Genomic DNA, 131,136 nt, shown 5'->3' with positions numbered 1-131,136 from the left:
AGTTTACTGCAGTTAAAGACATCAGGGGAGTAACAATCATTTTCAGACTGCAGTCATCAGTGACTACAGTCTGAAAATGATTGTTACTCCCCTAGTTGCTGAGATGCATTTGCATTCATTTTTGACAGGTAGGGTTCAAACTAATAACTTTTTCCATGACCAATTACTTTTATTTTAATCAAGCACCCATTATGATATGTTTTCAAACTCCTTATTTACTCAGACCAAAAGTCTAAAAATTCTAAGGGTATGAATTGACAGTGCTGTGATTGAGAAATAAGGAACAAATCTGAAAAGCTGGAACCAGGAAAAGTGGGTGTCTTCACTCTTTACATGAATTCAGTTAATTGACCATGACTCCATGGAAAGCAATATTGATACTGAGTGTATTATCCTGTTCAAATAAAGTAAATTGTACTGAAATTGAAGCAATTATCAAAGCTGTGATTTACAATTTTGTACTTCTCTGGCAGTTAACCAGTTATTTTTTTCAGCAGTAATTTCAAGTAGGTCTCCTCCAAGGTTACTAGTTACAAGTGGTACGGAGTCATGCTGCTACAGTTTTAACTGGAGCAATGACAAGAGCACACACCAGTTATGAAGCCTCTGCTTTGGCTTCCAGTTAGTCTGAGTATATATCTTAAGATCTTAATATGTGTTTAAGTCATGCATTTTCCCCTTTATAGTTGATATGCTGCTAAAATATATTTTTTGTAGAGACCTGAGATCCAGAGACTTACTGCTCACAATGACAACACACCAGACCAACTGGGAACCAGCCTTTAACTCTGTAATATAATCCCTCTGGATCATCCCTCTGTGTCCTGGCCTGCAACCCATGAACTTCCTGAGAGGGAACACATCACATGTATCTTAGTCACATCTATCTGCTTTTTCCATGTTAGTCTATTGTCAAAGTGCACTCCCAAGAATTTGAATTCTCACCCTCTCATTGCCTGTTCATACATAAATAAACCCTGACATTCAGTTTTCTTATTATCAAATATGACAAATTTTGTTTTTTCCACTGAAATCTTGAATCCCCATTTTTCACCCCAGTTAGCTATTTTGTTTAGGGCTTCCTGTATTCGCTCAGTTGTTTGTTTGATATTTCTTCCTCTTTAGGGAGAGTCCAAAACCAGTCTCAGTGTCTTGAAAGATATCCTTTTGCATAACATTCAATTGCACTGGGCTAATTACACTTCCCTGGGGGGAGGCCTGTTCCGTTATCCCTATCTGTGCCATCAGAATAAACATTTCCAACCCTAACTTGAATAATCCTGTAATTCAAGAGGTCCTGATCTCAGCTGAGCATACACCCTTGAATTCCAGCCTCATATAACTTTATAATTAGCCCCTCCTTCCATAGCATGACATATGCCTTCTCAATATCAAGAAACATCAGCACTAGTCCCTCTTTATTTACCATGGCTTTCTTTATTTCAGAATCAAAAGCACAGAATCCCCAATGTTCCTCCCTCTACAAACCATTTTGTATCGGAGTAAAGCAACTCCCCTCCTCCACATTAATCTATCAGTGACCATTCTTTCCATTATTTTACACAACACTGCTGTGGCAGTGTGCAATGGGCCTGTATAACCCTGCCTGCGAAGCATCTTTCCCTGGTTTTAAGATTGGCCACTGCTTGCTACCAGGAGCTAGGGAGAGTTCCCTCTTTCCATATGTTATTTATGAAAGCCAACATTTCCTTTAAAAGTGAATCACCTCATCTCTGTAAGATCTTGTGGCTAATGACATCCTTTCCAGGAACCGTTCTCCTCCCTTTTTTAATAGCTCTGAGCAATTCCTGAGAATTAGAAATAGAGATTGCAGTGTTATCTTAATTTACTCAAGTTTGTACAAGTGTTGCCTTAGTGTCTCATTCCTTTTCCTTATACCATCCTCACAGATGTTTGCTCCACTGTGAACAGCCTTAAACTTATTTTCACAAAATTTTGCTTTTTCCAAATCACTTGTAGCAACCATGCCCTCTTCCTCCAATACTGGCATTTTATTTTTCCTTAAAATTTCCTTAAAAGCGTAATGAATATAAAAGCAGGATTTTTAAGCCTCTTTCCACTTTTATTTGAATACAAATACAAATAATTTTGTTTCCTCAACAAATACAGATACAAATACAAATACTGAGCTCTCTGCACATCCCTACTGCCCGCCATATCTCACCAACTGACGTCTCTACACTTAATTTTCCACAATATCTTCTCGTGGTACTCCTCTTGGGAGTACCATGCGTTATCACTCTGCCTTGTGACATTTGCATGGGCAGTGCAGGTAAGCAATTTTTATATTTGCATAGGCGCTTCAGGTAAGCAAAGTTGTTATAGGCTATTTGCATTCCCATGAAAGGCATGAGTAAATATATCTATTTATATCTAGCCTGTTTTACTAGTTGACAGGCTTAATATTTGACTTATAACAATAAAAGAAAAGGAACATTGGAGTTGTCCTATTGAGACACCATGCCGCCCACCAGGTTTTTAAGCCACGGTCAGGGTGATGGATCTGGGTACCTGTTCTTCATACATGGATAACCAGGTTATCCAGATGTTGATGATTTAACATGAACCTGGATCTTTTGGTTCTTGGAAACTGGCTTAAAGTTCATCTGGAACTGTTGTCAGAGCAACAAGTCATGAAGCCCAAACTTGCTATACAGCAGTCTTATTAACAGTTAGCGTAAGACAGAAGACATTACAGAAACAACAAAAATGTTTTTGAAAGTTCTCTCAAAAAAGAGATTCTACATCACATTTTGAACAGCCATATCTATCTGTCTCTCCCAAGTTTGTCTGTGTTCAAACTCATTGTGCCCACACCCACACTTCTCATAGTCACTGGTAATGTCAGGGAGATGAAAGCAAGAAATGAATTCATCATTTCAAGTTTACCCCCAGCATGTGTCAGTTCCACAGAAACCCCCAGCATAATCGCTAGTTTGAGAGATGGTCATTAGATGAAAAATTCATGCATCCCCTCTGAGCTCCTCAACTTTGTGACAATCAGATAATCTAACACATTTTTGTGCACAGCATAGCGCATCATTTCCTGGTTTCTAGATGCACTGGTGTATTGTAATAAAGCAATAAACCCATTGTGGGTGCATACAAGGTGAAGGTTAAATATGAGGTTACTTCTGTAGATAAAGGAATTGAAATCCTAATGCATCATAACCCCAGGAATTGCAGCTAAACCAATAAAACCAATAAAACCTAAAAAAAAAAAAAAAAAATTTTAAATGTCAGATGTTCTTAAAACCCAAATGGGTTGACTATCTATTAAGTTGCAACTATCTTCCTCATGAATTTTATTAAACTCTCAGCATCAAGTCATCTCATTCATGCTTTTCCTGTTGACATCACAAGTTTTTGCTTGACACATGCTCCATGCTCATTGCACACTCCTAACAGTATCTTTTCAAAATCCAACACACTGCAAGAATAAAATTAATTTCGCTTAACCGCATGATTACCCTTGCTTGCAGGCTAGGCTTGTGGAAACTGGTTGACAGGGTGCTGTTGAGGTGACGTCAGTGAATGAGCACCTGGTTGGTGATCAGCCAAGAAGGGCTTTCATCAAATAGCTTCTCCTGCAGATGTACAATGCAGTCCATCCTCAAAAGAAAAACAATAGTATAGTTTAAAAGTTCAGCCGGCAAAAATTACCTATAGTTACGTTTGAGTGACATATGCCATCTAGTGGCCATTGTAATTATGATGACATCAATATAAGGTGAAAAATTTCCATAATGAGTTGGTGGGTTGGTTGGATGGCTAGATAGATAGATAGATAGAAGGCAAAAAGTGGACTTAGCTGCAGGAAACCGCCGTTTTCTTCCCGATTCCAACTGCAAGGTGGGACAATTTTTTAAAAACCGTAACTACGATTGTTAATTGTTGCCATGACGCCGAAGGTTTCCTAACTTTAAGGAAGTAGTAACTTTAACCCACACCACGTTTCAAATGATCATTTTAACGTAAACCATAATCTTTCCCTAACCCTAACCAAGTGGGTTTTGTACCTAAACCTAACCAGACTTTAACCACAACATTGTCACACCATAAAACATAATTATGTTTTAACAGTGATTTGTAACAATTTTGGAAAGCACTGATGGAGGCGGCATATTAGAAAACGCTCCCATGGGTCGTTCCGGAGTGAATAGTACAATCAACCTATGCGGTCATTTATTTATGAAGATTTGTTGCAAAATGAGGTTGACTTGGTTTACTGCTTTAAGATAGAGAAATATTTTTGCCTCTTTCCCACTTATATCCCCTTATTCACAGTTCGAAGCTCATCTGTTCATGGCTCTTGTCTTCAAATGGTTATTTAGCTTCTCTGTGCCCTCACTTCACTTATGTTGGCTGCAGTAGGTTTATTCTTGCATGTCAATGTAGGGGAGAATGTCTGCCTATGCACTGAAGTAGTGAGTACATTGACTCTCTTGGAAGGAGGGAGAGCACTTTAGACTTCAGGGAAATATCGGATAATGCTCAAGTGCTTAACCAGAATGTCTGTTCAACTTAAACAAGATGGTCATTATCAAGATTTTAAAGCCTCTCAGGACTTCTACTGACAGCTTAATGAAACTATTGAAACACTTTGTAATTTCAAGCCTTTAATTGTTCAGAGAGGTACAGTAAATGCTAACTGCTCAACTCAATGTCTCTGTCTAGTGGATAGATTCAAGTTCAAGTTCATTTTTGTGCAACACAAACTCAGAGATAAGACACATGAGAACTTTTCAACACTAAAATCAAATTACGCTCGTATATCTTTATATTTAGATGGCACACAAGCATGTGTGCCATCTAAATCCACCACACATTGTTCAAGTTTTTTTGGGTGGACACAGCTTCAAGCAATGATCTGACTGATGGAGCATCCAACGTAAATCCACCTTGTCTAAGCATGCCAAACTGTAAGAGATGAGGTGTTACACAGTTTTAAAGAAAGTGGAAATGACTTTGGGTTTGTTCACTAAAATTGTACTAACGGGATTGGTTGGAATTTGCCATTGTCAACTTGTGCTATTCAAAATGAAAGGAAGGGCGTATTTGTTCAGTGTAAGGTGCAATTTATTATGGCAAGTTAAAATGAATAACCAAAAATGAAAGTCAGCCAAACTAAACTCCACTGGTTGGCTATCCATGTACAGTTCTTTTCTTCTCATCTTTGTTTTGTTTTCACAGTTTCCTGTCCTGTGCTTCCCTTTCAGCACTGCTGGTGATGAATTCTTCAAACAATTTGTTGCCAATAATGACGAGACCTTCACACAGAAAGAAGTGTTTCGGCTGGCCAAGCAGATCCTGACTGGAGTGGCCTTCCTGCATTGAAACAATGTGGTGCATCTGGATCTGAAAGATTAAAAATTATATGACAATGTAGGACAGTCCATTCCCCTGAGTGGCAGACTGAGGCAGATATTATTTCTGTTGTGCAACCTCAGCTCATTCAGTGTGTCACAACCCAGTTCCCACAAGGAATCAGTCTGTAAAAGAACCTGACTGAAATATCGTGTTTTCTTTATTGGGCTCTGAGGCAACAGGGCAGTTATCATTGAGGGCTGTTTGCTCATATAAAAGGGTTATTTTTTAAAAATGATTAACTTACAAAAGTGCTGCATATATTCTAGATAAAATGATCAGTTCCAATCCACAAAAAGTTGTGTGAGGTTAAGTGTTTTCAAGAAGTGAATCTCATGCACTCTTCAGCTGCTTGTGTAGTTTGATGGACTATAATGGTCCAGGCCTGATAGCTGGACCATTGTCCTGCCTTTTCCCCTTCTATTTATCTCAGATGCTCCAACCAACTCTGGCATTTTGTTAGCCTGACCCAGAATTAAGCAGGTGAACACACACCAAAGTATTTGCACACACTAACCATGGAGCCATCTAACTAGTTGGCAGGGATACCCTACCTGTCTTCAGTCTTGTCTGATTGGCTTAGTGGATGATCTGAGTTCAGAGCTGACCAGACCTCAAATCCTCATGGGAACGTTTACCTGAAATGCTTTGATGCATTCACACTGACTTGTAATTGGTGACCTGTCAAACCTCAAGCTTCTTGAATGAACATTAGTCATTATGTAACACACCTCTGTCTAATCTGTGTGTTTGTTCTCTCCAGCCTCAGACTGACCAGTGCCAAACCTCTGGGGGACATTCGTTTTGTGGACTTTGGCTTGTCTCGATGGACAATATCACAGAAGTCAGGACAATATCACAGAAGTCAGGGAAATTCTGGGCACCCCAGAGTATGTGGGTGAGTCCTGCATTCAGCCCTTAAATACTCACTATCTCCTACATCTTTTAAATTTGAGTGCTATTTATCATGACTAACTCCCCTGCCTGCCTTAATGACTACCGCCCAGTTTCCCTCACCTCAGTAGCCATGAAGTGCATTGAGAGGTTAGTAAAGGTCTACATCTGCTCCTCTCTACCAAGGACTTTAAACCCCCTGCAATTTGCCTACTGCCTAAATCAACACCACAAAACCATCTCCCAGGCACTGCACACCACACTTTCCCACCTTGACAACAGGGGAGGAGATTATGTTAGATTGCCGTTCACAGACTTTAGCTCAGTGTTCAACACTACTGTCCCATCCAGGTTGGCCAGTAAATTGACTAATCCGGGTCTGAACAACCCTGTGTCTACCTGGATCGTGGATTTTCTGAGCACTCGACCTCAGGTGGTCAGGGTGGGTGGACACACCTCCAACCCTTTCACCTTAAGCACTGGGGTCCCCCAAGGTTGCGTGCTGAGCCCTTTGCTGTACTCCTTATACACACACGACTGCATGGCCAAACAAATCTCCAACACCGTCATAAAGTTTGATGATGACACAGTTGAAGTAGGATCTCGAATAGACTACACATATTGACACTGTGACAGCAAAGGCAAGACAACGCCTGTATCATCTCAGACAGCTAAGGAAATTCAAGGTCTCACAGAAAGTCCTGCTATCCTTCTACTCTGCTGCAATGCAGAGCATCCTGACGGGAAACCTAATTGCCTGGTATAGGAACAGCTCCTCTCAGGACATGGTGGCCCTACAGAGGATTGTGTGATCGGTTGAGTGCACTAGGTGCTGCACTCCACTCGCTGCAGAGCCTATACATAAGCAGAGCTAGGAGGATAGCAAAGGGTCCCTACCAGCCCAGCAATGGACTGTTTGTGTGGCTGCGATCAGGCAAACACCTGCGCAGCCACAAATCACACACTGAGAGACTGAGGAAGAGTTTCTTCCCACAGGCTATCAGAGCCATGAACAATTAACAATAAACTTGAAGGACAATATACCCAAGGACATTCACCTATGTATATTATACAATACTTTGCACAACTGCCATTTAATACTGTTGCCACAATATCTGCACTGTTTACTTTATAACCATATTGACTATTTTGTTTTTTGCTTATTTTGTATATTTTGCTTACAACTGCTATTTAAATACTTATTATATAATAATATTTAAATGCTTATTTTTCTATATTTTGCTTACAACTGCTGTTTAAATACTATTGTCTCTTTATCAATAGTCTTATTTTTTATTGTTTTATTGTTGGCCCTTTCATTCACAGATATAGGTATAGATTTTGAAAATATTAGCTTAGCTTTTATAATTTAACATTTAACCATATGTACTTGTATGTACAGACGGGTGACATATTAAAGGAAAAACTGGTACAGTTCTGAATGCTTGACCCCTATAGTGAGGGGATCTGGTGGCTCTGTTATGCTCTGTGGGGCATTTTGCTGGCATGGTTTGGGTCCACTTGTCCCCTTAGATGGAAGGGTCCCTGCAAATCAAGTGAGTGAGTGATCACCTTTATCCTATGATGAAACATTTCTATCCTGATGGGAGTGGTCTCTTCCAGGATGACAATGCCCCAATTCACGGGGCATGTAGAGTCACTGAATGGTTTGATGAGTATGAAAATGATGTGAATCATATGCTTTGGCCTTCACAGTCACCAAGTTGCAACATAATTGAACACCTATTGGAGATTTTAGACTTACATGTTAACAGCACTCTCCAACACCATCATCAAAACACCAAATGAGGGAATATCTTTTTGAAGAATAGTGTTCCTCAGCCTTGGCATTGATTCTACAAGTCTCTGGAACTCTACTGTACCATTCTTCAAAAAGATATTCCCTCATTTGTTGTTTTGATGATGGCAATCCAAAATCTCTCATACGTGTTCAATTGGGTTGAGATCTGGTGACTGTGAAGGCCATAGCATATGATTCACATCATTTTCATACTCATCAAATCATTCAGGGACCCCTCATGGCCTATGGATGGGGGCATTGTCATCCTGGAAGAGACCACTCCAATCAGGATAGAAATGTTTCATCATAGGATAAAAGGGGATCATTTATAGGCCAGTATCTTTTGTTTTGATATTACACCCAACACTACACTGCATCAGTGAAAGTTTAACCACATAAAACACAAGAAAATTTAAACCAAGGTGATTTTAAAAGGAAACTATTTAACCATATTGTTGATGAACTCACCTCAAACTCTAATTCGGACTGAGTGCTCCAGCACAGAGCCCTAATTTGTCAGCACAATTTGTTGATGAAAAGTAGCAGTAGCCACTGACTCTTGTCCAGAGTCATAATCTCCTGTCAGTATTGTTTAACTGCAGCAGATTAATGGTGCTGTTGGAAAGACTGGAAGATTCCTTAGTCTTGAGTAATCAGTGAGAGATAGAGGGGAAAAACTCAGAGCAAAAAGTGCTTTTTTTATGTTTTCCAAAACAAATGTTGAAAAGAAATATGGCTGACAGCTGTGAGGAAATGGATTGAGGAAATCTGAAGATCCTGGAAATCCACTGGTTATGTAAACTCTTCGGAAATTTCCACTCATCCAGGGTGTTAATGTATTTGTGTGTATAGGAAGAGAGCCACGGCAGAAGAATGCCTTAGCCATGCCTGACTGAACCTGCTCCCCCATCCCCACTCCCACTTGCACCTCCACACCAGGTCATATTCGGATGAACCGGAGATGAGCCAGTCAGAATCGGAGCCTGAGAGCCCGGCTCCCTCCCCTGAGATGGACTTGGTCGGATCGTACCTCATGTGTGCAGACCAGGGTGAGCTGAAGACTGGCTGTGAGACCTTCTCCTTTAGTGAGCCCCCCTTGCCATGTGACCTGAGATACAACAGGAGCTGATCTGCTGAACGATGATTCACAGGTGGAGAGAGACTGAGGACACTTAAAGTCTATGGTGCAGATGCTGAAAGCCAGTGAGCCTTCAGCTTCTCGGTCTTGACTCAGGGCCGTGGCTGCTATATGGACGCTGTATGCCTGCTTCTGGCTGCTTCTAATGCTGTAATGTCTCTGAGCTGGGCTGTGTGTGGTTTGATACCTCTGTGTGTGTGTGTGTGTATGTGTGTGTGTTGTGAAAAGGAATGTGAAAGGAATGAACATGCAGGAGAAAAAAGTGGGAGAAAACCCAGCAATCGACCACAAGGGTTTTGTCACAGGACTGCACTGCTGCCTTAAAAGTGACTGAAATAAACTGGAGTCGGCTTAACGTTGTGGCTAGTATATTCCTGCACGTACACTGGTTTCTCTTTTTACCCAATTAGCCTTTTGAACTAGGTTTCAGAGGAGAGGCAACCTCCCGCTTCCTTGGGAAATGGCTTCACTCACTATGCTAACATCAAAGCAAGTTATGCTTCAGCTCACCCAGACATACTTTCTGTGATGAGTTTTGTTGAGGGAAGTAAAGGCTTTTGATGGATGGTTCTACTAAACAGAGGAATTAAAGCAAAGGACAGTACCTACGCTGAGGCCAGACGTTAACTGTTCCACTGTTTTATATGTTAATTTATGTGTTTGTTAAACCACTTCAGCCCCTTAAATACACATCAATGCCTGAGTTGGAAGATGGAAATAGTATCACTCTTATATTTTTAAGGAAAATCTTGAGCACTTTTCTTATTTGACTTTCCTGCAGTTGCAAGAAACCAAAGGCTCATAAAGCACACTTTGTAAAAAGGTATTCTATTTACAATAAGTTTGCTTTGAAAATCTTATCTCTTCACTGTGAAACATTCTGCATAAATTGCAGTCAGGATACTACAACCATGTCACTGCCCTCAAAAAGCCTCTGAGCATTTTGACCGCAGTAGCTTTAAAACCACAAATGTAATCTCTAACTTTAAATAGACACAACACTTTTACAAATTTTTTTTCTTCTTTTTGGTTTTGTTGGCTATTTCACAAGTTGCACAAGTTTTTTGTTTGTACTTAACTGCAAGGTTGCCACTAGATTTCATGCTTTTTCAAATATTGTGAATATTGTCTTGGACAGAGGGAGTGGCAGGGGTTAAACACCACAGCCCGGCTTTGTTATTAGAAGTATAACAGATGAACAATGACATGGTCAGCTGAAGGGCCCAGAGTTGTATACATATATGATATTTGCCTTCAGATGCTTGGGAGCAGAGAAATTAGGAAGAATTCTTCAAAAAAGTACTGAAATGTATATTGTGAGTTAGTATTAAGATTAATATGTAAAAATAATTGTTTTTTCAGGCAGGTTTGCACTTGTCCTTGTGAACATTATGTGAAAATGAATAAATGTTGATGGCGTGTGTTGCAAAATATAACAGATTTTTTTTTTTAACATGTATCAAACTTCTCTGCCTGTGTCTGATTTTACAGCATGAATTTACTCTCCACAGTTTATCACTTTCTAATTGAATCATGTTTAATCCAAATTACAACTGTGATGATTTATGATACTAGTTAGGGGTAGGGTACAGTAATTCAACCTGACTCAGGCTTGTTTTTAAGACTACATACTGTAATCTCTGTCAGTAAATTGCTTGGCTGATTGTAAAAGGTACAAAACTAATGGAATATCTTCAGTTAAAAGTAAATTAACTTTTTACACATTTCTATAAGCTTAAATTCAAGACTATAAGTAAATCTTAGGTGGGAATGTCCCCATTAAGATATAGAGTGAATGTCTGAACTTAGTTGGTTTTCAAATACTGTTTTTTTCAAAAACTTCAGATTAACATTCTCAGAGTTTATATTTCCAGCCTAGAACAAGGAGGCAGTGGACTTCTGATGGCTCACTATGTTCATGTAATTTACTTCACTGGAATTTAAGAATAAAAACAAAACTGAGTATCATATAGGATAGTGCTTCCCAACTCTTTAGGCTTGTTACTCTTCAAAGTGAAGTAAAGTTTACTTGTGATTCAGATCATGACCAAAACTGCTTGCTGAAATCTGTTAGAGTAATTATAGCTGCTCTTTGGCATTTTTTAATAAGGTTACATTTTCAGACCAGGCATATAATTATCACTTAAAAGTCCCTTGTATGTTCAATGAGGAAAACGATACTAATCATGCACCCAATATCACTTGCAGTGTGACCACATTCACTGGTAATATCTAACAGTAGAAACATTATGGAGCACAATGTAGAACTAAATAACAGCGGTAACAATGCAGGAACACACATCTTAAAAAAGAGGCTAATGTCCAAGAATCTATTGGCCCAGAGCATGCTAGAAGGCTTCCCAACACACCTACGTCATCTAACAGCAGTCACATGATCAGCACTCAGCCATTCATAATAATGCTGATCATGGCTTCAACTCTCTACTCATTTTTTCCCTTTTATAACTTCATCTAGGATCAGCAAATCATTTCTCAAACTTAACTAAAAAACTAATAATCTGGATGAGTATTCACAGGATTTTTTTTAGCCTGATAACAGCATGTTTGTCTGAAATAGTCAAGCCACATTTGAAGAAGAGGGCTGTGGAGTCGAAAGTCAAAAGTTGAATTTTTTTGATGTGAACATGGGCCATCTGTATTTTGGTGCTCAAGAGGTTCTGTATACTGTACAAGTTTAGAGTCTAACTTTTCTGTACTATAATTCGTGCAGTGTATGTACTATAATGGTCACCCTGTCTGTGACGTCCTAAATATTTGACCACTCCCCTCCATTACTTGTTCCATGTAGCTCAACTGCACCGGTTAATACTGAACTATTTCAGTAGCCTATTTTCAGTCAGTTGTCTTTTTTGTGCATCTTATTGGTAGTGTTGAGATGATGCCATTTGTCCGTATTTATTATTGTTTTGTTTCGCTGTTTGTTTCTTAGTTCACTTCTGCTCATATGGAAGTACATATCAATCTTGTCTTCATGTGACACTGTGCACATCTCTTGACTGCATGTGTGCAACACTGATTCATCGTGTCTAGTGTCTATTAAGCTGGTTTAGGGTGACACCTAGTGGTCATGATTGATAGAGGAACACCTTTATCTAATTTTCTCTCTTGCGCTTTGCCTCTCAAAATTAGACATTAAAATGATTTTTTTTTAAAAACAGGTGTAAATTAAACTCAGTTAATTTCCGTTAATACATAAACATCCATGATTTCAAGACGTGAAAGGCTGCCTCCTCCACACGTCACCGGCAGCCAGCCAATGACAGACCGCATTTTCAGAGCTTATCCCGTGATGCTGGAGAATGTAAATCTGTACAGTAGCTTTCCTCCTACTAATCATCTTATTATTTTGGTGGCGCAAAATAGGCACCGACAACACATCGGATGAATATGACCAATACGTGACGATATGACAGTATACTGTAGGCTCGTGCCGTTTTCCAAACGGGAAATATTTCGCTGCTTAAGGAGTTGCAAGCATATCGTGATCACAAATGACTGACCCCCCCAGCAAAGGTAAATAACACACACAAACGGGTGTAGAGCTACAATTAAATATGTTCCTGCTGACCGGTGGTATACACAAAGCTGCGGCTGTGAGCTATGGGAGCATTTCAGCAGATTTTTAAAGGGGGATCTTGTTTCCACATGGCCTTATTTCGCTGTCACAGCAGTCTGTCATGTGTTTTTGGTAGGATGAAATGCTGCGAACTGGGTTGTCGCCTCATGTTATTAATCGTCAGGGTAATGCAGGGAAGCAGTGATAAGAGAGCACAATTCTGCCCAAACCTGCTCTCGCCATGTTAATCGTTAACATCTGCGTCAGTTTTGAGGTCTTTAACCTCATCTGTGAGGCAACAGATGGACTCAAATGCAAACATTTTTGGCTTTGACACTATATCGAGTGTGGAATCAATGTGCACAAAGAACCAGAAGTCCACATCCATATGACATCTCCAACACTGAATTCAAATGTGTTGAGTTTAAACCAGTCTCTCTTTAAGCTTAACAGAAAAAGAAGGCATAATATCATCCAGACAAATCCTGAAGCGTCTCAACAGATAGTGATTAGTGGGACAAATCACTTTGACAACATTTTTACCGGGACACGGATTTACAGTAAGTCCTATTCAAGTAAAATAATTTTGGTTTGACATGAAAAAGTCCATAGGATCAGTTACTAGTTCAGTGTTTGTGGATTGACTCCAGTAAATGCCACGTTTAGATGCTTTGATTGCCATATTACTGAGACAGTTGTCTGATTGTCTTAGATTTTAAGGCAAATTGTCCCTGTGAATGTGGCTGTCAGTGATTAGGCTCCATGGAGAAATTCTTAAAATGTGTTTTAATCTGGGTCTGAAAAGTGAAAAGTGTTTCCAATATGTTTTAAAGATAACAGAGTGTACTAATAGCTCACAACATCTTTTCATTTATGCACACATCAAAAACTCGCTGTGCAAACACCATTGGAGATTATGGCCTTACTTGACACAGTATTTGTAAAATAATATTTAGGATACTTGGAAAGTTCTAATAACACTCATCTTTAAAACTAACTACTTGTCTGTTAATGATTACATAACACAATTAAATGGGCAGCTACATAAAATCAGCTAAAAAAAAATTTCAGGTTTTGACTCTACATTAAATTAGAGCTGTAATGATTAGTCTATTAATCGAGTAGTTGAGCGACAGAAAATTAATTAAGAAAAAATGTTAAAATTCTCTTAGCATTTTTCTTCAGTCCAGAAAGACTGAAGGTAGAGAAGGAGCCATGTCTTTAGTCTTTTCTTAAAGATTGAGAAGGACTTTGCAGATCGAAAAGAGTTTGGTAACTTGTTCCACCACCGGGGAACTACAGAGGAGAAGAGTCAAGGTACCAGGCGCCTTTCATTGGCAGAGCGTAGTGAGCGGGAGGGAGAGTAGACCTGAATGAGGGAGTTCAGGTAGGCAGGAGCTGTTTTAGTTGCTGCTATCTTACACATTTTAGGTTGCATCTTGGGCTTTGGGAGACAGAGATCATCATTTTTCACCATTTTCTGACATTTTACAGACCAATCAACTATTCATTTAGAAAATAATCAACAACATTAATCGATAATGAAAATATTTGTTATTGGCCTGTATTAAATCAATCCTGGTGTCTTGTGGTTCCATGTAGACATGCTGTAACTGGGACATCACAGTGCTAGAGGCTCCAGTGTCACCATGAAGGGCCCCAGCTCCAGATGGGCCTTCTCCCTGGGCTTCTTGGTGGGGGCCTGCAGCATCTATTTCTTCCTGCGCCAGGTGTGGTATGAGAGGAGCTACCCGGTGCTGTCAGAGGCTCAGGAGAAAGCCACAGTGGTGGGAGAGAGGCCAACCAGCTGGAGGAAGGAAGGTGCTGCTCTCATCAACCTGCTCCACCCTCACCATGCAGGTGCGTTACACTCATACACACCGGTCTTCTAGAGATAAAATAATTTAACATGTATGGGGTGATGAATAGGATTTTTTTTCTTCAGTATTTAGACATAACCTTACATCTTTTGACATATCCTTACATATCTTTAATACAGATAACAGTGTTTATTTCTTGTTTGGTTGAACTCATTGGATTTGTTATCAAAGTTCTGACTGACTGGTGGGTTTCAGACATTTAACCTCTGTTCACACTTTGAGAGTCACATGTGGGTTTTTAGTCCACCTGGCTGTCATTTTTGAGTGTTAGTCACAAGTGTCAAGGTGTGAATGGGTATTACACCACCTCTTCTTTTCTCTGTCCAGTATGTGTATATTGCTGTTCTCAAAGGAGTGTCCCTTGTGTTTCAGATGTAGGTAGACTGCTTAGTCTTGACCTGAGGAGTTGGCCCTCCTTGTGTTGGGACATGCATGTTTTGTCTCCCTGATATATATGTGTGTGCATTGCTCACTGCATTGGACTGCATGTACTACATTGCTTATGTTTGGATGTGTGGTTGTTAGAGTGGACAGGCTTCTGTCTCAGTGTGTTGTTGTGGTTGAAAAACACAAGGATGCAGTGCTTGTTGAAGATTCACCTGAGATACTCCAGCAATGTATAGGATGACAGTGTTGCTGCGTCTGTTCTTCTTTACTTCACCACCTGTTGTTGTGATGTTCTTACCGGATCTTGTTGCTGTTGCAAACGGCTAGTCTAGGTAGCCACAAGCTTTTAAGACTTTCCAGAAGTGTTTGAGCTTCTTCACTTTTGTACTTGGGGACACATAAAAAGGAAATATTGTTTGTCTCTCGGGGTTTCCTTTATACTTCATTGTGAAGGCTTCTGTCGACTTTCATGTGTACTGCACAGTCCAAGAAGGCCAAAGGCAATGCTTGTCCAAAAGTTAGATCTCACCCTGGTCCATTATCAACTTGATGTTCTATTCCAATTTACACAATGTTACACTATAAGACACACTATGACACAGTCAAAAACTTGTTTTGATCCAAGATTTGGCAAACTTCTCTACATTTTACTAGCACCGCGTTGTTCCTAAACTTCTTTACACATATACACTAGACAACGTAACAACACTCTCCTTAATATAAAAATATAAACAAATATTTATTATCATAAATAATAATAATGTATACACCTGTATTCTAACAATAGTTCACCTATTACACAACACTATTCAATATGAATAATAACAGTTGTATGTACAGTAATACCTGAACATATATAACATATAATAACAACAATTTACCAAATATAAATATGTCCTTAAGTGGATTTTACAGTACTGTTTTCTGTGTCTCTCTAGATGAAGACAGCCGGGTGGCAGATACGTTGTACCAGAATGTCCGCGTTCTCTGCTGGGTGATGACAGGGCCGTATAACCTGCAGAGCAGGGCCCGCCATGTCAGGGCCACCTGGAGTCGGCACTGCAATGTGGTGGTATTCATGAGCTCTGTGGAGGACCCAGACTTCCCCACTGTGGGCCTGGGCACTAAGGAGGGACGTGACCAGCTCTACTGGAAGACCATTCGAGCCTTCCATTATGTCTATGAGCACCACGCGAATGAAGCAGACTGGTTCTTAAAAGCAGACGATGATACCTATGTGGTGGTGGACAACCTTCGCTGGATTCTGTCCAACCACACCCCTGATGAACCCATCTACTTTGGCAAACGCTTCAAGCCTTATACCAAGCAAGGTTACATGAGTGGAGGGGCAGGCTATGTGCTTAGCAAAGAAGCCCTCAAGAGATTTGTGGAAGGTTTTCGGACCAAGGTTTGCACACACACCACCCCTGTAGAAGATCTAGCACTGGGGCAGTGTTTGGAGAAGATGGGCGTCCTGGCTGGGGACTCCAGAGATACTTTGCATCGAGAAACTTTTCACCCGTTTGTGCCAGAGCACCATCTAACTGGCAAGTTCTCCAAGAGCTTCTGGTACTGGAGCTACTGTTACTACCCAATTGTTGAGGCAAGTCCCCTCTGTTTTATTTATGAGCTAGTCACATCGTTCAGTGCTGTGAAATGGTACTATGGGTTGGTAAACACTTCAGAATCAAAGAAATCAACATCAATCTTAACTGTGCTCAAGGCACCATTACTAAAAGCACAAGGTGGTTAATGAACAGTCCCTTGGCAAGAAAGACATCCTGTGAGTGGATTAGCCTCATTGGAAAGGGGCAAGTCAGGTTAGTAGAAAATCCTTTAATATCATTAGCGTACAACTGCACTTAAAGTGAGACAATTATTCTTCATTTTAAAATATATAGTAGGAACCTACTTTGTAACCGAACTGAAAGTGAGTAGTGCGCAATATACTGTGTGTTTTCTTTTGATGAATTCAACAAAATGTAGGTTTTGGTATAAATGATTCATCAGAGGGATAATAACAAAATATATGAATTTGTGATTATCTGCACATTCGAATTCCGCACTTGACCCCTGCATAGAACTAGAGGATTTAAATAGAGATGAGTTCATTTTAAAGTAGATGTCTGCAGCATAGACAATGTCCTGTCAACAAAAGGAAAATTGCTCAATTTGTTGCTGATGATGCAACTAATTTATCTTGCTTTGCAATTAAAATGAGACAGATCCATTACTGATCCTGTCAGAGAGTGACTGCCAGCTTATGTAGCCACTTTGTCCCCTGTCTTTGAAATGGAAACACGAAAACAAATCTACGTTTAATATTAAAGTAATTATGTTTTTATCAGACTGTACAAATGGAAATTTGTGATTTCAGAACTGTCATCATATGACAGCTTGAAGAGTTAAAGAATAAGGATGGTGATATATATTCTTCTCATTGTGAACAAAAACAAAAAGACCAGAAACAACATTATTCATACTAACAAGAACAAGCCTTGAGTAGCATCCTTCATCACGATGAACACGGGCACTGTAGTTTATTTTGAGTCAATCTCACATACTACATCCTGCTGCTGAAAATACTAACTAGCTTACCAAATGTGTATTAATCCACTGCTGAAAATAGTCCCCAACAAGTCCACTATTTACTCCTGTTTGAGTAATGTTTGCTAAAACTTCAGTGACAGCTGTTTGAAAAAATAAAATTATATATTTGTGAGTTGTACTGTACATGTTAGAAAATGTGAGATGTGCTACATGTAGCATTTTTCATACAAAAACAGATCAATTTCTATTATTTTCCAGTAAATTGGTACTAGTAACCTTGACAATTTCAGCTGTTGTTGGGCTCCTCATGCCACTGGAATAGTTAGTGTTTGTCCTTCATAAAATGGAGAAAGTATTTCCATTGCATTCGTTTCTTTCTCTTTCTTTAATAGATGAAGTTGTTGAAATTGGATTTTTCATAGACTTTTCAGTTGCTACTCTTACAACAAAAGGTTTTTTTGTGTATACAGTACCAGTCAAAAATTTGGACACACTTTCTCATTCAAGGGAATGGGATGGTGTATGTCTAAGAATTATAACGCTAAAATGCTACCAACTGTCAAGTGTTATAACATTGTTGCACTATGTGTGTGTCTGCATGTTTGGTCTGTGTGTTATTCTTCCTCAGGGTCCACAGTGCTGCTCTGACCTGGCAGTATCGTTCCATTATGTGGAAGCAGAACTGATGTACACACTGGAGTATTACACCTATCACCTGAGAGCGCACGGTTACAGGCCACGCTACCGGCCCTCCGTACGCCTCGGTGTGAGCCCCGGCTCACTCTCACATACAGCCGTGATGGTTGGACTCAAAGGAGTTCAAGGAGTGACAGACGGAAGAAGTCATGTAACTGCAGCCTTCTCTGTTAGTATAAACCAAACCAAAGCAGAGACAGAGAAAGAGGAAAAAGATCATTTGAACTCACGCCTCACTGAGAACAGGACTGCAGCCACACAACACTGACTCTGTGATTCTGCTGTGGCTGAATGTTTTAACTGAGACGTGTCTGATTGAATCTACATCAAGAACAGTTAGGGCCATTTTCACTCAATTAATTGGTGATAGGAGCTGTAGTATGATGTATATGCCAGAGAATTGCTTCGCCCAATGCTGTATGGATAACTAGTGTTTTTCTCTGACAGGGCTTCCTTGATCCAATCACAGTATATTCCAGTCAGTATGACACTGTAATTGCAAGCAGTGAGTGGTTAAAATTGGAATATGATTCAGTGGCAGCTCCGGGTGGCTTTGCTATATTTGAACAAGATAAACACTTGGTTTAGTTTCATTACATTTTGACATCATCCGTATGTGCATTTATAGATTTATGATGTCACGCAGTCCCAGAAGTGAGCTTGGAGTGATGCAAGAAGAGTTTACGATCTGAGCCAATAATACAGGAACAGTTGTATTCAAAGGTTTTTATCACACTGTATTCATAATCTTTCCTTGAAATATAGAGCAGCAACAAACAGACGTGTCTGTAACAACTTCTCAGTGTTTTGCCTCTTTTTTTGTGGCCACAGTTTTATTATTTAATGTTTTTCTGGGCTTTTCTGAAACAACATGCAAAGATGTCTGTACAAATGTTTAAGCGTTTGTTTCTCTTTCTACATTTTGTCTTAACATTTTAATTTAATTTTTAAATCCTCTCGCAGTGCAGTATTTATTGCAGACTAAATCCTCAGCCAGCAGCGATGCAGTGTTTGTTTCAGCAAGAAACTGTTTTGTGAAAAATGTATTTTCTTTTTATCTTTTGACTGATATGAGATGCTCTGATGTAGAGGCGCATACTTGAAACCCCTTGTGTGCTTCTGTTTGAGAACACTGTAGCTTCGGGTGAACACAGTATTATAGTAAACTCAAATTAATCCCTCTTGTGAAGTAATTTTATACAACCCAACAGTAAACATTGTAGCAGGTGTGATTGAACATTACTGTCTGCACTAGAGCTGAGCTCTAAGAATCACTCATAAACAGCTGCAGAAAAATGCACCAACATTTTAAATGAATAAATTATGTATAAAAAAATTATGTTTATTTTGAACTTTGAAGAAAAAGAATAGCATGATAAAGAAATAGAATGCATCAACTGTCACCTCTAATTATGTTTCTCTTCAGATAAAACAAATACAATCTGTGTAGTTTATGGTCACTTTCATTAGCCAGCTGGCAGGTTTACAGTGTGAATCGAATCTGTTCAGTTGTTTCCATCAGGCATGTAGTTCATTGTTTGTGTTCTCTGTGATCTTTTTTCATTGTAGCCAGATGAACATAGCTTCAGTATGAATGTCTACAGCCCCTGAAGAAACCTGCAACAAAACACATACACCACACATGTTTATAATCAGTATAATTCCTACACTTGTGTATTTTAAATATATATAATCAATGGTTTACTACACAGTAAAAATAAGGAGAACTTAGATTTACTTTTTAGAAATTGCATGTTGGTTTGCATACAAAGGGAATCTTAAAAAAATACAGAAATCTCTTCTGTTCAATATGGTTTTATCTTTTATTAGCCAGGTTGAGTGTTAACTTTGTATTCCAAGCAGAGGAGAATTAGTGATGTTCCATCGGCTCAGTGAAAGAGAAAAGGCACTCACCTCAGCCTGCACTTGTTGAGAAAAATGCCTCTCCTCTCTGGGTACTCTCTCCTCCAGGGACCATTATCTGTGAGAGCAGATATTACAAGAGAGTTCCATAAAGATATATTGCCCATATGATGAACACTTGAAATCTGAATCTGAATTCCCACAAAGGCCAGCAGGGCTGTTGTGAGTTAAAACATGCATGAATTATCACACTCACCAGGCTCTGAGTTTCTCCTTCCCATGAGACCAACAAAAATATCTTGCATTTCCCCTATAATGAGAAGAAACAGAACCATTTACTGCTGTGTTTTACAGTGATTTCAAAGATTTTTTAAAAAAAAGTCAAGCACTTCATCAGATCATTTTTAAATCATGAATGTCTTACTTTTTTGTGGTGCTTGTACAGCGTTTGTATCTGATAGAAATAAAATAGAGAAGGAAAAACAGTTTTATGAAACAATCCTGATCAAATGATGATAATTACCTGATCTGAGAAAGGGCCAGATTTTAATACACAAAGTCTAATGCCATTTCTCCTTGTTTTTTTCAGTTTTTAACATTACTATATTAGTCCTTTTATTATTATTGTTATAAACTTGTATGAATTTAATCAGTGGGCTCTATCAGTCGTGAAGACTCACCAGCATTTCTTCTGCCCATCAGACCCACAAAGCTGTCATAATCCAAATCGTTGTACCTCTTCAGAATGTTCCGCTTGGGGTTATCCACACCTAGGGTCTGCTGCAATTATGAGAGAAAAGGGGAAAAAGGAATCAGTGTTTGTCAAAATGTCTGATCTTAAAATCAGCTTGGCCATGACGCTCCAGGAAACCTACATCTGAAGTTGATCTGCGCGATCCGGGCTCTTCGCATCTGGACTGGCTGTATTGAAGTTTCATGATGAGGAACAGAGTCACCAGCAGCAAACCTCTCCCCATTTTCTCAGCACCACCTGTGCGAGAATAATTATATTTATTCCGTCATGCAAGGTTATTATCTCAGTGGCAAATTCATTGCTGGATATAGGCTTTAAAAAAAGTATCAAGGAATCAAAGATACCTTTTGCGCATAATAAGCTGCGCAAGTGTTGCGTAAAAGCGCGCGATATAAGGTTTACAAGATAGAGTTTAGGAAACTTATTTTCATTGTAATCAATAAATTGGGTTTTGTTTGTATATATATCCAGAAAAGAAAAAAAAAAAAAACATGAAAACATGACATCAATCATTTCACGCCGTCTTCTTGTGTGTTCCCTCTCCAAAAAGTCATGGTAAGCCTCAAATCCACTTCTTCATAAATGAAGAAGACAACTGTTGAAAATAGAATAAATATCTAAGCCTTCAAGCATTTAAAGGTGTGTTATTTTCTTTACCTGTTTTCTGTCGAGCAGATAATGAAAGAATCAGCTGCGTGCGCTGGAACAGATATATCATGCAGTGAGATCCGGTCAGGAAAAATGAGGCGTCCACGCTTTGGGGGTAATAAATAATAGCTGGATACCTGCGTAACGCCAATCAGCAACTGGAGCGTAGGTGGAGTATCAGGTCTTATATCACGTTGTGCTGAAAGCTACGTAGCCTACTCATTGATGGTCATGATGCTGAGAGTTTTTGTCCCCACCCCCCCACCCCTAACACGCACGCACACACACACACACACCTCCAAAATAACGTCACGAGGACATAGGTTTGTGGACATCTGGGACTTTTAGGCTCCACCAACACAGTTGGCTTTGACTAAGAAGGGAAGAAGTAACTAATCTTGTAGCTGATCATATTGCAATCGTGGTCACATGCTCCTCTAGGTGTCTTTCCACTCCATTGACCAGTTGACATGGTCACTGTACAGATACTAATCTTTTTAGGAAGTCATTATGAAGATAGCAGCTGCCTCTTCATGTCACAGAAGAAGATGGTGATGTATGTGACTAGATGGGCTGCAGCTGTGTGTTTGTAACTGACTGCCCAATACCCACTCATACACAAAATGTAAATTAAAACCAAAACGTTTGTTCGCCTATGAGCAGGTCAATGGGATAAAAATCTTATTTCCCACCATACTAAATTATTTTAAATAGAAATTAAAATATATTTTTGACACAGTGACAAACTTATTGTGTGTAGTGTTTTTATTACATACAAAATGAAAAAATGAAGAAGTAAATGTTGATATTCTCAGTTCAGCCAGTGCACGCACAGACAAGCAGAGTTCACATGACTAAAATCAAGACACGTGTTGTTTGGACAGACACATTTTCACACCAATATTGTCACAATGAGTAACACATGATTCTGAGGGTCACTTGCGAATGTTTTCATGACTGCTAAATCCTCTCTTAAACAGCTCTGACAGGTGCTGAGATGAAATGTCTTGTAACTTGTACAAGCAGAGAGTGTGACTTTTTTTTTTTTTTTTTACCTGCAAGCAGCACATGATTGAGTTGATCTGGCATCGTAGTATAGATATAATTTACTATCAATCAATCATAGGCTGGTGAATAACATTAAATATTTATGTGAATCCTGAAAAGATATTTATGTATATCATGGAAAAAGTATTTTCTCTACATCAGCAGCAGTTAAAAACAACTCAAATTTAGTGCTCATACCAAACCTATAATTTTTCTTGCAATTACACAAGCAATTACACTTTGGTGTTTGTGCATCCATTCAGAATGCAAACAAGCATGAATATTTCAGTAAATCAAAGTTTGAGATCATAGCTGTAAACCAAGTAGGAGGATTTACTGCAGATATCAATGGCCGTGGCCTCTGGAGACTGAGACCTGATAGAGGAGGGTATGACACCAACAACAAAGCATCAGGCAAAAATCCAAAATGTGCATTTCACAAAAGGTTAACACTGCTATGTTTTAGTAATGACTTCCCATTTCCATATTTGTCCTGTTCCTGTATGTAGTAGCGTCAGAGTGAGATGAGGGGATTGCGGCAGTGCAGGGGTTGGGGATGGGAGATCTAACAGAAGTGGGGAAGTCATTAATTGCATTTTTACATTATTGATGAGTGTTTTTATCCCCCTTGGTAATCAAAGCGACCCTGTTTTTGGATTAAAAGAGAGCACAGGGAAAGACTGCTAGGGGCTATTTATCCGCAACATGCCATGGCAGGGGAAGCCTCTCATCCAGCAGAAAGGTGAGTGGATATTGGGTTGGATGTGCTGCAGGGCAAGATGGATGTCCTGCTATACATCACAGGTAGTCACATACCCTGTGGACTGAATAATTAGACATGGACCCTCTGCTGTATTGCATTTGGATGTCAGTCTACTCTTGTACCTGCACTCATGATGAAAACTGTCACATCCTTTCTATGTAGGAGCTCCCCTCAGAGCTGCAGACAGTTGTGAAGATGATTGGACAATATCTCGGCCTGACAGGTCAGCAGGATGTTCACGCTTGGCTCAGTAACAGCAGGTGAGCCAAGTTGGCTATAGGTGGACCAGTATGAGAGAAGACAAGACATAGCTCAGCTTCATACTGAGCTCAATTAATATAAATGCGTATGAAAGTGTGTGTCCTTCCTTACGCATGTGGCATGTTGAGGTCTACTACTTAATCAGCGTGATGATCAGGCAGCTGGCCACTTTAAAACACTTAAAACTTCCTTTGCAAGGGTTAAATGTTATAAAATGGGAATTATGGTCGTCTTGCTTCATCATTCTCAATGTTCCTTAAATATTTAGCTGCATTTGTGTAAAGAGCAGGTTGTCTGAATGTCAGCATCTTTAAATCTCCCTACCTAGTTAAACACTTTCATTTAATAATTTTGCTTTTCCTGTACCAAATTATTGAATTAATTGGCTGAATAGATTGAGATAACCTTGCTGTGGAACACATAGAGTAAAGAACAAAACAGAGAGGGAAAATATTAAAAAAAGGACTCACATTGAGACAGAAAAAATATATATATGTGTGTATGTGACTTTGTGGGCACATCATGTTGTTGTTTGAAGGCCACACAGAGTTAACCACATAACCCTGAAAAGACATGGCAGTTCCTTTTTGTTTGGAGGCCCATGTAAGGACATGAAAATATACCTTCCCTCCTCTGTGTATTTTTGCATCTGGTGGAGGAGAGCAGCAGTTAGGGCCTGAAGTACAGTCATGCTGTTATTCCTCTCCTGTCTCTCTAATGGAGCTGCCAATCATCCATTTGTGCAGGCTTTCATGGCCTGGGAGGGAGAAGATAAAGTAAGTTCCACCCTGGAGTTGAGAGGGGACAGTGACGCCATAGCCCTTATATGGGAGAGATGTTATGAAAGAAAGGAGGCAGAAAAGGAGAGTGTGTGAGGGTGAGAGAACATGGTGAGATTGCAAAGCATGTGTGTAGAAATTGCAGGGTGTAGCTTTAGCTATATTTGTGTATAGGATGCACAGCTTGGAATCTCTGGCCAATAAGTCCAAAGGGGATTCTGCATGTGTGAACACAGTAACAGCAAAACAGTTGTTCACACACTCAGTGGCCATCCCTGCTGTTTGCTGTTGCTTGTGGCGACATGAGGTCTAAAATAAGTAGATCTAGATGATTCCAGGCCCCTCCATAGATCACAAGACATACCTGTCAATAATTGAGTTAATGGGCTCTTATCTAATGGGGGGAATTTAACTCAGACCCCTTTATACTTTTCTTCAGGGCATGCAAAATGACTTTGATGGATGCAGTTTTTTTATTACACCCACTCCTCCCTGATCTCTCACTCGTGAGGTCCTGAATGTCACTTCTATCTAAATGTTAATTTGAAGGCTGTTTCTTTAATACTGGCATGGATGCTGATATGCTTTGAAAGTCTATTTGCATTAGGCTGTGATTGGTATGTGAAACTGTGAGCTGTGGTGTTGCTAAACCAAAACACATTCTTGTTTTTCAATGTTTTCCAAAGAGCTCCAAAGTGTTTTTCTGCTCTCCCCTTGTCAAAAGGTTTTTTGTCCTCTTTAATCTTCTCTCAATGACAGAAGTTGGCACTGAGGCCTGTGGTAGAAAATGAGACACTGATGCTGTTTAGGCTATTGAAGCTCTCTTATTTTAACACTGGGGGACTGTTTTGGTCAATAACAGTATTGCTTATTTCCTACTCATCACGCAGTAAGAATACTCTATGCTAGTGATAAGAAGATACATTAGCATCCTGCTCATCACAGTGGCAATCAGTGTCTATTACACTTTGTCCTGTCTACATCCTTTTATTTGCACTGCAGTTGATAAAGTGGCTGCAATCAGACGCTTGAGTTGTGTTCTCAACCCTAGAAATGTGTTTTCTGTCCTGAAGAGTTGCAGCATTACGAACCAGACAAACTTGCAGCATTGTGAGGTTTTTTGTTTTTGAGGTTTTTAATTAGAAGATTTGTTATTAAACAGGGTCATATCAGAACATCTTTTATATGCAGTGCACTGTTGAATGCCTCAATCCTTCTGCTATGGTGAGATATGGTCATTCATTCTTCATGCTAGAATCATTTCCTCTGCCATTTGGTCATTACTCTGCTGCCAATTTTCCAAACCTTTTGGCTACTACTGTTACCACTTACAGCTTTGTTTTCACATTCAGTTTGAATATTGTCCGTTGGCATTTGACCCATTGTACACCTGCAAACACTGAGGCAGGGGTCTGCTGTGGTTTTCTAATCTTTGAAACCATGTACATATTGATTGTCAAGAAAGGCACCACGAGTTAACAAAAGCAGATGCATTATCTTGACGCCGTCTATGACATTAGTTTAAATGGATTGTGGTGTCAGGGCCTTTACACTGGTGGCAGTGGAGTGAAGAAAAACCAAGAGTGAAGCAGCATTCACTGTAATAACAGGTAAGATAGTTGATAATTGGCTGACACAAAGGCCCTCAAACATTTTGTGAACTGAGAGGCAGATATCTGGTGTAATGAAGAAATTTGAATAATTTTAATTTTTCCTGCTTGAACTTACACTAAAAACTTTATCATGTCTGAACATAGTACTGTAAAACAATGCTTTAAATTAAATTCTCCTACATGGTTGCATTACACAGCAAAGAACAAACAATTTCATCATATCTACGAAATTAAGAAAGTGGACAAATAAGATGTGGACAGCGGCAACAAATTTCTCAATGGAACTGAACAAAACAATTTGAATCAGCAAAGTGATTCATAATGTCTGGAGGGGATCTTTAAGTAAAGTGGACTGCGTTCCTGGAGGGGAAGCACAGTTCAGCGGTGTACATGCGCAGTAGTGCCACACAGGAGAAATCTTCAGAAGCTGAAGTGTGGACTGGACCCCTGTGGGATCAGGAGTTTTGTTCAATCTCTGAGTAAGTTATTCAGATTGAATATATATTTTAATTTGTCAGCTCCAAATTCATTATTTACAACTGCATAATTATGTAAAGGGGAGGGGGACGGAAATTGGCTTTTAAGGGTTCTTTAGATCGGGTAGAAAGCAACACTGGGCAACCAAGGAGCTGACACTAAAAGGTGAGTAAAGGAATCATTTATTACAAAACTTTAAACATAAATATACAATATTTTAAAAACCACTGAAACTCAGGTAATATTGCAATAAAACAACAAGAAGTAAAAGGCAACTACAAAATGTCCAAGGGTCCTAAAATGTCCCTTAAATAAACAAGGTTAAAAGCTAATATCCCGCAGATACACCAGGGGCACATTCAATCTGAAAACAGTGGGTACTGTTTTGCTATGGTTTCCAGGTTGAACGAAATGTTTCGTCGAAAGGAGTGAAATGGTGTGCAACAGACTTTGAGGTATGTTTCTCTCATTTGGTGGATGTGTCAGAGGTGTTACCCAATCAGCAGTGATGTGTATATATGCCATATTAAAAAAGGCAGTGTGAGGGTTGGCAACATTGGACTGTGACTGGATGGAGATGGCAGACGGAAGTGATGCACCAGGAGGCAAGTTATGGAAGTAGGTGGCGGGAATTATGAAGAATGGGATATAATTAGGAAAAATAGACACAAAAAGAAGGAAAAGAATAAATCAGATTATAGCGATTGCGATGGGAGAGCAGCTGTAGTAAAAAGGAGGAGAGAAGATCACAAAGTAATTTTTAAACTTGAATCCAAGACAGCTACCTAAATCTATAAGTAAGAAGATCGGGGAGGTAAGGAGTGCTAAAATATTGAGAAATGGATCACTGATCACTGAGCAATCAGAATGAATATGTTCTCTGCCTAGTGACAGGTCTGGGGAGTTGTCACGGGGATTCTGATAAATGTATCAGCAGATGATGTGAAAGGAAATGTAACAAATGCAAATGTAAGTAAGGTAACAATTCTGAAGGCAAACAGAAATGGGATTAAATGTGATAGTCTCTTGGTACCTTTAATGAAGAAAGACTTCTGGAAAAGATCTTCATTGTATGTGTTATGATGTATGATGTTCCCTCACCACTCAGACGTTTCACATGTCAGTGATTTGGTCATGTGGAGGCGGTGTGCAAAGGAAAGCAAAGGTGTGGTAGATGTGGTGGAGACTGTGAGTATGGCAAGTGTGCAGAGGGGGCAAAGCTGAAATGTTGTTATTGTGGAGAGTGACATAGTTCAGCTTACCGTGGGTGCAAGGTAAGTAAGAGAGCGGCAGAGGTGCATTGAGTCAAGGTTGCCCAGGGAATCAGCTATGCAGAGGCAGTAAAGAAGGTTTCAGGAGATACGCAGGTGCCCAGACAAAATGACACTAGGAACAAAGATAGAGGAAGATGTGAAGGGTGCGATAAATTGAGGGAGGAAACTGTAAGAGTAAGAGTAAGTAAGAATGATTTTGTACCCTTTATGGCAAAGATAGTCAACTGTTCAGCACAGAAGAAAAGCTGAAATTAAAGAAACAAAATAATTGTCAAATCAGCTGAGAAGTATCTTGACATGAAAATGCTGCACTGAGAAACAGTTAAAGACATTTGATACAATATTTGCATCTAGTGTATTAGCAGGTGTTAGCACTAGGGATGTGCCTGAACCCAAATATGTTATTCAGCAAAGCACAAATTTGGGTTTTTTACAACCATTTATTTCATAACAATATTTAAAAAATTATTTGTTTTTGTGAAGAAAAAAAAATCCACCTGGTACATGATGCACATTTCCTTATTTGGACATCACTCCAGGAGTTTGGGATGTTCCCCTGAGATAAAGTTGAGCTACTGACACAAGCGAAGTGCTTTCAAGGGACTCTCCATAATCTGTTGTTCCCCTTTTCCTTTCCACAAAGTTAGGGTGTAAAAAACAGGCAATAAATTAAAAGTGCAAAGCAAGAATTGCCATTGAAGCTCTTCTCTACACGTTACACGCTGTGCTGTCTCTGTGTTATGGGTGTATAAATAAGTAGAGGTCTGGCTGCACATTTGTGATGCACTTGGTTTGAGCTCATGGACATTTTGAAATGCTTTTTTGGGCTGCTTTCCAAGAGATCAGCGCAAATAGGTGTATGAAACTTCAAGAGGAGAATCAGATAGATGTAAACATATTCAACGGTGAACTAGTTAATGAAACAATTCAGTCTGCTGAGGAAACAATAACAGTACAGCAGCTGGATGTACCAAGAATGTACCCTGGTGGAATAGCAACTGTAACAAAGCCATAAAAGTCAGAAATGGAACGGTCACAGAAAGATGAACATATTTCCTAGAAAGTAAAGCTCTTTTGTCTCCCTATCAAAGTGGGTTCTGTAGGGGTCAGAATACAATGGATTCTGTGTTGTGCTTTGAATCAGACATCAGGAGAGCACAGACCGACAATAAAGTAGTGATGGCTGTCTCCTTTGATGTGGAAAAGGCATATGACATGCTCTGGGAAGAAGTGCTACTTCTCAAGTAGAAGTCAATGGGAATCAGCAGTAGAGAAAATATATAATTGGATTAGAGACTTTTTATTTGACAGGAAAATACAACACTAGGTGCAGCATACTCCAGTGTATACAGTGGAGAATGGAACTCTGCAATGTAGTGTATATAGTCTGTTGTTATTGAACATAATGATTAATGACATCTTCTCTCAGTTTGAACAAAGCGTAGGAAAATCTTTGTGCGCAGATAATGGGGCTCTGTGGATAAGAGGCCACAATCTATCTTATGTCAATAAGAAAATGCAAGCTGCAATAGTTGAAATGGAAAAATGGGCAAGTAAATGGGGATTTAAAATATGTGTAGCAAAAACACAAGTAATTTGTTGCTCAAGATTGCATAAAATTGCACCCATCTCCTTAAAATTGTATCAACAACCTCTTGAGCAAGTAAAAGCTAATAGATTTCTTGGGCTTTGGTTTGACGAAAAGCTCACATGAAATGTTCATTTGGATAAAGTTAAGAACAAATGTAAACAGGTCATCAATATAGGAGCAAGTGGAGTATCTCTACAAAATATATACTGGGCACTCATGGGATCTGTCTTTGACTATGGGTGTGTAGCTTACATGTCAGCAGCAGAATCAAACCTCAAGAAGTTAGCTCAGGCCCTGAGAATCTGTAGTGGATCATTCAAAACATCTCTAGTATCAGTGATGCAGGTGGAAATGGAAGGAATGCCTTTAAAGATCAGAAGAGTGAAGTTAATGCTGGCATATGGGGTTAATCTCCAGTGCAAGACAATGTGATACACATCCTGCCAAGGGTGTTTTAACAGACTGCTGGGAACACAGTGAGACAAATTTCATAAATTTGGGTGGATTGGTGATGTAAAGGCAGAAAACATAGAGGAGAAGGAAATAAATAACACCATTATTGCATCTGACAGGCTTTCAGCACTAACAAGCATAAGATCTAGCAGATCACCATTTAGAACAGATATTATCAATGAAATATTCCTTATAATGTACAGGATGGAAATAAAGGGTATATCTACACGCTTCCTTTGGGTTCCTGCTCATGCTGGTGTGGAGGGAAATGAACAGGTGGATATTCTGGCCAAACAAATACTCAGAATTAAGCATGTAGACAGGGAGGCAGGAGTATTGGGATGATAATGAAACTGGATCTATATAACATACAAAGACATTTTGGTGCTGGGAGGATGGTGGGCTGGAAATGAACTGAAGAAAAGGTCATCACTTGTCTGAGAATAGGTCACATGCACGCACTGTAGCCAACCAGAAATAGTCGAACATGTACTACTTGGACTTTTTTGAGGTCCTCCATGGGCAGGTACTTCAGTCGTCTTCATTTCCCCTTTAGAAGCCCAAATGCCCTTTCAATCACAACTCTGGTTGAGCTATGGAGTGTGTTGAATTTCTTTTACCTCTGGGATAAGTGCTCATTATCTCTGTATGGTGTGATGAGAGATGTGCCGAGTGGGTATGCAGAATCTCCAAGCAGGTGGTAGTCACTTCCCATTACATCCTGGAGGTGGCCGTATAATGGACAGTTCCGAAACACCCTGGCATCATGCACTTGGTTTGCCAGCAACCAAATGGAGCACAGCAATTTTTTCAGGGTGTCCTAGGTTAAATTAACCAAGAAAGGACCAACTTTCTCACAGAGGACCTGTTGAAAGTATTTGCAGCATTAGTTTATAGTAGAACTTTTTTCACCCCTACGATGCTTTAAAATAAGCTGACACAAATCAGCTGTAATGGCTATCGTATACACATTCACAGGAGTAAGCATATTGTTTGCACATATTTGTTTTACATCAAAGGCAGAACAACTCCAATAATAAGAGCACAATCAATCATATAAATATCATTTAGTAACTGAAATGTCTTCTGGTTCCTTTCCTTAGGAAGTAGTGCTAGGCTTTATGATTAATGTAACTGGAGCTGGAGTATTTACTGCTGTGCTTCAGGTTGCTGTTTTGGCTCATCTTCTGGTCTGTGGGTTCAGTGGAGGATGCCTTGTAATTCTGTCTGGCCCATTGTGGTTCTCTGCCGTGTCTTCCTCGGTTGTGCCTTCCTCTGCATTGCCTTCCTCAGTCTTTCTTTCTGTGTCTTGGAGGTCTGGTCCCTCCTCCCAGCAACCCCATTGGTTTCTACAGCTGCACCTTCATGTCCGATTGGTTAAAAGCAATGTCTATATGAGCTTGACCAGGTGTAGGTATTTAGTGGTAATGCGATCACATGCCCAGTGGCAGGAAGTTAAACGTGCAGCTAAAATTTCAAACCTTAAAACATTGAAATAAAACCAAGCACAGCAATAAAAATCAATTTAAAACAATATATAAAATCATGCAGGTTAGGAAACCACCACTACAAAAGAAAACAGCATAAGGTAAAACTGAAACATTTATCTAACACAGTTATTGTGCGTTTAATGAATACAAACATTGAATGTTGCTTAGTTTGGGGGATATTTAGGGCCTCAACAAACTGTACTATTCTGGCTACCATATTGTGGTCCTTTATGCCACCTGGTTAGACAGGAAAACTGAAAAAATTTGATACTTTATGATTTTCAAATGCCTTGTATGAATTTATGGCACTGTAAGTAAATAGCATTCTATAATACAAGTTATGTTAACATAACAAAAACACAAACTTACATGATATAAAACATTCAGCATTTAGCATACAGCATTAATCCCATGCACTTTGTCTGCCAAAAATAGTGTTGTCTCTAAATATGATACAAAATAGATTATGACTTTATCTGTGTTCTGTTTTAATATTTACAGGATTCACAAGAGTGGCAACTTAAGATCTTGAACCAGACTTCTTTGAATCCTTAGACCACTATTCCTCATGTTTCCTTGAGATCTTAAAATATAAAAAGGAAACTGTTGGCAGGACACTTATGGAGATCCTTCCATAGGTGAACTTGAACTTTAACCAATGTGATGCACTTGTTCAGAGCAAGAACACAGTTTTTCTTCAGAAAATGCTTCTCCCTAATTGGACTGTTTTTCCTCACTGTTAGACCCATGATGTTGTTACAATTGAACTGCTGTCCTGCGATATCTTCTAGTTTTCTTTGGTGTGTTTTGTAAGTATTGCATATTCCGGTTGTTTTGAAGGTCTTACCCAGTGAATACAAAAGATATTTGCATGGCCAATTTTCACCTCATCTTTTCAACTTTCCTTTATGCCCGCAGGATTCAGAGGTCCTCGCAGATTCACATAGGTTGCTTTTGGGGTATTGACTGTCATACATGAAGACAGCCAGCCACCAGATCCAAATGGCCCTGCACCTTTAACCATTTTGCATTGATATTATACTGGAAGGTTACATCATCAGGATGCTCAAAGTCAATCTCAGGTCTTTTATTTGAACTGATGCTTTTCTTCTGGATTATCATAAAAGACTGAAGAGGACCTCTAACTTCATTCAGATGGTGATGTTTAACCTCAGAATTGGTTGTCTATGGATTTTATTTAAGGTATCAATTTTTTATTTCATTGTATAGTTTTGTTTGCTTCCACAAACACAAGCCTCAATGTTCTTCTCTCTAAATGACATTTTGTTTCAATTAAAAGAATTCCTGCCGACTAATTGTTATATGTTGTGCTTGCTTAGTTTTTCTAAGGCAATCAGTTTACTAAATTTTATTCAGTAAATAGAACTGCTCAGTTGACTCACACTAACTTAATTTACTTAAGTTACTTACACTTGGAAAAAGCAAGTTGAGCTTACTTGCCATTTTTATGTTGTAAGAATCTAACATTTTAATTAAACTTAACAAGAAGATAAACAATTAACACACCACAAAACTAATAGTAACATTTAATTGGTTTCTTACATTTTTTAAATCAACTGGTCAAATTTTTACAGTGGACCTCAATTTTGTTGATCTAGTTTTTTTTTGTTTGTTTGTTTTCTGTTTTTGTTGACCATCTGTCTGTTCATATACCTACAGTGTTAAGTTTTGTCTGGTCAGTGAGATAACAACCAAACCAATCAGAGGCTTTGTTATTATAACTTTAGAATTTGTCGTAATTACTGAAAAGTTACTGCTTCTTGAGGAGTCATAACTCTCTTGAGAGCAGGAAACTGATAAATTAATATTTTATGTTGAATTCATGTCGGACGCAGTTGTTTTTTGGAGCTCTGCATGGATGATGGAGATGTAACACAGGGTTTTTATTTCATTACTGAGAGTGGGCAGTATTGCCTGACTGCACTGCGATGTGACCTCTCTTTGCTGCTTATTTAATTCTGTCCCGCCTGCTCATAAAATTATGTCAAGTGAAATTATGGAATCATGCGATCAAAGTGTGCAACACAGTGACTGACACAGAAAAAGTCACATTATTCACCCCATGATTGAATTTGAGTATTTGATATTAGGAGTTTTATGATTTGTCACTTTGCACTGTGTGTGTGTGTCTTCTATTTGTGCATGGGTGTTTATCCATGTGAGCATAATGTATGTCTATAAATGTATTAATGGACAGCATGAAAATCTCAAGAGAGAGCACAGACACACACATAAACACACAAATTGCCAATGTTTTATTCAGCTTTGATGAGACAGATACCCATGAGACAATGTGGAAAATTTCCCATGACAGTGTTGGAAATACTATAAACCACATTGATCTAAGCTCTTTTCTATAGCAATTACCTCAGTCATTTCCTGAGGGGGTTATATTAGTCCTTTGTTCTTTATTCACTAATATGGTCAGTAGGTTTAATGTTAGATACATAAAAAATTAATAAGTTTAAGTATAAGATTCACCACTGGCTGATGCCCACCATATACTCAAGATTACAGAGTTTCAAAACAGAATTTATAGATTGCCACAAAGATACAACTGGACCAAAGGTGAGTCCTGCATAAAGGTAATTTCAGAGACAGTAAAAAACTTGGCTCTGAATGACCGCTGGCATTTCTGTGCTCCACTTTGTCTCTTTTCACAAGAGACAAAGTCAATGAAACACATTATTCATGGAGAACTCACCTAATTTGCTGGTCGCATTACCTTCAAGAAACAGCTGTTATTGCTTTTGTGGTATGAGGGGTCAGCTATTGATCACTTCTGACACATCAAGAGAGGTGTGTTTCTATTGAAGGTAAAGCTACATCAGCTACTGACAGCACCAGCTCATGTCTTCAGTGAAATGTGACTAAACACACTGCGGTGGGGTCAGAATAAGGATTTGTGGCTTTGACTGTAGTAGTACTACCCAATTGTAAATCCATAATATTTGAGTGATGATAAATTGTTAATCAGGACTTTAAAGCTACACTAATTAATATTTTTACATAACAATGTATCAGATGACTATGTGTAATGTGAAAGGCATTGCTTGTAGTGGAAACCCCACATAGAATTATCACCAACTCTGCTTTAGTAAAGTTGTCTTGTATTAGTATCTATGACAATCTATAAGTCACATAACTGATTGATAGACTGTAGGAAACCAGAAACAATGTCAAGACACCACCCTGATGAAGGCAACATAACCAAAAACTGTTTTTCTTGAATTAAGTGTGTTGGTGTGCTGGAGAAGAGTTGCACAGCGTGTGTTAATTTTAAAAGGGTAGAATTAAGGACCAAGTTAGTGGCTACCGGGTGAACATAGATTTTACATTTACATTTAGGAGGCTAAAGAACCAGATATTTCCCTCAGGATTTTGTAGAGAGAGGAGAGGTGGCCAGAAACATGACTCCATATGTTGCTCCATATCCTCTGGATATGAGGACTGAGGATGAGGACTAAGTGATGTGTTTTGTATGGAGCCCCAAAGTGTTCAATATTAGATTAAGAAAATAATTATGAAATAAATAATCACAGTAATAAATTGTATATATAAATGAAACAATAATTTAGTAAATTATCAAAATACATTATCATAAAATATTATTTCATCATTCTTCCTAATTTTTATTTCAAAATGTCCCTTTTCAGAAGTCTGTTTTTCATAATGGAATTTTTCCAATAATATTTTTGTTACTTGCAACTTTTAATTTCAAAACGTTACATTTTATTATGTCACTTTTTACTGTATTTCATCATGTCACTTATCATGACAGTGTTGTTTTCACCACCCTCTCACCTTTCAGCCAATCACTTGTCTTGCCCCCTGCCTAAACTCAACAACTGCCACCAGATTTAGCCAGTTAGCACCTGTCAAGGTAATTCTTAATCAACTTTATAGCTGCAGCTGTAAATAAACACAATACTAATGCAGTAAAAATGCAAAGCAGCTACATAGTAGGTTGTATCTGTCATTCCCCTATATAAAGTAGGCAGAAATCCTAGCTTTGTCAAACCATGGATGTATCACAGGTCAAACTGGAGAAGGTCTGGGAGGAGTAAACAAGCAAGCAGCAACCACCACGGATGACTGTCATAGACTGAGACACCTGTCAATCAAAAACAAGCAAAAACACTAGAAAACCATCAATTGTCTCCATAGTTTATTTCATTTCAAGATCCTCGTGGTAGATTGGAGTTTTTTTCGCACTGAGTTCTGTGCAGGTGGAATTTTTTTGGACCCAGACTCTAGTGGCCATTATAGGGACTGCATCTTAAAGCAACCTCACACTGGCTTCATCACTCAACTATGGTTGGTTTTGACTCATCAGTGTATTTTTGTGTGCTTGGCATACTCAACCCAACCCAATTGAACACCTGTGAAAGACTTTGGACTGATATGTTAGACAGCACTCTCCACCACCATCATCAAAACATCAAATGAGGGAATATCTTTTTGAAGAATGGTGTTCATCCCTCCAGTGGAGTTCAGAGACTGTAAAATCAATGCCAAGGCTGAGGAACACCAAGCATTCAGACCTGAACCAGTTTTCCCTTTAATTTGTCACCCATCTGTATGCTGCTAATAGATCATATGACCCAGCATTGATCACTGTTATATATCATACTCACTTTTTCTAGTGTAGATGGGACTGTGCAATGAATTGATGAATGTAATTTTTAATGTTTTTTTTTTATTGTCGTATTGTTGCAGTGATTTTATACTGTAGACACTGTGATGTCCAAGGCAAATTTCCCGCTGGGACAATAAAGTCTATCTTATCTTATTTGTAGGAGTGTTGGTAACTGTGATGTGAAGTTCTTTGACAGTCCTTTTCTATGAGGTGTTTACATTATTTTTCCCTGTACACCCTGACATGGTGTACAGTATGAGTGATGATTTCCGGCTTGATATTTAAAATAACAGCATTGAGATTAGTTGTCCATAAATGAGTACTTTGTAGGTTTGAATTTGACAGCCTGTTGAAACTGAGGACTGTTTTGTGCACATTCTGTATGCTTGTCTGTGCAACTGTGTACGCTCCCAGTACAGCACTTTTATTTTTTTCTGTTCAGTTATTATATGTGAGAAGATTGTACTGTCTATTTGTCTCCCATGGAGCTACAGACAGATAAAAAGCCTCACCAACTCCACCCACTCCACACACACACACACACACACACACACACACACACACATACGCACTCAAACACACTCACACAGAAACACGTTCGCACATACAGATGTCTGATGGCCCTGGGCTCTACTCTGTAAATGACAAGTGCCATCCATAACAGACAGGCAGGGGCTGGTAAAGTGATTACATTCGTATCACACGGTGTCCTGGTAAACACAGCTGCCACCATGTCTGTCATGCTAGATATGAAGGCAAATTGCTCAGTCCATGTAAATTTATGGATTGTGTTTTAGGTTTGTCTTAACAGACGGCTGTCATTGCCCCGACAGATGGATGGACTATGTACACCTTTATTCCACATCACTTACTGAAGCAACTATGACTATCTGGACCAGAGGATGTCAGGGAAGTAAGATAAAAACTGATAAGATACCAGGAGAACACTTAACATCTATTGTGAGCATGGGGAGCACATTATAAACTCGTTATACTTCACTATCTCACAATTACATGCATTATAATTCATTATAAATCTGGCCTGACTATAATGAGATTTTTATCTGATGTATAATGTCCTGAATATAATGAATGTTGTTTATTATTATACAGTATCCAGAAGTACAGGGTCAGAAGCAACTGGACTTCCTGGCACATTTCATTACTAAGAATCTTCATGAACCCAATACAATCTCAGAGAACTGACAAATTATTAGTGCCATGAAATGACGGCTACTATAAATTTGTCTCAGTTTTCTCTCCTTATGACAAAATATGGATGCTTTTAACTGGATGTCCATCATGATTTCACAATGGGCCTTTTTCACAGCAGACACAAAATACAGGTGTAATTAATAACAGCAATGATGGCCCAGTTCCATTTAGGTGTCCCATTAGCCATGCATATGAGCCAGCACCCACAATACCAGGGGCCTAGAACTTGCAGACGTAACTGGAATGCATCCATAATTAATGACATTAGGTACACCTGTGCTATTCCTGCTATTACAAGTCAAAATATCTGCTTCAAAAAAGGCCCATTGTCATTACCATTTAGACTCATTTAGACATCTGATCCATGGGCCATTCACACCTGATATCAATAAGTATTCTTTTAATTGCAATTCTGCCTGCAATGTGATCGTAGCTATATGAATAATATTGTATTGCTAGGCTCTCAAATGCCCAGCCAGTTTGAGAGAGGTGATGGGACACACCTGTCATTCAGGAAATATTGTTTATATGTTTATACTCTATATTCACAGCGAAATAATACAAACACCAAAGGAGGAGGGATGCTATTTGGCTGAGTGTATTAATGACAGTAAAGTGTCTAATTTGTGGACTGCTGTTGTTAGCCCGCTAGCCATTCCAACTCCTGCAATGCATGTTTACAATCCTACCAATGCTATCTCCTGTCCTGCCCGCTTTTTGCCACACCATCCCAGAATGTGGGTGTTTTTGCAGCTGTGAGCAGCTCCTCTATTTCCTTTGTGCATTGCATTGTGGGACAATAGTGTACATCAAGAGTACACTCAAAAAACAAATGTTTTGTAGTATGCACACTGATTTTTGGAGTATACTTAATTATACCACTTTTCCAATACAAACACACTACCTAATTGAAACCTGTGTAGAATTACTATGTAGTGTGTAATTGGGACACAACTACCTTTTTCATGGCATGTGCATCATTTGGCTCAGTTCCATTAAATGTCAATTTCTGAAAAATATATACCCAACTTCAGACTGAGCAGAGGTCCAATCAGCCAGAATAACTGAAAACACCTGTGTGGGTGTGTTAGTAGAACAGAATGAAAGGAGGTTGAGTGGGTAAAATAAATCATGACATCCACAAGGACACAACTGTAAAATGTTGAACACAGCAGTGACTATTGTGTCTTTTGAGATTCCATTTGGATATCAAACTGAGGCAAAACACTGCTAAGGTAAAATTCTTTTTACAGCTGTGAGTAACATTTATGAAACTATGAATGCAATAAATGACTTTGAGGAAATCATCGTTAAGGCAGAAGTTTGTAAGTTTTCATATTATAAATAATGCTGCTTTTATTAACAAACTATACATCTGGCTTCTTCCTGTCTCATTTTGTTTAATTTAGCATTTTTACACACTTCCTGTTCCCTTGATTAACGTTATTTTGAGTATTCTTCAAGATTCAATTACTACATCCTGTTATGATAGTTAGTGTAATATTTTATTATGACAGTGTGTGAAAATGGAGACACAGGCGTCAGAGGACAAGAATAATTAGTGAGAGGCTGTCACAACAGGATACGTCGAATGACAACATTATTTGCTTCCTTCCGTCAGTAACTCATCATCTAATTAAAGGTGGCACCCTATCTTTCACATTACATCTTGTATCTGACCTTCAAGCTTCTGTGTCAGTTTACCCCGTCTCCCACTCACCCCACGATTGTTTTCATCACCATCATTTCCTGAAATGCTCCAGGGTTTACATTGCATGTATTGTGGGAGATTTAAATAGAACATTCTTGGGAGGACATCTGTGCCTTTTGGGTAATCACATCAATAAGGTGCTGTACAGTATGGACAGTAGTAGATAAGCTGGACAGGAGCTCGAATGCCAGGGGTTTGGTGTATAAAAGTGATACTTTCTCCTAATGTTATTTGTAAATTATGGATAAGAATCAATTACATTCTAAAAAATAAAAATAACATTGAACTACAGGAGACGCTCTGGATCATCTGGTCCGAAGAAAGCTAAAAACGTTTCCCTCCTGCTGTTCGCCTGATCTGACACATGCATCCACACCTGTTGTTCATTTGTCTTTAGTATCAGTGTAGCACCCACTAGCATATACACTAACTATTATTCTCTTTAATGTCTTTTGATCTCTGCCTGCCTCTCTCAGCCCAGGGTATTTGTTTGCTTTACCTGACTTTTAGGTCTACTAATAGGCCTTTTTTATGGCAGACATTTTGACATGCCACTGTAGGAAAAGCACAGGTGTAAATAATGAAATTAATGCTGTCTGAATTTCCTTTAATATCTTTGGTTTCAGGGTATCGTGCATGGCTTACTGGGTAACTTGAAAAGTATAAGCTGGTGCCTGCAGTCCCTCTTCTATGCATTTTGTCTGTGTTTGGTATATGCATGATTTCTGAGACAGTTTCCCCATTTAATACATAATGTTGCAGTATTTTGCCTGATGGCACAAATGATTTGGCGTGTTTGGTACTCAGAAAAAAATCTAGCTCTTCTTCCATTTTGTTTTATCGGATTGTCATTTGTTGATGCAGTGTCACCAATCATTGTCTTGTATTGTTAATGATCTTGTATTGTTATTTAATACCATGTGGTGAAACATCATGGATAACTAACTAACTAACTCTGCTGTATTGTATCAGTGTTACCGTAATAAAGTTGATTCAGGATACTCTTCAATGAAGTATTTACTTTATTTTTTGCCATCTGTTTATTGTACATTTGGACAGATCTTTAATTCCTAATATTTGACAATAAATAATAAATATTAATTAATTAATAAACATACTAATACAGTACTACTATAGTACATTTTACTCTATTATACTAAGTTATGTTCTTGCTCAAGGATAAAAATCAGTGTAAGCACAATGTGTAATTTTTTTTATCCGGCACACATTTTATTGAAATGTCTCCATTCACTGCTTGAAAACAGTTAATTAGATTCACTCCATGGCCTCTGCTGCATCAGTGCAGAAGGGCAATTTGCCTTGACCGCCTACTCCAGTATGAAGGACTGCAGACCATTTTCTCACAATTGTGGCTTTTTTTCTCGAGCTGCTACCATGCCAACACAACTGAGCCACCCAGCTGCTGTCGGCTCAGCCCTAAAACTACTGAGACATTGCTAAGATGCCTTGTGAGAGCAACATATTGGGTGAGCAACATAATGGACTCTAAAGTGACTCTAAAGTGACATACTGTCACTTTAGAGCCCATAATGACGAGCATACTGTAGATAGGCTCAAGGTTTACTTTCATTCACCTAAATTAATCTTCTATGACATGGTCCCTTTATAACCAGAGAGTACCGGAAGGAATGCAGCTATTTTGTGTGGCCCTGAGTGCAAGTTTGGTGCAAGTTATTGTGTGGATGGTTGAGAATTGACTTAATTTCCCTGAAGAGGACAAGATATTAGCCACCCTATTTGCCTTCCTCAGATGCTTGTCCTGCATCTTGAGGCTCCAGGAGAAATTGTACAGCCAAGAGAGCGTTGACAAATGTTTGTCACAGCAGGGTGTTGCCTCTTTTTTGGGAGTGGTTAGGAAATTGAAAAGCAGAGATGAATGGAACTGAGATAGAATCAAGAGTCATGGTGTTGAAGGACGCACAAACATTGATAATGACATCCAGCTTTTGAAAAAAAAGACAAGCTGAACTGAAAGGAACAATATCTACAGTTGGTCTCAACACAATTTTGTGGCTAGTTAAGGAAATTAGATTATAGACTTGTTTGTTCCACTGTGTCTTCTCTTTCCTCCTAGATTGTCTGCAGAGCCTGGCCTAATTATCTCCTCACCGATGCACTTGAACCTGCAAACTCATATTTGTGAAGACAGACATGAGAGCACATGCCTGGATTAACCTTAGCTGTAACACTGAGAAAGATGTTTTCATGCTGATGATGTCCTGTTCCATCTCAGTATGCATCTGATATGGTACCATCTGTGTTTTTTGGGCTTTTTGTTTTTTGTTTTTAATTTGCATAGTGATGACATGCTTGAGCTTGTTCACTCTGTAGTTAAAATGCAGCACAGGATGTATCAGCACTTTCAGTCAGTGACATCTATTTATTCAGAAGATACTCATTTAATAAATGCCGATCATGATTTTTTTCCCCTAATTTGTAAAAGCTTTTTAAAACTTTTTCTACTTTTGTTCATTTTGTCTGGAGAGTACAATTCACCTCTTACATTTACACACAAACCCTTCTGTCTTTTTCTGAATTCAGATTATAAATCCTGTAGCTAATCAATTTTTTTTGGGGACAAGGTTTTGTATTTACCATTTTCAGCCAGTGTCAATCTCTACACCTACTATACTCTGTACAAGACTTCATTTAAATGCTTTATATTCAGACATATGACGTTTTATATTAAATATTCTATAGCATTTATGTGTGGTAAATATGAAGAGATCCTTATCTCTTGCTTTTCAATTTCTACAGTTTGCATGCAATTCTAATGCAAAGCAGGCACGGAACCGATGGCTCATTGCAGAGGGGCCAAGGACCTGTAGTGGGCCCTTATACACCCTATAGGCTGTATGGAGATGCAAGACAGATCAACAAGGAAACTTAGAGATGGAAGGAGGGCGGAACAGAAAGAAATAGGGATTACAATGAGGTGTGCTATTTCAGCACCATGGACAGTGCCATGGATTTATCATTAAAGAGGTGTTGCACACTTAAACATGTTTTTTGAGCTGTAAGCTAAAGTACTAGAGTACTTTATGATGATGAAACGCATCAATGCTGGTGTTAATATTGACATTGACACCAAATTTATAAAAATCGGTTTGAAAATGATTCAATATGTCATCTGCTGTTTTAAATCAGCCCTGAAAAGGCAGGGCCAGTGCTGACATAGAATCGACCATTTGGGACTTCTCTATGTCATGAAATTTATATAAAAAAACAAGAGTGTTAATGCCCACCTACCCCAGCCCCGCTCTTGAGTGTGAGTCTGTCTGAAACCGCACAGCGCACCCACACTCATTGTCAAATACATGCTGATGTAGACACATCATTCACAGGAGTTTATGTTGTGTTTTGCTAGCCTTGCTAACCTTGTGCCTTTATTACATTTTCTACTAAGAAGTATATTCCTACCTACTTGGTATTTTCAATTTTGGCGCAATGGTTAGGACTTGTGCTTTTGATGGCTGTAGAAGCACCACCAGACTGCATTCTTTCCCTTCAGACCCTCATGCGACTCAGCAATGGTTGCAGATTGCAAGGCGGTCCCTCAATAGCAACACCACTGCTATGTACATTTACAATCTGCATTTTTCTGAAGAGTGCTCTTCCAATCACATGGAGGCTGAGTTGGGATTTGTGTCAACCTGCCATCTTCACCTCACTCCCTCTGCAGTTCCCAACCCTGCAAACTTGTGTGTGTGACCTGAATGTAAGTTATATGAGCTGACACTAATGCCACAGTAAGCTATCTGAAATCTGTAAGATTAGCTTAAGTTATTGTCCTGCTAACTATACAAAATTTGTGTACCGAGAAAAGCACATACTGTAATAATTTGCAATGGTTCCTGCCAACAACAGTAAGTTATTGTTCAGAATTCTGTTCATCTTATTATGTTAAAGGTGCAGTGTGTAGGATTTAGTGGCATCTAGCGGTGAGGTTGCAGATTGCAACCAACTCTCCCTCCCCTTCCCCTTCCAAGTGTGTAGGAGAACCTAGAGTGGCTGCGAAACTCACAAAAAACCTGTCCTTTAATTTTGTCATTATTTTACCCTCCAATTAACATTATGCAAGTAAACACTGATTTGACATTAGCTTTTATACACATGCAAAATGCCATTACTGCCATTTCATAAATGGTCTAATAACGACATACTCTTGTTTCCAGACCCATGTTTTTAGCAAGGTTTCATGTCTGACTGATTGTGAGAGTGATCCTGGAATGAAAGAAACTGCATGTCAAACATGTCCAGTGGGTCTGCAACATGACACTGTACAAGTGAAACCCTCCAGGAGAAGTAAGGATGAGTGTCTACCTTGCTGTTTCCATTACATTTATTGGTGGGATTTTCTCTGTTGCGAATTAGCAAGTAGTATATGTGTCACTGTACTGTCCATTTCTATTAATTTCCCTAATAATGCTGAACATTCGTGTGAATAAAGAGATGTGTAACATTATAGCTTTAGTTACATGTTAGTTGAATCCAATTCTGTACTGGTGCAAATTGTGCTGACACCTGATGTGTATAATTGAGTTACTGTGTGCACCTGTGTTGCCTATTGAAATTCCTCAACAATTATTGTATTTGACACATACATTGTGTTATTATAATGTATGTGTTGTGTATCTAAAAGCCATTCAGGCCAGAAGTCAAAACAAAAGTGTTGCATGTGACACTAGTTCTATGGATGCTGCTTCATGCATCCTCTGGCATCATCAATCAGTTAAAAAAGCCCAGGCGTGAAGTGTGTCAAATCATTCAAGCTTCTGTCCTGAGGTTACTGAAACTACCATTGATGGTGAAAGATATTCCTGTTTTATTACATTATAGATATCAACCAAATGTAGTAATGTATGGCTTTGTCATATTTAAATTTAATATTAATGGCAAATCTATTGCATCAGATTAGTTTGATTTAATGTACACAATTGTTTCATCTTTTTTTTCTTATCATTCACAGGACATCAGTTGAGACTAAGTCTCATGAGATGAAGAAGTTTATCATGTATGAAGACAACTTAATGCAACTTTTTCAGCATTGTCCTATATGCACCAGAAGTTGCGTTGTCAGCACAAGAACTGTTGGCTCCCTGCTGCATGTTGACCAGAGCTGCCCCCACAGTGAATATTCATTGCAGTGGGATAGCCAGCCCTCCGTGAATAGGATCCCAGCGGGAAACCTTCAGTTTGCTGCAGCTGTGATGTTCACAGGATCCTTTTTTCTGAAGGTCTCACAGGTGAGTAATGGGTATGGATAGAAAAGATTATTTTATTGACAGCCTCATAATTTACTTCAGAATTTAAATTCTTCTCAGTTCATCAGACTTAAAAATGATGGCTTAGCAAATGCAGAAGTGTCTAAGGAATGAAATGAGACAATCCCATGCTTCAAAACTGATCAGGCTACTAACCAAAAAAAAAGCACTTTTACTTGAAAGTGTACTGTAATCCTTCTAAACGATAATGCACGGTACATTGCTCACATCATATAAGGTATAAAAGGTGAGGAATTGTCATGAAGTTGGCCCTTGGAAGAAGAGCGTGATAAACCATTTGCACTGGTCATCATCCCCAGGAGAGGAGACTGTGGCCAAATGGAAATTTGTGGCAAAACATATTCAGGATGTCCATACATACGACTCTGAAAAATTTTCCCACTGCATGCACCAGCCTCTTGTCAGTGACCAAGCCAGGCAATGGCTACAGCCAAGTATGTTTATATAAAAAGCTCATTTTATCTTTGTTTACAATATTATATAACCTATAGATTCTGTTAAAAAAAAAAAAAAGATTATTAAAAAAAATAATTAAAATCATGGAGTGTTGGGGTTTGCCATTGTAATTTCTATTTGACATTATGAGGCATAAGGAAACCTTCTTGTTTATTGATACTGAGGAATATACAGGTCATGGGGTTCATGGTCATAGCACCGACAACTTTTTATGTCAGCAGGTACACTCACATGTAAGAAGCTGGATCTATTACTCCTGGCTTCAAGGTTGGTTTAAGACATGGAGAAAATTAGCTGCACATACCAGTCCATTGAAGCATTCCACAGCTTCATCCTAAAGTTTGCCCCGAAAAATGTGGCCTTCGCCTTCTTGGGGATGTTGGGCAGGTATGAATGTAGGATTTATATAAAAGTCATGATTCTTAGGATATTTTTGACTTGAGGTCATTAATAAATGTGAGTATAACATGTCAGCACCCATGATTCATAAATAATCACAGCATAGAAAGCTCAAATTAGCATCCTTCAACACTTAAGTAACTCCTACAAGAGTGGTTTTGGATTAGCCTTATTTAGAATACATTCTTTTTGCCCATTGTTATGCTCTCCCCGCTTCTTGTGTTCTTCTCCTTCTCTTCTCTTCTCTCTCTCTCAGGTGCCCCTGATTGGGTGATTAGTGGGTGGCCCTGTCTCATATTTAAGGGAGGTTGGAGGAGAAGGATTTCTCTCTCTGAATAATGAAGCAGCCTTCTTATCATCTTAGTGTTTTATTTGTTTTGCTCCTTATTTTTGTGTTTATCTCTTTTGAGGATGGAGGTCTGGTAGTCCAGTTTTCACAGCTTTATTTCTTAGTTTAGTTATACACTCTTTTGATAGTTTAGGTAGGGAAACTCTGGGTCCAATGGCCCATTGTGTGGTTCACCCAGACTTTCCCCATCTTTTTGTTCTGTTTGACCAGGCCTCCAGACCATCATTGTTTTGGTCACAAAGTTGAGCCAAATGTTTCTTTTGTTGCGGCCGTGACACCATAGTTTTGTTTCCTCTCCAATGTGAGAGGTTTATAAGTGAGTTTTATTTTATGTGTGCTTTGATTTTTCACTGCTAAGCAGAGGTTTCAGCCCCCCCTAGTGATGGTTCCCTCTTCAGTAACATGGCCCAGCCTTCCAGTTTCCTTTTCTGTAAGCAGCAAAATGTCAGTGGCTTGTAATTACCTTTTAATATCCTCCAAACACACTCTCCAACATTGAGAATTTTAATGTGTAAGCCTATACTTGTCTGTTTAATATTAATCCAAAATATATCTACTTTTTTCCTCTTCTGTTGTTACTGGTTATTATTTACTGTCCACATAAACAGGACTGAATCATTGACAGAAAAACCTGGACTTAACTGATCCTCCTTGTGTTCTGTTGCTGCTGAAGCTAAGTGTTTTTTTTATGTCAAAAATGTTTATTTTGGATATTTTCATGATTTCTCACAAATGTTTTTACTCTATAGTCAGAAACATTACACTAATGCAGTTTTATTGCTTCTCTGTTCTTTAGAAGACAGCAACCATAACAGTGACAATGGTGAAGCAGGCCAACGCTGACTACCCGAGTGATGATGACAGAGGAATCAGCATTCCAATGCAAAGCTTGAGGTAACACTTCATCTTGTTGCCATTTACTACAACATACTCAGAAATTCTTTCAAGACACAGGATTCAAGAACTTGTTGCCATTTCTTGTCTTTCACACACCAGAAACCGGGTGAAGAATCCCAACTACAGTGATGACGCCAGTGAAGACAGGAGCAATTCCAGTGAAGGACAAGAGGATCATCAGTGAGGAACCTAGTGACACCAGTATCTCTTAAGAGGATTATGAAGATACAGCATCCCAACACAAGACACTAAGGTTACGTTAACCAATAGTCTCTATCCTCAGGGAACTCTTCTGTAATCCAGGTAACTGCACAGAAGGGTATAACCACCTGGACATGGTGACCCAGGTATCCCCAGCACCAACAGCGAGCCGGTTGTCTGTAACAACTGAAGGAGAGGTATTGGTATATATGGCATATATCTGACAAAAGGTGACAGATAATTCCTGAGGTTAATACAAAACATCCTGTTCATTCTTTATTCCTGCAACTGACCTGTTCAAGACTGGGGCTTGCATTTTCCCAAAGAGCTGCAGATATGTCATAGACAGCTTGCAGCACATGAGGATTAAGAGCCACTGCCGCCCACCCCTCCCAGGAGAAATGATTTAGTTATAATATATTACCTGGTGTGAATAATTGACAGGCCCCCATGTATGTAGGAAGCTCAAGATGTTGGTGTTGTCATTCTCATTATAGGTATGTAGATATGATTCAGCAACTTAGAAAATATATGGTTGAGCTTACGTATGAACATTACTGTTGTTGTAGGGTAGGTAAGTAAACTAGCTACCTACTGAAAAGAGATGGTTTTAATCAAATGGCTTTAAGCAATGCATAAAACATCAAGAGCGCAGGTCAGGGCAAACGGAATCCCATCAGATAGCTTTGAATTAAAATGGAGAACAAGACAAGGGGACCCACTCTCGCCTTTAATTTTTGCGATCTGTATTGAACCTCTGGCAACATATATCAGAGCGACCAGTGAAACTGAAGGTGTGAGAATTGCAGAGGAATATCATAAAAATGGCTTTATATGCAGATTATGTGGTCCAAACTCAAAAAAAATCATTACTAGCACTCAAGCAAATTATTAATAACTACGGTTCAGTATCAGGGTACAAGCTAAACATGCGGAAGTGTGAGGCAATGGTTTTAGGTGCCCCTGTCTGCAGAGGACTGAAAAAGGAATATTTATTGAGATAGGACAAAGATAGAGTTAAATATCTGGGAACTGCGTTACCAAAGAATATCAAGTTATTATACCAATTGAACTATAACTTTTTGGAAACCCAAAGGAGGAAAGATTTGACTTGGCCGAGAACTGTTTCCCTATCACTAGGTGGAAGAGTAGATGCAATCAGAATGAATCTACTCCCCTGTTTTTTGTTTCTATTTCAGACAATACCCTTGTATATAAGTGTAAGTGCTTTCAAAAACTGGGACAAAATGATAAGCAACTTTGTATGGGACAAAACCAAGGACCAAGAGTTACAATGAAGACACTTAAAATGGCTTAAGAGAAAGGGGGACTTGCTCTCCCCAGTCTAAAGCACTATTGTTATGCAGCCCAAATGCAACCAATACATACCTGGTTAAATGATAACTCTGAAGCAAGGTGGAGGTCAATAGGTCATGTGTCATGTGTCGTGTTTTAATAAAAACAATACATTTCTGTAAAAAGAGTCAATGAAGGGCACAAGTAGCTTACAGTACTCTATTAAGAAATACTTTGGAGACTTGGGGTAGCATGAAGAAAAACTGGGAATTGAGGGATGACCTAATTGTACTGACAGAGATAAAGGAAGATCCTGACTTTACCCCTAACACACAATATACAGCTTTTAATACATGGGCACAAAATGGATCGACTATATTTGGACATTGTCTAAATGAAAACGGAACAATGTCATTCGAATCCTTAAGGCAACATTACCATTTACCACATTCCCACTTCCTCTGATATTTACGAGTGAGAAGTTATATCCAAAATAGTAAAATAGGAAGGAAGACCAGCAGTGATTTTCACCCACTTGTGCAATTTTTGGTAAAGAACTATGGCAATGTCAGAGTGTCACATCAAATCTCAGCAGTTTACATTATTTTAGAAAATAGCCAAAAGCAACAAGACACAAGAGCAAAACTAAAATGGGAAGAAGAACTTAACACACACATATCTGAGGACACTTGGAGAGAGTAAGCACGGAAAATACAGTCACTTACTTTTTAACACCAGTACAACAAGCTAAACACAATTGTAAAATATTACCAAACTGCTGGAGGGATTGTGGTGAATCTTATTCCAACTTCAGTCATATCTTTTGGTTTTAACCATTATTACAAGTGTCTTGGAACAATATACAGAAAGAAATCAATACTATCTTAAATAGTGTTGTTCATTTGAACACAGACTGTGCTGTTAGGCGAAACAGTAGACAAAATATGAAATGAAAATGATAAATATGTTAAGGATACTGCATATAACAGTACTGAAACAGATAACAAGAAACTGGCTCCAAAAAACATGTCCTCTGATTGACAAATGGAGAGACACGGTTCAACAATTATATCAGATGGAATATTTAACTTATAAAATCAGGGGGAACTTGAAGCTATTTAAAAAAAGATGGTCCAAGTGGTCAAGTTACTATAATATGGTAAACAAACAGTGAATTGAAGCTACTGGATTGTGACTTAAACATTTTAGGGCTGTTAGTCACCTAGGGGAGCACTACATGTACCTTACTTTGAGTAAGGACTTATATTTTTTTTTCTCTTTCATTTTGTTTTGTTTTTGTCTTTATCTTTGTCTCAGCTTTCTGTAGCTGTTTGTTTTATTTTGGATTTTTTTTTCGTCTTCCTCCTTTAAGAAGGGGGGAAATTTTGATAGGAGAATAAACTATGGATTTATGGAATATGAAGTAGGATCAAAGATGTTTATCTATGAATTGAGAATCACTATAACATTGTATAATTTAAATCTGTACTGTAAATTTTGTCATTATCCATTTATTTATTGTCTTTTTATTGTATAATTTACTGTATGATGTATCACTGGATGACACACCTACCTACATTATTTATGTATGTCATAAAAAAAATGTTGTCATCACTATATAGGCTATATAACATGGGTAAGATGTATGACATGCCATGATGACAATAAAATAAAAAAAGTATTAAAAAAATGAAAAGAGATAGTAACCCTAAAATAAAAACGATCATAATCAGACTGGGGAAAGTGTGTTTATAGACAAACTTTGTATCTTTACAGTATCTTCTACATCCAGAGCATGACGTGCTTGGTCTTATTCCAATAGCAAAGCGTTGCCTTTGGCACCTCCCTACAACACACATTCTTTAAGGGAGACAGTCTACTGAAATGCCTGCAAGAATACCTGTTGGGTCATAAAGGCCATTTTTTGTTAGGGATGGATGCAGTGTTTTGTTGTAATTACGTAGCTTCACAACTTATTTGAAAGTTTGCTAACATTAGCCTGATACCTAACATCGTATTACCACTCAAGAGACTGCCCACATCCTCTCTTGCACTTGCATTGCCTCGGCTCTGAGAGCTCCAGCTTCAGGCATTACTGGGGCTGGAGCCAACGGCTCAAATTAAAATGGCTTGGGGACCACCATGGTCCTCCACCACACTAATGTCCTCCTCAGGGGATGCTTGGGGGGGAATCCTCGACCTCAGAACTGGGGGTGAAGTTGCACTTTAAACGGTGACTTACTGATATTTAAGCGGCACAACTGCTGATAAGCTATTTCAGAACCATGGTCGCCGCCATGGATTTTACCAATAATTTGCTCAAATCTCAGTCAGATAAAGGATAAAAAAAGTAAGTCAGACTAAACTAAAAGGGCAGGCAACCAAAAATTGGAGGCAAATGAATACACAGTTTGACATTCAGTGATGTTGGATGCCCGTACAGCCACACAGCCATATAGCCTACACAGTCAAGCCACACATGATTAACCCACAAACGACAGCAAACTACAGATGTGCAAGCAACGTATGGCCTGCCATTAATACAGTAACCAAGCAAACACGACAGTTTACAACACAAGCTGCAACAAATATTGCTATTTTTGAAAAAGGCCATATATGACAAGCCTATGTCATCACAAATTATGAATATGAAACAACTTACCAATGATGTTTTCATCCAGCGGCTGTCAGTTTGAATCCAATCCAGCAAAAATGACATGGTTTCCATTGTAGCCTACATGAAATGTCCAATGACCAACATGTTTGAACACGCCAAACTTGAACGTATTCCCGAACTATATATCATGCAGTAATTTGACCTGACCTTATAGCACCATCCTCCCTTTATCCTTGCAAACCTTTCAGCCACCTTGTTCTTATCAATGACAATATCCCTCTCTATGGATAGTAAGGTGAGGTTTGATAGTCTGGCCCAGAGATAATTTTTAAATAACTTAAAGCAGCTGAAATTGCGTTCCGCATTTGCACTGTTGGCTGGTAGTGTTTTGTAAATACGACACAAAATCTGACTTTTTATTTTTTGCTGCAATCAAGACACACAAATGGCCCCTTTGTACTTGGAGAGTGACAAAGGGACCCCCACCCCACCCCCACTCGCTCCACTACTGTTGCTGAGCTAATTCCATTCTGAAAAGACTGTGTTATCTAAATTAGATTGGAAATGTGTATATAACATGCCATCATAACATTTTCATCATGCACAAAATTGATCTGGTTTGTTTAATCTCTCTTTTTTTCTCTTGTAGCTCAGAACTTAATTTGTTTGTCTGGATCCACTCAGCAAACAGTTGTTGGAAGCTTATCTTATCTTATCCAGCAGAAAAAGAAGAGCCAGTGAGGAAGAAAGAGAGGGAGTCCAAAGAAACATGCCCTTTCTTCTCTGGTGCAGACTTCCATTTAGAGAAAAGAGCAGGTACATATCTCTACCTCTTCAAATTCCATTTGAAGATCCTGTCTGACCATCTCTCTGGGTTACTGCCACATCTCAATGCATGAAGCTCTCAAGAAAAGAGATGCTGGGTCGGCCTTTTACAGCTGTCTGGTACAAAACTAGGACCATGCTATTAGTTCTCTGCTTTCAGGAATTGTGATATCTACAAATGGAAAAATAGAATTTAAAAAAGAGGAACAAACAGTGTTAGTGCTCTTTCTGTCTTCTTCTTCTAATAAAACTAAACTAATTATTGGCAAAATAAAATGTCCTGGTAGAGGTATCACACATTCAACAGTGAATTTAATTATTCAAGATTAGAGAGACTTTATTGCCATTTGCACAGGCACAAGGTGCATACACACTGGAATTCTTGTGCAGTTCAGGTCTTGAAAAAAATAATAAACAGATTTACAATAAAAACTAAATAAAAAAGGTCTGAGATATTACATAATTATGTTAATTGACTTAAACAAATATTTTTCATACTTTAAATGATCAATTGAAAGTATTATGCCTAAACAACAATGTGTATACAATGAAATTCTCTCTCTGCATAAATAAAATTACAATTTAACACCATGATCATGCTCCCAAATTTACAAGCAACTGAGTAAAAATGCAAAAATGCCTCTGAGTCCATATCTCAGCAGAGACTGCAGCTCGTCAGATTAACATAACATTTAACGATCTATCTTTCAGTTAATTTTTAAAGATGCTGGAGAATCCTTTGGGTCATTTTGTTTTACAATGTCTTTGATGACCATAGCAATAAAGAAAGTATTGCATAGAAACCATCTGGTCAGTCTGCTTGTGGCCTTTTCTCTGCCACATGGCCATGTGTTGTACTTTTATGTGAGATCACAGAGCTGGAGGGGCAGTTGTAAAATATACATTTTATATTCAGAACAATAGGTGTTTATGCATACTGTATGTATCAGTACTGAATGTCCTCAGTCTTCATCATTGCATCCACAGCACTGCAGTGTTACACAAGCATGATGTGTGAATAATTTTGACTGCTGATACTTTGCAGAAAGAATAGCTCTTTTCAGTTATCATGCTGCATTGTTTCATGCGGACCTGCTACACCGTCATGGCAGCAGGACCATCTAGTGGCTAAACCGTGTATTGTTTCAGGATGAAATGCTCTGTTTAGGAATGTTTGAAAAAAATCCCCAGGGAACAACATGAGGGCTGCCTATTACGGGAAATCAGCAACACCATACAATGGTGCTCTTCATCAGACAGTACAATGCAGCCCCAGTCAGCTACTCCTCCTGCTAGCTGCATCTGCTGCCCACAAAGGAGATTCAGCAGTGTCTCATAGCAGCTGAGATGTATAACTGTGTTGTTCATGTTTTTTGCTGGACCCATTACAAATCATGGTCTAATGCTCAAATTGAACAAATGCTCAATTGTTCAAACTCATAGAAATGTGTTTTATATTTTAATAAAGATCCCAAGGTTTCCATAAATATGTCAGATTAAAAGATTAAAGGTTTGGTGTGTATGAAATAATATTTCCATTTAGAATAAACAAATAGTTATAATGTCAAAGAGTGTGAAATAAATGATATTTTACCTAAAATGTGACCCTTTAAAATGTGGCATTGTCTGCTTGCCACCCTCTTCACATGTCCAGTCTCTCAATCTGTGAACTAAAATAAAACTTTCCAGTATTTCAAAAATGAGCAAAAAGTCAGAAAAAAATAATCATAATTTGAGTAGCAGAACAATATTTTGTTCTTTCTTGTCCTATTCATCATCTTGCAACTCCTCAGGTTTCTTTAGTTCTTCAGTATTGACACTGCACTGAGGTAAGTTGAGCATCTTTGGAAAACCTTAAAGGATCTTGAACATATATGATCAAGTATCTCCCTTGTTTGAACAGCACAGAGACTAGATTGTAGCAATGATGTCATCTTGAGACAAATTCTGGAGCTTCTCCATGGACAGCTAATAATAGAGCACCTCCTAATTTATGACAGCTGTCATGTTTTTTGGGGTTTTTTTTACTGGGAAGAGCATATTGTGACTCACAGCTTATAGTCCTCAATTTACAGTAAAACAATTTTTGATTTAATATCTGAAAACCAAATCTATGAGTTCATAACTAATTCAGTCAATGTCAATGAACTGAAGGCAGAAATTCTCACATAATGATTTTTTTTTTAGCAGTTTGTTGCTATCAGCTTTACTGTTCAAAATATTCAAACTAACATGCTGAAAATCTGTTTTAGGGTGGATTTTCTCTTGAACCATAATTTGTTAGTAGTGTGCATATGCCCTGAGACTGTGATGCACTGAGAGATATTACATTTGTATGTATTTGAGATACTGTATGAGATATCTTTTGTGGTTTTACTTGATGTGTTATGACTTTTGATTGAAGGTGCTGAATCACACAATTATTGATTCATAGAAACTCTGCAGACATTTGTTTCATTTAATGATTTATTGACATTTACTTTTTTCCACCATGGTTTCTCTTGATACCAATAGTATTTACCATAAAGTTTCTTTTTCATTTAAATTACATTTATAATGTTTTACTCACATACACATTTATTGTTTAATTTTCTTATTGCAATAAACAAGAGTAGCCAGAATGAGTCAGGTATTGCTACAATTCGCCATACAAACTCTTTGTCCCTCTGACAATGAAATTCAAAAATAACTTTATTGGCAAGACAAAATTACACCATAGCCTCTCCATCTCTCTCTCTCTGCTCTGGGAGAGACTGAGGGCAGAATAAGGCTAAGGCTAGTAGCCTAAACACAGCTAACATGAAATACCTGCCCAGAAAATAGGAATCTAACATTTATTTCCCATATGTGAATAATGAGGATGAATCAGTGGGACTTACCACAGTATGAACATATCAAGGACAATATGAACATATCTGTAGTGTTGCTACTTGACTGACCTACCAGGGACAAGATTGCAGTACTTTGATTAGATTGGGTCATTGATCAAGTCTCTGAATCAGATGATTGTTCAATCCCCCAACCCAAACCAAATGTGCAGGTTTTTTGCCTCCAGTATTGTGTTAGGCCACTTTATAGCTCCAGGTTGCCTCTGTCTCTGATTGGTGGGAAGTGGGGAGAGAGCAGGTCCCAACACACACTAGAATACATATGGTACACACACCAACAGGAAGGAGAGCACGGATCCTGGAATAGTATCTCACTCACAAAACAAACTCAGCAAAGAAGATTTCGTTCAGCAACAACAACAAAAAAAAAGAGCACAACGGTGGAAGCTGACACCAAGCCAGCTTCTTCTTTAAGTAATGGCATTGATAATGTTCCTCAGGATTTTCACTTTAACACATTTCTCACGCACAGAAAAGAAAAATAATGCAACTCAAGTCCAACTAAAAAATAAGCCTGTTGAACAAATCTAGCTTTAATCCCTTGATACCTGGCGCTGTACCCTGTTCCCCAAGCAGAGATTACCATAGTAAAAAGGCCCTTTAATATGAAGGGTCGGTCCCTAAGCCCAGCTACACCTCTGTCTCTCTTTGTCCCTCTCGCAATCCCTTTGAGGGCTTGTACTCCTCACGGAAGAACAGAAAAGTCTGTCAGCTGGCGTGCTCCCGGTTTACACACAACTCCAGACAATATGTCACAACATGTCACAATGATAACAAGTCACTCTGATAAAAATTGCTCATTGCATTGCAATATTCAGACAAAGGTAAGACATTAGAGCTCATTGCTTCTCAATGAAAGGGCACAGTGTACATCTCGTTCAGAAAAGGGTGATAGTTTCAAGCCGTTGAGCAAGATAGGTCTGTTACTGCTTATAGCTAGCTTTTGTGGCTCCCCGCTGAGTCAGTTGATCTGTCTGTATGTCAGTTTGTCTGGGTCAACACTTATATAACCCACGCTCCAATAATTCCACCGCCTCCTTCTTTTCCCTCCCATGGGTGCAGTTATGAACATTTCCTACCTACAAAAATATTTTTTATTGTGTTTTCTATTTTGCTCTTTTTTCATGTATGATATAAACTTGAAACAACAGTCCAAAACAAACAAAACAAAGTGCTCACCAGTCTTTGTAAAAGAAAACAAATCATGGTGCGTTTCATGGCTTTCAGTTGTAAGACAGGAAGTATCAATAGATAGTTGCCTTGGACTGGACGTCTCGGCTCACGCTCCGGGCAGCTTCAATGGACCTCTGGCTCAGTTGTCACTCCGGCTCAAGATCATCTCTCCACAAATGTATTTGGCTTACATCTTCCTCTCTATAATTTGTTCCCTTTCAGCATAATTCTTTCCAGCATTATGGTTGCCAGTGTCGATGTGCCCTCTGCTATAGACTCATGTGAACCTTTGGAGATGGGGGAGGTGAGAATGGACGAGGTCAACCCAGTGATGCAGAAGCCTGACCCCGCAGGACCCTTTTGCGAGGCTGCATGCAGAAATGACATAAATACATCAGTACACAGGGTCTTCACCTAAGTCATACCTCCCCACCTACACTGTGAATCAGCCTGACAGGGACCAGGGAGATGTGAGGATGTTGCTAATCTTCTTTCTAATTGCTGGATGTGAACTCTCCCCAGATGCTTGTGAACTATGCTCTCTCCTTTACAAAATATTTCCTGTTGCTATAAGTAGCAGCGCAAATTCTTGCCATCAAAGGCATACTAAGCTACAGATTGTGATCGTTTATTAAATACAGGAGTACAGTATGTACCAATGTGTGATTTTTGCTGTTTCTCCCATCCTCTCTCCCTTTCGGTGAGGCTCTGCTCTGACTGTTATGGAGGTTGGCAGATGTGCCCTGTGGCAATTTTTGTTGGTACAATCTATTTTAAAACACAGAATCGTTCAGGCCTGTGTGTGTCTGCATGCTGCCTGGGGTCAATCCATCCACTGACCCGTGCCAGCCCTCCTCTCACCTCACCCTCTCAGGAAATGGCAGGGGAGTGCAATCCCCCACAGTCACTTTTCTGCTCTCTCAACCCCCAACCGTCCGACAAGTTCAGATGGGGCTATCACCTGCCTGTCAGCACAAGTCATGTTGTATCTAGCGAGGACCTAGTGTCACAAACTGAAGAGTTGCTGGCCTCCGGCGCAGAGGAGGACATGTACAGTACCGTGGAGGCTACCACAGCTACATGTGGTGCATACAGCAAAGACCGATGGAAGCAGCTACCCTACTGACATAACATTATTGTCTTGGTTTTTGAGGTGCATAGGATGAGAAGAACACGTTGAGCCATGATGACAGGAGAAAACCAACCTGGCCCAGAATAATTATGTAACACTACATGTGGTTTAATGTTTCTAGAAAGGTCTGCATGTGTCTCTTCTGTAACTATTGAGGCGACCATGACAGGGCCACAGTGCAAGGGAGAGGGACCAGGGGAGGTAAGAGATGCACAAGGGAGTTCAATGCATAATGAGTATCTCTCCTCTGCTCATTCCATCTGTGGGTCACTCAGAAGTCTTTGAAATGGAGGGAGAGTTTCAGGTAAAGGGAAAAAAAGAGAGACATATAATTCTACTCCTCTCCATTGCTCCTTTCCCTTGCTTTTCTCTCAGTTATGTATTTAAATGGTTGGATTTTTTCCCCTATCAATTGCAGTTTGTTGATCATGTTTGTATCTTCACAGTGTGCTTTTGGAGTGGCTGCTCCTGACTGGCCGAAGTCAGAGGGGGATGTGTCAGTAAGGGGAGAAGAGAATTGGCCCATGGGTGGTGCGGATGGGCCCGGGAGCGGGTCTCAGGATGGCGTGGCTGAGAGGCGGGCCTTGCAATAGGTGATGGTGCGGATGGGGTGCAGGAGCTGCTGCACGGAGAGCCAGCTGGTTCGAGGAGGCTGCAGCGGCCATTGCTGCAGCAACAGCCAAGGGGTTGGGCAACAGCCCTGCACCCAAAGCTTTGGTGAGATCCTTTGAGAAGGTCAAAGAAGACTAAAAACAGAAGGGGGTGCACAAGGAGACACAAGACGAGAGAGAGAGAGGGGGATAAAATGATTAGTTCCAGAAGGTCAACACATGGATGAGAAAACAGATATAGACCTTCCCCTCCAGACCCTATTTGAGCTGTCATAATGCAGAGGTTTTCAATTCAACTGACTTAATAAGCAGTTATCACTGCTTAATAATCACTGCAAGGCCTTGCAGACCTCATGCTCTAGATTAACACTGTCTATCTGATCTGTGGATCTCAGGTTTGCTGACTGTGTCACAGGAGGAGTCAGAGTTCATCTGTGAAACTTGAAAGGTTACCGTCAGATCAGCTCCCCTGTGCTTCTTGTGTCGGCTGAGGAGGGGATTTGGCTTGCCCGCCATGCCGTCCCGATGCCTTCGACTTGATATGTGCTGATAGAAAGGAACACAAATTATTCCCACTTTAGGTCAACCAGTCAAAACACTAACCATGGACACTATAAACAAAATAGCATGAACAAAACCAAAAAACATGAAACTCAGGACCATTGGTTTTGATTTTAAATGTGAGGTAATGAAAAGGATTTATTCCATAATTAAGCAATTATTGTTGGAAGAAATGGCAGTTGCTCTCACAAAATGCTTGTTTTTGCAAGCATTGAGCAATGTTAAGATTTTTTCTTCCAAAGAACCAGTTACATTGTGTGTAAAGTGGTAATATTTTTATATTTAAAAAAAACATACATAACTTCCTCCTACCTGTTTGAGTTGCAGTTCAGAGTTGACCCGCACATTGCAGATCTCACAGTGGAAGGTTCGTTCCTGAGTGTTAGGGTCCACTGGCCCCCCTCCCTGCTCTCCACTGGGCTTGGGTCCCAGGCGAGGATATGCCTTGATGGGGCCCAGCCCACTCCGTGCCTCCAAGATAGTTTTGTGTTTGGTACCTGCAGCAGACACACACAAGCAAAAACACAAGCCATTAACCATGATGAAATTACATATTTAGAGGCTAATAGAATAGAAATACAGTGGAGATGAATCACTATTTATAACATATGAGTCAAGCTGCTTCCACCTGTCTTAACTGAAATGAGTCTGGACAGCATTTCTCTGTGGCTCAAAGCACTGATGGAGACAGTGACAGTGACAAATATCAGGGCATGAAAGAAAGGAATATGAACCAGTGGCTTCATTCTCCAATAAATGACCACATACAGAATATACACAATGCACAATGCTGTGTGAAGTTGTAGTGCTGTGTTGTTACCACTAGGGGGCTGCAGTCAGACAGCTGTGCATCTGGTGATCTGGAAGATGAACTCAAAGCCCTCTCTAACATTAACATTACAGTAAGTGATTGATAATGTTTAATGTAAGGGCAATATAAGATCATATAGTATGCACTGTGATAAATTATATGACCTCATGTGCCAGTAATAGTGACAGTGTTGGACCACTGAACCCTCATTGTCAAGATCAATAATTTTGACTCTAAATGTCAAAGTTTGGGAATTTAAGAGCATGTTGTTATGTGAAGCAGGTTTTGTCTGGTCTAAAGATGGATTCTGAAGTCAGACATTTGCTGTGCTATGAGAGTATGATACCTGTACTTTTTACTGTTTCACAAAATATGAATGTGATGAATTAGTACAGCTCAGTGTTTAGTCAAAATTGTAACAAATATTTTTAAGATCTGATACTGAATGAGGTTCATAATGTATACCACAAAATATGGCCACCGTTTCTGTTGAGTGAGGTGGTGAGGCATTAAAATAGTGACCTGTTTCATTAGGTTGGTGTGTAACACAAGAGAATTTCTAGTAACCTTTGTATAAAAAAATTACACACATAACAGATGTATTTCCTGGACCCAGCGCAGTACCAAGTATGACACAGTTAATGGCTTGAGTCTCCAGAGATGAATCCAGCAAGAATAAAAACTGAAATATTCAGCTGTTCAAAAAAGATTGTGTCAGATGTTATCTATAAAAGATGTCCACCTGCTAAAAAAGGATTTAACAGAGATTCTTAACTCTGGGGATTCATGTTCATATTTTTATATGCAGTATTTCTATGTACAGTATTTTCTTAATTTGGACAAATCCAACACCACGTGGCTCAATTTGCAAAGGAGGCCACATACTGGGAGGTGCTCTTGCATATTACTTTACGTTTAAAGAGGTCCAAAGAGTGTGTCAGAATAATTTATCATTAAATAATCACACATTTTGTTCTTGGCTGGAAATTTTTAGTCATTACCCCCCATCGCCCTCCCTTACCCTTTCTCCCCCATCCCCCACCCCCATACCGTTGTGGCTGTCCACACTCGAAGTGAAGCATCCTACTGTCATTGGCTCTGACTTTGAGTTTGAGTAACTCTCTAAAATCCCTTTAAAGAAGAGAGAGAAATGGTGAGGGTGGGGTGGGTGTTTGGGAACATGGATGCTGTTGCCTCCACTGGGGAGAGAGAGGCTGGAATGACTGATTTCGCTCGTGGCCAAAAATGTGCTCCTGGGGTGTTTTTTTTATTTATTTATTTTTTGCCTTTCTTCTATTTTGGTCTGACAATGGATGGCCCAGTGGATTTTTTTTCTTTGTAAGGTTGACTCATAGTATAAACCAACACACAAGCAGACAAGGCACATTTCAAAAAACACAAAAATAGACAATGGGTTTGACAGGAAGCTGTTACATAAATGTTGAAATAACATTACATTCATTCTTCTCTTGTTTTCCTTTTTTTATCTGCTGTCTATTCTTTGCCACGCACACTGTTCATGTTTTGGTGTCTGCATGGCATATGTGTTTATTTTTGAATCCTGCTAACATGCACAGTTTTGTTTCTGAGAATGAGTAGGGTGATTGCTTCCAGATCATTTCCCTCGTAGAGTTTCAACTGTTTCAACTGTTAGTCATTTGGGGGTTGAACTTTGGAGCCAACTAGCTGACAGCAGGCTGTGACCATGTGTCATGGACCATGTTTATTAGTTATAATATACGGTGTGTGTGTGTGTGTGTGTGTGTGTGTGTGTGTGTGTTTGATCTATTTTTATACTAACATGTGCATGTACTGTACATAGTTGATATGCTTGTAGACTGATTTATTGTTGTATAGTTTTAGAATGATAAACTATAAATAAATAATCAGAGAACATTAAAGCATGATTTCTGAAAGTCTGCCAGTGGTGAATCCAACCATAATAGTGGCAGTGATTGCACTTTTATTGATTAATACTTTATCCAAATTAAGAGGCGTTCGTTGGCCAACATTACTCAAGGCAAGTGGGATACAGTTACACTAATTTGAAGTCAGTTCCTTGCTGTGTGTTGTGTCTCTGTCTGTCAATAAAGGTCTCTGTGCTAGGTTCTCTTTATGTACAGTACATGTAGGAGAGTCTATGTACCTCGGGGGCTCAAATGGCCAGAATAAAGCAGATACAAACTGTTCTCAAAGGGAAATAAGGTCACAGGGACAGTTAAGTTGGTAGGGCATAAAGGATTAAAGCAGGCAGTGAGCACCTCAGGGGCATTTGGAGCCCTGATAAAGTGTCGTCATGTGTGAAAGCTGTCTGACAGAATGTTGAGGGTAGTATTGTGGTGAGCTCACCCACATAACAGCCTATTTTTCTTTTATTTCTGCGCTTAAATCCTGCATGCAGTGGTTACGTGCCTTAACCATCCTCCTCTGCAACTTTTTCAAGGGGAAGGCTTCAGGCTATGGGGAATGGTTTTTATGCTGTGTGCTGCAAATGGCAAGACAAATCATGAATCTTTGAGTGAGAGAGAGCTGTCTTTTAAATAATTATGTCTTGTGTGAGTGAAGAAGAAGTGGGACGTAGAGTGAGTGTGTTGCCAGTGGGAGAGAACAGGCACACACAGGTGAGGCACCTTGACAGAGCAGGAGATCAGTTCTCGGTTACAGAGGTCGTTCCTGTCAGTGTCAAACAGATCAGTTATCTGCTGATCAGTGTTCCTGTCAGTACGCTCAGGTTGAGGGTGACCCAGGTTTTACATATATATATATTTCTTTATCAGACTCATGAATTGAGACAGGAGCTCCTCAGGGTGAGAATGGGTTTTTGTATGTGGTATACTGTTTTTCTGTGTGAACAACTTTGAGGTACCCAAAGTAAAATAAAGAATGTCAGTTTTGTTATTAACACACATGATTCAACACAGTTCAATGGGTTCAGGGGTGGAGGTTGGAGGGGGAGGATTCAGTTGGTAGTCTGCAACCTCACCACTAGATGCCACTAAATCCTTCACACTGCACCTTTAAAGGTTTTGAATTTGTTTTAAAATATGTTATTGCAGTAATTCCTGGTGCACATGATTACCAGCAAGTATTAGTTATTTGTGTATTTTTTTTTAAATTTAAAGTGTAAATTGTAAAACATATTTGACATATTTAAATGTGTCACCATAATGTATATAAAATGTTGACTTTTAAATGTCTTAAAAGAGAGAATGTAATGGAAACTCTTATTGCACAATAAATTATAAAAACAGCAGACATTCTTTATGAAGTAAATATTTTATTTCTGTCAGTTCAAAGCAGTGATGCTAAATTGTCAAAGCTGTGAAATAAAACATATGTTTTCATTGAATTTCTCCTATTAACCCGACCATTTTTGATTTTCTCTTTGCTCACTAAACCCAGCTTGATTCTTGATTTCACACTTCTAGAGTAATCATAAAATCCCAGGAAGCTATCACAACATCTTACAGTCAGTACTTTAGAAGGTGGGTCTTTTTTGGCTAAATCCCTCTGGCACACAGGATGTGATAAATTTAATGTTTCTACCAACAATGACAGCGGTGTGGTTTGTGGTTTAGACAGAGAAGAGTCAAACTATTGTTGAACAGATAAAGGATCAACTCAACCTTCATCAACAGCAAAATCCAATTGGAATGACGTCCTAGGCACTGCCACATGGTACGACTGGTAGCAATTTCTGGAAAGTGCAGCAATGTCAACAAATCAGACCTCACAGATTAACTCACCTTTGTTGTGAGCCTCCAGTTGTGACAAGGAATTGACAGCCACCTTGCACAATGAGCAGTACAGCAACTTCTTAGCCTTGTCCTCCTCTGTCTCTGGATTGGACGGGCTGCTGGAGGCCGGAGGGCCGGCGGCTCCTGAAACCGGGGGTAGAGATCCAGGCTGCTCTGAGATGGCGCTGCCACTGCTGCAGCCTGGGGAGGAGGAGGAAGGGGGGACCAAGGGAGGAGTGGGGGTGGGCAGGAGGGGGCACACTGAGGGCACGGGGGAGTCCATAGGCGGGGTAGGCGGGGTGGTCAGAGGGGGAAGCGGCCCCGGGGCCAGCAGGGGCCCATTTAACTGTGACAGAGGCCGTGTTTCATCTACAAAAACAAAGAGAGAGAAACAAAGAAGATGTACAATAAATTTCAAATGCAGTGGAGAAAAATCAAACAATTCATTTTGTAGTCCAAAAAGTATATAACTCAAACAATAAAGTGTTTTACTATTGACTTCATAGTCTTTAAATTGCGGTGAAGCAAAGTGAAAAAACTCTGCTATGTCAAACCGCATCACTAACCACTCCCAGTTGAATGTGGAGGGCACGGTACAATATGGTGAGTAGATCAGACAAACCGACATAAAGCACTTTTCATTTCCTATAGGCCATAACTGATTAAAAACAGTTCCCTTTAATTTAAGTTACACATAAAGTGGATCAGAGGAGGCAAATGTATGTCTCCTGTCTGTATAGGAATGGGCACGTGTTTAATATGTTTCCAGGCTTTTTGAAGTGCTCGAGCCAAACTTTCATTGATGTGGTCTCATATTATTGAAATGTTTCCGAAAGAAGAAATAGGAAACAGACACCTCAACTTGTGCATGTTTTGACTCTTTCCCACACACCTGTTCACCTGTTGTTTTTGGCTGGGTTCAAGGAAAATGGCACTTGCCTTGTCACAAGGCAAGACCTGCAGTCCAAAGAAAATATCATTAAGTGAGTCCTTCCTCTCAGTCTGTGCTCACTTCTCCCTCCAATCCCCTTCAGTTCTAACGTCTTATTGTTGCATGTGTTTGACTGTAGAGGGTTTTTTTCATCAGGGAACATGTTTATACATACATCTACAGACATATGTTTCTGGTCAGTAACTTCCATACGCCATGCCTTTGGTATTCACTAAGCAATGGGTGTTGGCTGAATAAAGACCCCCTAAATTTGGGTGGGGTATTCACTCCCCCTCCCCCCCACCCCATCAGCAGGGACCCATCAGGCCTGTCTCCAAACTCCACAGGATGTAGCGCCAAAGGCAGAGCACGGAAAAGCCCTGCTAGATTATAGTATTATAGGGATAATATGGGGTATTTCTGGGAAGAAAACAAATATTGACTTTAACTGCTCAGTTTCCTTTTAAGGATTCCTACGTTTGTCATTTTGTCACACGACATGAGTCCATGGAGTCTGTGATATATACATATATGTTAAGTTAGTTAAGTTTACTTATTTGACATAGACATCACAATAGCATTGGAACTGCAACATACAATTATGCACATGCACCAGATGTACTGTTTTTAGTGTTTGTAGCTAAATTACAGCATCTGCCCACAGGAGGCTTAAAAAAAAAAAGTTAGAAAAAAAGTTAGAATATGTTTTTTGTCCCACTCTGTAAGTCTTATATGATAATTTGTGCATTATGTAAAAGGTAACTACAGAGCTGCCCTGGCCACTCCATTACATCATTTCTGATGAAGATGCCATGAGTGCTTTCCATTCCAATGCTTTCCAAGATCAAAACTCCCTCTCTTTCCATATTGGAAGTTTCCAGTTGCAGCTGCTGGCAGCACAGAGCGTTTGTCAAACAGATGTTTTGTTAAAAAGAGGAAAAAAAATATTTCTCTCTCTGAGTCTATATGGCATTGATGAGTCTATAAACTGGGCCTGCATCAAAGTGCTGTGTGAGGGTAAGTGCTAGAGAGGTTTGTGAGGTTTGAGTGTGTGTGAATGTGCCTACTTTGCCACAGTGCTCACTGAGCTGGTTAAGTTGATTGCAGAGCTTGTACCTGCACGTGCAGAAAGGCAGAATGATAGAGAAGCAAAAGCAGTTTTCTCCAGTATAGTTGAAGTTTGCCCACACAGGCACATACACATGACTTCATTACAACGCTGAGAGACAAATCATGAATCTACAGCGTCTGTAACATGTGGTTTGAGTTAGAATCAAGTCGGGAAGAGGAGAGGTGGTTGGCCAAGTGGTAATAAAGTATTTCATGATCCATGATGGCCTGGAGATCTGCCATACCAAACCATCACATCCCGTCACTGTTTCTCCTCATACCAGAGTGAATGCCTCCTACACTCATCCCCCTTAGAACAAGTTCAGCTTGAGGCCAATCCCTCAGGGCCTTTAAAGGCCCAGGAATTCTGTTTCAGCAACCAAAACTCACGAATCTCACTGTGCTGAAACGTCTTTCTTTTTGTCAAACTTACTGACTAAAATTAACACAATGAAAGATTCATTCTAGATTTGATATTCTTTCAGAGTAGTAGAGACAAATTGCTATATTTTTCTCTGCTTGCCCCGAGAATCCGACTGTCAGAGTTACTTGATTCTCCAGAAACTAGGGATAGGCTATAAGTCTAATTAAACATTGATAAGGCAGTTAACTGACCTTCCTCCCTGCTAGCTGGCCTCTTAGCTGAACAGAAGAAGGCATTATTCACTGGGAGAGGTCAGCAGAGGGAGATAACTCAGTCCAGATGCTTTACACTGTAGTCTGGTGTGTCTGCGTTGCCTTAATCCACTTCAGGAAATTATAGCTATGTATAATATGCAGTCTATGGGGAGAGGTTTTGTTGATAAAGCCATGGGATATAATATAGACTCATTGGAAATTCAGACCAAAAGAACTTCCGTTGTTTGCCTCAGGAGTCAAAGTTCACCCTCATTCCTCATGTGTGAAATTCTAGCTAGTCTGTGATGGCTTCATGGAAATGTAAAAAATACAGTATATGATTGTCAAATTAGTGTGGAAGGCTGTATATTGGAGAGTGCCTATATAAACAAATGTACCTCATTGTTCACAGAATGTAAGTGATCCCAAAGGGTCGGGAACCAAACAATGAGTAAGCTTTTTGTCATCAGAAAATATAAAGTTGAAAGCAAAACAACTTTATTGGTGTAATCAATCCTGTGCGTAGGTGGAACATTATGCAGTGATGCACACGTTTTATTCATTTTTAAAATGAAAGCTGTGCAATTTAAGTTAAACAGATCACAGAGGTTTGTATTATCGTAAGTTATAAGCCATCAATGCACTGTTCCAGCACAATACCAGGAGGATTATCATAGGATTGGGGTATTGGCTAGGTGTGGGTATGATCAGCTAGGTTGTAGGCGAGCCTGTTTCAGTGTGTGTTGGTGTGTGCGATCAGGGGTAAGGGTTAGGTAGGATGACTCCACCTGCTACCCCCCATTGCCCAATTCTTAATGATTGATGAGCTACGAAACCCAATGCTGGCTTTGCGAGAGCCAAGCCTCATTCATAATGCAGTTGGGTGTTTTTTTCCCCAGTTTGGCCTGCATCCGAACTCTGAGTCACACACACAACCACTCATAGACATACAAATTATATTTTATATAATATATTTTATTTATTTTATATTTTATATATATATTTCTGGTATGAATTTCATCAATTAGAAAAAACAACAACTGGTCAATTCCCTGAAAATGTAATTCCAAGACCAACATCAAATTTAGAAAGAGCATGAAGAGCATACCAAGCCTGTGTAACTCAATACTATAGTCACCTCACAGCCATGCAACCCGAGCCCTCACATGAAAGTCATCTGTTTAATTGACCTTGGGTGTGTGTGCACCTATGAGTGTTTGTGTGGACTAAAGAGCGCTATAATATCATGGTGGTTTTAAAAGGGCCCTTCATTAGAGTGGGAGTGTCAGACAGCAGAGGGATAAAGAGGAGGGGAAGGAGGGAGAGGGGGAGGAGCAGTGTTTCTCTCCAAGTAAACAGCTGCCTCTCCATCGCCTGCAGGCCAAGCCAAACCCTCAGCTCCCCAGGCCAAATCCCCCAAAGCCAAGGGCCTCCTCTTTTGGGGCAATGATGACCACAAACCCTTTGAGGGTTTTAAAACCCGTGACCTGCTCTGATAGCCCGAAGGTTAAGGAACTAACAGTATCCAAACAGAATGCTATAACTGACCTTTCACTGTTTTAGCCCATAGCAAGGTCTTAATGTGTGCTGTTTATGGCCATCACTACTGACTGCATTTGATATGCTAATGAGAAATGATGCAATATAAAAGAGAAGGTCATCATACTGATGCTAGACTGTACTACAACTTCATCGTATTTGGATGTCTCAGAAGCCTGTGAAATTGCATAAAATCCCACATCAACAAACAGTCCATTCACAGGAAAAATCACTGAACATCAACAATTGCCGCTCTGTGTTATAAGGGATGTGCACTGTGGGAAACCTTCTCCTCGTCCATCTGTGTGCTCATATGGGCCTGACCACATTGTGTGCGTATGTGTGCATAAGTGTGTGCATGCTTTATGTGTATAGACACCAGTGTGTCTTTGTTAGTTTCAGATAAACTGCCCCAGAGTGACCCGTGTTAAGCTCCACAGCCAAAACCACAGTGTCCGTTCTCCAGACACTGCTTTCCCAGTTGAGGCCACGTACAGCTGCCTGCTCCCAGAGCTCTGTCTCCCTATCATGGAGCAGTGGGACAGGATCACACTGAGGACATGCATACACACACATAAGCAAGCAGGCAGACAAACCAGGAAGAGACAAGGTTCCAGGGTCACGAGAAATAGGCTTGGATGGAAAAAGGCATTCTTTCACATGTTACTACTTTAGGATCTCAACCATGGCAGGCTTGTTTTGGCTCCCCATGCTCTTGAAGTTCACTCCGGGAAATCTCACTAATGGCAAATGGCCTGAAGCTGATCTCAGATCCCCCATGAGGGAGGGAGAGTAAAACAGACTGACCTCTTACTACTCTGGGTTCAGCTACAGAAGAGAATCTTGAATTGTAAAGTGGTTTTATTCTTACGAATACAAAAAAAGTCAAAGACAGTGAAATGCTGAGCCCTTGCTCTGGCATGTTGCAGCATTTTGGCCTTTATTAGACCTGAGTTTCATCTTTTCATTCATCGTGTTTGCTCTGTGCCCTCCCGTCAACAAGGTGGAAATGTCTGGTAAACAGTCAGCTACAGAAACCTTTGTAAATGTCACCAAAACATGGCCGGTCTATTCATTGCCTCGTGTTTGATCCAAGGACAGAGTGGTGACACTGAGGGAATGGAAATTTCTGGGTGGAGAAAAGAGAAGGGCAGAGGCACCCTGTACCCAGCCTCTGAGTTATAGCTCTAAATAGGAAGATGAGCAATACAGTAGATGAAGAGAGAAAGTCATACCGAGACAACAGAGACTTGAATATAGATGCTGCTAAAGAAAGAGCTTGCCATGCCTTGATCATGCCATGCATCCTTACCAACTAATAAACTGTCAACGGTGAATAACTTTTCATTAAAGTCAGATCAGCTGTACCGTCTCTGTCCTTTCAGATGCTGGCTTCGATTCTGATCCATCATCCTCCATAATGGTGTCATCTATATTTATATTATATCATATTTTTTCTTAATCAGTATTAGCACTAATCACCAACACCCCAGGTCCAGGAAACATGTTCTATTTTGACTCTGTACTTCTCAATAACTCAGTGTTAAGACACAAACAAGCATATGCACACCACAGTGCGCTTCCTTGAAAAGATGCCAAGAAACTGCCATGTTATCAGGCCATGTGTGTGCCAATTCACCTGCTGACAGTCTAAATGGATGGACACCAAACTGGTTTTACATTGCGCAGCTGAACAATAAATTGTTGTGTTTAGACCGGACTAATACTGTGGATTGTCTCTGGCATAATAATGATGTCTCTACTTTGATCAACCTGTCACTCAGACACTTGGTGTCTCTTTTTCATGTTGATTAGTCTACTCTTCTCTGTGCTACTCCTTGTATCACTATTGTCCTAAATTAAAACAAAATAAAGTCTGTGATGTAATCTAATGAAGCAAGAGTAACTTTCATCTTCACAATCTATGGTCCTTTCATGTCAGCAATATTTCCAGTTGTAAATATTTCCTCTTTTACCATGAGATACTTTACATTGTAATGAATTGAAGCAGTCAATAATGGGTGCCGGTTATGCTAGAATTTCAGTTTTGGTTCTAACTTCTCAATCATATTAGAAAATTGGGTCAGATTCCTCCTGTTTTTAGTTTAACTTTCCTATAAACCTGCATTTCAGTCATCTGATCATTGGCTGTTTTCATTAAGTGTTTGTCAGCACTTACTAACTGTAGCTGCATTCAGACTGACTTGGACCCACTGCTTTGAAGTTAAGGCTCAATCAAATTTTCTAATCTGATTTAATGTGTCCGTGGCCACAGAAGGAAACATATTGCTTCATCCGTGTCCCACTTTTAAAATAACTTCCTCTGTATTCTGAGCTTAAATAAACTGTTACTGTCATTAAAAAAATGTTTTCCTCATCTCAAAATGAGCCAGACTAAAGTCCAGGCATCTGAAAGTTTTCTTCAGCCACCAATCTTTCATGAAACAAACATCTCTGAATTAAATGTTTATGCTCCATATATGATAAACACTACTGTCAGTGCAGTTTCAGAGGTTTCTGGAACCGCACTGTTAGCCATAAACTGTGCTGCAGCCAAAACAGACCACACATAGTTGAGATGCTCACAAGAAGAGCAACACACTGCAAAGCCGCTGTGATTAGATGCATTTGTTATTCTTGCATATTTACCATTTCATTTTCCAGCAAAATGGTAAGCTCCTGACAATCCCACATGGCATTGATTATTTCTACAACAAAACTCAAATAAGCACTTCTTCTGTCTTTCCTCCTGTTACTGGGAGTGTGTTCTGCTCTCTCACCCTGTTTGCTGGGCTCACTGTCAGGGGAAGTGCCAGGGGCTCCTGGCGGAGACGGAGAGGTGGTGGGGGCCACAGTATGAGGCTTGTCCCCCTCCTGAGGACGACTTTTAGAGGTCTCGATGCCTTTGACTCTCCTGGCATGGCGGTTTCCTTTGTAGTGGGCTTCTGCCTGGCTCTACAGGAGAACACAGAAAATACAGGCATGTTTATGTTGGAAGTGAAAACCAATGTCAGGTGAATAAAACATTGCAGGATGGATTAGATTCATTGTGACATCCACACATGCATGCATGTCATTATGATAGTTTGTTATTCAATACATATAGGGACTGGAGCCACAGGCAGCAGGCAGGTTTACAGTGGATAGACAGATAGATTACAAGCATGGGAACAAAAAGATGCAGTGACAGAGACATCTGAGACCTAGACCTGTCTGTCCCCTTGTCCCTCAGCCATCTTATATGTCATACTTTCCCAGTCAGGTTTACTAATTAACTATAAATTATCTTACAGTATATTAAGACCAACAGTTGTTTCTGGATCATCTGTTTGTCTACACTGGGCATAACCGCTCAGCTCAAAGTTTTGACGTGCATCCTCTGCAGTCTAAACCTCTACATACACCCTGACAGTACTTGGCTCCAGCTTTCATTACTACAGCCATGCTGACTGATGTACCATGGGGAGTTGAACTTTGGGGCAGTGGTATGCCATACTATCTGCCTGGAGGGCCCTTAAGCCCCACCCTGACACTGCTATCCTTCCTACAACACATTATCAAGGGGCAGCTGGCATACGTGGGTTCTTACGACACAAATACTGTGATCGCCTTTAGCTGCTTTCTGAATAACGTAGAGCCCTTGCACAAGCCCAGACTTCATTGTTTGCTTGTGGAGTGGTCAAGATCTAAATATATATGCTACCAGGCAGGAAAGACCCTGCCTATAATATCTTGTTGTGAAGATGAAATGTGGATGTGGACTTTGAGTCTGGAGGTTTTCAGGGACTAAAGATTATCCTGCATTCCAACTGTGAAAAAATGGGGCAGAGATTTATTACAGAACTACTGGTGTTCCTAAACTCCTGTTGAAAGGCTCGCTACTAGCTAATGTGTTTGTTCAGAGAGTAAACAACAGAGGTGAGTCATTCATCAGGAGACTACCAGGACATCAGGGGAGTCTTTCACTAGTCTGTGTATGCTTGTATGTCTGCATGGAGGTATGTGAGTCTAGGACAACATGGCGGATGAGATGCAGGGTTGCTATACTAAGCTGTCGCCAGCCGTCTAGCCACAGTGTGGTGACTGTGAGATGAAAACACACACAAACACACACACAGGTGGGCAGGAGGTAGTCATGTAACTCTATTTGCCATCTGTTCAAACTGTCTTTATCTCCCCTCCATCACTGTTTAAGTATCCCTCAATTAAAAACACAAATAGACTCGTTGCTGATACAGCCACATTATGTCAATACTTCACTTGAATCAGCTCCCTGCTATCTTAACAAGTATGTAGAGTGAGCAGGTGTGCCATGTGCTGCGTTGGGCAAATAATATTTGTATCAAGGGGCAAAAGATGAAGATAATTATTAAATGGCTGGATTACAGTTAGATGCCAGGGAGAGACATGGTTTTGAAGAGCAGCTGACAGCTGCCATAGGTGCTGAAAGGCTTGGAGAATTTGACTGACACTTAGGACATCACACTGACCACAGGCTCAGGAGAGGAATAGAATGGCTTGGCAAAGGAGACAGGGGTTGATGAGTAATGTTTGTGAGCCCAGTTGTGTATGTTCGCTGTATGGCATGCAGGACATGAGCTGGCACAGTAAACAGCGGCAGTGGAGGTACTGATTTAGAAGATTGTTTATTTCTTGTAAATCATGATGACAATCTCGACTCTAGATATAGCAGACCCTCTGTAACTACACCCTGTCAGAGGGGCCTTAAGGAGCTGCTCTGGCAGAGCCTGCAGATCAATGTGGAGAGAGCTGTGGGGGTGGAGAGGGTGGTGGTAAGTGGGGTTGCTGCAAGAGATGAGATCTCTCAGATGAAGGAAGGCATGAAGGGAGATAGAAAGGTATGTGGTGGTGCGTGGTTGAAGCAGCCCCAGAGGCTTTCTTAACCTCTCCCGTCCAAGCCAAGGGGATCAACTGCAAAGCAGCTGAGTGTCAGTGGTGTCAGTGTGAGGTCCTCAAGAGTGAGAAAGGAAAGAGAATGAAGGGAAGATTGGAGAAATGGTTCCTAGCCAGGGAACTACAAGACAAGGAAGGTGATGTAAAGAGTTGGACTGAGAATGAAATATAGAAGAGACAAAAGCTGCACCACATCAGCATGTGATGCCTGTGTTTCATTATGCAGAGGGTTCAATCTGAACAAGTGCTTTCCAGCATGACTATCATTCTGAGGGGAAAGCTGTGATGTTACAGCATAGCTACAGCTGCAGCTCCAGATGAGACAAAGAGAAAGTAAAAAGGAGGACAAAACAAGAGGAAGTTAAAAGTGAGACAAATTAATAGATAGACTGGGACAATAAACAAGCAGCAAAGAGAGTGAGGGAGGGGAGGGGGGTGAACAAAAGAGAGGGACAGCAGTGAAGGAGAGAAGAAGAGGAAGAAAACAAGGGATGCTTATCAGCCAAGTCCTGCTGCAGCAGCAGCTGTGACGTTGGTCAATGCAGCGCGACGGAGCCTGTGATGTCACTAATGCAGCACACCACCAAGGTTATTCTGCATAAACTACCATTTAGCACCTCACACCACCACATGACGCAGGGACAGTGGGACACACACGCTCCTCCCACCCTGTCCTCCTCTCCCGTCCTTCCCCTCCAAGTCTCCTCTCTCCCTCTTTCCCAAGATGCACCGGGGCTGTCAGAGTCAGACACTAATCCCTGCCCTTGACGAATGCATCTTATAATAAGTAGTGGCAGGCAATTTTGGGAATTTCCACACTGTAAATAATGCAGTATGAGAGAGGCAGACAGATAGAAAAAGAGGGAGAAGGCTGCTGAGCGAGAGACAGGCAGTGAAAGAGAGAGGCACAGAGAGAAAGATCAAATGGGACGAATGAATGATGGCAAAATGATGCGTGAAATGAGGGGAGCATGGCCCAGGAGTAGGAAGGCAGAACTGGATCCTTTGAAGACACACACATTGATCAAGACATTACATCGTAAGCCCCCGTTGCTTTCTTTGACCCATGCAACCCAATCAACTCACAGATGGCAGATAAAGAAAAAGAAATGTCAATATCAAGGGCAAACTAATCTTTTTTTCCTGAGGACAAAGCCCAAACTGGAAAAATGAGACTGGGAATGTAGCACACGATCCTTCAAAGCGTTTCCCCCTATATTATTTTAATCCATGACATATTCATCCTGACTTGAGATTATGTAAACGAGAACAGTATGGGTGAGGACTCATTCTATGGCGATACGGAGGACAGTTTTTCTCTAGCTGAACTGAGCAGGAGAGCACAAACTATACACAGCCTGCTGCAAGTTTGACATTGCTGATATACTGCAGTGTGTGCTTTTTCTTGTTTACAGTGAAAGTGACAATGACAGCAGAGAGGTTGTGTAGTCCTGCATATCACAACACCGAGGATTCATATATGTGCACATGTGTTTGTTTGTGTGTATGTGCGTGTGTGTGTGCTTTATCTATCAGGAGCCAGGACATAAGTCACAGCTGCTGTAGGTGTCACCTATTGTTATTTCTCACACATACGCACAAATAAACATGACATGAGTTTCACTGAGGAGACCAAGTGCTCATGAAGTGCACATACAGTATCTTGAGTCACGGTGAGGTGGAGACATCACAGGTTCATATGACAGCTATCAGAAATAATTCTCTGAGATGTTTATGTGTACTGTAGGTTACTGCTTAATTAGCTGGTATTGTGGCTGTAAATAGTATTCCTCACCCCACTCTGCGCATGCTTTCCAGTCCAAGAGTTCTGTCTTGCATGATAACATACAATATTGTTTTGGTTATACTTCAGGCTAAATATAATGGCACTAGTGTCTGATGCACTGGATGCCCTCAGCACTTCTTTTGTAACCTTGTCTTCTCCTTTTAGCTGTCATCATAACCAACCTTTTAGTTAAATATTTAAATTCTTGAAATACTTCACAGTTTTACTGTATATCCTAATTTTATCCAACCGGACGTATCTTTACTTATGAAGTGACTATTTGATCGCTAGCTCTGGCCCTAAAAGTATTTCATCATATAAACATCTCTGCCTGTTTCCTGTTTCATATGAAGATATGTGGCAGAGAACCCTGCAAAGAGCAGACTTAAGATTACAGCCTTGCAGCTCCCTGACCACATGGAAACCATGATTGTAGACCTGATGAGTATATATAGCACCGGTCCACTCCTTAATGTTGTGTATTGTAGATGAATATACGCCCTGACCCTGAAGTCTGCACCACTGAATAGGGAGAATCACAGCCAAATTATACACTGCACACATGACATTTGGCAATCTGAGATGTTTACGTGTACTGTCATGTTGTCATGTGTCTATCCTATTAGTTTACAGAGAAGAAGAGAAGGGTTGGCACCACTACACAGAAAATACTTCCATATGATTTTTGTTTTCATTCATTTGCCATCAGTCTTGTATGCAAGTTACCCGTGGGTGTAACATGCCATTAAACTCCCATTACGAGTTTAAATATAAACTACACCATATGGACAAACAGATGAAACTGCTGTTAAAATTAATTGATAGAATTATACAAAAGCATGAAAAAGACATACTGCAGTTAATTCTAAAGACATTCTTAGTTCATGACATGCTACTATAAAATTAACTTTCCCCATGTTCATGATATTAATCAAGGTTTGCCAGTGTTGATGGGCAAGAGAAAATCTCTTTGAAAATGAAGGCAATATTTCTCACTCTTGGTTCCTGCAGCAGCTTTTCAGGTTTTGTGCTGCAGTGACTATTGCTTCTACTGTCTTGAAATAAATTAAATTCCAACAGTGTCGCAACTGCCAAAACAAAGCCCCAACAAATGTACCACATCCTCTGTGTCAATATCCGTACTCAGGAGAGCAAACAGAATACAGCGCCATCCAAACACATTCCTAAGGAAAATATGTGAGAGGTGAAAGGTGTATAAACAGCAAAATACAGCATGCTTAATGCGACTTGGGAAATGGAGTCATCGTGAGAGATGGAAGGAGAGAAATACTGTGTATGTTCTGTACCTCTGAGTTGAAGCGGATCTGGCAGACGTTACAGGAGATGACTGGTCGCTTGGTCTTGACCAGTGGAACTCCAAAGGTGTGATTGATTACGGCCTTCTGCACCGGGTCCATCTGCCAGAGAGAATGACAGGGGAGGACACAGAAAGAGAAAGAGAGAAAATAGAGATCTGTGAGCTATAATTCATACTCTACTGTTGTCTGCAGGCGAAGTCCTGGCGCTAGGTCGACAGGCCAGTCCATCATAATAGCATGAGAAGTGAATGTGCTATGTCCTCTACTTCTGATGGTAGAGGCCAGCATGGAGTAGAGAGGCCAACAGTTTTGTCTGCTCAAGAGACTAAATCTAAAAAAATCTAATTGACTACATGCAGGGTTGAATAAAAAAGAGTGTTTACGGTGTCTATCTTGTAAAAGACTGAGTTTTTACTATATGTCTGTGATCATGTTCAGCTAACATTGGTCAACAGGGTTGACAGCATGTTGCTACAACTGTAGCAACAAGCAGACACCTGTTCCATCCTCCCCAAGCTCAGGCTTCTGATCCTGACCAGGTTGTAGTTTCATAGTGTCCCTGTGTTAATTGTTTCAGCTGGGACGTCCATCACAGACATGGTGTTAAGCACCTCGTATAAATTTAACTGACTCGCTTTAGCAGCTCTCCAACGTGTCGATGACTAAGCCCCCCACTTAAACTCTGTCCCAGACACAAAAGACCCTGCCTGTACTGATCTAAAAGGGCTCCATTCCCATTATTTATCTATGTTTGAAGCTGAATTTATCTAGTGATCATTGTTAATTGACCCTAGCATTAGCCTGGAGTCAATGGCTGGTGTGGATTTCCACCACAGACAATTGTCTGGTACTATGTCTGCAGCTAAAGCAGACAGAATGTAAGATGATAGGGCATTGGACGGGTATGCAAAAGGAATGAAGAGAAACAAAAGTACTGGGCTGAAGAACAAAATGGATATGATGCTGTGTGTTTTGAATTCATAAGGCAGTGAGGGAATGTTCCAGAGAGTCCTCCAAGTCTGATGCAAGCCTGTTGGTTTGGAGAGGTTGACAGACTGTAAATGACCCAATTTGGCTCATCACTGCATTTAATTTGGCTAATCACCAGACTTTCCCTTAAGCTATCTTACACCCAGAGCCATAGTCTCATCTAATATACAAATGGCTGAGGACTTTGCCCTGAGGAGTGACAGACAGAAAAGAGAATATTCTCATAACTCAGGCACAAACAATCTGAATTTCTGCACGGGGCTTGTTACTCAGCAACAGGCTAAACAGAAAAAGAAAGAAATGGGGAGGAGGCCCAAGACATTTAGCTGGGTGACAGTATAGAATCACACCATCTGGAAGTACGAAAGAGTGAAAGAGTGGGAGAGGAAGATTAATTGAGACAGACAGATAAAGAGAGGGGGGGAGAAATGGGAAAGAGACCAGAGACAGAGATTGAGGCCTGGGCCGGACATCCTCTCATCACACATTCTTATCTCATTTGGCTCTCTTTTCCATACTCCATGTTCCACGACTCCCTTTATTTTTTTCCCCAGAAACAGCCTAAAGTGGGGTCTGCTGCTGTTGCAATGAATTCAGATGGATAGAGAGGAGGGGGGCGGGTAATGAGCAATGACGTTCATGGATGATAACTGTCTGAACAATTGCATGAATAGCTCGGCAGTGACTATGCATTAGGCAGCTGATGCCAACAACATAAGACAGGGACTGCAATAATCAATTTATAACATTTTTATCAACTCCTGCCAAATGCTACCCAAACTCCAACATTACAAACAAATATAACTGAAGAATTGTGACTTAAGTACTGCATGTGGGTGTCCATGCTGTGGCCCATTATTACACCTCTAGAGAGAGTTTAGTAAGAGCTGAACAGGCCCGGTGGAGTAACTGTACACATGAATCATGGGTTTCTCCCCAGCCAGTAAGTCCGGTGCTCTGGGTGTGGGTCAGCTATGATCCATCCAGTTGATTCAGCTGTTAAAAACACTGTCCAGCTGCCAACAAGGCTTTTTGGAGGGCTGCTCATATGGCCTCTTACCCAAATGCTCTCCAAAACATGTCCTCATCAAATAGGAACAGAGCATTGTGATGTAACCGAAAAGGGATTTTCCAAAACTCACTCAGTCTCTCTGACCGATTTTGAGAAAATCAGCAACTGTATTTAAAATTGGCTGTGTTTCCTGCATTACAAATCTCATAAATCTAATCAGTTATCAGTAAAAAATACATATAGGCATCTTGCTTGCTAAAAGTGAACTTGAGTGAGTTTTGTAAAGTTTCATGTCAGTTGGAGTACGGAGCTATTTGAATGTGCTGAGTGCTCCGGCAGTTGTAAATAAACCACACAGACCACTGACTTCAGCATCACTCAGCAGTCATGTCAATAGCTCCAAAGGGCCTTAAGACCCAAACACCCTGATGCCTTTTGTTACCACAGAACTGCCTCTAAACAGCTTTTGGGAGAAATCGCCCAAAGTGCAACCTAACTGGTCAAATGTGGGCAGCGGTGGCCTAAAGGTTAGAGAAGCGAGCTTGTGAAAAGAGCACCACCATTGAGGTGCCCTTGAGCAAGGCCCTTAAACGCAACTGCTCCAGTGGAGCTGCTCAGTGCTCAGATCAGACTGTGGTTGTACTGGACAGCTTCCAGGTGTGAATGTGTAACTGTGTAAATGTGATCAGGGTGTTCCTGAAAAAGAGTGCATTGCTCTCAGTGAAACTCCCCCCTGTATAAATAAAGGTGAAAAAACATCTCCCAGAACTGCACAAAGTCAGACACCAAACTTCAGCACCAAAAACTCTTTTGTCATCCTTTTTTTTCTTCTTTTTTACAGTTTACTCTCTCCTCTCTTTATCTTTCATTCTTCCTCCAGTGTGTTTGATCAATGCCCCGCAACAAAATGTTTGGAAGCATTGAATTGCAGCAATGAGGAATGCACCGCTCTGTGACTCTCAGTGGGACCACTCTGGCAGTCACAGTATAGTCTGCACTGAGCCAGATAAAAACAGCCTTTGAAGCGCAAGTTCTGCAGTACTTTTGAGTTGTGCCCAGATTAAGCCACAGTTGGGTGAAAAACAGAAAACGGCGAAAAACTCCAACCATTCCAAGCAGTTAGGCACTCACCTTCTTCTCCTCTGTGTCTGTAGAAGCCTGGAGCTGCATTGTTCCTCCTGTGTGTGTGCTGCCAGCAGAGGTGTGTGTTTGGGTCTCAGCATGTGAGAGACTGAGAGTGTGTGTTGCACTTTCCTCACTCATTCAGCCTCCTGGTTGGTTGTCAAAGCTGAATACAAACTAACTCACTAAAAAAAAAAATTGCACCTAGTGATGCATTGCCAGCTAAGATTTCTTTGTTTTTCCTTTTTGGCACACTCTCTGCTTCTCTTTGAGATTCTGCAAGAGAAGAAGGAAGTGCCTGCCGTAAGGATTTTTTCAAATCTCTCTGTTACTCTGTTTTTTTTTCACTGACACATCACCTAACAAGTGCCTGTCCTTTTTGTTCAGCCTCCTCCTCCTCTCCTCTCAACTGCTTTCTCCCTGTCTGCCTCACGCTTCCCTGTAGTGCATTTCCCTTACTCTGCTTTCCAGTATTCTCCTCCCCTTCTTGCGCTCTCTCTCTCTCTCTCTCTCTCTCTCTCTCCCCGTTCTTCATGCATACTTGATCTGTCCAGATGCAGCCAGGATTGTGTGTATCCAACTCTCCCTCTGCTCAACTCTCCCCCTCTTCCCCATGTTCACACCATCTATCAAATGTCATCATCAGCTGCTTGAGCTTTTACCCTGGGCTGGCTCAAGGCATAGACTATATAGGTGGTTGCTTAGAGCGCCACCTTCTGGAGAGTGCTGGTCACCCTCAAAGGAAAAAGAAAAAAAATAAGTAAAAAGAAAGAAACACACTTTGCACCCCTGTTCCTCACAATTTTCCATCTGCCCTGGCCTGCACTTGTACTGTGCACACTGAAAGTGGGGGATGGGTGTTATGATGACCCTTGAGAGTGTTGCTAAAAAAATGAGGTGCCATGGATATGGGACACCGACCAACAAAATACTCTGAGGACTTGAAGTCAACAATCACTGAGGACACCTTCTTAAAATACTATGATCCAAACACACCATTAACCCTTGAAGTAGATGTGTCACAGAAAGGACAAGGTATAGCCTCGGTGCAGAACAACAGACCCATTGCTTTTGACTCAAAAACTGCCAAACAAGATATAGCAACATGGAACACGAAATGCTTGCTATTGTTTATGGGATAAGGTGATACCACACCTACATGGAAGTCATTCCTCTTGATAACAGATCCCAAACTGCTCACCACCATATGTGCAAACCATTGCATGCTGCACCACCACGACTCCAGCAAATGCTAATAAAGACACAAGGGTATGACTATGAAGTCATGTACTGGCTTGGAACCCAAAAGATCCTGGCAGATACTCTCTGCTGGTTACCAAACCAAGAAACCAAGATGACATCAAGTGCATCGATGGAATAGATGCAGAAATTGAGGATCCAGAGTTGCACACCATCACTATATAATAATAAATTTCTCCTCTGAAAAACAGGACGCTCTCTGTATAGAAACTACCAAAGACTTCAGACTCAATGCACTGAAGGAACTGATTCACCAAGAATAGCCAGAAAGGATAGAAGACCTGTCAAAAGACCTGTGTGCTTATTGGTCCTTTAGGGATGAACTTGCAATGGAATCAGAAGTCGTATTCAAGGGCAGACGGGTACTCATTCCAGACTCCATGACTGATGTTATCCTAAAGCAGCTACATGTGGGCCATCAAAGCAGTGAGAAAACACGTTGCCTTGCAAGAGAAAGTGTCTATTGGACAAAGATAAATGATGACATCAAAGATTTTGCAGTGTGGAACATCAAGACGCAAACCCAAAAGAACCTCTCAACCCACACAACATACCCTCGAAACCATGGCAGCCTCTAGCTTCTGATCTATTCGAAATCAATGGACGTCAGTACTTGCTAAGTGTGGACAGATATTCCAAATATCCAGTTGTCGATGAAATGCCCATGCCCATGCAGTCACACAAGCAGTCACACAAAAAATGCAAACATACATGTCCCTATCCGGACACCCTGATGAAACAGTGACAAACAATGGACCACAGCACACAGGGCAAGCCTTCAAAAAGTTTGCAACAAACTGGTGAATCAGACACATTACAAGCTCACCCCACTACCCAAAAGAGTAACGGGTTTATCGAAAGGCATGTGCGACACATCAAATCAATTGTGAAGAAAACTCTGAAACACGGAGGTGATCTACAAATAGCATTAGTACAAGTCAGAGCGACACCTATTGATAGTAAGCTACCATCACCTGCAGAATTGATCTTTGGAAGACTCGTTACCACCCTGTTGCCGAGTCAAGCAGACCCAGGCAAGGAGGGGCATCGACTGCACCTAGAATGGAGAACAGCAGATATGAAAGAGCATCATGATCACAGCAGCCGCAGAGAACCGCCTCCACTCTGGCCTGGACAGCATGTGACTGTGCTAAATAAGGAGAGAGGAACATAGCACCCAGCAAAGTGCAATGAGCCAAGAAGCTACGTTGTCCAAACGCCAAATGGAAACAAGGTCAGACATTGCAGGAGCCATCTGCGTGAACGATATAATCCACATTTGCAGAAAAGTATTAAAAAGATCCGTTTTGCTGAGCTACAACTTCAAGATGAAGCTCACAAGAGTCACAGTGTCTTAGCGAAAACATGTACCACACCACCCTGTGAAACAAACACGGAGGAACTTCAGAGTCCAAAGCCAATACGCACAAGATCTGGAAGGACTATAATCAGACCAGCTCACTAAAAATACTGTATAGAGTCAGTATAACATCCAGAGCAGTAGTACAGCCTACCCTGATGAGGACTCTTATATTTTCTTTATTTTTCATGCACACATTTCTAAACATGTTGGTTTCTTTAAAAAAAAAGAAAAGAAAAAATCTTATATTACTCCAACAGACAACATAGACACTAGTTGACTCATTACAACCTAGATGTTGATAAATTGATATTGAAGATATTTGATGCAAACTGAAATTTTAGTTACTGTTTATACCACAGGACTTTTAGAACATGTTTTGTCATGTTAAAGTTTGTGGGGCGCTCCAGCATAACAGGGGGGATGTTGAGATATGTCTAAGACTTGTATAATGCTTAGTGTGCAGCGCGGAGTGATACATGAGTAACACAGACTAACTCAATATGTGATGCCCGTACCACAGGGATACAAAAGTAAATGTTCAGTTCCACTTTACTCTGGTTGTCTGCATTGTCATCAATAACACTTAAATGGGTTACTGTTTGATGCACATCACAGACAGCCCAATTCTGGGGTGTAAGAAGTGCTGATGGACAGATGTCAAAAAGCCTTCAGGTGCCCAAGGAAGGAAATGGAGAAAAGAGGAGGGGGAAAGAAGGCCCAAAATAGAGGTATGTCACCTTATGTTAACATTAAAATGCTGTTTTGTTTGTATGTAGACATTTCATTTGTAGTAGCTAGCTAACTAGCTAAGTAGCAATAAAGCCAATGCTAGATAATGATGCTACAATAGCTGGTGGAGTCAGATACAGACTGAATGATACGAATGGCATGAATATCTGAATAGGAAGCTGGTAGCCAGCTATCTGCATAACTGTTCTTTCCTAGAATGGTGCTGGGTTGCACCAGCTATGTGTACATTTTCCGAAGTTAAGGTGTAAAGTCAACACTAGAGGCTTAGTAACTACTAGTTAGTTTGTAACTAAATGAGTGACTAAAATCGGTTGCACCATGATTACTTGGGGCATAACCTAACTAGTTTGGACATACAGTCATAACTAAGGCAAGAATGATGTTCCTCAGCCTTGGCATTGATTCCACAGTCTCTGAACTCCTCTGGAGGGATGAACACCATTCCTCAAAAAGATACCCCCTCATTTGGTGTTCTGATGATGGTGGTGGAGAGCGCTGTCTAACACTTCAGTCCAAAATCTCCCATAGGTGTTCAACTGGGTTGAGACTGGTGACTGCGAAGGCCATAGAATATGATTCACATCATTTTCATACTCATCAAACCATTCAGTGACTCCTTGTGCCCCGTGAATTGGGGCATTGTCATCCTGGAAGAGACCACTCCCATCAGGATAGAAATGTTTCATCATAGGATAAAGGTGATCACTCAGAACAACTTTGAAATTGATTTGCAGTGACCCTTCCTTCTAAGGGGACAAGTGGACCCAAACCACGCCAGCAAAATGCCCCCCACAGCATGACAGAGCCACCAGTTCCCCTCACTGTAGGGGTCAAGCATTCAGACCTGTACCAGTTTTTCCTTAGATTTGTCACCCATCTGTATGTATATATATATATATATATATATATATATATATATATATATATATATATATATTACTGGATTACTGTGTTGCAAATGACATGTAGCTAATGAAAAATGAAGCTGTGTGGCATTTTATGATTTACACCTACCCTAGGGACATGTGTAGCTGTTAAGTTGTTACTTAAGAGTTATGTTGTAACTTATCTCTGTGGTGCAACCACTTGTATTTCAGTGATGCATAAATCACAACGTAGTAATAATTTACATCATAACTAGGCTAAGTTTGAACTTACACACAGCTGGTGCAACAGGCTGCAGCAGTTGTTTGTCCTACTCTGCCGCTACGTGTTTTTGCTTGTAATAGGCTAATATCTACTTTATAGCTGTCCAGATGTACTCTGGAAATATTTGCTGAAGCCTCCAGCTGCTGGAGAAGGAACATCTGCACCACTCTCTGAAGCATGGGGGGAGGGCACCAAAATTTCGCCTAGGGCACCAAAATGGCTAGAGCCAGCCCTGTTTTGCCCCAACCAAATCCTTTCAACCACACATGAAAACACTACACTGTTCTTCTCTGGTTTCTTACTACATCGGTTTGAAAACATACAATATGTGATGCCTTTCAATCAGACATCATTACATATGAGCTGATTAAACCTTATGAAGAAGTGGACAAAACATACTCCAAATTGTTACAATTTTGATTGAACAGCATCATTCTGAAACTCATAGAGGAAACAGGTGTGATGAAACGTCAGTCAATTATTCTGGGAAAATTACTTGGAATAAAACTGTTGTGAAGTAAGACCCATGCTGTTAGAGAGTGAGTGTTTTATGAGGGGAGCGGGAGAGATGAAAGGAGGACAGACAGCAGGTGAGATTCTACAAGTCTGCACATGGATTTGCATGATTAGACACCTTCATTGGAAATCCCTGACTTTGCAGCCTTAGCAAGTCCACATCAGGGCAGGCAGTATGGCTGAGAATTGTGTGTGTGTGTGTGTGTGTGTGTGTATGTGTGCGCACATGTACATCTATATAACGACCAGCTGCTGCAGATAAATAATTCAGCCTCGTCACTGTCTAGAGGCACATTGGGTGAGACAGGCAGGTAGAGGACAAATCGCATTAGAGGACCATTAAAGCTGTATATGTCTTTAGGAGAGGCCATTCCTCTGCTATCGGGCTAATAACCCTCAATGTGAAGTAGAGTCTCATTAAGACTGTACAAACTCAGCACAGATCACTTATTAAGAGAGAATGATAGAATAACTAGCTGCCAGCTTAGTACATGAACATTTCTCATTGTTATTACTGCTATAATGCTGTGTCTTCATTGAAATAGTCTGCATGTCCATATTCATTACAGTGTGTTGGTGCACTAGGAGGCATCTAAGACACCAGAAATTATACCTTTAATGTGAATTAATCTTACTTCAAACTCCATTCATAGCATAGCATAGTTATATGAAATACAAGAGACCCATGCAGAGTGTGATTCACTGATTGCTTAAACATTCTTTCACCTAAAAGTCAAATAGGCCATAAAATATTGTCAGTAATGTAAACAGAGCTGCAAACATTTACTCTCTTACACAAGCTTTTCCTGTATACAGTAAACGGACTCAACTATGAAACATTAACAAAAATCTCTGGGAAAGCTGAGGGCCATGACTTCCTCCGTAGGAAAACATCAGGAAAGTGCCTTCATTATAAGCAAACAACATTTTTTGTTTTGCATTTTAACAATTCAAAAATGTTTTTCTGGAGCTATACTATACATGCTGCAGATAATAGAATGTGCACTACACTTCAGGGAGAACAATACCAACTGTACTATCAGGGTGAGTGTGTCAGTCAGTAATTTCCCCATTGTTTTTAATGCATTGCAGTAAAAGTACTTTCCAAGTGTATGTTCCCCTGTATGTTGGAGCTATAAGGTCAAAATGTCCTCCAAGCCTCTCCTATGGCCCCATCTCCTGGCCACAAGCCTGTAAAACACCATTCAGGGGTGGCTCGCAGCCATCAGCGGCAGCCGCTATTAACATTCACTGTGTCCCTGTGGGCCTTCAGAAATAGTTAATGTTCTAAAGCGGAGGATGGGGAGCAGAGGGATGGTACAGAATGAGAGGAAGATTCAGAGGGAGTGTTGCAGAGGCAGCCAGACAGAATGAAGAAAGAGCAAGCAAGAATGATTTCAAGGCTGTGCTAACAGACGCAAGAGTGGAAACTGAGTGCCTGCATAATTTCAGTATCTCTGTTAATCCATGTCTGCTGGGCGCACTGCTGTTTTAACATCAGTGAGAATGCTTCCACTTATGTCATGGCCTATGGAGCGCTATTAAAATGACTATATCATTAAAATGCGTTTAACAGTGTCTGGACTCCTGTTACTATCCCCGTAGTAACGTACATGGTCAGAGCAAATGCCAGACATCTCCAATTAGTGACAAGAGGCTGCTATGTCACCCCTTTGCAAATTGCAGCCAAATATACCAGACTGACACATGCAGAGAGTAACCCTCGTCCAGGAATAGCATTGCCCCACATAAAGCACATACAAAGTTCACTAATTTTACGTATTGCTGATGAGAAATGTGTTGACGTTCCCTAATGGAGTCTGGAGGAACAGGCGGCACATTACGCTGAGTTGGTGAAATGCTAAATGTCTCTACGGTCTAATCTAAATGATAAGATGTTAGTCAGGGCCTGGGGAAACAGGAAGATCCCTCTCTGTTAAAATATATACCACATCAAACAAACGGTGGTGTTTGAAGTACACGGCTCTAAGGATGGCCTTGGAAGTGCTCTTTAATTCTTAGATCTTTGATCTAAGGATGGGACGGAGTTGGTAGTTTTTGATGTATGTACATGAAATAATACAGTCATCGGAACAAAATGACTATCTTGCAGAGAGTCCTGTCTAACACACAGCATTTTGATTTGTAGCAGCACTTCAACCATTTTAAGACACACGTGGGCAGTAAAAGCTTCCTAGAGTTTGAGGAGTAAACAGTTTCCTCTTGTGTGTTTTCCTTACGGCAGTAGTTGAGTTGAAAGACTGCAGTGTGTGTGTGTGTGTGTGTGTGTGTGTGTGTGTGTGTGTGTGTGTGTGTGTGTGTGTGTGTGTGTGTGTGTCTGTGTCTGTGTCAACTCTCACCGTGTTGAAGTTGTGGAAGAGGCTCATGCTGTGCGGAGGAGGGGGGGTCTCCATGGGGAACTGCAGGAAGGGCTTCATGTCCAGGTGGGGCTGGATCACCGTGGGGGTCCGCAAGAATGTTGGCACCGCCGCCCCGGCCCGGTTTATGCCTCCTACATACAAAAAACAACAAAAAATTGATAAATATACAAGACATACTCTTATAACTCATATATATATATATATACATATAAGATGCTGGCAATAAATGTTTTTTAATCTACTATGATAAAGTATAACATTTAAAATGAGAGACACAAATTGTGTAGCTTATTATAGATTTTGCGGTGTTGCTTCCTGGAATGTGCCACTATATTCCAATAAGAGCAATGAGCCATAATTGCACTGCAAAAGCAATTATTTCTCTGTGGATGGAAGAAAGCTATGTGGCCCCCCGGTGGAACGTGCAATCACTAATTTGTGAGAAAAAGCAGCTTGAACTGTTAAGGACGCTTAAATGACTGGTGTGGACAGACATTTGGGTTTTCCTGACAAGTTGACAAGATTGAAGTGCCAAAGTGCAGCAGCACTATTGTGCACAAATACTTTAACACTGACAGTTTTGAGGGCTTTGTAGAATTTACATCACCGAAGCCTTTCATTATACTAAAACATTCACATCAAATGAAGCAGGAATGCCAAGGAGGAGAAAAGAATGCCACAGAGACGGTGGGGATTCCTCTTAACCACCTGCCTGCTAGCCTCTTCTCTTCTCCTCTCCTCTCCTCTCCTCTCCTCTCCTCTCCTCTCCTCTCCTCTCCTCTCCTCTCCTCTCCTCTCCTCTCCTAGGAGACATCTGCAGCTTGATGATAATGAGTTTCATCTCAGCGTGTGTTGCTTTATGTCATCTTGACTCGTGCGAAAGAGTTGGATCACTTGGATGTATCTAATTATGGAATGAATGAATCATACACTCTGATTCCTCTACTTAGGTCCGACACATGCTCCCTGGCTTTGACTGTATCCAACATGCTGTTTAAGTGGATTTTAACAGGACTTGAAAAAAGCAGTCACTTATGAACATACTCTTTATACACACACACACACACACAAAACACACACACCTGTGCACTTTGTCAATGTTTAATTCTCCTATAAAAGTGTGCAAGGCTGTCATAATGATACACAGCTCCCTATTCTCGTCATCGCTCCCATCTGCCTTCTCTTCCTCTCCTCCTTATCCCCCCTCTTCTCCTCTTTAACCTCTGTCAAGGATGATAGTGATGGGGCCCACACAGCAAAACTCAGCCTCAGCAAGCTCTTAGATTAAGCCTCTTAATATCCGCAACTGGATTTCTGAGGCTTTCAAATTCCCCCGAGACTTAAAGCTCTGCCGCTCTCCTTTTTGGGATTGCTCTAAGCTACTCTCTTGCTCCGTTACTTGCTGTCCCTCGCTCTGCTTCCTACTGCAATTCGTTTCTACCTGCCTCCACACTTTCACATGGTAATTTTTGCATTATTTGACACCTCTGCATTTTCATCAAGCTTTATGTCAACTGAATGTGATCAGAGGAAATAATATGGCTGCCGCATTGGAGGAATACGGTGTTAGCAGATGCAGCCTCCAAAGTTTGGATTAGAGAGAGTGGGAGAGAAAGAGAGAGAGAGAGGGAGAGAGCTTGACTTTGTCAGACAGAGTGAAAGTGCTGTCTCAGCTGAAGCCCAGCTGCCTTCTGCTGCGCATCTGTGGGCCTGGAGGTGGAGAGGACTGCATGATTACTTCAGCCTCAGTCAGGCATGTAAGTTTCTTCCACTGAACAAACCATAAACATGTAAACATGCTGTGTGTATGAATGCACAAACATGCTCACAAACATAACTATTCTGACAGCATAACAAATAAGTTTGTGGCCTTGTGCTTGTTGGTTTTCCAGCTGGTGGATTGCACTTGTATCGTCCTCGCAGGCTGACTCAGCACTCTCTAACTCTCCCTTATCCTGCAAAAACATTTGCATTGCTTCTCTATACATAAACTAAAAAGCGGTGTGTTTTTGTGTATTGTTTCACACATTCTTTTTAAATAGACAAAGTCACAAATTTCTCAGTAGTACAAACATACAGTTTCCTCAGTTTCTCTTTTAAGCTGAGCTCCTCCTTGATGCTGTTTGTTGTGATGAGAGAGGATGGGAGGTCCTGTAGCTGCTCTCTCCTCCACCTCTACCTCCATGACTGATGAAGGCAGCTCCTCCTCTGGGGCTGCGCCACTAACAACATGACTAATACACTGCCTCTTGACTGCATTTATCATGACACAATGCCGCATGTTGATACATGGCGTGCTTTCGTGTCTGTGGCTCTTTGTGCAATGGTTTGTGAGTGTGTGTGTTTGTGTGTGTGTGTGTGTTAGCTGAAGTTGCACAGTAGTGATGTTTGCAGCTCCCCAGTGAGTCTGCACTTGAACATGGAGACTGTTACTGGCAGTGGGTCAGCCAGCCTCTGGCAAGCAGACAAACAGAGAGATTGGCTGACCGGGGAACAGAATGTGTCTCTGCAGCAGGAGGAGCTGAAATCTGAGGAAGTGAATGGAGCTGAGAACCAGACAGGAGAGATAGGAGCAGTTGTCCTTGGAGCAAAGACAGAGTCTGTCCCATCAGGGACATTGTGTGCATGTGTGTGTGTGTGCATATATCAAAGTGTGGCTGCTTTCTTCTCCCAGTGTATAATTATCCCATTAATTTAAACTTCTCTTTGGGGACCCTCTCACAGTGTAAATCAAACAAATTGCTGTATGGTGCAGGAGTGTTCCTGTGTGACCTGCACATGTTTTTGTGCATGTGTATGTATGTGTGCAGTGCATGCTTGTATGTGGTCCCGCCAGGCTCTTCTGAACACATTGATAATTGCATTTGAACTGGAACTAATAATAATAATAATAATAATAATAATAATAATAATAATAATAATAATAATAATAATAATAATAATAATAATAATGATTTAATTTGTATAGCAGCTTTCATACAAGAAAAAGCAGCTCTAAGCGCTTTACAACAAAAGAAATTACATGCACCAAGTACTTCACATCAAGAAAGATATAAAATGAATATAAAAACATGTAAATGTACATAAGATGGAAAATAAAACCCTTTTCATAATCATAATAAACATAAGATAAAATGAAGTGTACTAAATACGATACATAGCATGCGTACTTCAGTGGTGTTAATTTGAGACTTGATAAGCGAAAGATCAGAAAGTATTTCACAATGTGTAACACAAGATGGAAGATAAAACCCACTGGCACATAAAATAGAATACATAATAATAATAATAATAATAATGATAATAATAATAATAATAATGATGATAATAATAATAATAATCATCATCATCATCATCATCATAATAATCATAATAATAAGTAAAAACTAAGTTAAAACATAGAATACATAGAATGTATAAAATCGGTAAAATTCAGCCTTTTAAAAGAAGTGCAGTAGTGCGTAAGTGCGAAATAACATAAAATAAAAAGTCCTACCTCTTTCTATTCTCAAAAAAACTGTTGAGTAATAACAGAACAACATTACACAATAAACCAGAGCCAGTGTTCATACTACACTGCTACTGTGCACACACTAGTGCTGAATGCATAACCGACAACTATTTTGATAATCCATTAACAAGCAAAATGTCAAGCATTCACTGGTTCCAGCTTCTCAAATGTGAGGATGTGTTGCTTTCACTCTTTTACATCATGGTTGGGCTTGGGCTTCAGGAAATTGAGATGGGCAGTATTTTCTGACATTTTATGGACTAACTGATAAATAGAAAAAAATAACGACAGAAATCATTGACAATAAATAGTAAAAATAACAATCAGCTGCAGACACAAGTAAAACCAAAGCAAATTAATTCATATAGAAGTAAGTGAGGATAAAACTGTGTCTTTGCTCTGTGTATTGCCATTCCCTCCCTCTGCTCTCCCTACTGGTTCTTGGAGGCTGTATATGTCTGTGTGAGACAGAGTGACAGACAGGGCAGTCTAAGAGCTGAGGGGACTTGGACAGTGATTTGGATGTTATTAAACCAGGAATCCTACCAAGCTCACAGGGGCCATAATCAGAGCTCTTAAATGACCTGCAGGACACCGCCAGGTCTTAGTACTGCAGCCAGTGGCTTGCTGCTAATGTGTGTGTGCACATGAGCTTTTATGCTTCTATCTTTGTGGGGACCAATTTGCATTTTGGACCTTGAGAAGAAGAATATTTTTGGCCAGAATTTTGATTTAGCACCCACACTTACCCGAAACACTCATGCTTACACCATACTTACACATACAGAGATAACAGTAAGAAACAGAGACAGAAGAATGACAAAACAGGCTATATGCACATAGAGACTGAGGAACATGAGTTAAACATTAAAACTGGTGCAGTATAGACAGAGTGTAGGGAGAGAAAAGAGGGAGGGTTAAAATTAGAGAGCAAGCAGAAGAGAGATCAAAGGCGAGAGACTGATTCTCCTGTTTGGAATAATTCACCAGCCTGCACGGCCCTGATAAATCTGCTATTGGCCACATCCATGCCCCCACTCACAAAGTGCATACATGCATACACACACACGAATCAGTGCTCCCCAATCCTATTTCTCCACGGGACACATTTTAAGTCCCTAACTTCATGTGTGTGCGTGTGTGGGGGGTTTTGACGACTGGAGCCAAATAACACACAAGGAAATTGCAAATAACAGATGGAGGATCACAGCAATATGACGGTGTAAGATTTTCATATGTTCTGTGTTTCCTGTGTCTCTTTTTCCCATCTCAAGCAATAGTCATGATAGGATGCAGCATCCTAATGATAGTGAATTCAACAAATCAGAAACTACCCCAGATTCATTGAGGACCTCATAATCAATCAAATGAAGTAAAAATATGATGTTAAAAGTTTGAGATTTGATTATTTTCACATGAAAATAAATATACTGTTTTGTATATTATAACATATCTCATCAATATTATATAACAGCATTATGCTCATGCGAGATTGTGATCACTCCAGTGAATGTCTAACTCTGCCGTTGGAAACAAAATCTGATAGAGGAAGAATCTTATGGAAATCACCTTCGGGTGTTTTCCTTGCCTATGCTGCAAGACAAAAAGCTGTTTCTAGAATCTAGGCTAAGAGAATCTTTTCATGTCTTGAGATTATCTAACAGGCTGTGTAGGTTGTGCCACACTGTGTTCAGCCTTCTTTCCCATGGGCGTTGGGTGCATTCAGGAGAGAACAATGGGAGCAGGGTAGCTGGCACAAGGCACGCTGGACAGGCACAGATGTGCCAGAGTTGTTGGCAGCAGAGGCAGGGAGAAGGAGGTGGTAACAGTCAGACTGCCAACTTGCCTTTCTGCTGGTCCGTGAAGCGGGCACCTGTCCTCCACATGGCCCAGAGGGGAGGGAGACATCAGGACTGCGCTCAATTTATAGCCAGTGCTGCCGATACGTTTGATGTTGTAATATCACCAACACAAATGCTGATAAGATTCAATACATTTGATAATACAGCCCCTGACTGGGATTAATATGATGAAACGACAACTAAGAAATATTTTTTGGCATCTCAAAGTTTTGTGCCAAGCAGCAGCTTTAGTGATTAAGTGTGCAGCGTTCATAATTTACTTTATCGACCTGATGTGTGCAGCACATTGAGATTTCAAACTAACTGCTGGCTCTAAATCCTGAGAAAACCTGCCCTCGGCTTATGTATACATTATTGAGAGAGCTCTGAGTCAGTGAGATGATTTAAAGAGACCAGGGGCTGCACTGGGAGCTTCCTCAACATAACCCCCAACATAGTCTCCCTCGTCAAATCACTTTTTTCACTTTCTCTCTCTCTCACATGCACACACATCAGAATACACCACATAAACACTGTAGAAACACCATTAGCAGCTCCTCAGACCCAGTCTGACAGTTCAGACGATGGTGGCTGTCTGCACAATGTCTAATTCATGGCAGAGATACAAACCGGGGTTGCCAGACTATTTCATAACTACTGAATAGGAGAATCTCCATGACCTAAAATGACTGGCTTATTATGATTAAAGTATTTGTAGTCAGGCAATGCTGTTGGATTTTGCTGTTATGTCCCTGCCGGTCTTCTGTTTCATATGGGTTATAATATGTGACGGATGGCTGGCCAGCTGTCTGTCTGTCTCCATTTCTCTTACCATCTCTTACTCTCATTTGTTCCTTGCCTCCCTCATGATCAGCTCAGTGTGTATTCTGTGCTGTACACAGCTGTGCACAGGCCTACAGGAATAGCCAATTTATTTCAGCAGTGGAAGCAGCATGACAGAGTGCAGACACAGGACACAAGAGGGAGAGAGAAAGAATGAAAATTTGGCCATGTTCCATTCAGTATTCCCTTCCAGTCTCATTCCCAACAGGACACTGTGCCTCCCTTTCACCTGACCACAAGCACAATCGACGGGATCACAAGCCTGACTAAAAGCCCTGCTCAAATGCACAAAGAAAATAGCACACATACACACTAAGGTAAGCAGATACAGACAAATTCATGAACACACACATCAATGAGACAAGTATGTGCATGCACACACAAACACACAGTGTTCCAAAAGACAAAATCGACATTACACTTCAGTGGACCCAAGTTTACACATATAGAGGTTTATTCAGTCAGGCCTATCAAAAGGCTGCATTCCTCTGACTCACATGTCTCTCTGGATTCATACCTGTGTCCGTCATAAAGCAGATGAATCTGTTTTAAGTTAGCCTCCACATATCCTCATTCTCACACTATCTCAGATTCATTTTAGGCACAGGATCAGCCTGATGCCTCAGCTGTCACCTGAAGATCCTGCAGAACAGAGCGCTGCACAGGCCATTAGCCCTGAGTGTTTGTCTGGCGGCTGTATCCTGAGCTGCTTACCTTCCTGGACGCTCCATTCACAGGCAGCTGTGGCAGCAGCAGCCTGCCTCCAGATAGCCTCAGTCTCTACTAGGATTGAAGTATGGACTTGCAGCAGGTGACTCACAGGTAGTGATACGCTTCATCAGAAACAGAGTGCAACACAGTGAGGCTTCTCACCTTGATGCCAAGAATGCAAAACCACCAAAAATCTGAGCTGGTTTGACTGTAAGTGACCACAAGAGTGTGCTGCTGAGCCCCTCTGTAAACTTCAAAGCAGCCAATCCAAATGCTTATTTTAGCGCCTGAAAATCATTACTAAATATAAAAACCGCATGCTCTTACCAAACTTTATCTCCACCATCTTTTCTAATCATGGTATGCTAATTTTTAGCTTCCTGTGAGGGTTAATACATGCACACAAGGTAGGTGGATAGAGATAATGATCTGTTTGATTTGCTGCCTGGAACTGGTGGTGTTATGCTACGCTTTAATGGGAGGATTATGCAGGCAAAGCTGGGAAAGCTGAAACTTGATTCATTGCCACAAATGCTAGTTGGCTTCTGTGATTGCATTCACGTTGCATGTAAGGTATGTGTGTGCGTGTGTCTTTCTGACAATATCCACACTTGTGCGCACATCAGGTAGTGTAAATAGGTTATGAGGGCTTAGTTACTGTGAAATGATACAGTGGTGGCTGCTCAAGACCTCAGTGCTAAGTATTAGTCAGAACATGTCTCAGTCCTTAATCCAAATATATGCACTGCAGAGATGTTTATGAACACACACACACACAAAACTGCAAATAACCTATTACAGTGCAGTGCCAGTAGTGAAATATGATGGGTTAACTAAATAGCTTGCAGATCAATACTGGCTTTGTTTCTGTTGGTTTTTTGTTAGTGTCAGTGTGGCCAAACTGCACAGACAATATGTTTGTGTCTGTACATTTTTCTGCATCAGGGAGAGTGTTAAACCCTCCCCTCTAATTGTAGGTCTTTCACATTTTACCCAACCTACCAATTTGGAGAACAGCAATTTTACTAATTTCATTGTACTGTAAGATACAAGTAAAGTACAGACTGCAGCACGTGTGGTATTTTGCTCTGTGACTGGAATGAAAAATGCTGCAGCAAATGAAGGTCAAGCAAAGTTAAAACAGCTTCCAATGAGGGATCAGAGCTTCTAAAGTCTCACACGCATAGTTTACATTTTTAGGTGAAAGGACAAATGAGTTCATCATCCCCCTTTCATCCTTCCACAACCAGTGCTCAAAGTGGGCCAGTACTCACTTCTACATTTTACTCTTTGGTGTAGCTAGCGTGACTTTTTCTTGCACACCAGCACTTATCACAAGCTGCTGGTATTCTTTTCTGTCCTCTCCATATCAGGTTCATTGGACGATTCATAATGGCCCTAAATAAACTGCATTACCCAGGGGTCACTATATGACGTTGACGAGTTCCCGCTCTCGCCTGCCTGCTTTTCTCTGTTGGTGGCTAGTCTAAGTAATGTTACATTAACCTTACACTAATGTTGGCCTGGCTCCAAAGGGACACAAAGAGAACACGAACAGAGTCAGACAATGGCACAACAGAGCTTCAGAAGTCAAATCCTACCCAACATTTTACTTCTGATGGATATCATCACTATTGTCTAATAATATTCAGTGCATACAGAATATTTTTTCAGAGTAAGATTTAATATTTCTGTTTAGGCTACTTTTTTGTTTACCTCTTCTGTATTTGGCAATGAGTATTTGTCAACTTTGCTGATGTGTTTCATTATTCCAAAAGGCAATACATGACAGGTGATGCTAAATTAATTTACCATTTAATGTGATATCCTCACTGAATTCATTCATTGCAGGCCTGATGACTTCATTGCACCACACACCAAAGCTAGTGTTGATAGCCTGAAGGACAACTGGACATACAGTAGAGCATGGTGATTCAGAGGTGCTTCGTTTGTGTGACACACTAAAAGTAGAGAGAAGAGAAAGTATCCAGGGATTTTGCGGGAATACAAGGAACTGAGGACATCCCAGCCTGATGACTTCATACACTGAAGCTAGTGTGTAGTCAATTAGTTTTTACTCTAATAATTGAAATGATTGTCCCCTTGATGAAATAAATGTATGTTGTGAACATCAGCAATATATCTCCCAGTATCTTTTATTCACTGTCGAAATTCAGAATGTAATATTGTAATATATATTGTAATATATATAACTTTTTTCCACTTTAAGCACTGTCCATAACAAACATACACACACCAGCAAATAGCAAATAACACAAAACACATATCAGCTCCTAAAAAACAAACTCATACACACACTACGCAGAGAATTACTTTATTTAAGGCAGGGTAAACCTTCAGTCTCTTCGAAAGGGGAGTATTGTGTGTAATGATAGTGGATGGTAATGACACCCTAGTGAGATAATATGACAGTGGCAGTGGCAGGCCCCAACCCCCCCCCCCCCCCCCCCCCCTCAAAGATCCTACCTTGATCTCTGCTAAGTAGCTGAATCAAGGCTGGGAGGATTTAATTGCCAGTCTGCCTCTTTGGTAGACACAGAGGAGCTGACTGGGGATTCCAAGAGAGACAGTGAAAAGAAAGATGGGAGCAAAGGGAGGAGGTATGATGTAAAAATAATGGGATGAAATGAGGATGAAGACAGCCTGCCTCTGATACCCCTGCCTACCTCACCTGTCAGCCCAGAACTCCACAATACAGTCTCCAAGCACACACTAGGGCAAATGCACGTGAGACACAGAAGCAGATGCACACCCCTTAATCCTTCAGATAAATCTCCTGCTGGCTCCTGGTCCGGCAGCGACTGAACTTTTGGAGGCTGTTAGCTTTTGTTACTCGTGGGTTGAGGGATTGTGTACGTACAAACACAGAGACACGATCACACACTGACATGCACATGCATGCACACAGATCTAGTGGGCTGATCTCTTTAGAGTAGGTTGCGACTTTCCTGATTCAAACTGTAGATATGTTGCAGCGCTGAGATCAGGTTTGCAAAGACAAACCCTTTCTTTTTACATGGGATCTGTAATAACTATTCATCCAAGGGCAATAAAGGTGGGCCGGTAAAATGATACAGCTCTATTCCCCCCATTTGACTGATATCCTCTTTGTCTCTGGTTCCACCTTAAATCAATGACAGCACTAATAATGATGATGCTCCAGGAGAGTAGCCGTACGCTGGGCTTCATGTTGCAACTTGCACCAACCCATTCAGGACAGGATTAATAGACTTAATGAAAATATGTCTGAATTGGCCTCAGTCTCAGTGCATTCCAATGTGATATTTATCTCTATGGCACCTAGAGTGATGAAAGCATAGCATATAATTATGTTTGAACTATAGCTCCAGCACAAAATGATTTTGCAGTGCAAGGTTCAGCCAGTGTAGCGTGTATGTGAATGTGTGTGTGTGCGTGTGTGTGTGCGTGTACGTGTGCGTGTGCGTATGCGTGTGTGTGTGTGTGTGTGGTGACGGAGAGTGTTTGTGCTGTTTTGAGGTCAGTAATGACAGACAAATAGCTGTCAGGGCTAATGGGAGGGGACAGCCCAGGATGATGGGAACACAGTGAGAACAGCGCAGCGCCGCTCAATGCTGGCCGACTGTGGAGACAGGGCATGCCGCACTGTCACAGTGTACACACAGAGAGAGGGTCACAATGAGAGCACAAAATAAACACACAAATATGCACAAACACACACACCCCTGTGTGGTTACCCTTGTCAGGGCACTGGCTTACAGTCCCTAACTTCAACCCTTAGTACTAACACTAACCCTCACAGTTACATAAGCTAACCCTATTTTATGTAACCTTAATTCTAATATAAATCCGGATCCTTAAAGGAATAGGCCATCAAAAATATATCCTTTGAGGTTAAACTCACCACTTCTAGGCTTGAAAAGGTTAAAAAGTTTATAGTTTGCTATGACTACTGGCATGTATAGACCATGGAAAATGGATTATGCTGTTGGAGTTGTTTAAGAAGTCTCTATGGACATTTTGACACTTTTTTCTGCCATGACTCTTGGCCACCATTGGAAGCCGGTGTAACTGCTGAGAATCCAAGTTGACTACATAAGCTGCCGGCCCCCACAGAGGAGCAAGCTATAATCTTTTCAATGTCACCTTTCATGTCCACAGATGACAAGTAATTGATACTTAAAAGCAAGATTTTCAGTGGAGTATTGCTTTAATAGTCTGTGTATGTCCACACTTACAAGGGGAAAAAAACTAGACACACACGAAATGAAGAAAAAAAGAAAGAAATTCCCATATTGCATGTAGATACAAGTTTTGGGCAGTTGTATAAAGCCCAGCAACTGGTTTCAGTGAGCGCACCTTAACTGGGAATAAACTGACTTTCATCCAGCAGCTAAAAAGACAAACAGCTTCACAGCAGATTCCATATTCCTTCCCTTCATCTCTCTTGTCCTCTTTTAAATTCCCTACTGTCTGCTCTCTTTCTCTCTCAGGTTCTGTCTTTTTATGTATTTTTCTTTTGTAATAAATACTCCTCCCTTGGCTGAGGGCCAGTCAGGTTTGTAAGATGATCACAGGGCTGTCCAGTGAAGATGTGTATGAATGTCACTGGCTGTGGGCAATGTCTAAGTCAATGATGGATGGACTGTTGGAATGCTGTAGAGGAAGAACCGGAGCATTGCTTTGATCCGCTGCAGCGGAGCAAGATTAGACTTATGGCACTGGTAGAAAGGGGAGAAAAATACACTGTCCATACATCAGTGCACTGCAATAGGAACAGAGGGATGAAGAAAGAGATGGAGAGAGAAAACCAGAAAAAGGAGGAGAAATTAAAAGAGCAAGAACAAGGTGACATTTTTTGTCTGAGAAGGCAGCACACCAGAACATGTACCCTTCCTGCCTCTCCCCCTCTTTCCACCTGTCCTCTGTTGTCCGTTGTTTTCCACCCTGGAGCCTGTTCAAATCTGCTCTCACTTGTTCGCTGTCCCCCCACACACTACCCCACCCCCAACCAAACCCACATTTCTCTCCCATCTCCTCCCCTTCTCTTGTTCGAGGCGGTGGTCACACACCCAGGTGGAACAATAGCCAGCGATTTTATTCCCATGCACCTCCCAGAAACCTGTGCCCTCAGGTATGGAATTCTATCACTCAGCCACAAACAGGTGGATCAACCCGAATACTTTGGAGGAGAGCAACAAAGGCACCAGATTCTCTCTTAGATTAGACCCTCAGGCCTCAGGGAAGAGAAAAGGAGGAGGCATGATGGGTTGGCGGAAGGGGGATGTGGGGATTTAAAAATATATGTATACCTTTGCTCTTTGAAGAACACCAACCATAATGTACCCTTGTCCTAGTGTTTGTCAGTCCATTTCATTGACTTCCATTCCCCAAGGAGGGTAGAGGGCAATATGCTATCAGCCTAATAGAGTGGGGGAGGAGACTTTATGTGGTTGACGGCCTGCAGTGTATTGTCTATGAATATGTAGTAGTCTAACGAACAAGCATGTCCTCTAACATGCTGCTCTCTGTTCATCCCTGGGCAATCTAACCACAGCCTCAATCTCTTTAAGTGCTACGGGGGTCTCCTCTGTAATGTCACTTGTCATTGCTGTGACCACAAATGACACTTTTGTTTAAATCAGCATCCATCACCTCTCTTGTGTAAAGAACTGCAGGCAGCTGGGGAGGTATGCATGCTCAGGGAAACAGGGCAAGCCACCAAGAAGTTTTAAAGGTTAAAACAAGATCTGAAATTTAAAACGCTGGGCTGAAATTGTGTGCTAACGTATTCTAATTGAGACTTGGAGTGGAGCACAAACAAAGAAAGTGTCTCTATGGATGCTAATTCCCCTGGCATAGCGCATTTTATGAAAGAGGGAACCTCCTTGAACCAGACCTGAGCTCATTTGTCAAAGTAGAGAGTAATGTTTTCCTTCTGTCGTCTCATACGTAGAAGCTAAGTTAAGAGCAAGCTTTATGCTTCTTCATACCACCTCCCACACCTTCAAGTTCAGCTGAGTTGTATTCAGCATATTTTTCCATGATAGCAGGTGATGCATTATTCAGTGAGCTCTGGTTGATCTTGGCTGTAATAAATCTCTGGTCTATAGACGTGTGGACATAAACACACACACGCTTGCACACACACAAACTTACATTCTCCAGTGTTGATGTATGATGAATAAAGAGGAACTGAGCATCCATGAATCACACCTCCATGGAGAGATCTTAAACAAAGCGTACCATGGATGAAAGGAGCTCAGGGCTTTTGAAAATCTATCCAAAGCAGCATGGTAATGAGAGTAATGAGGTTATCAGACACTGAATGTGGTGCAATATGCTTGTTAAATGTGACAGCTGAATTACATCAGAGATTCACACGCGTGAAGCAAAACATAGCTGAGGCAAATATTCTGTCCTGTGGTCGAAAATGGATTCATTTCATCTTGAGGTATAAGGGCACCTTATAAGCACACACTGTGGGCATGGTCACAGAAGTGTTCACTCACAATATAATTTACAACCACAGTAGCAGGGATACAGTGGTGGGCAACACTGGGCCACAACTGGAGAGTCACAAAGTACTTCTCAGCCTGGGAAAACAGTTGTAAATGTTTTCTGTGGCTTTGGAGGGAGCTATGTTTACCTCATCTTGGGTTTGGAGAATATAAACTTAACAGACATTCCACATTACAGACTGGAAGTGTGAAGTTTTAAAGATGTGGGATTTACCAGATCAGAGGTCTAAAAAAAAAAAGATTGAGTTGCATTATCGGCAGTGTAGCTAGGAACTAAAAGTCAGGGTACCTCTCCTACATCAGTTTTGACAATTATTTTTTAAAAGGAATAGTTTTGGGACATGCTTTGCTTTCTTGCTTAGAGTTAGATGAGAAGATTGATACCACATTCATGTGTGTATGGTAAATAATAATAAAAATAATAAAAAAATAATAAGATACCACCAGTAGCCAGTTAGCTTAGCTTAGCACAAAGGTTGTAAACAGTTAACCTGGCTTTGTCAAGTGTGACAAAGTCCACCAACTAGCACTTCTACAGCTCATTTAACATGTAATAGCTCATTTGTTTAATCTATACAAAAATTGAAGTGCAAAAATGGACTTCCTGAAGTCTATCATAACCTCAAAGTTATGACAAGAATCCACTGCTCCTGGCCAAGGAATTGTTTAGGTAAACTACATTAAGCTAAGCAGCTGCTGGTGGTAGTCATACATAACCATACATATATGAAAGTGATATCAGCAGTACCTCATATAACTCTTGTCAAGAAAATGAATTAGTTTATTTCCCAAAATATCCAACTACTAATTTAATTGGTCTCTTGCCATTTCCCCCAGCTTTATGAAAGTGCAATGCTAAATTGCTCAAGTGCTCTTTTAAACAAGACATCAAACTTAACCTTGAGCAACTGGCAACCTCTGAGCCCTCTGATAAAGTGCTTACAGGCACGCAGTAAATATAGTATTTTTGTGTGTCTCAGTGGGTGAACAAATAACAGTTCCTGCTATTAAATCCTCAAATTGTTTTTGTGGTTTTGACCTTATGTAAGACCTGGAGATGACCTTGTGCTCCAACTGGTGAAGTGAAAGAAAACAAATTAGCCATGTAGACGATGTGTGTGTGTGTGTGTGTGTGTGTGTGTGTGTGTGTGTGTGTGTGTGTTTGTGTGTGTGTGTGCGTGTGTGCATGTATGCCAGAAACCTCATTGGGCAGTGAGAACAGAGTGAGGATTGAGACACGTGGAGAGGACAGAGTGCTGACTTGACATAATCTCTTTTTGTTTGTCGGATGATTTAGGAAGCTGTACTCTCACGCACCCTGCCTGATTTCCACCTCCACCTCCTCCTCCTCCTCCTCCTCCTCCTCCTCCTCACTGACATAAACCCCCACACCACCAGCACTGCTCGTCAGCGGCTTGGTGTATCTTAAGATCAGACGGAAAAAGCAGGAAGGGTAGAAAAGACGGACGACGGATCAGGAGTGTTTTCAGAGAGAGCAGAGAGGAAGATAGAGTTCAACGCCGTAGCTTAGGTGCTGCTTGCCTTTGCGGCTGGGGCCTCATTGTTATTATGATTTATTTTTTAATGAGCAGCACTGCCCTCCCCTCTGCCATACAAAGGCCTGATTGAATCTGGCGTTCCATTAGCATGTTAAAGAGGCCCGGCTTCATCTGTGAGCCGATGACTGACAGTGGATATCATCTCTGTAATTGCTCTGTATACTGGAGCCACTGCCAGCCAGCAAGAGAGAGAGAGAGTGAGAGACTGTAGGGGAGGGGGGAAGTTGAAGAAAGATAGGGAGGGGGGGATTAGGATTTAAAAAAGGGGGGGATGCAGAAAAGAGGGGGAGAATTGATGAGAGGAGCTGGTGGATTGAGCTACATCTCTGTATATCTCAATTTGGCATGGTTGGGACCCCATGCAGACAGCTGGGAATAGTCTGTTTGAATAAGGGTTTTTTTTAAAGCTACACTCACAGCCCATGACACTTATCAAAGCAAAAACAGTGGCAGCGTCTCATAACAGAAGCCCTGTATGTACAGAGCTGTTATACAAGAAAATGATGCTGTAGAGATTTTATGTTTATTAACGTGCAAGGTTAAGCAAAGCAGACGAGATTGTGTTGTACGTACTGCTTGTATTTTGAAGCACAGCATGTCATGTACTGTAAGGACATGACACTACATCTGACATGTTTATGTGACGGCGTGTTTGCTCTTCTTCCTCTTGTCTGCTCTGCACCACATCTCACCCCACATCTCACCCCTGTCTTTGCTCTCTCCCTACCTCTGTGAACAGAATGTTTTTGCTTTTACTGTCTCCCCCTCTGATTTCGTACTCACTCTATTCTCTCCAACTCTTTCACATCCACTTCCTCATCCCCTGCATCACTGAGCACCCCCCCCCCCCCCCCCCCTTCTCCCCCCCTCCTCTCCCTCCGTCGCCCTTGCTTACTCTCTGCTCTTCTTTTTCTCTGTTGCCTCTCTCCTTCTCTCTCTCTCTCTCCCTCTTCCTCTCTTTCTCTGTGTCCCTCTCTTTCTCTGCAGTAAATGGTAATTGAACAAACAGGGTGGTGGTGAAGAGCTGCAGAAAAGATGGTTATCCTAACTCCACATGCCACGCATCCAAAATTAGCCCCGCTTCCTCTCTCCCTTGATTCCCCTCTCTGTTCTCCCCTGCTCCGCTGTGACAGTGTGACATGAATGCAATCCCACAGCATCGTCAGCCTTGTGTATTAATATTGGAGGACAGCCCAATGGTACCATGGTGAGTGAGTGTGCGTGTGTTTGTGTGTGTGTGTGTGTGTGTGTGTGTGTATGTGTGTGTATGTGTGTGTGTTTGTGTGTGTGTGACTGGGATGTGCAGCACCAGCACATTTTCAATCCTAAGGAGACCAGGTGACAATGAAAGATGTCAAGCATAGAAGTACTCATATCCAAAATCTGCACAACATTGCAAAAGGGAACTCTCAGTAGTGTCAACATGCCACAATTAGTCCTGACTCATTAGATTAAATTTGCTACTGTTTGTCCTACAACAATCAGAATTTCTGTATGAACTGTCCAGATACCCTTGCTGTATGAAGTTGTTTTTTTTTTGTTTTTTTGTTTTTTAATATCTTATCAGGATTCATTTGAATGTAATGTAGTGTCATGCAGTGGAATAAAATATGTGGGAGTAAAGGGGTTTTCATATTAGAAACGACAATGCACAAAGTGCATTATGCCACAACTGGTTGATAACACCTTGCTTTATAGACAGTACACAAGAAGTAAGTCTTTTCCCATCAAATTCCATCACTACTTTAATTTAAACCTGGGCACAAAAACTGGAGAAATACCAAGGCAGTGCATACTGCTTTCTGTCTCTCACAAGAATGCAAAAAGGCACAGCCATATCCTCCATTAAGTACACCGAGCTTGCACTAAAACACGTCTGCAATTCTGGTACTGTATAAAATCCAGGTTGCCACATTATTCTATGGACACACTGTCATTTCACATTAAAGTGCGCAGATTGTACCCATCAGAATCTGTTTATAGGTCTTGGGGAGTACTACTGCATATGTGAAAAAAGTTGTATGAAGTCTTTTATGTGCAAAGTCATTAGCCGCAAGTGACGTAACTACAACTACTTTAAAAATGAAAAAAATCTGGGGATGTTGATTTAGATGTGAGAAAAGAAGTGAGATTACCAGAAATACGTTAGCCACTACTAGCATGACCTAACACACTCAAATCTCTGACTATCAGTGGTCAAGTTGCATTTTGGGTGAATATAGGCTCCAGGTTTTGACAAGGAAGAAGAATGCATTGAAAAAAAAACAATATTCTATTGCATCAATTTTGATACTTTTTTACTCTCCATCATTGAGCCCCCAAGTTATAGAAGCGCATTGCTAAATTGGCATCTTCATGCAAACATCCTCAGGATAACCCCCAGCCCACCACCATTTTCTCTTTTTCCCACCTTCATATTTGCATCCAATATAACCATCACCTATCCCGATACAAAAAAAATGTAATGGGGTCTAGACTCAGGACCAAAAGTGCAGAACATCTAAACACTATGTACCCCTGCACACATATAAACATCATAGTCCTTCTCTTTACCCTCCAGGCACTCCCTGCTCCACTAACACACCATGAAATCTCTAACACTCACAACACATTTACATGACATTACTGCTGAAGTGCTATAAAATTGTTGCCAGAATAGCAACTGCTGAGACGCATTGTTTGTATGTGATAGCAAAGCACAACAGGAGCTTTGGTACCCATTTACATTTTGCTGATTGTCAAAAACATCATTTCACCAATGGCCTGTAAAATAGAGAATATTAGTTTGGATGAAAATGAATTCAACATTTGAGTTGAGACAATGGTTGAGTCTGCTTGTCTGACTGTAATGGTCTCCTGTGTGTTGCTCTGGGATTAGCATGGTAATCATGGTGCATGTTGACACACACTGTTAGTCAGATTGATGTGTTTGTTTGACTGGCGCAGGGCTACACAGCTTTACACACTGACTGACTGCATTATCCACTTGCTACTAATCTGTGACTTAATGGCTTTTCCCAACAATGTTGTTCCCATGCACAATGTTTTATTCAAATGCTTGTGCTGAGTCCATTCGTAAAGTGTTCAGATCTATCACTGTTGCTTTCCCTTACACAAACCTTCTGTCCAAATCAATGTAGCCGGGTCTGAAGAGGTAGTTTATCACCAGCAATTATCCTCCAAGTAATACCCTGTCTCAGACCAAGCAAATGGGACACGTCAGAGTTTCAGTTTCAATGAATATTGATGCAGCCCCTAAGGCCAATGTTGACATATGTATACTGTATGTGTGTGTAAGGATGTGTCCAAAGTAGGAGACAAAGAGGATGAGCTGGTAGACTGGTTTGTATCTGCAACCATACAAACAGCCACAGAAACAAACCGAGTCCTTCAGCCTTCATTTCCATTTCACTCCCAGGTGCTACTAATGTGTACTGTGGTAATATGTCATGCACATCAGGCTGAAATTGTAGTTCCTGGAGGGACTCTAGACACCACAGCATTATACAGCTATGGCATCTGAATTAAAGATTTGCTCATGTCTTGGATAAAAATATACGTTCTTAGTCTGGGTATGCATGGCATGCGTAGCAAAATAACCAAAGGCACTGTGGCGGCAACTCTAAGCGTCTCTACTCAATAGCGATGATGCCATATGCATTATGCAGTTTGCATGCTTGTACATGTCGCCGTGCATGTGTCTGTGAGGCCACACTGACACTGTAAGGGAGTGTCTTGGTGATGCAGTGTGTGTTCGTGGGCTAGCTGCTGCTCCACTGCTGCTAAAAGGACAGACAGATGTGACGCTATGGTGATGACGACAACAAACCATTATGTAGCCTTTCCTGTTTCTGCCCTGCGTGTTGCACAAGTCCCACGCCCGCCCCCTTACTCTCATCGCGTTCCCTCAGTCCTGCTATCAGAGTATCAGACTGCGGCAGCGCAGGGCAGTGAGATGGAAAATACAGTGATTGTTTCTGACGAAAATAGAGGGGCTCAGTGAGAGGGCAACGCTAAAAGGGAGCAGGAGAAAGAGAGAGGGAGTCAAAGAATGACAGAACAAGGGGACAAGAGAATGGAACAAAGGCATGAGGACACAGAGAGCATTAGAGCAGACCATTTTTAAGGTCACTGTGTGGCTATAAAGGCTCAGGGGAGACTTGTAGAGAGTAACAGCTCTGCTTAGAACTCTTGATTTTGTGTACATTTGTGAGTGAGTGAGTGAGTGAGTGAGAAAAAGGGATGGCGATAAAAAGAGATAGAGAGGGAGAGTTAGAGAGAGAGCTGGGCTGTACCATGAAGAGTCTCACCTTGTTCTGCACCATGCACACACAGCAACCCAGCTGTCATCCAGCTTCGCTCTCTTTCTCCATCAGGGCCGATGGGGACATGCATCATTCATGAGCAAGGACTTATTTGGCTGCGTCATCTCCTCACATAACTGTCAATAACTTTTTCTGGCACTTTTACCTTTATTCAGGCAGCAGGGTGCACTGGATGCACAGCAGATGTTAAATTATAAATAGCATTGTTCCCCAAGACACAATTCAAACTGCAGGAAGCTGTTTTAACATTGATTGGATGGTGACAAGCTTCTTTTCAACACAACTTTCAGTCAAGATTGATGTATACGCCATTAGAACCTGTGACACTTATAAGATGATGGATATGGAAGACTTTTCAAAGTATAGAAAACAAGTAAAATCCAATTCATTGATGTTTTTTTTTCTTTTTGAAATTAAAATGTAACCTTTTGGAAAAAGACACTTTAATATTCATCATACTGTTGATGAACAAGAAAGAGAGCAACTACATGTAGAGAGTGTAATATGAAAGGGTAATCTAAGATCTGCCGTGTCCTGCCGCCAGCACACTTTTTGCCTGGCCTGTCCTCTTCCCTGAGTGCCTGTGTCGCAGCCTGCTGTGAGGCTGCCTGCTGTGAAGGTCACCCTCCCTGCAGCTATGGATTACACAGGCGCGCACTGTCAGGCAGAATACGATACTGCCCTTGAGGGGAGGTCTGGGGCTCGGGCTGGCAGAGACGAGCCCTCTGGAACTTCTGGACCCCACTGGGACCAGCCAGTACCCATCCACCCTCCCATTCATCCATCCATCCATCCATCCGTCCATCCATCCATCCAGTGGTGGAAGGTAAGATTTACTTAGTTATTTAGTTCTGTACGTCAGTATAATTTTGAACAATTTGTTCTTTCTATTTTATGCTACTTTATACTTCTACTCAATCACTTTTATTTGACAGCTAATTACTTCTCAGGTTTAGATGATAAGCTTATAAAATACAAGATTAAACCATTGTTTCCCAAACTTTTTCACTTGTGACTCCTCAGAGAAAAGCACATTTTCAGACGTCTATGAGTTTTTAGTAGTTTCACCAGAGATATTTCTCTGGTAAACTTCTGGTGGTTTTAAATAACTGTTTAGAGCTGAAAGAGGTAAAACTACCGGTATATATCCAATATTTCTGAAAAAAGCAACAATTGGACTTAAGTCCAAGAACTGTATAGAAATTTGTGTCATATGTTTCTTCTTTCTTTATTTTTGGTGCAAGAAAATTGTAAAACAGACATCATTGTGCTCCAACCAAGTGTCCGTGGCTGCTGTGCATGCCCACCACTGAAGTGTCTGAAAAGGAATCCTCAGGTATCAGAGCAGCATTGATGGGCCAACAACAGCCATAGATGAGTCACAACACTCCCGGCAGGCACAAGAGGGAATCTAATCCTGCAGTCTTCATCAGGTGATATCAAAGAGCCTTCAAAAGAGCATTCATCACTCTGTTTTCTAGCCCGAATTCAAAGGGGGGGATGGCACCTTTTATCCTGCAAAATGGTGCAATGAGGGTCAGCTTTCCTTTGCGTGGGACAGGAGCCATTTGACAATGGCTCTCTCTGGAGTCATGCCAGTGTTTAGAGGTCGTAAGAGACAAAAAAATATACGCACGCACACACACACATACACATTTGGCAGCTCGCATTGTCCTTTGCTGGCTCGGCTCTCCCTGCTGTGACCTTAATTTGTTCTGTCTTGAGTATGAGTGCCCACCGGGCAGCTGATGCACCTCACGGGAACAAACTGACAGGATGTGTGAACATTATGTACATGTGGGCTTGAGCATATGGGGGAGAAAGACAGACATAGAATGAGATAGAAAGCGGAGGGCAAAGACTGAGACAAATAAAAGTCACATAGAAAGAGTGTATGTATATGCACACATGTTATGTGTTTGCGTGATTCTCAGGTAAGCTGCAGCCATGTTCACCGGTTTAAGTAGAGGAGACAGGAAGGGGAGACACTGAGGCTGAAAGCGCTGGACGCAGGGCCTCCAATAAAAGCAAAAGAACACAAGCTGTCTCCCAGCTGGCTAATCCTCTAATGAAGATTTGTGGCAGTGGCTAGCTGGTGATTATTGGCCCAGCACAGAGACAAAAACCATCTACGGTGCTACTGTAAATACAATCTCTCACATTTACACAAACCATCATAGGTCCAAATGAGAAAATTAGGATAGAGGCAGAAATACTGCTGTTACAATGTACATGGGCTGGCGTGTGCTCTGACACGCTGTCAAACCCCTGATGCTAAATTAATAAGCAAACCCATTACAAGCCCAAACATTAAACAACATTATTCAGACGTGAAGAATGCAATGTGAAGTCGCTTATGTTTATGCTGTTATTCTTGTCTCATCGGGCCAATTGCACCGATCCTGACTATGCTAATTTTATGGAAATGCTTGTTTCCATCTTTCCTTTCTGCCTCCCATTTGTTACATTTCATCAGTGCTCTTTTGAACTACATTAACAGCCACTGTCTCAGTTTCAGTGTTAGCTGAGAGCTGTGTTAGACATATAAGCAGGAGTTTATCTATTATGTTTCCCATTTTTATGTATCCCATAAAAAAGAGAATGCTACTGCATTACATGAAACTGACAGTCCAGGCTACAATCTCTACACTTCCTTCAAAGATCTCCACTTGGATATTTATGTAAACACAAACGCCTTTCCACTAAATGTATATCTTTCATAACAGCTACCTTCAAAGGAAACTAAGAGCCTAAAATACAGCATGTAAACATTGACTGTATAGACTGTAAAGATGGACGACGCATCTCCACTTCCTACCGCTATGCAAAAGTGAAGCCAAAATATCACCTTTCCGGGAGCTGCCATGTTGCTTGTGTGATGTCATTTAGAGCCAGAGTCTCCATAGTAGAGTTGGACGGCGGGATGACGACCCACGGGACATGCCCTCTCAGCCGTCCCACTGTCTGATGAAGGTTTGAGAGCCACTGTCACAGCTGTCGATCATGACGTCACACACACTTTTACATCGTCAGCATGATAAGAGCTACCTAAAATAACAGAAACCATCTTTGGGAAAAATTTATTTGACATATAATTTGATTTTTTAGTTTAGCTCATGTCCCATCTGCTAAAATGGGGGAGGCCTATAATGCAGCCAGCCACCAGGGGGTGATTGAGATATCTTGGCTTCACTTTTGGGAAGCTGTCATGACGTCCATATTTATATAAAGTCAATGCATGTGACAAATACCAGCAATGAGGTAAATAAACATAGTAACATACTGTAAGTGGATGACCTCAGATACCACATTACCCCTGCGTCCCTTACAGCCTTCTAATCCACACCTCTGGCACTTCACCCTCCTGATCCTCCTTTTCAGCTCCCCCACGCTCCCCCTAGGCAGGGGAAGGGAGCTGCGATGCAGGTCCTGGCAAAGCCCCGTCTCCTCCTCCTCCTCTTTCTTTCTCTCTCTCTCTCTCTGAGGGGAAGGGCTGCTTGTTCAGGGAAGAACTTGTGTGGAGACAGGTGTGCATACCAGACGCCAGCATTAAGCCCTGTGCCACGCGAATCCTATAACTACCTACTAGCGAGGCTTCCCCAGTTCTCATCCAACCTTGAACTAAACCTTTTCCAAAGAACCCTTATGCTAGTTGTAGCTACAGTAGCTGTCAATGAGCAAGATACCACAGAGGGCAGGGCTGAGCTCAACCTGCTGCCACCTTTTTATCACCAGGCCTTTCCGCATACCGTCAGCCATTATACACACCATTAAAACACACTGGAACAGATTTAGTTGGCAGGGGGAAGGCGTTGGGGTGGAGATTTAAGCTATTTTGAGCTGTTCATGTAACATTAAGGATTAAAAGCTATTGCTCAAGTCTTCTTGGAAGCAAAAGCAAGTACTATTCATTCAGTCTGTGTGTGCCTGGCTATCCCTGTGGAAGTAAAATGAGAGCTGTTTGGATGGATGAGGTCACCGATCGAGGAGATGTCCTTGTGGCCATGAGAGAAGTTCATTTAGGGCTTTAGGATAACATTCCCAATAGTGTGTCAGATATATAGCTCACATTCCCAGATTGCATGAGTCAGATGATACAGAGAAACCAAGGCTCTATGTATGTTGTTGGAAGGAAGCATCCATTTCTCCCCGTAGGCCAGTTTTAACTGAAAAACTGTCATCTAATCCCATCTCCAGTCTTTCTCATTTCGCTGTTTGCTCATTTCCGCTCTGCATTTATCCTTTCAGTGCTCCCTTAAGCCTCTCTCCTCCTACACTATTCGCTCAATCGCACTCTCCCATTCTTTGGTTGCTTCATCAACTTCCTCCTCCTCCTCCCCTTTAGCTTCCTCCTCTCTAGCCATGCCCCCCATGAATTGACCTTGCTACATCTCAAGGAGAATTGATTTCTCTTTTGGTCTTTGTGTGAAACCCTATCTCAACAGCACTCAGAGGAATTTCCTCTTCCCTCCAGAGCTGGATGGAGCTAATTCTCTTTCATGAGGACACTTTTCACTCCATTTTATCTGTCTGCATTTTCTGTCTTTCTCCCCCTCCTCTTCTTCCCCTCATCTCTTCTGAGCACACAGAAATAGAGCAGGCATGATTAATGCAACATCTATCGCCGCCAAACGTTAGCTTTGCTCAACCGTTTTATGCTTGGCTGCTGTTTGAGAAATTGTTATTCATGCACCTTCTAGTTCACTGTTACTGAATTATCACATTAATAGATCAATAAAACAGTTTGACCTTTTTCCTTTGATGAGCTTGATTGGTAAAGTGAAACACAAGGGCTGGATCAAACTGATAGAACGTGTACCTCTCATATTTTCATATCTGATGCGTACGGGGGATAACAATCTTCTGCTTTCAAACATTGCAGCAGCAGATTGTTGCATTTAAGGAAAACACATAAAATGCAATGTGAAACTTTAAAAATATGCTAAGCATATATGCTTTGAAGCTAGCTGACAGGCCTATATTTTTTCATATCTTTATAGTGCGCCTGCACTAGTACGAGATGTACAATACTAAATCAGATTACGTCAGTATATACTGTTGGTCTCTGGTTTATATTTGGGTTCCCAAATTTCATTTACAGAATCAGTACCAATACTAGTGTGTACAAACAGAATCAGCAATGCATCTCAGAATCAATAGCAAGCAAGCAGTGAGGATAAAATCAGCCTTAAAACACAGTTATGTCACTGCTCTGTCTATTATTGCAGCTCTCTTAAGTGACTTTCTGTTATGGCAAGAAGAAGACAAGGAGGCTGTGGACACTTAAGGGCTATGCAAGCATTTAATAATAAAGCCAAGCTTCTGGTCTCTAGAACATCATCGGGGCAAATGTTTGACACAAGAGAATCCAACACCTGTGCATACACCTGTGCTATGTCATGCAAATACATTTGGGAAATTTAGTTCAATTCCTTTCTTTTTCTGAGATCCAAATTCACAGAAAATCTATATCACAATACATGAAGATTAATCAAAACAAAAAGCAACCAGACAATTGAGATATCAATAAGAGATATCAGAATTGGAGTAAAAGTGTAGAGTTAAAGTACTGCAGAGACATGAGGAAAGTAGATGACAATAAATATTCTACACAATTAAGGCAACAGTGCCGCTTTGCAAACACTAGAGAGCTGCTGTGTGAAGAATCATCTGTGCTTCTTTCCACTTTGTGATCAGAGTGACTGTTGAAGCATACAGAACATTTTCCAGGCTTCAACTCCCAGGTGTCTTGTAGCCCCAGGATTCCCAGTAAGTAGTCAGCCAGGCTGCCTTGGTGAATGCACTAATGTGACACCATAATCACGCACAGGTGCATTTTTGTGCTTCACAGAGCAACAGAACCAGGCTGATGGGGGTGGCAGGTGCCGGCACTGGTGTGTGTCGGGTGAACTGTACATTTTACTCAAGCGTATGCATGTGCTGAAAAACAGCATCATGTTTACATTCTCTGTGTGTTTTTGAATGAAAAAAGACCTCATCACACTGAATTCCCAAAATGCGTACTCATGTGCCCTTCTGGGCTGAACTTTTAATGAATGGTCTTTGACAGAGGGCACTGCAGTGAGGCCAATGAAGCAGTGGGAGTCAGAGGGAGAGACACCTCCACCTCCCTCTGCTCTGCAGTGCTACACACACTGATGGGCCACGCACACACGCAGATGCACTCACAGACACAATGGGTTGCCTTCCCACTAGTCCAATAACAGGCCTATTCATTAGAGTCTCTTACAGACAGTATTGACAACCTGCTGACACACAGTCACTCTAGCATAAACAAATGGAGCAATAGAGAAGAGCAAGGGAGAGAGGCGAAGAAGGGAAGAGACCTGTTATGGTGTTTTTTTGACTACTTGAGTCCTCTCCGCAAACCAGGAGTGAGCCAGACTTAGATGAAGGAGAGAGAGAAGAGATGCAGTGTTGCTTCTTCTACCAAATACACATACATAGACCCACATCATCACCCACACACACAGACACACACAATGCAGTCCTCCCTCAGATGAGTGTCACATTAATCTTGCATCCTAGGTCACTCTTGAGTTATGTAGCCTATTCTAATTACCATTACGGGAATAAGTCTTCTTAATGAGTGCTTTGCTACATAGAGGTGCTACTGAAAAGTGAAATGGGTCAAGTGCAGTGAACTATCTCATCAAACAGAACTATGTCACAGCGACCCACCTGCTCACCAGAAAAATAAAATTCCCACTAAAAGGAAATGGGATATTTGTCAAAACAACACGCTGAAATTTGAAACCAGTGGCCCACTTGCTAGAAAGCAGTGAAGAGTGCACATAAAGTTTTAACAAACAGCAGTGATATTGCCATGTGATTTAGTGAGATTTAGAACGCACAGGTCTTGATCACTTATGAAAGTTTATTTCTGAGTATTGCTTAAGAATAAAGAAGTAGTCGAGCACGGTTTGATCAGCATGTCTCACCGCAGAATTCTCAAGTGTCAGCTGCACTAAAGCATTCCAGTTATAACTTGGATATTCAAAGAAGCCTAAAGGGACAAACTGTGCCATGCATACCAAATATCTGGCTCATTAAGGAGTTATAATTACTGTGTCACTTTGACATAAACAAAGAGAGCAGAGCAGTCATGGAGAAAATGGCAAAGAACTGCTGATCTGCTCGAAGACATATTCTCCGGTGTCTCTTTGAGCTGACCTGGGGAACCAGGTGATTGTGTGCATGCTGTTAGAGGAAGGGGGGGGGGGGTTGGAATGAGCAATAGCTATGCAGACAGGTCAACAGACAGACAGATTTTATGAAGACAGATGAGGCTGGAGTGGGCACAAAAACACAAAGACAAAGAGACAGATAGACTGCATGGCCCTGAGCTCAGGAGGTCAGCTCTGTCTCAAACAGACAAGACAGATGAGACATAAAACAACATCCAGTCATGGACTGATCGTGACTGAGGCTACCCCCGAAAAACTTTGAGATGAAGCTAACAAAGTGGAATGTCCCAGGAATGCTTCTTGCTTGTCAAACAGTCATCATGCAGTATTGTGGGTGACAGCTAGAGGACTTTACAGACATTTCTTATCTAAAAGCCGATTTCATACCAGGAGCTCCCTCTAGGTGTCGGGGAGCTGAAAACGTAGGAGGTTTTATAGACAACATGGCAGCGATCACAATGACGCCACAGTCAATCGAGAGGCTCTACATCAACAGGAGCCCAGTGATCATGTTCTCCATTAGCTTGCCATTGTTCTCACGCTGCTTCAATCTGTTCTCTGTTCAGATAACACGCACATGCTTTAATACACGGAACACACAACAGTAACAACAGCAGCAGCAGTTCCATACCCCCCTAACTTGGTGCAGAGCCCATATTAGGCAGAGAGCTAAGCTGGCTGTCCACAGCTGTGTATAAAGACCACTGTATAACACAACCACACATCCTTTGCCATTATCAGCATCAGGACTGTCATCGCTATCACAGCAGCCAAAGACCTCTGCCACGGCCCCGGACTGCCTATTCAAAGCCAGTTATCGTGGACTTTTCAATACAACATCACGGATGGAGCAGCACTGGGAAAGGTTATTCGCTCAAGGTCATACAAAACAAAGGATAGGAATAGAATAGCCTTACAAACGCCGCTGGTGATGCATACGGTTTACACAGGCATTTCACACAAACATTATTTTATAAAATTGTTGTTTTTTTTTCAAATGAAATATATTGCCATTTGATATGTTATCAGAACCTTGCAGATTCATATCAGTGAGCTGAATCAGGAAATTTGCTGATTGGAGGTCCAGATCAGCCAGCATCAAAATTGTAAAGGTCATTACAATGACATTACCCTTTTCAGAGGAGGAAAGCCAGAAATGTCAAATCGCTCAGCAGCCACATCATCATGCAAATGGAGCAGAATGTTAGACACTGGAAAATCTCAATGTTCAGACAGAAATAATGGAAGATACGTATCTGAGTGATATCTTAATAAGGAAGAGTCTAGGTCAGCTTTATTGGCAGGTGTTAAGGGAGAATATTTTACAGATGGATTAGATGTGATGGAAACACACGTATTTGATATGTCTGAGCTATAGTACATTATAGCAGTTTAAACACCATTCATTCTGCCCCAAATATTGTGCATGCAGTGAACTGATACTGACAGCATTCAGTGTTCCTGCTATTTAGTGTTAAGTCACATTCCATGTTTTATTAGTCCTACCACAACTGTAGTGCCAAACAGTTAAAATAGATACACTGTAATAACAACCCTAAGTTAAAACCTTTACTCTTGTAAGCAAGTTCACCAACTGTTAGTTAGAGTAAGACAGCTGTGTTTGAGGGTTAATGCTGCTGTTAAAGCATCCTGTCCAAATATCATTTACGGGAGCAGCTACCAGCTGTAAGACGCTGATCAAGACGATGCTTGTCTAGCTGTTAAATGAGGTAGTGAGTGAAGTCAGGTGTATGCTCACTTCTGACCAGCTGCAGAAACTCAAAATGTAGCCCATGCAAAAACAGACACCATGAGCGCAAGAGAACAAAAATAGAGCAAATCTCCATGTAAAACAAACAAAGGACAAACTTGAGAGTGAGAAATTTACACTCACACATCCTCATTCTCATAGACATGAACTTTACTGACTTTCTTAGGAACACACACTCTTTAACACGCACGCTTCAAACTCACACAACTCAGACTGTATGACTCCCTATTAATCATTAGAGATGTCTGTTTGAAAAACATGCCTGCCGGGAGAGGAGGGGAGCAAAGCTGCGCCTGAATCAGCCCAGGCATGCGTTAAAACAAAGTGGCCTCTCCGACAGAGCACATAGCAACACACACACTTAGAAACAAAATGCACACACAGTTTACACACACAGTCTCACAGACACTACCATGCACAAATTAGAAGACTCTAGAAGACTTTCACAAGCTCACACGCACTGTGTTGCATATTAAAAACACAAATGTTTTTTCTATCTTATCCACACAGCAGCACATCCAGGATTGGTCATATCTCTGGACTTACAGTGGTAATCTCCCATCCTCTGTATGAATGTACAAGCTGAGTATGTAGAGCTCAGAGACCACACTGAATCCCTCTCTCTCAGACATGGCCACTATGAGACCAGAATACTAAAGAAGAAAGCGCTGGCTGACTCAGAACAGAGCAACCTTGTATAATAACTAAAAGCTATACTGTGCTGCAAGCAAGGGACGGAATCTTTTTATACTTTTCTTTTTAAAATGCCATTTGTGTGATGACCTGTTTCCTCATCACTGATGAGCAGAGTTATAAGGAAATGTTAAGTATAGTAGTGCAAAAAAACCCCCAGAGAAATACATATACATTTCATGTATGTTGTATTAGCTATTTGCATAAATTTACATTTTATTATCAGTTATCAGTGGGTTGTTACAGTATGACACCATCTTTGTCACTTCACCTCTCCTTCCAGGACGTGAGAATGGTGGAGTCTGGTCATGTGACCAAACAGCCCATAATGATACAGTCCAGCTACAAACACTTTGACCTTCCCTGTCATCACTCACACCTGCCATATTAATGGCACACTATTATCGTAATTACAAGCACTAACCATGATTTAAAGGGTCATCCCAGCGGTCAGTATTGACAGATGTCTGTGTGGAATGGAAACCAAGCGGAGCACACTATTAATAAAGAGCTGCTGGTGGCCAACTTTAAGTAGGGATTAGTGATCCAACAACATTACTGACCTCTCCAAAATCCCATGCACCAAAAAGTGACAACTCACCCAAAATCATGCTGTGTGTTGCCTTTGGTGTCCCTGGGGTTGACAAGTGCTCCCTCACTGCCCCCGTCTCCCCTTCTTTCGCCAAGGGACAATGGCTCCAAAATCTCTTTTCAGAGTTCCTCTCCACTCTCCAGAAAGAGGCAACTCAGAGAGGCAGCGCTAGATGTGAGGAGAGACTGCTGCTGCACATGCCGTCCTGTGCGCCTGCCCTCTCCAGGTGAAAAGCTGAGTGTGTGTAAGAGAGAGAGAGAGAGAGCGTGTGTGTATGTGTGTGTGTGTGTGTGTGTGTGTGTGTGTGTGTATGTGTGTGTATGTGTGTATGGAGGAGGGGGTCCAGTGTTCCTGCAGTTGTGGCTCAGGTAAGCCTGAGGACAGTATGGAGGGGGTTAGTTGCAAAGGGGAGAGAGAGAGAGAAAGAGGGGAGTCAGAGAGAGGAGGGGGAGCCTAAAGTGTGACAACCAATCACAAGGGCAGGCTACGGAGCCTAGATCTTCCTCTCCACAGCAGCCAGGAGGAAATCACAGGGGGGAGGCTACAGAGCCTAGATCTTCTTCTCCACAGCAGCTAGGAGGAATTGCAGTGGTCTCCAACAAACAGCTGACAAGCAGTTTCTTCTCTCATATCACAGGGAGCTTCAGAGAGAAGGTTTTCACTGCACTGTAAAGTCGGTGCCTGCTTTGGTCTCTCTCACACACACTCCCTTTCCCGCTCTGTCTTTCTCTCCCTCTCTCGGCTTCTTGTTTTTTGGGGTTGGGTATAACCTAAAGGCACCTTACATGCCTCTGCTCTGATTGGTGGCAGCCTCGACCAATGGGAACAGCAGCAGACACTTGTCATCATGCAGAGTGGAAGTCATGAAGGAGAGACAGAGCTTGACTGAAAATGCCGTCTCCCCCAACCACTGTTTCTCCCTCTCATTTCCCATATTCTTCTCACCCCAGTTTGATTGTCAGATCGGTTTATTGCGTGTGCAGTTTATTACCCCTCCCCCTTCTGTCCTTTGACTCCATGTGTGTGTGGACTTGTTAAAGGATTAACCTTTTATCTGTGAGGCTCTTTCCTCCCCCCTTGTTTCTCCCTCCAACTCTTAACCTGTCCAGGCAAGGTTACACATTTTACCAACCTCTGTTTTCGTCAAAGGGATGGAATTTAGACTGGGAGTGGAGCGGGGAGTGGAGGGGGTGGCAAGCAAAAAGGAGAGATGAAATAGAAAGCGACAGAGCGGAGGAAGCAGTAGAAGGAGGGGCAGAGATTAAACAAAATACAAACTGACAGAGGGATGAAGAGACATGGAGTGACAAGAAGAGACGACCGGGAGGATGGAATACAAAGACAAAGACAGACAGAGAGCCGGATGCAGGAGAAGGGCTGCAGAGAATTAAACTGTGGACCATAGCAATGCAGTCACTAATTGAAGAGGAGCTTCACAGCCAGCCTCATATGGTCCACTTCCTCCACACCAAGAAGCCTCTCAAACAATGTCTGCTGTCATGTCCGAGCACTACTGTGTGTGTCTCTCTCTCTTTCTCTCTCTTCGGTTTCCCCTGCGAAGAGGAATCACAGGATAGCTAGAGAGAGACCTTTTGAAAACCACACAGCCACGATGATATTGAGAAGCTCAGCGCTTAAGAGAAGGCTTAACAAAGCTGTCAAAAAATTAATCCCCTTGGGCGGGCATGCTTGCAAACACACAGATACAAACACGTGAGCCTGGGGCTACAGAAAATGCTGCCTGATGTTCATAGTGCCTCCCCTTGTCCTGCTCTCTCTTTCTCTTTTTCTTTTCTATCTCTATCCCCCCCCCCCCCCAGCCCCCACCCCCTTCTCATGCTCTCAGGCTGAGGCTGTGAGTCACAGGGTGTTGGAGTGAATACTAAGAAGGCTGGCTGACACCTCCAATACCTCTCTGCATAGCAGCTCCACTGCACACATTTAAGCCATTGTATGTAAACACTAACAGACTTAGGGGCCACAAACACCCACATACATTTGAACAGACTGTAAATCAGGGTAAAATCCACTGACTACAAGCTGCTGGTGTTAACGTAGGATAGCTCTTAGCTAAGGTGCACAAAAATCCTCCCAATTCTAAGACTGCCACCAAGATCTGACAACTGCCACTGCAATAAATATAAGCATTTTACACACTGAATAATGAACTTACTTAGAGGCAGATGTGGGGTATATATCTTATAATGCAAAAGGACAGACAGACAGGATAGAAAAGGAGTTTGAGCCTTTGGGCCTTTAGATGAAACACACAACCATCCATCATTTCTGCAGTAGACACTGAGAATATTAGTTTTTGAAAATGGGACACTAGCAGCAACAATAGTTCATCAATACAGCTATGCGTGCAAGTCCATCCATGACCATCTGTGTGTGTGTTTGTGTGTCAGCAAAAGAGCTAAGATAGGGTTTCCTCATTAGTTGTGTTGGTATCAATAATTCAGAGATGGTCCTTGTTGGCGTTCAATGGTCCGAGTGCTAATGTGCTGTCGGGCCAACGGGGGCCCAGGGCCCAGCGCCACTTTAATGGATGTCATGATGAGAGGGTGAAATCGGAGCATGCAGATCCTGTATCATCCATAGGCATGATGAGGGAGGGAGGGAGGTAAGGCAAGGCAGGAGAAAGGAGAGGAGTGAGGAGACACAGGCAGGGTGAAGGCCACTGGGGAGAGGACAGATGGCATTATTGGACAGGTATGAGAAAAGAGGGGTGATGAAGAGAAACAAGAAGAAGAGCAAGGAAAGTGGGGTGGAAATTGGGCTATTAGGTCCCTCCATTTGCCATTGGCGACAGATCAATCATTCTGAAGATGATGTGCTGACCTCTATCATCTCTGGATGGGAGGACATCATGGCACACATGTCAAGTGGCCACTGGGGTAATATTTTAAATGAATAATGAACTGACATTGTTTCATTTGCCATCCACCTCTGTTGCTACAGGTACTTTAACCATCAGGAATTGGTCTCCATGGAGATATGATGACAACAAATACCTCCTCAATGTTTATCTTTAAAAGCCATGTGAGAAATATAATATATTGTAACACTTTATTTTACAAGTCTGTAATTTCTAAATTATTATCTAGGAAATTTACAGGAAAACTGCATAATTCGGTACTAATTATAGGAAAGACTAGAATTCCCTTGAAACCCAATTCAACCCTAAGTAAATATTTCATATTTATTTATTTATTATATGTTGTACTGTATTCTTGATTGTAGACAAATCTTCTGTTTTTGCATGTCCAGCTCACTTGCTGAAGCTCACCTGCTGTGCTCTAACTAAAAAACTACAGCGCCAACAAACACCAGCAATTAACTGGAATACATTACCTGGAAGTGCAGCAATTGAACAATGTTTCTATTTTACATATAATTAGTACCATATTATTTTCAGGAAACTTCTGAGGACATTATCACAATGTTATTCAGACATTATGGACCTTTTTTTAGGATGCTTTTTTTCTGATGATGAACAACAAAGTAAACATACCCTATAGGCTAACACTGGCTCATATACTGCACAATTTTTGTTCTGTTGATCGACAGGCATTTCATGCTAAATAATTGCGTTTCTGTATGAGGAGCTGGTGAAGTCAAGGGATATCAATGGATTCAACCAACACCACATGACTTTCATGCTCTGTGGCATGAATATTACATGGTCTGTTAGCCACCTTTCCACCCACACACACTTGTTTTGGTGAGTTGTGAGAACATTGTATAGGCTCACACTCATTCCATGGAGGCATATTCCAATCCTCACCAAATACCAAATGCCTAACCTCCAAACCTTACACTAATTTTCCCTCAAATCTACCTCTAACCCTACCACTGAAGATAAATGGTTAACCTGAGGACCAGCTTTTGTCCTCAGATTGATGGTGAGGTCCCACAATGTGTCTGTGTGAACAGATTGGTGTCCTAACAATGTGATCAATACAACTGCACACACACACACCATGTAAAAGAGGACAGATAGAACTCAATATTGGATAGGCTGGATGGTGATTGGTGGTTAACCTATGCTGCCCTCTACTGGTGTAAGCCTGTAAACACAAGATTCACTCTTCATAAATAAAACTTTCAATCTGTCAAAGTATTTCAGCTTTACCGACCCCGGTACTGAACAGCAGTTTGGAAAAATGATCCCATGTAAACTGAGAGGCCTATATGTTCTCAGAGACATGTCAACACATACAGGGGTAAATAAAGGAACCAAACAGACATGAGACACAGCTGGTATGATATTGATGGCCTGTCGGTCTGAATCAAAAATACCTCGCTCAAGCAGAAAACTATCTATACAACCGACTTGACAAAGCCGCTGAGTCCAGTATCATTACTGGAACTGTTTTTTATCTGAAGAATGGTGAAATAGGCAAAGTCCACAAAGCCTGGGTGTAGCACGTCAAATGGAAAGGAAAGACTGCTGAGTATGGAGAATTTATAAGGATTTAGCCAGCTGATGTGCAGCAACAGCCTGCAAGAGATATATCAAACCTGAGGGACAGTACATCAAACTCCTCCATTTATACAATGCTACAATCTGTCTTCCTCATTCTTTCCTGGAGGGGAAGCTCACTGCACACAGTAAATCTACACTCACTGAAATCTGCAAGACAGACTGTAACTCACTTCCTTACAACAGTTCAAATGCAGTGTCAAAATGCAACTTCTGTTGATCATCATTTCTAGTCATATTTCATGAGCCTGACCCTGCAGGCGCTCTGTGACTTTCTAAAAAACGTCAGTTCACCCTTTTTTCCCTCTCTATATTCTGCTTGCGTGGTGTAATGAAAGGAATTGTTGTTGATACAGAGTACACACCTAGGTCATATATCATGCTTTGGGTGTCTCCTGGCACTGTGGTGGTGAATTTAGAGACTGCCTATGAAGGTCAAAGGTGAGGGGGCCAGGCAAGCATCAGGCATCAGTATGCTTGCACCACCCCTCATAATGTGGCAAAGCATTTACTACCACTCTCAGACAATAAATTACAGCTTATTAGACTCTGAGGTCTTAGTTAATGTTTAAGGAAAGCAGTCATCTCTCTCTGTACCAAATCATAGCACACGCTCTATCTAATAGCTTCATTAAGAGCTTACATAGCAAATAACAAGTAAGTCAGCTCAGTATGAACCAAAAGACCTCTGCATTCCCCTTGAATTGGCCTGAGCCTGCAAGTCTGACAGTTTAACATATCGGTTTGCAACTGTGACGGATAATCATCTCACTAAATTTAGACTATTGATCAGGTGTGGATATGTGCAGGAAACATGGCCACCTGTACAGTATGCTTCCTGTGCATTCAGTGGATTTTCTTACCCAGGAAAGACTCAGGATACACATGCATTGTTAAAAATGGAGCAGGATTTTTGTTGCCTTTTACACTAAATTGATGAAATCTGTGCCTTTAGGTTTTGTCAGTGTGTGGGGGGGGGGTTGTTATGTTATGAAAGTAATCATTTATTTCAAAGACATTTTCAACTTGCCTAATTTTTTAATCCAAGTTAAAAAACCCTGTACACACGTAGTGATCACCAATTTAATCTGATTGACACTAAAAACAGTCATTAGACAGAAAAACAATGTTGTGCCCCATGTGAAACAGAGAAGGTGTACAACAGAAGAAGATCAGAAGTTTCCCCAAATTTCCACCAAAATATCAATTATTTCATTCCCTTTCAAGAGAAGAGCTTATTCAAACTCTCCATAAAATTGTTCATCAGACAGAGACAAAGACATGCCTTCATGTAGGACACACTGTCTTTCTTCTTTATTTCAATAAAATGTAAAAACAAAGAAAATCTTACTCTTTATTTAAGCGTAGTAATTGTTTAATTTCATGACATATATCACTACTTTTATATGTATTTTTTTTTTTTACTTTACTATGTTTATTATTATACTTACGCAACATGTTTTTTGATCAACATGCCATGCATCACAGATACAACAAAAATGGGGACTGTAAGCATGTGTGTACACAGGTGGGTGTGTCTGTCCTGTGAATCCACGCCTGCCTACAGAGAAGGAGAATGTTGATGTTGACTGTCACACTCTCACACGTCCCTGACATTTTTACACCAGCACTGGAGGACAGGGCGTCTTTCTTTGCAACCACATTCAGGTCACACATTTGTACCATTAATGTGTAAAGTTTAAATACTTCTTTAAACTTCACTACAATCATTTCTGTTATGTTGCGCCAACTAGACTAAACACTTTTGTCTGACACATTCCTAGTCGTTATTGTGCAATGCTGCGTATATTTTAGAACACAGCAATTTGAAGTAATTATCATCTCCATAGATCATAGTCTATTTCTAAAGCTCAGACATTCCTCAGCTGAGAATGATGTGGCACATGAAGAAAAAAATCTCAAAACAGTCTCCTTCACAACTTCAACTCAGACATATCACATCTCATATTTATCATATTTTGTTCTGACAACCAACAAAAATGGTGCACATAGTCACATGAACATGTCCCTTACTATCCCTTAGCCCTGCAGAGGACATGTTTCCATCACTTCAGAAGACATTACATCGACTTACTTAATTTCCTGAAGACTTACCCTAACCATAACCACTATTTTCCTATACCTAACCATGTACCAAGTCTTCACCCAAAAATGTAATAAAAAAGCAAAACCTTATAAAGTAAACATTTTAAGGTTTTGCTTTTTGTCCCCAGAACAGAGACGAGTCCCCACAATGTTAGTGAACAGATTTATATCCCCACAACATGAGTAATAGAAGTACACACACACACACAAGATAAGATCAGTTTCACCTAAATATGTAGTGTTCAATCTGGGTGTGAGGGCAGCAGAAGACAGGTGGAGCTGTCAGGACACTTGTCAGCTCCATGGGCACCATGTGAATATTTGAACCAAGAATGAAGACTCAGTATGAAGATCAATCACTTACAACCACACACACACATTTGTCTGATCATTCATTGAAAGAAATTTTTCCTGCTGCATCAAAGCATATTTATAGCGCAAAAATCTCACTCAATTATCGCCTTCATTTTACATGGGAGCAATTGGATATATTTCGTGCTGTCCACAGAGACAGTAATGCGTCATTTTAAATGGAAGCAGACAGATACAGTGATATAGTAGATCGTAATAGGCTCCTTTCTTACCTGAGCTCCACATTGATTGCACCTCTCAGTCCTCCTGCTGCTCTTACAGGGTGAGTCAGATCTCGAGTCCTACACAGACACACTGAGAAACAACTATTTCCTCTGTGAAATTCTTCCCAGGATGAAACTAGTCAGGGTTCTTCAGGTGGAAGAAAAATGACCAGAAAAGATTCTCCACGGTTCTCATTCATTCGAAAAGATTTCAAGAGTCGCGCATGCAAATAACATCCTTGTGCCCACAATGGCAATGTAAAGGACGTGGAAATAGAGAACACAAACACACCACAGCTATCACCTCCCCTTCACCTCTCTACATCCCTTCTCCTCCCTCCCTCATTTTCTCTCTCTCTCTCTCTCAGCCCTGTGTGAAAACAAAGTGAGAGCAAGAGATTCCAGCAGCTAATCGTGGCAGGCCTTAATAAGTGTGTCAGGAGACAGAGAGAGCAGAGAGTTAAAGGCTGTAGCAGGGAGGCTAAGAAGGGAAGAAGAGTCAAATGTCAATGAAGGCATGAGGAGTAAATGTGAGGTTCAGAGGGAAGATAAATTTCAACCTCTGAAAAGATGATTTGTGGCACAGCACATGGCAGGAATTCTCTGATAGTCAAAACAGTTGCAAAACTGTCTCTCATATAGGACGACCATTAGCAGAGTGAAAGTAACAAAGCAAATTCTCCAGCCACTGTAAATAACCATTAGGGAGCTTTACTGCTGAAGCTGTCAGCTACACAAACATTTTCACTGGTGCAACATAGACACAAAACGAGAATGAAGGAGGGTAAACTGGTAAACCTTAAAACTTCGGTGCAGCAACGTTGAGTGAAACAGCAAAAGTTAAGGAAAATAGTGAAAAATTTGAATGTATGGAAGAATGCTGTGTGACAACAGTAACACACACATGCAGGAATTCAGAGGTAGATGCTATTCAACAGTGCCTGCAGTAAGCAGCCACACATCATACAGGCTGCTTTGAGCTAATGTAATATGTCATCAAATGTACAGTTGATGTCCAATTCCCTCCGGGCCTGCTGCTCAGTAAGCCCATACACAGCGCCAACTATTAGAGTGCAACACACATACAATATAAAAATCACACAATCTCAGCCTCATAAACAGGCACACTGTGTCTCAGGACTCCCACAGGCACTCTGCTGGAAGATAAGGTTATAAGGGGAAAAGGACAGCAGTTTACAGTTGTAAGCACATTTCAGCACCCAGGGGCCTGAGGGGTAGTGTTACAGGGACACACTGCGGACAAGGTCTATCCCTGTCTTTCACATTAATAAACAGGCAAGTTCACACCATAAACCATTAAACTGGACAAGTGGCTTTCTGGCCTTTATGTCTATATTTACTTTTCTCAAAAACTCTCAGTTGGAAATTGAAATTCAAGCCTGTTTCAATAAGAATGCCTGAATACATGTATGGCTATGTATTAATATATTTATACACATCCGTGACTGAATGAAAAACATGTGATGTGGCACAATTTTAATATGTCTAAAGTCAAAAGTCAAAGTTTATTTATTTAAAGTGCAAAATCACACCAGGGTGTCTCAATACACTTTACAGCAGTAAAACAATATTAGAAGAATCAAGGAGGGACAACACAAAATAAATAAATAAATAAATTATGGAAAATTTAAAGAGGATCCAATACACAGAAAACCATCTGAAGTAGTGAATCGAGTGACACACGCACGTTATGACATGCCGATGATTGCAGAAATGCAGATTTTAGCGAGACAGTCTAATATTCTACAACCTCACAAACACACCCCAAAACATAGAGCAATACAGAAGATGTACAAAACCCAGGTGAGTTTCATACAGACATTAAGGGTGCAATACACGATATTCAGCCACCAGACGGCGCACCAGCAGACTGAGGTGAGGGAAAAGACTATATTGAACCCATGCCAATGGTGCCAGGGCAGGTCATATGATTGCAAGAATAAGTATGTTTTGAGTCTAGATTTGAAGATTTCAACTAAAGTTGCTCCCCTGATTGTAACAGGTAGCTGGTTCCAGAGATATGGAGCTCAGTAGGAGAACGCTCAACTGTTTACTGATTTTTTCTTGATTCTAGGAACAGATATCCAAGATATCCAGCATCATGCGATCGGAGATCTTAGCAATTTCTCTAATGTGAGCATCAAATGAGAGAGCTGTGTCAAAAATAATGCCAAGGTTTTTAACTGTGGAGCTCTGGGTAATTATCCCCAAAGTTCAGAGTAAGGTCTGCAAGAAGAGGGAGTTGGATTTTGGGGCCAACAATTAGCATCTCAGTTTTATCAGCATTTAATTGCAAGAAGTTTTGTGACATCTGATTTATAACAATGACTAGGTATAATTCAAGATTTGCAATTTGTGAATGATCATCAGGTGTAATTGGTATGTAAATTTGGGTATCATCCACAGACAGTGAAATTTGATACCGTAGCTGTGAAAAATTTCACCAAGAGGTAGCATGTAGACAAAAAAAGCAATGGCCCCAGCACAGAACCCTGCGGTACGCCAAAGTTAACTTTAGAGTATTCAGATGTAGTATTTTTAAGTCACAGTGAGTTCTTTCAGATAGGTAGAAGCTTAGCCAGGAGTCACGGACGCTAATGTAGCTCGCTAGGCGATTTAAAAGAATATTATGATCGACAGTATCAAATGCCGCACTTAAATCAAGTAAGATAAGAATAGAAGAGGAGTCAAAATCTGAGACGAGGAGTAGGTCATTTACCACTTTTGTGAGAGTGGTCTCAGTGCTATGGAACGATCTAAAGCCAGATCGAAAGGGTTCAAGTAGACTGTTAGATGAGAGGTAGTCGGTTAGATGGATGGAAACAATTCTTTCCAAGACTTTAGAGAGGAAGGGGAGATTGGAGATAGGTCTGAAGTTATTGATAATATCAGGATCGAGGTTAGGTTTTTTGAGCTGAGGTTTAAGTGATTTAAAGGGGGTGGGCACAACACCAGACAAAAGAGAGTTGTTAATAATGTTGAGTAGGGAGGGGCCTAATATCATAAGAAGTTCCATAACCAATTTAACAGGAAAATGGTCAGATACGCAGGTTGTGGATTTAGAGGAGAGCAGCAACCCACAGAAGGTGTCCAAGGAGACAGCCTCAAATTGTGAGAGCATGGCAGTGGTCTCCAATGCACCAAATGCACAATTTTGAGGGGTTCAACACCCCCGGTGGGTAGAGAATACAGTCAAGTTTGTGATTAAAGAAATTAAGAAAATCAGTTGCAGTAATTGGAGAGCTCACTATAGGGAAGGGTTTACGAGCAGACATAAGGAGAGATCAGAGTAAAAGAAAGTAAGAGGGTATCATAAACTTAAGCTCAGCCTTCCTTTGGATAGTTCTTTGCATAAGAAGACAGCAATTCAAGAGAGATGAGGGAAGTATTCATAGCAACAACACACAACATCCTTAAATTTCTCTCATTTGCCAACAGAGGGAGTCAAGTTCCTTCACTTTCTAAATGAGGACTATACATTACAGTTCATATAAAATTTTAGATGTTATTTGATATATATCTTTAAAAGTTTATGTAGCTTCATTGCTTCAGGGGATCATGAAGTCAGGTGATAGATCCATTTTCATTTCACAGCTACAGTATCTTAAAGGACAGGTACACTTTTTTTTTTCCATGTGTGTCTAAAAATAAAATTGACATGTCCATACGTATATTGAAATCTTGTGCCACTGGAGCAGGCAAGGGCAAGATCAAAGGTTTTACTTCTCACATGCTCATAATGTGTGCAGTGAAATTCAGGGTGGGGCAGGTTGTGCTAAAAAGGCTAGTGTGCAATAAAGAATAATTAGCTGAAGAAGAATAAAAACAAGAATTAGACAAATAAATATAAAGGATATAATCATAAATATATGTAATATAAGTATTAAAATGCTATTGTCCCAGTGTGAAGGCGGTCTGTGCAATTTTTCCACTATATACGGATGTTAAATCTACATAGATACAGTATGTCACAGTTGAAAGGCAAACTATATAATACAACACAACAATGTCAAGAAAATACAGAGGTCAAAGGAAATTAAATTCCAATTAAACGTAACATTAAGTTTAAGAGTAGCTGTCGTACATTTAATGTGCATTAGAATTTTTGATATTGGACTTCTGAACTGTAGCAATATCTAGGTGAACTAGTATCAGAAATGTCCAAAATGTATGTTGTAGCAAATATATAAAGCCATGACTTACATGTAAATATAGCCTTTGACATGAGATGCAGGAACAAGAGAGATAGATGTGGAATTAATTCACATTAGGTTAATAAATAAATGTGGATTTAGTTAGTTAGTATTATAGATTTCAGTAATGAATGTCCTGAAGCATAGAAAAAAAATATGTTTGGACCTCTTAGTGTTTATTACATAAAATGCATTTTACATAGAAAAACATTATACAATAAATATTTCTTATCTACTGTAGTGAGTTTGTGTAATTTTTTTTCAATTTTTTTTCTCATTCTGCATCAGAACAGAAGGGTTGGAACAAAAATCACACCTTTAAATGAAGCTTGAGTATACCATAAACATTATCTTTTTGTGTCAACTGTGAGGACAACACACTAGCATCCAAACACGTGGACTTATATAGCTCACACTGGCCAGGTTTTTTTCTTGTTACAGAGATGGCCTCACAACACCCCTTTGGCCCTTCAACAAAAACACAAATGCACAAAACAGGCCCAATGCAAAGGATGCTGGGGCTGTAACACAAAACCCTGCACCAACGACTGTAGCGTGTAGTTCCTGTAATAGGTAGAACACATATTACCACTTGTGTTTTGCTACATGAAAAACATACTAGTTTAGTGCACCACCAAGACTTGTGACAAACTACAAGTGGCAACTTGTAGTTGCCACTGCTTATTTGGGAAAAATGCAAAATAAGCACATTTAAAGAGTGCAAAGTAACTGAGAAATGATGTAGACCAAGAGAATATAAAAAAAAACTGTTTAATAGTAAAACTATACTGTGTATTTTACCTAAGTAGACCTTTTGTAGATGAAATCTAGTGACCTAACATTGTTTCATCCTAGCCCCGCCCACCTTGAACCTGATTTTAATCAGCCAAAAACTGAAAACACCTGTGGAAGTGTGCAAGGCAGTCTGGAGGCCATCAGCCCATGTCTACATCAACACCCACATTGTGAATTAATGTATGTTAGGTTTTTGGTTTTTGCTGAAGATATGGCCAGCATAGATGTATTGGCAACCAGGTTTTACTCATATGACAAAATGTACAGTCAAGATTTACGAGAACAAACTTTTGCAGACTGGCCATTTCGAGAGGAATGTAATTGCACACCTGAAAAGGTAAGCCTGTGACATCTTGGTGCTTTAGAATATTTATTATTACTTAATGTTCATCATCGGAAGTTAATTTTGACAGTGCAGTGGCGCAATAGGTATTAAGTTACGAGGGGAATTTGTCCACAAGGAAGACACTAACTATAGGTAACATAGGGTATGTGGGAGGTCAGACTGGGCACATTTCTGGGATGGTTCCTCAAATTTCAGTCCGGATATGTCAGACACTCTAAAAAAATACAGCCTAGTCTACATTAACGTACAGAGTACACAAATATGAGATGAAAATAATTATTGCTATTATATACCAACCTTGTTTACACAGCGATTTTATACCATTTATCCAAGGCTGTGACAGCATGTGATTTACGGTCAAGCAGGTGCCATATTTAGTTTCATTGCATCTGGTGTCAAGTGCACAGACCCTCTGCCCACCCTAGTCTAGTGATGATGGATGGGCTGCTGACACTTCACTGGATGAGCAACACTATATGCCACGTTACCAGCTCTTAACCCTCCAGGAGCCAAAAAGAGATCATCCTCTGGTTTCATTCTCACTGGCACTAATCCTCTTGCAGTTCTGGCCTTTTGTTCTTGCATTGCACTTGTCATCTTTGTCATTGAGTTATCACCTCCATAAAATTCCTTAATTTTTTGATATTTATTTTTGAGTTTTCTGTGAGAAAAATGTTTTTTGACATTATGTGGCAACTGTTACTGTTTTGTCTTTGTAGATGGCCAAGGCTGGGTTTGTCCACTGCCCCAGTGAGAATGAGCCTGATGTTGCCTGCTGTTTCTTCTGTCTGATCGAGCTTGAGGGCTGGGAGCCAGATGATGACCCCTGGTAAGAAGAGTGTGTCAATGTCCTCAGGCCCTTTCATTTCCTCTTCACTGGAAAACATAATGCCAGTAGTGTAAGGGGGCACAGCAGCATCAGAACTGAAATTCTTTTCATCAGTATTACTCAGACCTGAGTGTTATCCATAGTCATTAAGGGACAAATTTAAATATACAGAACATCACCATTGAGAATGAAAATGATGGCTGCCAAATAAAGTTGATTTATGTTTTTAAAACCTAAGTGGATGCAAATATTGCAGCTGCTTTCTTGATCAGCATAATACCAAATTAGAAGATTTTTATAGTTATATCCTAATTGAACTGGATTCATTTAAGGATAACAAAGCATTCCTTTTTGTAGGCCGCATTCAGATGTTGTCTTCGACTAATTTCTTCTGTAATATTTTCTCTGCGCAGGTCTGAACACACAAAACGCTCACCTAACTGTGGATTCATAACCTTAAAGAAAGACTTCACGGAACTAACGGTGGCTGAATTCTATCACATGGAAAAAGAGAGGCTCAGGGTCTACGTTGTGAGTGTTCCTACTATCTGTGTAGATTGTGTGCAAAGTAGAGTCTGAAGTACTTATGCAGGAGATGTTCACATTCTGCTTTTTTTTTCTTTCAGAGAAAGATTTGTCATAAGAAGATGGCCTATTTGCGAGATAACATAGACCATACACATGAGAGCCTTAAAACCCTGTTGGACTCTATATGATTCCTCTCAAATTGTGGAAGGAAATCTAAATTATTGTGTATATATTGTGATTTTTATTGCTACACTAATCTTGTGGGTGTAGCTAGAGCCTATAGTCTTGACTCAGTGCTCTAATGTAAGTTTAAAATATCAATAAAGTTTTGAGGAATATTACTTTGTTTGTAGTATTGCCTTTAACCACAAGATGGTGCTTTTGCACTATAGCAGCAGTTTTCCCTTATCACAAACAAACTTTATGCAACTCCTAATCTCACACTCAAAACCTTCACAAAGGCAATCTGAAATGAAAGCGCACATTGAGCAGATTTACAATGTGGGCTATATTCCCTCTTTTCAACCAAATACTTACCATTTTCCTGAACGTGCCACCATCTCTACCACCCCTTTTCAAACCTTGACCCTGGACAGATGGCCTGAAGCCCCTCCCTTTCAATACCAACTGTTGCCCCAGTAACATCTGTTACATATAGGGGGACAGTGTGCACTGAGAGGGCTCACCAGGACACTTGCCTAACCCTGTGAGGAGGACTGAGATTTCATTTGTTGAGACCAGGCTGGAAATTTAGGAGACACTGGAGGATGCTGCAGTTTACAGTGGGAATTGTGGAAAAGGTGCTCATGCAGTAAACACTCATAGAAAGTTCTGTCACACTGTAAAGCTTCACTGCTGTCATTTAGCAAACAAAGATTTAACATCAAAATTATTTGCCAAACTTGGTGTAAAGTCTTGAGATTTTTGTGTCTTTTATGCGGCAGAAACAGAGGATATTGGGTTCAGTTTGCAGAATGAGTCTCTCACTGTGTCAGATGGGAGGGTGGGCTGGATGGAGTGCAGGATTAAAGATGCTATCTCTTCTCCAACCTTCCACTGTTCTGGATTAATGTCTAATGTAACACTGTGGCCACTGAGCCCAGATCAGCTGCTTAATTCTCTTTTATCCGCTTGCTGCAGAGCAAATTGAAGAGAGAATATTTTTAGCCAAAAGAAATAAAACACCCATAGGTGATGTAACATTTCTAATGAAACTATTATGCTCACATTTTTTAGATGCTTTTAAATCTGTGCTGTGGTGTGATATTCCCTCAATTGTTCATAATTTGCTGTGAAGGCAAAACATATTAATTTTGGATAGAAGTAGCTGTCTCGTGTGGAGAGGAACATCTACTGAATGTACCAGATAAAAACTCCAAACAGTTATACTAATGAGATGTTGGTTTTAACTGTTAGTTTAGGTAAGTGGTGCGGTATTTGAATAAGTACACAGATCATAAGGAGCATGTTTATAGTAATTGCTAATGTAACTCTAATCATGGCTTATAACCGCATCCCGTGTCAATCCACTTATTCATGTGTGCTCCAGAAAATGAACAAAGAGGATGCCATGGTGTGGCTTCTGTCCTTAAGCGGCACAGATGTGATAGATGGGCTTATCTGTGGGAACGGCACAAAACTGTTGATTTGAATGGATCATAACTGAGGTGGGGGGTCATATGTTTTCCCACACCCCAGTTTTATATTTTTTAAGTATAAACCCATCGAAATGTATTTAAACTGAGTCATTAAGCTAATAGGAATCTGCATAGATTTGGTTCTTCTCTGATCTAATTAATATGCTGTGACAAAAGGTTTTTTCTAATGACTTTCTGCTAAACAAACTGTAAACAGCGAGTGTAGCAGATGGACAAATGGACAGATGTTGCTAACAGAAAGTTTACAACCTGAGCTTTCCATCAGGCCCCATCTGTTGCTCCTGCGCCTGGTACCTCCCTCTACCCTCCTCCAATGCTTCTCGTCTATATCCTCATCAGCATCTATCACAGAACCCTCTAATGCTCCCTACACTGCACTGGCCTTAATGAATGACATCAGCATTTGACCTCTCGTCTGGCCTAGTCTAACCCTCAATAAATATAAATAAAGGACAAATTAATGGCATATTATCACATCTGAGCACTGCTTAAAAGGGTTTTAACATCTTTCACACTATGGTGCTTTTTAGTTTTGCCAGCTTGGTCCACTCTGAAAAGTACTTTTGAAAATATACAAAGCAAGATACAGTAAATGATTATAAAGGCTGGCATGTGTACAGGCCAGCCCAGTTTGCAAAGTGATCCTGAACCAGAGCTGTGTAAATGTGTCTAGATCATGCCAAATTTACTGACAGATTACCAGAGCAAAGAGACACCAAGAGTTACACTCTTCCTTGCATTATAATTAGGAAGAAACTAAAATCCCTTTTCAGTTTTTCCTCTCCCTTCCTCCACCTCTAATGATCTCCCACATCTCTGGCAGCAGGGCATGCTGGCTGCTCGCTCTCTCAGACACCATGGCCCTCCTACCTTGGCTGTTTTTTGTGCCGTCTTCGAAAAGGGACCTCCATCTGTCCCTACACTCAGCCTATTGTGGTGTCCCAAAGCCCAGCAACTTCCACAATGCAGTGGGCGTGCAGAGGGGGGCCAGGGTAAACACGACAGCATCCAGATCCCATTAGAAGCTCTTTAACTCCTACACCCCAATACTCTGAGAACTCTGGGAGGAGAAGGCCCACCCCTCATCCTCATGCA

The 131,136-nt window shown here is 40.8% G+C and overlaps 4 protein-coding genes and 1 long non-coding RNA gene across 12 annotated transcripts; 3 read left to right on the top strand and 2 right to left on the bottom strand.

The window, feature by feature from the left end:
* The first annotated feature begins 12,423 nt into the window (after positions 1-12,423).
* On the top strand, positions 12,424-19,650 carry c1galt1la (core 1 synthase, glycoprotein-N-acetylgalactosamine 3-beta-galactosyltransferase 1, like a). 3 transcript variants are annotated; one of them, XM_067592195.1, is made up of 4 exons: positions 12,424-12,755; positions 14,401-14,658; positions 16,004-16,668; positions 18,244-19,650. In XM_067592195.1, exons 2-4 carry the CDS (start codon positions 14,448-14,450, stop codon positions 18,577-18,579), a joined length of 1,212 nt encoding a protein of 403 aa, XP_067448296.1. In that variant the 5' UTR covers positions 12,424-12,755; positions 14,401-14,447; the 3' UTR covers positions 18,580-19,650. The 3 variants fall into 3 exon arrangements, with proteins under 3 accessions (XP_067448296.1, XP_067448297.1, XP_067448298.1); XM_067592196.1 differs by lacking the exon at positions 12,424-12,755 and adding an exon at positions 12,782-13,358; XM_067592197.1 differs by lacking the exon at positions 12,424-12,755 and adding an exon at positions 13,741-14,185.
* Positions 19,651-19,688: 38 nt separating this feature from the next.
* tac3a (tachykinin precursor 3a) lies at positions 19,689-21,798 on the bottom strand. 2 transcript variants are annotated; one of them, XM_067592199.1, is made up of 7 exons: positions 21,586-21,798; positions 21,050-21,165; positions 20,855-20,951; positions 20,599-20,628; positions 20,431-20,484; positions 20,226-20,292; positions 19,689-19,928 (listed from the first exon to the last, which is right to left on the bottom strand). In XM_067592199.1, the coding sequence occupies exons 1-7, from the start codon at positions 21,644-21,646 to the stop codon at positions 19,910-19,912; spliced, it is 444 nt and encodes a 147-aa protein (XP_067448300.1). In that variant the 5' UTR covers positions 21,647-21,798; the 3' UTR covers positions 19,689-19,909. The 2 variants fall into 2 exon arrangements, with proteins under 2 accessions (XP_067448300.1, XP_067448299.1); XM_067592198.1 differs by having other exon boundaries at positions 19,695-19,928; positions 20,855-20,954; positions 21,586-21,794.
* A 23,367-nt stretch (positions 21,799-45,165) lies between these two features.
* Positions 45,166-48,982, top strand: LOC137185350 (uncharacterized). The gene is made up of 2 exons (XR_010928836.1): positions 45,166-46,314; positions 46,417-48,982. It is a non-coding gene; the product is annotated as an uncharacterized lncRNA (long non-coding RNA).
* Positions 48,983-53,704: 4,722 nt separating this feature from the next.
* Positions 53,705-121,987, bottom strand: znf385a (zinc finger protein 385A). Of its 5 annotated transcripts, none has more exons than XM_067592189.1 (8): positions 121,681-121,987; positions 84,909-85,060; positions 74,375-74,485; positions 69,148-69,322; positions 62,179-62,538; positions 57,934-58,118; positions 57,514-57,606; positions 53,705-57,195 (listed from the first exon to the last, which is right to left on the bottom strand). In XM_067592189.1, exons 1-8 carry the CDS (start codon positions 121,691-121,693, stop codon positions 56,947-56,949), a joined length of 1,338 nt encoding a protein of 445 aa, XP_067448290.1. In that variant the 5' UTR covers positions 121,694-121,987; the 3' UTR covers positions 53,705-56,946. The 5 variants fall into 5 exon arrangements, with proteins under 5 accessions (XP_067448290.1, XP_067448291.1, XP_067448293.1 ...); XM_067592190.1 differs by lacking the exon at positions 121,681-121,987 and adding an exon at positions 114,514-114,879; XM_067592192.1 differs by lacking the exons at positions 84,909-85,060; positions 121,681-121,987 and adding exons at positions 77,520-77,786; positions 79,745-80,152.
* Positions 121,988-126,783: 4,796 nt separating this feature from the next.
* birc5b (baculoviral IAP repeat containing 5b) lies at positions 126,784-128,724 on the top strand. Its single transcript, XM_067593685.1, has 4 exons — positions 126,784-127,017; positions 127,746-127,855; positions 128,269-128,386; positions 128,482-128,724. Exons 1-4 carry the CDS (start codon positions 126,859-126,861, stop codon positions 128,569-128,571), a joined length of 477 nt encoding a protein of 158 aa, XP_067449786.1. The 5' UTR covers positions 126,784-126,858; the 3' UTR covers positions 128,572-128,724.
* The last annotated feature ends 2,412 nt before the right edge of the window (positions 128,725-131,136 follow it).

This window comes from Thunnus thynnus, chromosome 6 (assembly GCF_963924715.1).
Source record: "Thunnus thynnus chromosome 6, fThuThy2.1, whole genome shotgun sequence".
Classification (NCBI taxonomy): domain Eukaryota; kingdom Metazoa; phylum Chordata; class Actinopteri; order Scombriformes; family Scombridae; genus Thunnus; species Thunnus thynnus.
Note: the sequence above shows the minus strand (reverse complement) of the source record. Positions and strands in the feature narration are given on the sequence as shown.

What these genes read in the sequence shown, in the direction of transcription:
- tac3a (XM_067592198.1), bottom strand. Translation starts at nt 21,646, where the DNA reads ATGATATATCTGTTCCAGCGCACGCAGCTGATTCTTTCATTATCTGCT. An exon ending in ATCTGCTCGACAGAAAACAG is followed by an intron (nt 21,166 to 21,585) that starts GTAAAGAAAATA and finishes ATTCTCGCACAG; the next exon opens with GTGGTGCTGAGAAAATGGGG. An exon ending in TGTACAAGCACCACAAAAAA is followed by an intron (nt 20,485 to 20,598) that starts GTAAGACATTCA and finishes TTCTCATTATAG; the next exon opens with GGGAAATGCAAGATATTTTT.
- c1galt1la (XM_067592195.1), top strand. Translation starts at nt 14,448, where the DNA reads ATGAAGGGCCCCAGCTCCAGATGGGCCTTCTCCCTGGGCTTCTTGGTG. An exon ending in GCTCCACCCTCACCATGCAG is followed by an intron (nt 14,659 to 16,003) that starts GTGCGTTACACT and finishes GTGTCTCTCTAG; the next exon opens with ATGAAGACAGCCGGGTGGCA. An exon ending in GTTACTACCCAATTGTTGAG is followed by an intron (nt 16,669 to 18,243) that starts GCAAGTCCCCTC and finishes ATTCTTCCTCAG; the next exon opens with GGTCCACAGTGCTGCTCTGA.
- birc5b (XM_067593685.1), top strand. Translation starts at nt 126,859, where the DNA reads ATGTATGTTAGGTTTTTGGTTTTTGCTGAAGATATGGCCAGCATAGAT. An exon ending in GAGCCAGATGATGACCCCTG is followed by an intron (nt 127,856 to 128,268) that starts GTAAGAAGAGTG and finishes TTCTCTGCGCAG; the next exon opens with GTCTGAACACACAAAACGCT. An exon ending in AGAGGCTCAGGGTCTACGTT is followed by an intron (nt 128,387 to 128,481) that starts GTGAGTGTTCCT and finishes TTTTTCTTTCAG; the next exon opens with AGAAAGATTTGTCATAAGAA.
- znf385a (XM_067592189.1), bottom strand. An exon ending in AGATCCGCTTCAACTCAGAG is followed by an intron (nt 69,323 to 74,374) that starts GTACAGAACATA and finishes GTTCTCCTGTAG; the next exon opens with AGCCAGGCAGAAGCCCACTA. An exon ending in CTGAACTGCAACTCAAACAG is followed by an intron (nt 57,607 to 57,933) that starts GTAGGAGGAAGT and finishes CCTTTCTATCAG; the next exon opens with CACATATCAAGTCGAAGGCA.